At 36.2% G+C, this 122,389-nt stretch overlaps 8 protein-coding genes across 10 annotated transcripts; 5 read left to right on the plus strand and 3 right to left on the minus strand.

Moving 5' to 3' along the window:
* Positions 1 to 20,981: 20,981 nt before the first annotated feature.
* LOC105361817 (alpha/beta hydrolase domain-containing protein 17B) lies at positions 20,982 to 24,383 on the minus strand. Its single transcript, XM_011499099.1, has 3 exons — positions 23,178 to 24,383; positions 22,043 to 22,175; positions 20,982 to 21,175 (listed from the first exon to the last, which is right to left on the minus strand). Exons 1-3 carry the CDS (start codon positions 23,822 to 23,824, stop codon positions 21,092 to 21,094), a joined length of 864 nt encoding a protein of 287 aa, XP_011497401.1. The 5' UTR covers positions 23,825 to 24,383; the 3' UTR covers positions 20,982 to 21,091.
* Positions 24,384 to 24,908: 525 nt separating this feature from the next.
* On the plus strand, positions 24,909 to 25,963 carry snRNP-U1-C (small ribonucleoprotein particle U1 subunit C). The gene is made up of 2 exons (XM_011499100.1): positions 24,909 to 25,438; positions 25,708 to 25,963. Exons 1-2 carry the CDS (start codon positions 25,153 to 25,155, stop codon positions 25,935 to 25,937), a joined length of 516 nt encoding a protein of 171 aa, XP_011497402.1. The 5' UTR covers positions 24,909 to 25,152; the 3' UTR covers positions 25,938 to 25,963.
* A 288-nt stretch (positions 25,964 to 26,251) lies between these two features.
* LOC105362018 (uncharacterized) lies at positions 26,252 to 30,622 on the minus strand. Its single transcript, XM_011499344.1, is given in 5 exon segments — positions 26,252 to 27,927; positions 27,930 to 28,142; positions 28,334 to 28,542; positions 28,625 to 30,320; positions 30,545 to 30,622. Coding segments are annotated over 5 exon segments (3,789 nt in total). The 5' UTR covers positions 30,575 to 30,622; the 3' UTR covers positions 26,252 to 26,286.
* A 165-nt stretch (positions 30,623 to 30,787) lies between these two features.
* Positions 30,788 to 32,079, plus strand: LOC105361820 (oral cancer-overexpressed protein 1). 3 transcript variants are annotated; one of them, XM_011499102.1, is made up of 2 exons: positions 30,788 to 31,000; positions 31,655 to 32,079. In XM_011499102.1, exon 2 carries the CDS (start codon positions 31,663 to 31,665, stop codon positions 32,062 to 32,064), a length of 402 nt encoding a protein of 133 aa, XP_011497404.1. In that variant the 5' UTR covers positions 30,788 to 31,000; positions 31,655 to 31,662; the 3' UTR covers positions 32,065 to 32,079. The 3 variants fall into 3 exon arrangements, with proteins under 3 accessions (XP_011497404.1, XP_011497406.1, XP_011497405.1); XM_011499104.1 differs by having other exon boundaries at positions 30,788 to 30,981; XM_011499103.1 differs by lacking the exon at positions 30,788 to 31,000 and adding an exon at positions 31,207 to 31,445.
* Positions 32,080 to 32,092: 13 nt separating this feature from the next.
* On the plus strand, positions 32,093 to 33,838 carry LOC105361819 (methyltransferase-like protein 25). The gene is made up of 4 exons (XM_011499101.1): positions 32,093 to 32,674; positions 32,858 to 33,212; positions 33,285 to 33,376; positions 33,549 to 33,838. Exons 1-4 carry the CDS (start codon positions 32,093 to 32,095, stop codon positions 33,780 to 33,782), a joined length of 1,263 nt encoding a protein of 420 aa, XP_011497403.1. The 3' UTR covers positions 33,783 to 33,838.
* Positions 33,839 to 42,227: 8,389 nt separating this feature from the next.
* On the plus strand, positions 42,228 to 49,533 carry LOC105361823 (ornithine aminotransferase, mitochondrial-like). The gene is made up of 4 exons (XM_011499106.1): positions 42,228 to 42,625; positions 42,711 to 43,041; positions 44,649 to 44,979; positions 48,784 to 49,533. Exons 1-4 carry the CDS (start codon positions 42,279 to 42,281, stop codon positions 49,044 to 49,046), a joined length of 1,272 nt encoding a protein of 423 aa, XP_011497408.1. The 5' UTR covers positions 42,228 to 42,278; the 3' UTR covers positions 49,047 to 49,533.
* A 4,277-nt stretch (positions 49,534 to 53,810) lies between these two features.
* On the plus strand, positions 53,811 to 60,010 carry LOC105361822 (ornithine aminotransferase, mitochondrial). Its single transcript, XM_011499105.1, has 5 exons — positions 53,811 to 54,335; positions 55,870 to 56,174; positions 57,422 to 57,622; positions 58,504 to 58,729; positions 59,643 to 60,010. The coding sequence occupies exons 1-5, from the start codon at positions 53,963 to 53,965 to the stop codon at positions 59,813 to 59,815; spliced, it is 1,278 nt and encodes a 425-aa protein (XP_011497407.1). The 5' UTR covers positions 53,811 to 53,962; the 3' UTR covers positions 59,816 to 60,010.
* A 323-nt stretch (positions 60,011 to 60,333) lies between these two features.
* On the minus strand, positions 60,334 to 63,017 carry LOC105361824 (zinc finger protein 2). The gene is made up of 2 exons (XM_011499107.1): positions 62,128 to 63,017; positions 60,334 to 62,024 (listed from the first exon to the last, which is right to left on the minus strand). Exons 1-2 carry the CDS (start codon positions 62,278 to 62,280, stop codon positions 60,390 to 60,392), a joined length of 1,788 nt encoding a protein of 595 aa, XP_011497409.1. The 5' UTR covers positions 62,281 to 63,017; the 3' UTR covers positions 60,334 to 60,389.
* Positions 63,018 to 122,389: the final 59,372 nt, after the last annotated feature.

The following is a 122,389-nucleotide window of genomic DNA, read 5'->3' on the forward strand; positions in this document are numbered from 1 at the left end:
CCCCCCCACCCGCCCGCCACTACCTCCTCCTCCTCTTTCCCGCCGCCAACCACTTCAGCGACCGTTCATCTCGGCCTTTGATGCCGTGGCGAGGTAATGACAGCGAGTGCAACCTAATGCACCCTTTTATGCTCCTCCGGGCGGCACGAGGCGCTTTAATAAGCGTCGGATTCGAGCTCGCAAAGGTTCTTCGGAATCGAGTTTGCACTCTCGGTTTAATGCCGACGTCCAGACGATGTCCCTCATTTATTGTCGGCACGGCTATTCCCCGTAGAGGCGTCGCGGCGACGGAGCCGAGATCGTGCCCGCACTTTTTGGCGACTGGTCTCCTCCTCCGAAGGAACTATGAAAAAATCCTGGTGAAACGGCATTGACTGCTAGGGCAGCGACGACCACTGTGACTTTCTCGCATTAGCCGCCGCTAATTACATTGTAATTGATCGCGCTACTGGAAATAAGAGGTGGTCGGTCGTAAGCAGCAAGAGAGCGTTGCGTGGTCGGTGAGGTTTGTCCAGACGAGTGCCGTCGTGGCGATATTTAATAAGGCGAGCGCGTCCGAGGAGAGTGATTACGGTTCGAAAGCTTGGTGTTATAAGTTTCGGCGATAAATGTGAAAAACCGGATTGGAAACGAATTCACGAGCTAATATATTGTGTAAGAGGAATTTTTAATTTTATCTTCCTCCTTCGTTCAAGCCTACGTATCGCCTCTAAATTTTCGTAAGGATTTCAATCCGAAAGCCAGCCAAGAGAATAATGTATTAACAAGTTTAACATATTAGGATTTAACATTATTCCGAATAGTTTTACAAAAGTCTGCTGCGACATGAAAAATTATATAAGATTTCGCGAGGTTGGTCGCGAATGAAAAATTGCGCAATGTAACATTGCCCGGCAATCTTCCATATTTAATTGCAATAATTGCAGAAATGTACTCGGCTTTTCAGCTCCCATCGTTATCAATCTTGCAAACTAATGTTTCGCGAGAGAGAATAAATTTTTGACAATTTGTCTAAATTAAAAATTGGCAGAGAAGAAAGGCCTGCAAAGATGAGAGAAAATCAGCATTTCATTTATTGGTAAATACATGAGAGAGTGAAACGCTTATTATTACTGAAAAAAAAAATAAAATAAAAAATCCGCATTCTGTGTTATATCAGTATTAAATAAAACATGAGCATTGAGTTTACTAAACATATAATTGTAAAGAAAAAATTTAAGATTTATGAAGGCATTTCACAGACTTATAATATATATATATATATATATATATATATATATATATATAATATATATCCTAATAAATCTAATATCGTATAAGAAATTTATATAAACAGTGAATATAAGCTAAACCGTTGTAACTATCCCAATATCAATATGCTACAAATTTACATCATTTGACTATCTCTCTTCTTTGAGCATCTAATTTTGTTACGTTTTTCATTTTGGTCTCTGCTCTTTGTTTCTCTCACCATTTTCTTAAGCCTATTCACAGGTATCCCGATCACTTTCCCTTTAATCCAAATGATAAGACAATTATGCGAAATATAATATTCCACGGCACACGCGTTTATTTAGAAATTTATGTAAGTTATCGAACGCTAAAGCTCTCGGAGAATAGTTTCGAACGTAATGCGTAATAATAAATCAATGTATTCGTTAAAAGTCAAGCATGAATCGTAATAAATTACTTTACAATATACTAGCAAACTAACGTACTTTAGCATTATAAAATTATCGTTCCATATCCAATACAAAAGAACGCGATTATAAAATAAATTATCGATAGTTAATAAGCTTTAAATTAAAGCATATCGATTTAATGATAAATAATATTATTCATCTGCGTGTATTTAAAGTGGTTATTAATTATCGAGTGGCAGTGGCTGTAGTTATAATAAATTTTTCTCAAATACTCAAACTTTATCGGCCATATATACCGCCTATCCTCCCCATACGCACAATCCATGAAAATAATGTGCACTCGGTACATTTCATTTCGATTCACTTAAAAATTCCATGACTCACTGGCCGAGGCTGAAAAACACTTTCCACGCCGCCTTATCGGAATCCGCGGTCCAAAGATGGGCGCTGCCCTTACGCTCCCTTATTTATCGGCCGTATTATATCACGATTTTCATAGCTTTGTGCTTAGCTTATTCACATGAATGCCGACTTCGTCATAAAATATTAACGAAAGTTTACACGGATCCGGTAACTCTCAGTGGGCTACGAAACTCCATAAGCCAGCGTTCAGCCAGCCTTGCCTTGTAAAATCTTTAAAATCCCTTAAGATTGATTACGCCTCGATACGCGATCTACCGCCTACTATCCAGTATTTAACAATACCAACTCCAAGGGTATATAAACAATAGCCGAATTGGAAAACAAAAGCATTCGTTATTCCCCTCGCATCGCCCCTCCCGCCGCCGCCATCCATCCATCCATAGCCCCTAAAAAGCCATGAATTGCGGAGAAGAGAGAAGGAGGTGAGGCAATAAATGTAACGGATGTCCGAGTAGCAGGATAAATAGGATTTTTTTTTGGGAAACCCTTGTAATGAAAGCGAGGCCTGTAGAGGTCGTGAATCAGCCTCTACCGTCGCCGCCGCCAGCATATCAACCCTATACCTTTCCCCGCTATCGATGCTAATTCATGGCATTAGCTCGCTTAGAGACGACCAATACGCCGAAGCCGTAATAAGCCTTAAAGCACGAAAATTGATAAGCCGAAAGGTCCTTTTGGCAGTCGAGTGTTCGCTTTAGTTGGCTCGCCAGGTGGACGCACCCCGCCATCGGCGACGCGATCGATCCCCGCGCAGGGGATGGTAGACGAAGGGCGAGCTCGTCGCCGACGAGGTCCGAGCGCGTTGCCGTCGTCGAGTGACCCCGTGACCCTGCGACTAATAGCCGAGCCCGGAATAAATAAAGTACGTGTGGCAACAGGTTTCGAGGATAATGCCTGGCCGTCATTAAGCTAGTTGGCGGACTCGTGTTGGCAATTAGCGAGTGGCCCCATCGACCTCCAGCCCCTGTGCAACTAATCTCCCAAACAAAGGATGCGGCGTACGTCCGTTACGTGTTGCGCTCTCGCTCGTTTCACGCCGGGACTCTTTCGCGCGCCATCGTCGCGAGAATCGCCTGGGCCGGGGTCGAGAGACGTCAAGGCTATCCCATTGCCATCACCACCACCTCTCTCCCTCTCCCGCTCTCTCTCTCTCTCTCTCTCCCTCTCTCTCTCCCTCTCTCTCTCCTTCTCTCCCTCTCTCTCCCTCTCTCTCTCTCTCTCTCTCTCCCTCTCTTTCAAAACTGAAATAAACTCGAACCGTCCCTCGTCGTTTTTAGAGGAAGTCTGTCGAGCGATCGGGGAGGGAGCCTCGACCTACGCGCCCATTGAGCAAATCCCGCCGCAGCAAGAAGCGCAATAATCCTATCGTATTTGTTTCTACGGATTTCTACGGAGGCAGACTCGAGTGCCAAGACTTTTCATTTACTTTCGATCTCGCGACATCCTTTATCCACAAAGTGGCTTCTTACGCGAGCCGTTGGCAATTGTTTTTCGCCCACCGGCATTAATCAACAAATTACGAGACTACGAGAGACTCCGACGGATTTGATATCAATTACTTCCGAAGGAAACAATTAGCCCTACTCCGTTAATCATTACGAGGACTTAATCTTCGAGACCAAATGATAATGGGAGGCGCCGCACGTCGATTGCCTAACGCCAAAGCGAAAACGATAATCAGTTGTAATTAATAATTAGCTTTGTTTAGCCCGGAAACGAACGCTCGGCTGGTACAATAAATTAACGACACGTTTTGGAATCATCGAGTGTAGGGACGAAGGCGCGTAGAATGGCGTCAAATGGCGCGGATTAGATTTTAAAAGGCTTATTCCTGATCGCACCCCGGCTTTACGCGCCAACTGCCTCGCTAGAATTACGCTATTAACCGAGGCACTAATGAACTTGGGGCGAATGAAATCCCCGTTCTCCGTAATTAAAGATCAAAGGAACATCGAGGAGATGGAGATTGTCATCTCTTCGAGGACTACGCGTTCCCTCGGTGCGCTTCGCTCGCGAATACCAACGTCGATTTGTCGTCGCACGGCAGTCGATCGAATTTTGCAGCGAGACACTGCACGGGCCCCGCGTCGGCCAATAGTCGACCGTTTCGTTGGAGGGAGTGGGGCCAGCTGACGGATCTGACTCGTCTGATAATTGCATGGCTTTCGCAAACATTTGGGCCAGACAGAGGAAGAAAATGAGTCGGGGGGAAGGTAGGTGGGAAGGAAGGCAGGAAGGAAGGCAGGAAGGAAGGTGGGAAGGAAGGTCGGAAGGAAGGTGGTAAGGGAGGTGGTAAGGAAGGTGGGAAGGAAGGTGGGAAGGGAGGTGGGAAGGAAGGTGGAAAGGAAGGCAGGAAGGATGGTGGGAAGGAAGGTGGGAAGTAAGGCAGTGAGCATAATCGAGACCTCGAGTAACGAGTTGCCGTGTCAAAGTTGGAAAAAAGCTAACGGGAGGATCGAGTCGCCAAATTGCCGAGAGGTAATTAGTTCCCGAGTCCGTGAGGGCTTTGCACCCCGTGGGACGGCCGTCCACCCTTCGCCTACGCACACGCGCCACCTGCGCGGTACGGTGGTGGGGGAGGCTGAAGCTCGCCGCTATCTCCGATCAGCGGTGCCGATGCCCCCAGCCTGGGGGAACTTCGTCGCGTGGATTTCGCAATTTGCTCGCTTTCTCGCGCCGACGATGGCAACGATCGTCGACTGTCCGAGGGCGACGTTCGCTCATTGTCGCGATCATTGTCGGGCTTCGGAGAGTCTACGCTCGTGGGCACCCCTACCCTCCTCCTCCGTCCTCTCCCATCCCACTCGCCGCTCCGCGCGCGTTCGCCGTAGGCCTTAATTGCAAGACCCTCGGGATAGAATTAATGTCGGACGCTCTGCTGGATTTTTCCGCAGCTTTCTCGGCATTCAATTGGCATGACCCGCCACTTCCACGCTCAGAATTATTTTCAAAGTTCGTACTTGGCGGTTACACATAGAGCGCATACCAGGGTATGCGACATTACCGAATCGATAAACTTAGCGTTAAGAGCAGGTGGTTTTTGTACATTTGTATTTTAATTTTACATACTGCCTGATCTCCCTAAGCCTAATAATAAGTCTAACGATGCTTTTCTGCACTTTTCCTCAAAATTTTACTATACTTGCCTTATTACCTTACTATAACTGCCTATCACACATAAGGCGCTCTCGGCTCTCAAAACCTATCGATGGAGAAAAGTTTCCATGCATTTAACGAGTTTGCTGTCGGGCGTCTTACACGCGTCGTCGACGCGTTATCTACTTACGTTAGGTGCCCGCTTGACATTTCAGCCACAAAAGACAAAAAAAATATTAAAGTGCAGTGCGTGCGAGCGATGTCGCGTGGCCGGTAAATTGTAATGAATCCATTGAAAAAAACAATTCTCATGGGGCTTGATTTCTTACACTATAATATATAAAAGGTAATTGAATACGTCGACAAATTGATGTATATAATATGATAATTATAAATGAATGGCTCGTGTACAGATACACTAGGTGTACATAGTCGTAATAGGGGGTTTTCGTGATTTATACGTCGTTGAACAGAGGATTCTTTGCCGAGGCGCACTCCCTCGCTCAATTTCCCGTTGAGTCGTCTGTTCCGGACCTTGGGAAGCCCTAGTAGTAGCTTAATAACGTCGTAATCGAGGTTTCAATTAATTTTCAGCCACATTTGAATGGCGGTGGACCTCGAATTTTCGGATCTAAGAAGCGGAGCCCAGCAGCCGACGTTGTGAATTCTCGATGAAAACATGATAATTACGCGTTGCCTGTGTGTATGTGCGGACGGCACGCACTCGATCGCCGATCGTAATGAGAATAAAATTCCTATCTTTAGACTCTTGTCCTTTTTTGTGTGTGTGTGTGTGTGTGTGTGTGTGTGTGCGCGCGCGCGTATTTGTGTGTGTGCGCGCGCGTGTGTGCGTGTGCGCGCGCGAGCTCGGTGCTTATGAATTAATTGCTGTGTACCATTGCAATTTGTAGCCGACCACTCTCTTTCCTCCGCGCTTCGCATTTTTATCATTTTTACCACTGCGAATGTAGTGGGCGGCGTGTGTGAGGGGATTCTTAAATCAAGATGGTACTTTATGCCGAGGTCTCGCGCGAATATATTGGCAGGATGCTTAATGGCCGGCGTATCCCGTTTCCTAATGGCAATATTAGATTTTCGAAGGAAAAAATCACTTCCTCGGCTAATGCCGCGATTAAAAAGTTTCTCGCAATTTCGGCTACAGGACTTTAAACTCTCTGAATAGATTTCCAGAGCAATTTCTAGCATGTGGTGGATTTTTAGCCATTATTAGTGCTCGAAACCGCAGAACGAAGCTTTTAATATGAGGATTCATCATAAAGTATAGAAAAATTCAGTACGTTATGGACCATTAATTATCTATTGCATGATAAGGGGAAAATAAATGACGCGTGTACGCACACGCATGCATGAATCATCTACTGGTCAGACGATTAGCTTTCCAATTTACTCTTACTCTGCGTAAAAATTTTTTATTTTAAAAAAACAATTTACATCCGCGTATTATCTATGAAAAGCCAAAATTTCATTAGTAATATTTACGTATTTGGCAAGCGTAATAAGCAATTAGCGTAATTGTTAGTTTCAAACGCTTGAATGTAATCGAAATCAACTTTTGGCATTGAAACTCATACGCGTAGATAAAGATCGCGAATAAACTTTATTTCGGTATCCTGAAAGTTGAAGTCTCGATGATGGCTGTTACTTTATAGACTTTCTGAGTTTCCCGACGATTCTCATACTTTAAGCATTAAGTAATAAATATTGAAATCTTGGATAGTAAAATTCATTCCCATAGTTAATTCGAGATTATATAACATAATGATGTATGGGAAAAAAAGACAAAATTTATTACACAGAAAAATCAGTCGTAAGCAATGCGCCAACAGAATTGCATAGAAAAATTCATCGTGTATTTTTATTCGCCAAAGTGTTTCGATTCATTTTCTCCTAAGCTTATTATGGGAATAAATAGCTTTTTTTTCGTGAGCAATTTTTGTTAAATCACGAATAAAATCTTAATGGAACGTAACGTTAGCGAAAATTCTGTTCCTTATTTGAAGAAAAAGTTCTACAATTGGTAATTAAAATTTATTAAAACTGCTTTCTTATTCAAAGTTATAACTTCTTTTCTCCCCCCCCCCCCCCGCTCCGCCCCATGAATCATGAATTTTGCAATTTAAAACTTAAAATACAGACTTTTTAAATTTCTTTTCTAGCCTAGAAGATAAGACTTAATAATATTTAATCTTAACTCCAGAGAAAGTAATGAAAACATTCACTAAAGTTTTCCCCACCACATTAATGACAATTATTATTATCAATAAACATAAACATACAAACTTTCAAAATAAATAATCGAGTTACATGTATTGATACTCTAAACTTTGCAAATATCACAAAGTATATAAGACGAGTTAGCATTATTGTTAATTTTTTTTTTTTTTTTCATTCTCTATAATAGCAAATCTCAATATACAATGACATAAATATGCATTTAATCATATTTCTTTTCAAATTCTTCAAATTACTACGAATTAGTAAGAAATCTCATAGGTGAGAAATAATGTGACATTGAATATAAACATCAGACCAATGTGAAACTTGTCACAACTCAATTCAATATTTATTATATCTAGCAAACTTTTTATATTTCTCATAATATTCATAGGCTTCAAATTAAATCCAAATTGCTGAAGGTTTTAAAAATGCTTTTAATTCAAATATAAAAAATTTAAATAAACTTTTGAACGAGTAAATTACTATACTGAATAAATTACGAAATTACAACAAAAATCGTGATTTTTCATTAATGAAAATTCATTATCATACATAAAAACAAAAAATTATATAAAATATAATTTATTGAAATTCGTTAACGTAAAAGTGTAATATTATAATATTACAAGCTAAAAAGCAAGACGAGAAGAACAAACATATATCGATCTTTAAATGTACTTTCTCTTTTTGATGCCCAAACCATGAAAATTGGTAATAATTAATCGGTTACTGAATTCCTTTAACGTAGTTTTATTTTTTAAAAAAGTAGAATTTTTTATTATATTCTGCTACATTGGAAAGCATTTATACAAAAATGGCTGAACATTTATATTGATAAATGTTTTAAAACATCTCCATTTATTAGCATAATAAATATTTATTAATAATTAAAATATTTGTACATTTATAGTCGGCATAAAAAAGACTGTACATTTTTTTTTTTTGTATTTTAATCTGTAAAAATATTGATATCATCATTTTATTATGTTTTTAATTTGCATTTTCAATTGCAAAATTTTTAAAATGATACAGCATTATATAAACTCTTACTTTTTACGAAATACTTAAAAAAAAAAAAATTACGTATTTTTTAAGTTCTCAAATATCTTTTCCTTCATACTTTCATTATCTCCCATATATTTATCGATAAAATTTATATTAAATCACTTTATTCTGAGTTATGGTGTATCTCCCATTATAATAGCCAAAACGACTTTTTATTCAATTTCTCTGACACCAATTGAAAGTTTCCTGGATATTAAAAAAAAAAAAAAACATGCACACAATTTTGATGTTTTTCTCTCTCACTCGCTCTCTCTCTCTCTCTCTCTCTCTCTCTCTCTCTCTCTCTCTCTCTCTCTATTCATTCCAAAATCTTGGAAAAAAAATAAAAGAATGATTTTGTTATATAAATCGCTTTTGCTCTAAAAACAAATAGCAGACATTATTCGAGAAGATTAATATATTTATAATATGAAAAATCAGAAATGTTTTACATTCTATTTCAAGGTTATGTAAATTTTAAAAAACTTTAATAAGCCCATAACTTTAAAACTAAGACGATATTTGCAATTTTTCCGTATCTATTTAGATAAATTTAGTATTTAATTATACCATAAAATGTAAATGCTTTATATCGTGAATATTTCATTAATTAGCCACAGCTAATTAATTTCATCTAATACAAGCAAATGCTTGTGCGTGCGCGCGTATTATTTTAATCTATAAAGATGTTGATTTCATAATTTTTTTATATTTTAAGAGTATTTTATTATTATATATATATATATATATATATATATATATATATATATATATATGCATGCAAACGCAAGCGCACACACGCGCGCGCGCGCGCACGCACACACACACACACACACAGAGTATAAATAATACGTTTAAGTTAATTGAATTTTTTCAAGGTACTTATTATTACTATTATTATTATTGTTATTATTATTTAATATATAAGATTAATCTTTTAGTATATATAAATTTTGAGATTAAAATATGGTATTTTGATTTTTAATTTTTAAATAATGCAATTTCATTTAAAATTAAAAAACTTGTGAAATGTTTACCAAATAAGAAACCTTTGACTTATTTTTACTTAAGTATTTAATTTATGTAAATAATTTATCCTTTTTAATAAATGTAAATCATTAAAGATACGTCTTGGCGATAAATTATTGATGGCATTGGATTTGTCAATTAAAAACACATTAAAAAATAAAAAAATATAATAATTCAACAAAATCATACATTTGCTTCTTTACATTTCACTGTTTTCTTATCTATTGTTTTTTTAACAAATTTTTTGTTTGAACTTTAATTGATACGGCTGTCGACTCAAGCCGACGATAAATTAGAAAATTATTCGTGTCGACAGCATTAAATTGATAATTAATTAAAACTTTTGTGCCGTCAAATTGTATTTTCGTTATTAAAAATTTTCGAATCAAAAGCCGCCATAGAGCTGTATTAATGTTTATTAAAACTTTTATTATGATAACGATACTCCGGGACTTTTGTTTGAACCTTTGGGTTACTTTGACAGTACATTTTTCATTTAACATTTATAAACAATGTAAATTATATACGTTGACGCCACATTTTTATTAAATTATTTCGGCATACAGTATTATGAATTATCTATTGGACTGTATCATATTCATTTCTTTTTTCTTTTTGTTTTATATAGATTTTGCACATCTTTCAATGAATATACACTACTGAATACGTAAATTGTATAAAGGGATCGTATCAAACGCCCTAAACCATAATATACATGATGAGAAAATGGCATAATCGTCGTGGCTTTGTTTGAAAGTCTTCCATATTCCTTACGTTCATCGATAACTTTGATTTTTTTCGCAGCAAATTTCCTACGTCTCTTCCACTTATCTCTATAAAAAAAAAATCTAATATGCATTTTTAATCTCATGTGCTGTGTCAATGGCTTCATTACGTAAATCTCAACTGCACTACGAGTCCATTCCATACAATAGATTAATAAATAAATCAATAAAATACGTTGGAGAGAAAGAGCGTTGTTATAGATACACCAAGTAGCTTAAAAAGCGCTAGGAAAAGTTTGAAAGGCAAGGTCAGAATAAAAATACACGTACACACGTATGTGTATAATTTATACTTCATAAAACAGATTTATTTCACCGCATTGTGTTGTCGTCGTTAGATGGTTATTGCACAAGATTCAACAATGCAAGTAATCATTAACGTCGCTTCATTATATCCTCGGACATTCGCGTGGCTATGGCGCTCAGCTTTCCTTCCTCGCCCCTCTCTAACTGACCCAACCTCCCGCGCTCGCGCCGCCGATGATAAAAAGGAAAGCGGATGATGAGAAGAAAGGAACCGAATGACGCCATTTAAACGTGCTGAATTTTCTCTTAATAACGAGAACGCGCGTTTTCCAAGCTCGTGACCGACCCAATGCAATAACAAGGAAAAAACGAACAAGCTCGCACACTGCTATGACGAGATGACAGGGGCTACGACTCGCTCCCTTTTAATATTTTCGATCATCCGCGCAAGCTATTACTTTGTTAGGCGTCGTCCTTCCTAGGGAATTTCAATAGCCATGACCATGCACCATACATGGCCATTCGAGAGGAGTCCTCGAACCCGAGGATATATCCGCGCGCCAATTCTCACTGCCGACCAAAGTGACGTGGCGCACAGCTCGAAATGCGCTTTCTTCGCGGCTAAGGATCCTTCGGACTCGCTCGAGTACACGGGAACGCACTTTTACATCGACGCCGTGGTTTTTTCACCTTCAAATTAAAGGGACTCGGCCATTGGAGATCCCGCCCTCCCTCCCACCGCCGCCGAAAACACGCAAAAAAGCTTTGGCACAATCGATAATTTCGACAAACGCCTTAGCGTTCCGCTTGGCAGGTAGCAGCGTGTCAATAATGCCCAGGCACCTAGTTATCGCGCACCCAAGTTTCACGCAAACTTATATACATTCGATATAGTCGCTTTAATTGAGAGATAAATCTGCCTTTCTCGCCCGTAGCCACGGCTCTCTTTATTTGCTCAGTCAGTCGTTAAGCTCGCGTCTTTCGGCATCCTTGTTTAATTAAACGAATAACATATTAGAGTGCGCCTGCCGGCTAATTTCGCGTGCTCGTCATAAAACCAAGTGCCTTCCTTTATCGCCCCAATGAATTCAAAGGATATCGTTAGCTGGCAACGACTAGCTGCTCCGTTTCTCCTTCTCACCCCCCCCCCCCCCCCCCTTTACCCCGGCCCCCCCCGATCTTTTAGCTCCCCCCCCCCCCCCCATCCCATTGACCCGTGCTCGCCCGATATCTTAGATTTTATCTAAATCCAAAGGCTTTTTATTACAACTGCTTAATTAGACGCAAATGTAGTCGTAAGCGATTATCCGAGAGCTCCGTACATCCGTAACCGGCTTCCCCCCCCCCCATTCTGGCATGCTATTTTACTCCCGGTGCAATCTTATCGTCGCGTCCGACAGCGGCCTGCGGCGCCGTTTTCGCGAAACTAATAATTGATCCTTCCGTGAACTTCAAGTCGAGCGAGGACGGATAACGCCGGCCGATATCTCGCGAGGCCGCTAATAAGGAGCGGAGCCAGTTTAAAAGCTACGTCGGCCCGTTGCAGACCCAACCCAATGTGCCCTTTAAGAACCTCGAATTGGCCGCTGCTTATCATCGGCTCTCGTTTTACCGGGATTATTGGACAGGAAAACTGGATAACGCGTTACGCGCTTGCGTGTCCCTTTGGACGGTTTCGCCGGTGCCTGGACCTAAGCCAGTCTCGCTCGGACCTAAGGATATAAGAGAGGAGGGCCGATACGCGGGTATTGCTGCAATGGATGGGCCGTCCGATAGAATAATAATAATAATACATCACGAAGGAAGGCGAGAGCTATATTATAATACAATAAATAATTTTGGCGCGCGGAATATAATTTATCAATGACTTGGCAATCATCAAGATGCCCTTACGTATGAGAAGTACGTCCATAGAGTCAATATTATAAGGAGTATTCCTCGATTGGCTATGTAAACAAAATCCCCAGTCTCGTTCCTAATGGTTTTTGGAAATTTTTCTGAAAAAGCAATGAATGCCCCGAGGTAATAATATAGCGACAGTAATGGGAAGGAGTACCTACGTGTACAATGCTCATTAATGTTGAGAATTTACATCGTATAATCGCACATTGCATTCAACGCTCGCAATATAAGTAAATTAATGCTGTTGTTATTTTATTCTTTAGTAGCATCGGCATGCCATTTCTTTTTTTTTTTTTTCTATTTTAATATTTTTATTTCTGTGTTTTTTGTTTGTTTGTTTTTTTTTGTTTTTTTTGTTTTATACAGTGATACTCGGGATATGCGATGAAAGTATGAAATATACGAGATAACTGTTCGTGGATGCATTGGCAATTGTATTTTTCAAGTCCGCATACGTGCATCCGTATTCTCGAGTCTTAGTCCTCGTCCTCGTCATTGTCACCTCATGTAGATGCGCGTACACGCACACGCATGATATTATGAAAAGTGTTTGATTTATGTGTCAATTTATTTCTTGCCAATGATCGTGCAATTTAAACAACACCGTCTTAACAATGCTCGATTTCCACGAATTATGCCTTTCTTTATCTTTTTATCTTCTTGCTCGAAGCTCGCTTCTCATTAACGTACCGATGAAACTGGACTGAGGTTATCAATCGTTAATTAAATGAAGTTACGGCTACACGATCATGGATAATTATTCATCCGTTTTTTTGCTCATATTCCATTTGAATAATTGGCCGATGCTGCGAACAAATTTTCATTTCATTACCCCGATGGTACACTGATTCGAGACAGAAATAGACTACCATTCACTTATATTGGCTTCAATGCAAACACACACACATATTACACACTTAAGTACCTGCATGCGCGCATGCACGTACAAATGTGCGCGAGTGTGTACGTGCACGTGTAGACACGTCTGAATGCACACATACTCGATTTTTGTAATTAATTATAAATAACTATATCTTAAAGCAAATAATTCTAATGAGAAATGATCTATTTGTATTTGTTTAGAAATTAGTTAGCTGTGTCTATTTAAAATATATTTGGTGGCTATGGCGTAAAAAAAAAAAATCAAGTTATAATGAATAAACTCTAACATTTATTTAATTTAAACATCACTTATGCAGTCAATGATTTATTTTACCTAAATTTGGGCTACACACCAGGTCGTAATTTCAACTATAATAAAAGTCTCTCAATGTAAAAGAATTAAAATATTTTTATGGCCAGAGATAACAATAATTAAACCATATTGCAACTCCAAAATTTATACTCTTATTTGATATATAATCAACTAATTATAAATTTAAAAACCAGTATAATAGTTTAAAATATTTCAATGATGACGGTTAAAGTCATTCGGAAAATTAGATGGTAACATTCTCAAAATTTTAACGTATCGACAGTTAGTGTGAAATGTTTTCGCTCACCGTACAGTCATTCTCACTCGATTAAATCAGATATATATATATAAATGTTTTTTTTTTTTTTTTTTTTTTTTTTTTTTTTTTACAATGAGACCTATCTTCAATTATATTTGAAAACTAAATAGACCGTAAACAAGACTTTTTTTCGTATTGTAAACTCGTAGTGGTCTCTGTAGGTGAGAAAAAATTATAAGTACATTAAACGCAATGCGTAAACAACAGGCACACGCGACAACATTTATGTCAATATATCTAAATTTTATTTCTCACGTTTATCTATCTTCCTTACCATATCTATAAACATATTTTCGTTAAATATTAATTTTAATCGTACAAATTACGGTATACATACAAATTTAAATACCAGTGTACCTGTAGACATGACATTTTTAGCTTTTGAAGTCTGAACTTCAACGAATATTGGCGTTTGTCAAAGAAAATGGAAAACAAAGAGAATAAGTTGAAAATAATGTTTGCCGTTAATTGGATCGAATGAGTAAATTCTCCACATACTGTTCCTCCGTTCACGTGCGATCGCTCCGAATTCGCTCTTGCGTTAAGAAGCTTTTATACTCGCTATTATATTTATATATACATACATATACATATACATATACATACATATATATATATATATATATATATATATATATATATATATATATATTAAATGTATTATAATTACTAAGCCTGGAGAACCAATGGAATACAAAATGTTTAAAAACGAGAGTAGAAAAAAAGCAAATAAAAAACAAAAACAAAAACAAAAGCAGATGCAAAGACAATAACTAAACAAAGCACAAAGAAAAAACGAGTTTATTTGGTCATAATTTTGTCAATGTTCATAACGAGGAATAAGATTAAGCGTAGAACTACTCTACAGTACGATATGTTATAAAGCTTCGTATGAAATATTCCAAATATGTTGTGCGTTCGCATATCTGTTTGAATAAGGATAAGGTAAATTGATAGTAAAAGTTAATATTCCATTGGTTCAGGAACAGTCTTTTGACCGCTTTGTAAATTACACATTCTATTGCAGTTTTATTTTTAATCGCCTTTGTTTATCATCGATAAAGTGGTTCATCTATTTACATTCTCGTGATATAAAAATACTAACAAGAAACGTATTATGGTCATCAAAGTCGCTTAGACGATTTATTTGCTTTACCCACATTTTTCTCCCTTGTTATACAAATTAACTAGTGCATAGTCGAAGTTTGGCAGTATATTGTCCCTAACTAATCTCATTCTTATTGTTGCTTATAAATACATCGTTTCATTCTTAATAGCGCCAGCTTTCGTTATTTAAAAAGTCATTCCACATTAAGTTCCATACTGTCAAGTTTACATCGAAGGTTTTATCCCATTAGTCCATTAATAAAAGAGCGAGAGTAAATATAACTGAAAAACAAGACGCAATTTCGACTATTCGTATCCTCCTCTTCAACACCTATTCGTAAGGATTCGTGTATGTGTTTTTCTTCTTTTATTTCTTTTTTTTTTCAAGTAACCGATATAGAAAGCTTTCAATAACAATGCAATGAAAGAAAATTTTTTATCACAGAAGTAACGAAAGCCGGTAAACATTACATTTTATCATTGATTCGTAATCAAAACGTAACTTTCTTGGAATTTCGTCGCGACAACTTATACGTACACGCTCAATCAATCAATCGCGCTACATCGGAAGATTTGCATTTTACATGAAGTTTTTGTCTGCACAAAATTCGGTGGATCGTCGTTTCGTGTGTTACGGACATTCTTGACACTTTATATAAACGCAATATGCTTGGGCTTTGCTTCCTGTCTTCGGCGTTACGTCGGAAAAGTAAGAAAAACGGTGCGAATCTACATTGCTGCGCGTGCCAACAGAATGCAGCGGCGGGTTCATCTTAGTTGAACGTGTAATTTTCTTTTTTTTCTTTTTTTTTTATATTTTTTGTTTTGTTTTGTTTTTATTTAACTCTTTTACCTCTATTTCGCTTAATCGTAGCATAGACGTAATATAATACTAGGCGATTAAAATTTGTTTATAATATTACATTTTTCCCGCTAAAGTATATACTAGATAAAAGTAATCCACAAGGTCTCGATAATATAAATTAAGCACTTTTTCTTTATATATAACGTCGTTAACATTAATAACATTAATTCATCTCTCTCTCTCTCTCTCTCTCTCTCTCTCTCTCTCTCTCCTCCTCCTCCTCACCCCATCCCTCACTGTTTTTTGTGTTTCATATAAAGTCCAGGATACAGCAGCATTCCAGAATGCTTGTAGAAATTAATTGAATTTTCAACGATGCATGGTAATCATAAAAGGTTTATATTCTTTTTTTCTTTTCTTTTTTTTTTAAATCTTTTTTATAATCTATCATATTTACGGATAAAAATCAATCGACCTTGGTAATCGAGACTTTTACGACAATCTTGTACAGGAGCGCGATTTCAGATTGCATCTTGAAATTTTGATGAACCGTCAATTATTATTTTCCTCTCTCCCTTTGTTTGGTAAAAAATATACGTATTGCTTATGTCAACATTGGGCGAATTGCAATGAAAATGTGAAACGCCTCTTTTTACTACACTATGAATACTTTATGCTTTTGCTTATGTGTTTATTATCAAAAATGTCAAAAATGACCAACACAATATTTGTATGGAATAAAAAAACTTGGCGCATAACATAACGTGTGGTGTATGTCACTTTTATTAAATGGATAATTTACGAACAATGTCTGTTGCATAATATATGCATATACATATGCATATGTATATGCATATGTATATGTATATGTATACGTTTAAGTATGAACGCGGGCGCGCGCACGCACGCACACGCAAACGCATAAAATATATACGTGCGTGCGTGTGTGCGCGCGCATACGTGTACGTGTATAAAAAATAATAGTATTAAGAAAAATGAATAGAGAAACAAAAAATTGAAGAAAACAAAGAAATGTTCTCTGATCCGAGAGTATGGCTGTGTTCTTATAAATTATCTTTCTTCGTTCGTACAACAACTTTCCTCCAAGATGATTGACACCCCGTTAACTCTCTCCATTAGTCTTAAGTGAAAGTAAAGATGGAAGATTTTCCCGCATTTAGAAAGGCAACAATGACAAAATCATCGAGTATCTAGTCAGTGTTCTTTGGCACTTTTGTTGCAAATGTGAATTTCTTTTATATTGGACTTGTATAAATCGGTAAATGTAGTTGTGGAGATCCAAAATTAGGGCGTACGAGCATCGGACTGCCATCGCATCGGCGCTCTTGACGTCTTTCCCATCGCACTTGTCCTTCTCCTCCACTCTCAAAATCGTTTCGACAGAAACATAATTCGCACACACGATATTGGTTGAAAATCCCCTAAAAATCCCAAGCCTTCTCTCGTAACAAGCAGCGACTGGCCCTAATTACTTTGTCCTTAAAAAAAAAATAAATAAATAAAAAAAAAAAAAAAAAGTCCTTGCATCGGTAAGCCTCGGACGCTTATATTATTGCGTTGCGAATGCCACTTCCCCGTCGAACGATATGTTTGCGTCATTACCAACCCCGAGCACGGAACGTATGGATTAGGATTTGCCACGTACGCGCAAACTGGATAGCTGGTTCCTGGATCGGCTCTTTTACGTATTGTTGCGACATTGCATCGCTGCAAGCGACCAAATTACAAACGAGATGTCGCCTATCGATTGACAGAGTGAAGGTACTCGATCGCCCGAGGCTTTTTAAATGACTATTTGTACGGATTTGGCAAAACGATGGTCCAAGACGGACGTGCGGTATGATTACGACAGAATGCGATATATCACAACACGCGTAGTCACATGTCGATGAGTGGTGACGACAACCTGGCTGCTGCGCCCGAAATAGCCGAAGATAATCGATGTGTGTATAATTCGGCGATCGCTTGGCCCATTCTTGGGTTCCCACATAGTAGTTAACATATATTTACCGTTTGCAAAGAAATAAATGAAGAAATACCATTTTTATGCGATGCAAATATGCATCTTGCAAAATATCAAAGATCGGAACATCACAGTGTCGCGACAGTCAAGAAACTCGACTTTGGCGCGACCAAAAGATCTCATTACACGCAAGTCAATCGATTGTCTAATTTTGTAATAATACTCAACATTTTTTTTTTGTTTTTTTTTGTTTGTTTGTTTGTTTTGTTTTATCTATGTTTTATATCGTAACAATATTCCACATTAAGTCCAACATGGATAAATCGTATCGACTGGGATTTTTTCCTTCGTTCATAGAATTATAAATGATAATTTACGCACGTGTATAAAAAAGTGGAAAAACGATTTAACGGAATTCGTATTTTTGTACTTTCTCTTTCTCTCTCTCTCTCTCTCTCTTTCTCGCTCTCTCTTGCTCTCTTTTTCTCTATGTCTCTTTGCCAACCGCTTTTTTCACTTCCACCTCTCACCATCCCTCACTTCTTCACTCTCACTCATTCACTCTCTCAATGTCGCTCGCTCTCTCTCTCTCTCTCTCTCTCTCTCTCTCTCTTAACCCCCCTCTCCCTATTTAAAAACTCGAACCATATGCAAATATATCTAGCCGAAAAAACTTATTATTCACGGCTTTAGTAGTATCAAATGTTTTCATAAAAATGGTTCACATTCGTGAAAGACGATTTAACGAGCCTTCGGAAATAACACAACGTAGTGCATTGTTTTCATAAATCATATTCAACATATTAGAAACAAATCAATTCTAAACTCTAAATAGCTAATAACGAGAAATTAATATCCAATAATACAAAATTTTAAATGCATACAAAGATAAACCATTAAGAATATCCCGTACTTTGCATACGAATTTTCCAATCATTTATAATAATTTGATCAAAAATTACTCAATAATATACAATACAGACTTCTTCGGGAAACGTTTTATAAACAAGATCTTCGTTTCAATGATAAAAAAGCAATTATAAATAAGCCTTATAAGCAATACTTCAACATGCTTTATATTCATTGGAAATATAAGAAACAATATTCTATGTAATGTAAACGTGGAAAGTAAAAGAAAGAAAAAAGAAAAAGAAGAAAGAAAAAAGGAAAGGTACGGGACACTTTCGCAAGTTTTCGTCTACAACGTCTGACGTTTGGAAAGAAAAAAAAAACATTGGTGCAGCAACGTCGTCGAGAAAATTGTCGACGTCACATAAAATTCATGGCGCGCAACCGCTTCACAATGCAGGCTCGTCATTCTTTATCGGCCAGACGAAAAATTCCACGCACAAGGAAAGAAATCCCCGCAGTCGTGGCGGCGACTCGGAACATCCCCTCTAGACTCTCGGTCTCTCCCCCATTAGCGCCCTCTCCCGACCACTTACTCGTCTTCTCGTTCCCAATCCCTTCGTCCCTCGATCCTCACTCTTAATCGCTAATTAAAATCTTCATCACCAATAATAAAAGCTTAGAAACGGGCGCTTAGACGCGGCCCCCGCTCGCCAACTTGTAGCATCCCCCCTTCCTTATCCTCCTATATCCTCGTCACTGGCACAGGGTCATCGAGAGCGCGCGCGCCCGCGCAGCACAGCCTCCCCGGGTCACCTTGGGCACGACTCTCAGCGGGGACTCCGATGAGCCGCACCCAGGCGCTCGCATTCGTGTCCGAGCTCGATCATCGAGGCCGGAGCCACGGCCCTCGGAGCCGACTGAGCCTCGAGCGTTCCCTCCTCCTCCTCCTCCCTCTCGTCCTTGTCTTTGTTCACGACCTCGTCGTCAACCTCGTCGGGGCCGGGGGGCGAGCAGCTGAGGTTCGTCGCTTCACTCGCCGGCGAGGTCAAGCAGCTCTCCGGGCCGCTCGCGCTCTTGCTTCGCTGCACCGGATGCTCCAGCCTTTGGACACCAAGGGAGGGGCTTGGAGCCGCGGGACTACGCGAGCGGCCGACGTGCAGCGGACTCTCGGGACTCGTGCCCCCGAGCGAGTCGCTCGAGAGGATCTTGGAGCTGGCGGCGAGCCGCGAGGCGCACGGCGAATACTTTGACAGATTGAGGGCGATTTTACTGCCGTCCGCGGCGTCCGTCGTCAGGCCCGAACGGCTAAGCTTCTTCAGAGGACTCGTCGAGGAAGTGCGCTTGCTCTTGGCCGGCATCGCCGAGGCCTTCGAGCTCTTGCAGCTGCCGCACCAGGTGAACTTGTTTCTACTCTCCGGGAGGGATCTTTTCTCGTCGCTGGCGACCTCGAGCGCCTGTCGCTCCGTGCACTTCTTCTCAGCGCCAATCGGTCCGCTGACCAACGGTTTCTTACGTCGCCGGTGGCCTTGCTCGCCATCCTTAACGGAGAGCGAAGGCACGGAGGAGTGTAACCTCGCGCTCGGACAGTCGAGGCTGCGTTCCCTGCCCTCGCACGGGGAGAGCTCCCGTTTGCTAAACGCGGCCAGCGACTCCTTCATCCCCGAATTGCTCAAGATACTCTTTCGCTCCGAATTTGAGGGCTTGAGGCGCTCCTTGAAGATCTCCTCGTTGGCGGAATCGGCATCGCCGTTTAGAGCACGTGGCGCTAGACTGGCATTAATCCTGGACGGTGATAACGTCGGCCTCACCGGCCCCTCGGAGCTCAGGCTCGACGACTTCTTGCCGCTGCTCTTCTCCTTCTTCTCCAATTTCGATTTGACTCGCTCTTCGAGGCAACTGCTACCCTCGTTGGCCGATTGCGTCTCGCCATTGAAAGAACGCTGTGGGAGGCTCGTCTTCTTCCTGGTCGGTGACAGGATCGGACGCATGAGGCCCTCCGAACACAAACTCGAGACGGTCTTGCCGCCGCATTTTCTTTTCTTCTCCGACTTGGTATCCGACTTGGATTTGGCGGGTACCTCTGGTGTCCCTTTATCAACGGCATCGGCCTCGCCGTTCAGCGAACAACGCGACGGCATGTTTGTCTTCTTGGTGAACGTGGACAAGAGCGACGGGGCCATACCCTCCGAGCTTGGACTCGAGATCGTCGAGCCGATACTCGACCCACTGGATATCGAGTCCCCGTGACGACGCTGTTGTTGTTGTTGTTGTTGTTGTTGTTGTGGCTGCTGCTGTTGTTGTTGTTGTTGTTGTTGCTGCTGCTGCTGTTGTTGCTGCTGCTGAAGTTGCTTGTTACCGTTATTGGATTGTTGTGCCGGTGTACCGCCTCCACCTCCCTGGCCCTGGGAGAGGCTCAGTCGCCGTCAGTTCACCAGCTCCACGCTCACGAACCGCTTAAGTCGCTCCAAGTATTGATTGTACAGCTCGACATCGTTGTGACCGGCGCCCTACAAATTTCAAGAATTTTAATTCTGCTGCATTATCTTATTAATATCGCATGAATTTTTCTGCTGGCTCATCTACATCACATTTTCACATCAGTAAGATAAATCAGTCTCCAAAGATTAATATGTCGTTTAAAATTTGAAATTTCATCTTATAGCTTCTCCTTTACTTTTCCGTTCGAATTAAAAATCAATTGAATTAAATTTCAACACTAGAGACATACAACGTCAATTAATTAATTAGAAACTTATTATTTGCGGATCATTGATGACACTCGTCAATTGCTTGTGACAATAGCTCTCACGAGTTATTTGTTTTTTCTTCTCCGTACTTTTGATAAGAGATCTTCGCGTGCACTGTTATAGATGCATTTCTGCATATTCAAAGCAAAATGCTTTTAAGTCAATAGAACATTGATTTTAAGGTATGAAATGGGAGGAAAAATAATGCTCTCCATATTTAGCAGAACGCGCAACGTTCTGTTATATATCAATAAATTATCTTCAAGATTTTAGCTTCGCTATAAGCATGAATAAAGCAACGATTGCTACTAAAAGATATTTATACACGAATGGTTTAAGAATTTGTCATTAAACGATAATGGTCTAATCTTAAAATTTTAACAGCCAATGTTGCTGAGTGTATAAATTCTCTCACAATGGGCTAAATAGAAAAGCAACAGTTGTCGTACGTTTGTATATTATGCCATTTTATTTTATTCAAAGAGCAATGTGTTATTGCGATTAAAAAAGCATTCTTAGATTTTATAGTATAGGCCTTGTATCAATAAGGTATTTTTAATAAAAAATGTATTGTATTGTATGGTTACGGTATATCCGACTTAAAATTAACAATATCACAATTATTACCTCGACCCATAAGGGTTCGACAGTTAACGGGCACCTTTCGTAGATAGCCAAACCATGACTGAAATTTATGACTTCGTCATCTGTTCCATGAATCATTAGTACAGGTGATGTAACTTTCGGCACTTTATCAATGCTAAAAATTAAAAATATATTGTTATAAAGACAATGAGTAAATAAAGACTCGATAGCTATGTAATGGCATGGATTTCTGTATTTGATGAAAAATGAATAGAAATGTATTAGAAAGTTTTATAGAAACCATTTCTTTTTATGACTCTGAACTGTTTGTATGAACCTTAAGAGAATGACATTTGCTATTTGCTAAGAATTGTTTGACACGTTTCTACAATATATATCCAAGAGGAGAAATCAATCGTGTATATAAACTATAGAATGAAATGCTTGGTTCGCTACAAAGTATAAATGTATAAAAATTTATATTAAAAAAATTTTGCCAACCTCTACGAGCTTTAAATAAACTTCAAGTGCAATTAGTAGCTAAAGCCAAGAGTAATAGCATATAGTATTTCTCTATATACATAGAGTTTGTATCAATTGAAAATAAAGCAATCAATAAACAATGACAACAATGTTACATTATTCAAATCGCAATATTTATTTCTCTCATTACTAAATCACTGTCTCTGACAAGAATGACTTTCTCTCATCGTTAAACAGACTTTATAAAGAAGAGCACGTTATAATAATAGTTTCATTGTTATGTAACTTTATTGCACTAGAGTGTTTATCGACGGTAATGACATTCGCTAGCTAAGAGCTACACTTACGTTATTTAAGATAAGATGCTATTCACTTTTATTTGGAGCACGAGAACTATTGGAAAATTTAAAAGTTTAAAGCAAGTGTGCTAAAATTATCTCAATAATTTGAAACGATAAAAATAGTCTAGATAAGGAATTATGTATCGCGAGCGTTAACAAGACATTGGAACAAATTATCAATATCCACACGTAAATAGATTACCTTGTAAAGCGGTATATATGTACAATATTGGCTATCGATATTCACTTTCCCTTTAAATCTACATTCTCTTATCGTGACTATCCTTATCGTTGTCATTTTTATCCAAAATTTTTAAAGCCAAGACATTGATTATCCATTACCAAGGACTAACCTGGGGAAAGGGTCGAAAAACCATGTTCTCTTTGTATTGGGAAATGCAACTCTCAAGCCAGACATGAGAGCCGAATGCAGAACCACGGCTCCCACTTCGTATCTAGATGCTAGATCGACCGTCGGCACGGTGCCAATACTCTGGCCATACAAAATAATATTCTCCGGACTGATCCCGTATCGAGTTCTTAGGGCGTGCCAAGCAGCATCTATGTCGGCGTACAAATTTTTCTCCGATGGCTTGCCACTAGAGACACCGTATCCTGAGTAATCGTAACTAAATATATTGCAATTGATTCTCGAGCCGAGGCCCAAATAAAAGCTGCTCATTTGACCCAAATCAACGGCGTTCCCATGAGAAAAGAGTATGGTAAACCTGGCAGTGGCCGAGCATCTGACAAACAGACAGGCTATGCGATTCCCTCTGGAAGTTCTGGTATAAAATCCCTCGACCGACTCCTTCTCCCTCTCCGTATATTCCCACTCGGCCCTCTCGGACAGCGAGATCGTATACTTTGAGCCCTCGGCCTCGAGGAAAGTGTAGGTGGGCTCGGGTGGCAAAAACGCCACCTTCGCCGCGATTCTCGACGGGCACGGTGGACAACAAAAGAGAGAGCAGAACTCACCGAAGGTTAAGCCCATCATCATTTTACAGTTGTTTACAGAAATCACAATAACGAAAAATTCGTTATCCTTTATGAAGCCTCGAGCCCACGATGACAGACATAAGGAGAACTCCCCTTACACTCGATTCTTCAACGCACACTTCCTCGTTTATCGATAACGAGATTTATGAGTAACGGATAGCTAGAGCGGAGGTTCGAAATCGTAATCCTCTTCCGTTGTCCACTGTGAAAGTCCGCGCTTATTATTCCCTTGACCGCAGCCTCATCGCATACTAGACTGCGCGCTTATTGTTTTCGCCACGGTCGGTATGCGAAAAATATATCCCTCACTCTGAGTCAGCCATGACAGCTCGTGTACGAGTTCCTTTCGCCGAGTTTTCCTCTCTCGACTCTCCTTTCTTTTCCTCAGGGATCCTCAAAGCTAGCTTTCATTGCCGCGGCGTCCATTCGGTTGGGCGCGAATTAAACTTTTCCTTCTTGACTTTTCCTGCTAATGTGGAGGGGCTACGATCTAAGATCTCGGCAGCACTGGATGCCCGCCCGTTCCGATTGGCTCCACGACTGCCTGCGCGCTTATAATTTATACACGGACGCGCGCGCGTTTCGTGCAAGCGTGTGCGCATGTTTACATGTGCCCATGTGTGCATTCGTGTGCGCGCGCGCGTGCGCGAGAAGCTGATTTTCCGAAATCAAAGCTGGCTTTCGCGTCTCATTATCATTTATGAATTTAAGGCCTCGATAATGATGTACGGTTTAAAACTGACAATGCAATGTTCAGGAATATGTCGGGCTACTTATTTATACATTAAAATATAAATGTTTGGAATAGCGAGGGACCTATCTCAAGGCCGTTAGCGCTTATAGTCGGCATCGTCGTTGCTGATTGGAGGGATGAATTTACGGAAGTTACGCTCTCCATTAATATTAGGCCCAAAAGTTCCCCCCACTTTCAACATTAAACGGTGCATTCCATTACTATTTCCTGTGCGCAAATGCAGCTATTAGTGAGCGACGTAAGTTGTTGGTTAGGGTGGGCAAACAGTTTGTAGGGTTGTTAAATGCATTCGTTGACGGCGTATTTATACCCTCGCATCGGCGCATCCAACAATTAGTGCATAAATAATTTATTATCTTGGTACATACATCAATCTAGTGTGAGTAATAATTGTATGTTTGGCGGGGTAGTCAGAAACGGTAATCCTCGGGACGCGTTCGGCGTATAACCTAAATAAATAAATTATTACGTTAGTGCTTGTGATGTTGCTTTGTGATTTGCCAGTACACGGCGAAACGTCTCAAATTAAAAAGTTCTTATAATATAATTTCAGGTGTAGTATCCAAATCTCTATAATGCCAAAGTATTATTGCGACTACTGCGATACATATTTAACGCACGATTCTCCAAGCGTACGTAAAACTCATTGCCAAGGGCGCAAACACAAAGACAATGTCAAGTACTTTTATCAAAAATGGATGGAAGAACAAGCTCAGCATTTAATTGATGCGACGACAGCTGCATTTAAGGCAGGAAAAATAGCGTCAAATCCGTTTGCACCGAATAAAGGTGCTGCGATACCGCCACCGCCAAGTTTAGGTCCACGACCTGGTGTACCGCCACCAAACCAAGGACCTCCAGGTAAGCACGAATGCCTTTGCATTATTATCCTCTTGCCAAATACATACGTAAGTTATTGTTGCTTGTATAGCAATTTAATATTTACATTTGGATTATCAGGTAACGAGGAATAATAGTTAACAGCTAGGTGATGAAAATTTAAAATGATAATTAGTGTTAAATTCGGTTTATATTGTATATTAACGTTATGTAGACTAGAAAAGTATCCGCGCATTTATCTCGTTGAATACGTTAATTTTATATAATAAAAAAAAACTGTCCATTAACAGGAATGATGGCACCACCAGGAATGCATCCGGGTGGTCCAATGGGACCAGGCGGACCAATGATGATGGGGCCGCACGGGCCAATGCCACCGATGATGGGTGTCAGACCACCGATGATGGGGCCTATGGGCCCCATGGGACCAATGGGGCCGATGCTAGGGCCAATGGGTCCTATGAGACCTCCGGGACCTCCGCCTCAAGTGTTGAGTGGGCCGCAATCGATTAAGAAATAAAAACTTATTGCTTTCGTGTAAATGAACATACATATATAAAATTATAATGAAGCTGCCTCTTAATGTGTAAATATATTTTTTATTGTTTGAATACTTTTTGGAGGCGATTATTCAAACAAAATTGTCGTGTGTAATTAATAAAGAAATTGTCATTAGTATAAATGTAGTCTTAAATTTCTTATAACATTTTATAAATTTATTTTTAACAGAAGTTTTTACAAAAGTACTTATAAAGTAACATTACAAAATAAATGTTAATAATATACAATCCGTCGCAACCCTTTTTTTTTCATTGTTTTTCTCGTACTATATATATATATATATATATATCATTTGCGTTTGGATACTTTTACTTATTTTGCTTTAGCCTGTTCACTAATTTCTTCAGTGGCTTGACGTCTTTCACTGTAACGTACGATTCGTCCTTCATTTTATTTTGTAAAATAAAAATTTCATTCTGTATATTTGGTGCATCTAATTTACTCGCAGTATCGATTAGAAGCTTAGTCCTTGCAATAAATGTTTCAAACATTGTTTTAAATTTTTTTTTCTTATTCACATCTCTGCAACTTTTTGACAATTTATAAAACGTATTAAGATTCTTCGCTTTTTTCCTTCTCTTTACATTTTCTTTCGTATGATTCTCGATTCGCAGAGTTTCCGAACTAACGGTTGGGAAAATTGTATCACTCGCGGTTATGCTCCTCGTATAAGTGCTTGCGGGCTGTAATTCTTCCATCGAAGGCTGCGACGAATTATTTGTTGCAATTACATAATTATCTAATTTCTCTTGTGTAGTTGTACTGGTAAAGTCTCTATCCGATCCCACTGCTTGCCTTACAAACACACTTCGATCGTTTGCAATTCTATTACACATGTCAATACGCTCTTTATAAAGATTCATTAAAGTCGGTAAATTTTTTGGCCTATGCGGTACGAAAACATTATTGTAGTTATATAAATATGTAAACAAACAATTAAATGAAATCAATTTATTCGTTTTCTTTGCCTGTCCTTGCATCTTGAACCTTATCTTGTCTTTCACTTTTAGCAAGTTTTTCAAGGAATTACCACCAAATCCTTCTCTATATATGATCATTAATAATTTTTGGTGACAACGAGACAATTCACTACATTGTAATGAGTGTCGCAGATCATTGTCCCAATAATTTTCATGGCCCATTTCCTTACTTAATTGTTGAGTCTTTTCATAAAGCTCGAATGGGCATTCGGTTACATTGTTCATTTCAATAATTTTAGCAGATAGATGATTCAGTATCGTATTTGCATCCCTATCACAGTTCAAATATATATGCGATCTTTCAAAAGTATTACGATCAATAAATTGAGAAACTAGATGTTTTAACGCAAAGGCGAGATAGCACGAACAATTAATATTTATGTTAATTTGTTTGTTATTTTGTTTGAGCAAAAAATCAATTTGCATATTATGCTTTATTGTATTTATGAAATCCAATAGCACTTGCAAATTCTTAAGCTTATTTGATTGACTTTTAGGAGAAATGTAATATTTTAAATGCAGTGTTTTAAATGATGGATTATTATTACCGTTGCCCATGTCAGGAGATTTAATTCTAATGTTTACATTCTCCTTAGTCTCTGCTGTATTATCTTTGGACAAATTTTGCTTCGCTTGTGCATTCTTCCTTTTTTTATTATTGCCACCCTGGCAGATTGTGCTTAAATTATCTGCATTGTCGCTACCAAATTCAGTGTCCGAATTATCGAGGGTGGAGCTTAAATTTACTCTGTCGCACACATCATCTGGACAAGAGGAGGAATCAGATTGTAGAGTATAATTTGGACCACCGTAACTCGATACGTAAGGTGGATTTTGGAAATGTTGAGACCAATGACGTTTCCTGCAATTTATCGAATTGTGACCCTTTCGCGCACAATTGCAACAGTATAATTCTTTTTCAGGTTTCATAACGTTGCATAAATTTTTAGGAATTTTTGCACCATCACTTATCTACAAAGAATCGCGACTATATTAATTTTCATTTGTAGTTTTGTATTTGATAAATTGATTAAATTATAAATTGCATTCTTTACAGTTTGGTGATAGCGACGCCAAAGATCTGGGCAAGTATTCGATAAGTGACCCTGCGAATCACATCTCGAGCAAACCAAATTCCTACAGTACTGGCATGTTTTTTTGTACATATTCTGTTTCTTTCCACACTAAAATAAAATTTGTTTTATCAGCATTTATTTTTATTTATTAATCGACGATTAGTCAACTTTATTAGTAAACAGACGAATTATCATCTCGATAGATTTTAATTCCACTAGATGAGGCATTGAATTTTTAATGATTTCATAATTACATAAAATTTTTAACTTCTAGTAATATAGACTTTTTATATAATTACCGTTAAACATATTTTGTTCTGACAACTAGTATCAAGATGACCACTACCGCCACACATGTGGCAAATTATTACTTTATATGCTTCGGGACAATTGTATTGCTTGTGTCCTGGTTTTCTGCAATTATTGCAAACTTTACCAAAGTATCGTCGAGCGTGAGAAACGTTATTTATTACATCATCTTTTAATACTGCCCAATTATTTGGATCAGCTGAAAAGTATTAAAAATATGTTATAACGAATATATTCATTATTTATATGCGTTTAAAATAGTATTTTACTAATAATCTTACGCGACATTTGACTTTTCAATTTTTTAATGTCAAACTGCTCACCCCCCCATGATTTATTGTAAAACGTTCTCATTTCATTGGTCATGGGTTGAAAAAAGTATTCTTCCATTGAAATATTTTTGTGGCTATGATCATCCTTATTTTTCTGCTTCTCATTTAAATTGTTTGTTTCATTGTTAGTTGATGCAACCTCGGCATTGTTAGAGCCATTCGAATTACTCTCTTTAATAACCGAGCTTACAATAGTACTCGCATGACTGTTAATAGAATCCTCTAGTATTGTAACATCTGCTTCAATAACATTCCTTCCTCCGTCACATTCTCTCAAATTCGATAATTTGTTTAGCTTTTTAATTTCACTTAAATTGGAAACGTGTGGTTCGATTTCTGAACAATTTAAAATCATATCACTAACCGAATCGCTTTCAGAATCAACGCTCAATTTATTACTAACTGTATTATTGGGGCTATGTAGAAAATCTTCTCCTCTGGTTGGACTTTCAACTTCACGAATAATTAGTGATTTTCTGCTTTCATTATCAGAATCTTTTAATACAATCACAGGTGGAGTTGGCTTAGGGGATACCGGAATTTCAAAAATTGATTGACAATCGGATGTCGATTCTTCTGAATTATCATTTATTACAATATTCTTTGCTTGAAGTTTCTTCTCCGTTGCTACACTTGTGTATTTAAAATTATCTTCTTTAGAATCGCTCGATGATTCTGAACTTATATCAATAATTTCTGAAATATTAAGTGAATTACGCTGCTCAATATTATTTCCAGTAGCTTCTGTATTATTCTTTTGACTAGTAGTATCGTCATCATTTTCAAGTATTTTTTTATCGCCATTGTCAACTATTTCAATTAGTGGTATATTAGTGTCAGTCGTTATATTGGATACATTCTCCACAATTGATTTGGAAATTGTTTTTTTTAACTTTCTATTTTTTGCTTTTTTTGCCAATCGTAATTTTTTGCCGTGCAATAAGTTTAAAAATTCTGGATCCATAAGTTGTGCAAAGTCTGCAGACTTACCATGAAAGGGATTAAGCATTTTCATTTTTGTCTTACCTTGTTGTAACTTATTTTTTTTTATATGCTCTCTTAAACGATTTATAGTTGAAATATCCAAATCATTTAATAAATAACTTGGAATCACTTCTTTGTTTTTTCTATCACTGCTATTTATACTCTTATCAGTATATTTAGATTTCTTATTATACGATTCAATTGACTTGTTAGAGCTATTATCAATTGCCGATCTTTTATTGGATTTTTTCATTTTTTTTAAATTACTTAAAGTATTTATATTGGGTACAATATTTGATGATTTATTCAAACTGCTTTCTGCTGGAACACTTGAAATATCTACTTCATCCATGATATTGGCACGTTTAAAATGTCTTTCAAAATAAATCGATGATTTTTCATTAAGATTATTAAATGTTTCAGCATCGCCACTTTCAGTTTGTTCAAAGTGATTCAAATTTTCTCGACCGGTTATGAAAGTATTGATATCGCTTGAATTGTACGAGGTAATTTCTGAAATTTGTGTCAACTCATTATCGACTGCGGATTCAATCAAATCATTATCACCGTCAATAATATTTGCGAAGTGAATTTCAGCATATAGCCGAGATTCGATGTCGCTATCATTATTACTGTCACTGCTATATGTAAAGGATTCATTCTGCAATTTAAAAAAATAAGTTAAACGCCTTTTTTAACACCATTAAAAAAACTCGTATTTAAGTGTAAAAAATGTTACTAATAATTAATAACTGATTTACATAAAAATGCATTAAAAATTTTAATGCAATGAATGCAATGAAATTAAAAAAAACCAATTAAAAAAGTCACCAAAGTCAAGTTTCTTTATTCATTATAAGGTTAGACAAATGAAAATAAACTTACATGATTTGACGCATCAGTGGTAAAATCCATTTTTATATTTTCTTACATATCATATTTTAAACCTTATATTCATTTGATTTATTAATATTTAAGAACATAAATATGTTATAATAATATATGAAAAAGTTCATTTTATTTTCGATTCCCCTGCCACCAAAACCCTCGATATTATTATTACAAAATAATTGTGAATCGACCACGTGGTCAATAATATAATTGACTGTTGGATAGATTGATGTCAGCATTACCGTCATGTTACGTAAACTGACATATACGTACACAGTGTCAATTGGCAGCGAATAAGTTGAAGGAAGAAACAAAAAAATTGCGACAACAATAGCCGAAGTGGTGCTTCAAATAAAATGAAAAATCATTTCTGACAGATAATCGAGGGCTTGTTCAAGTAATCCTTTATTATCCATTCGTAAACGAGAATGGTAATAAAATAATCTATAAGTAAGCATAGGTAAATAAATATTTAAAATTCATGCGAATTAAAATTTATTTACGATTTTTAATTAACTTTATAATATCTTAATGTGTACACACGAAAGAAATTAATACAATATTATATCAATTTTTTGTAAATAATAGAATAAAAATCTAACGTGCCGCCCTGCTACTAATGCAACAGATTTATCTTTATTTACGCATCATAGATGATCGTGTATCTAGTGTTCTCAAAAAAATACATGAAAGGCGCTTTTAATATTCTCCTTAATATAAATATCAATAAAATATTTGTGCTTAAAATATGTGAGTTTGTGACGTGAAGAGATCTGTTCATAATTAAGATTTACAAGCTTTTTGTTTGAGATAAACGGATAGGAGAATTAAGTTTACTTTTTTTCGTTGCTCAAGTTTTAATTTAAAAATTTTTTGAGAAATAAATGAATAAAAGGTAATATAAATCAATTATTATTATTATTATTATTATTAATATTATTCAAATGATAATTGTTCTTGCTAACATCGGATAGTGACTCATTAGGATGTTATTAATTAGGATGTTTATTGGTAAAGTTGCAACTTTTTTATGTTGTAGGTTTATAGATGATAATGTACAATTTAATCAAAAAGATTTTTACATACTATAATTCTTTTTTACAGTTTTAAATATGTCGGATGATAAGCAGGACATTGATATCAATAAGGCATTCGAAAACTTATTACTCGCCGAAGATTTAGCTGAAAAAGTAGGTTATGAAGAAGGATTTGCATCTGGTAAAAATCAAATGATCGAAGGATATCATTTTGGATATCACAGAGCCAGTGCACTTGCAGCGCAATTAGGATATTATTATGGTGTTTTAATACATATACAACAGACATCTAATAATCAAAAACTTACTGAACAATTAGATAGATTGATAGAGGATATACAGAAGTTTCCTGTTGATAATGATGATGCAGTTGATATCTTTGAAAAATTCGAAAATATTAAATTAAATTTTAAGAAAATTTGTTCGTTAGTTAAAATAGATTCCGCGCATCCTGAGAATAATAAGCTTGAATTTTAACGTATAAAATATATTAAGATTTTTAAAAATGTCTAATTACGAAGAACATTTTTTAAAAGTGATAAATTTTCTAAAATTGTATGAAAAATTGATAGATTGTCATTTGGTTGACTTTTTAACCGAAGACTTATGGGAAAATTGTTTACCAAGAGATTTTAAATTATATTTAGAAACAAATGGCAATAATATTTTTAGAAAGATCGAACAGTTTAACGAATTAACCAAGCACGAAGACTCAAAATTATATACATTTTTAAGAAACGTTAAAGCGCTCAAATTAGAAAGCTGCCAAAATATTATAACACGGTGTGATTTTTTAAATGTTCTTAACTATGAGAACGCTAAAGTTTATAAGACTATTCCGTCTGAATTCATGAAAGTTAAGAAGTGTCACGAGGTTGATGTGTTTACAAAGACAATTGTATGGCTTAATCAGAACAAATCAAGCGTTATTATCGATGCAGGTGCTGGGAAAGGCTATTCTTCTTTATATTTATCAAATTATTATAATTTACCTGTATTGTGCATTGAATGTTCGCTAATCAATCATAACAGTGCAATTCTTCATCGGAGTCTTGTAAATAAGAAGAATAAACGTTCTACATCTTTGGTAAGGGTGTACACAAACGTTTCTATTATCTAAATATATTTCTAAATAACAAATTAACTTCAATATATTACCAAGTACTATTTTCACTTTTTAACTATTACACCTACTATTTACAAGTTTCATATAACTGAATAGAAATTCATTCGATTATGAAAATAGTTTGAAACATTATTTTGTTTTCAGATTAATTATGCAGTGGAGCAGATCGACGAGACAACGGATTTTGTGCAGCTGGTTAAGAATTATTTTCCAAATTTACATCCGCAAAGAGAGCTAGTTATGACCGCTCTACATGCCTGTGGATCCCTTACTGATTCTGTGATAAAATCATTTTTAAATGTCAGTGATATAAGATGCCTATGCATAGTTCCTTGTTGTTATCATTTTACATCAAAATCACTTTCAAGTCTATATGAATTTTCAAAAAATTCAAGAATGTTGGCTCAGCAATCTACAGACAGAATAAATCATAAAAATGAATTTTTATCACCATCGCTGTTTTATAGAGCTGTATTACAAGTTGTTTTTCGATTATTAGGTATGATTTACATACATTTTAAAAGACATATTTAATTTTTTTATAATTTTAATTTGTAATCGTGTCAAATAGGAATTAAAAATACTACTATTGGACGTGGAGCGCCATTAGATAACTTCCTAATTTATGCTAAATGGGCTTTAAAAAAAGTTAATGCAAAAGAGGTATTTATTTTTAATTATTTATATTATGAAGCTAATAAATATTATTGCTCTTTTATTCAAATTTTCATGATGACTTGGAATAAGCTTCTATAATAACGTTTTCATGAAAATTAACAAATATTCTTATAACAAGAAAAATATTTTTACTGATTTACGTTATATAATCACATAGGTACCTACGGACGAGATACTGGAAAAAACTTACGAAGAATTTAAAGATTACAAATGGAAATTTAATATTTTCCAGCTATTAAGAATACAGTTAGCGCCTGTTGTAGAAGCAGCCATTATTTTAGATAAGATTTTATTTATACACAAATTTAATATTTGTACGAAACTGGAAGTAGTACAACTTTTTGATCCACTATTATCCCCAAGAAATTGGGCCATTATTGCTACAAAGTAAGATAAAATTTCTGCAACGTATGCATAAAAAATGTTCTTTTGCAAATAAAACAACTATATTCTACTAAAATATTATAAGAACTACTTTATTTTATTATATGAATGTTACTTTTAACAAAATGTCATATAAAATTATTGAAAATTTTTCAAACACTTGTGCTTTTGTCTTGTCTCATTGATACTAAAATGTTTAATTATTTCATGAGGAAAAACTTTGTCAAGTATAAACGAGTAGTTTGATTTAAGTAAAACATTATACCTCTAGAGTAAAAAATAATATTACATGTATCGATATATATTTTTTTTTTTCATTCATTACATAAATTTCTAGTACAGAAAGAGATATACAGGCGAAATTTAAATTGTAAAAGTCTTAATGCAACAAATTTGCATAAGTAGAAAAAATCAAGATACCAATACTTGATAAATTAGTATAAATAAGTAATTTAAACAAAGGAACGTATATATATATATATATATATATATTTTTTTTATTTATTTATTTATTTTATTAATTTATTCATTTTTATAAATAGTTGAAAAGCATGTTTGGCATATAACGAAAAATGAGATATAATCGATGCACTTATTTTATAAACTGTATTTATTCAAAAATATTCATCTCAATTGATATATGAAATATTTCGTCTATTAAAATATACAAAAGAACAATTTATTTTGCAATAAATATCTATGTTGGCTGTAAAGATTTGATATTTTTATGTTATAGTTGTTTGAAAGCGCGATCGTGCATGCGTAAGATCTTGAAAAGAGCAGTTACTCATTTACATAAATTACCGTTTATTTATTTATTATTATTATATATATAGATATATATAAGTTTTTGTATTTAAATTACAAATTTTCCAACAAAAATCACAAATGTATTTGCAATCAGTCAAATTCTAGGCCATTAATTATTTTTATTTTCAAAATTATCTGGCACTTATTAATGACAAATGAATTAATTATCCCAAATATTATTCGAGCAATGATCGTTCATATGATTAAATTAATTATTAATTTCATATTATTAAATTAACTGTACTCACTTACTTTCGTCATTTGTGCTGTAAATCTTAACCACCTTTAATTAATAATTCTCTATCACCGTTTTTATTTACAATATCTACAAACTTGAAGTTAATTACACAAATTCTATACAGCCATACCAATATAAAACAATCATTTGAAATATTTTATTTTGTCCTTCAAATGGCTAAATGCCTATTTAGTAAATGGAAAACAATTGAATTATCTTATGTTGTACGTTCAATCGATTGCATTTGCAATTTCTATCTAATGTTTCAAATTCTGCTTTTCGAGTCCATTTAAACGAACTTGAACAATTGAGAATTCACAAATTGTTAAAAAACATTATTTAAAAAATATTCTTACTACCACAATTCCCTCCTCGCCCCACTCTCTTCACTCGGCTGTCATCGACTCACGCCCCCGTCCCTCCTTATTGCTCAAAGTCCGTTATCCGTTGAAATTCTCCGACAAGCTGAATAAAATTCAAGCATACTGCTTTAAAAAAAAAAAAAAAAAAAGACAATTTATCAACACAAACATAACGATTAAACGTATCCGAATACATTAATTTGTGAGGATCGTTACCGCTCCAAGTTCAACTCAGCCAATGTAATCATTTTAAACAATATAATAATTTATCTGTACGTAATCTTTCATCGCTCGTTATGTTGTTACATCAAATAACACAATTTAATGCGGAGAATTTACAGCGCACAATCCAAGTTAACGTACACTAGCTAACGAAATATCTTCTCAAATCACATACGCACAATTGAATCGATAGGTAAAGGTAAATCGATCTCAAATACTTTATCTATGATATCTATATATCTCACACCCACGAAAGCGAAAATCCACATCGTCCATTAGGCACATCCAACTTCTCGTAATCCATCATAATTTAATTAGAACCTAACCAATACCATCAACACCACTACGCGATTTATTTGCACCTCACAATACGACGAATGATACTTAACTATAAATTACTCAACCTCGCCGCCGCCCCCCGCCACCCCCCACCCAACAAAACAATCTTCTCACCCATTTTTACACGACAAACACACGCGACATATCACATGTATTCGCGAATCGCAACAAAATCGAGCATCAATCATATCTGTACAACCCAGTGCATAAATATTTTTGCATTTTTGTATAATGTGAATGTGTGCGTGGTCATGTGAGACGCGTGAGTACCTGTAGATTAAGGCCAAAATTCATAAAAACCATTCTGCTTGTACACGAAGACCCAAATCTTACCTTCTCGTCTTCTCTACGTAACATAAACACCGGTGTTATTGAGTTCAACTTGACTCGGTTACAGCTCTAAAACAACTTGTTTACACGATTAGCTCGATTATCCAAGAAATTTCGGGGACCCACCAACTAAGGAACTCGATTCCTCTTCAACTCCAGCCCTCTACACCCAATAAATGCACACGCTCCACCACGTAATAACCACCAAAAATGCCCCCCCTTCCCCCACAACGTCTCAACACCTGCTCAACACACTCTCCAGCCCGTGCACACATTAAGGACATTTCCACCTCCTCGCTAAAATGTCCTTCAATCGTCGCGTCGCGATTCACTACAACGGCCGTCGTTGCCCCATACTGTTCCGCCGCCAACCAAACTCCGCCAAAGCCGCGTAATCCTCGCCGCATTTTTCCAAATGAACGCGAGTTTCCATTGACAATGCCGACGAGACTAATCGCGGAACTATCATCCGAGTGATCCTAGCGCACCAAGGTCACCAGCGACGGATTCCCATGATCGGTGCCCTCGTTCGGAAACCGTGCCGCGGAACCTCAAGAGCGCACCGCTCATTCAATCAATCCCGTAGTCGTCGCAGGATAATCGGCGATAAATTTTGCCGACGGTCAACCCGCTCCGCCCCCACCGCCGTCCATTCTCACGGACGCTTATCTCTCCGAGGCTACAAGGAGCGCCGCGCGATTGTCGTTTTGAAAGACGGCTAGATGCTACCGAGCCTCGCTCCGATATTGCCGGCACGCACTTACGGACAAAACACGAGCGCGCGTACACATGTGGAAGCGCGCGCGCGCGCCCGCGCACCCATCCGCCAGTCTATAAAGCGGTATAACATCGCGTGGGCCGACTCAGTGTCCGCCGAAATATCGGCACGACTCGTGTGCTTCTTTGGTCGTATCGCGGCAACGTTCACCAGCCACCGGAAACTTGCCATCGTCGCCGCCGCCACCATCACCGTCACCGATACCATCGCTGCTACGCCCAAAAGCCGCCCTGGCCGACTATCATTAGTGCGAGCAGATTCCCGAGCACTCGAGGGCCGCACCGATCGACTGGTGGTCTGCTTGTGCACGGGGCCGAGCGCGACTCGGAAGAGGTAGCTATTGCACCTTTTATCATCTTTTTTACATTTTACTCGGCATTTGCATAACGACACTCGCACCTCGGTCCGAGTGACGTGTGCGAGCGCGCGCGCGGGCGCCTATGGGAGTACCGTTGCGCTAGAATGCGGCTGATTTTTTTCGCAACAACATGGTACCGCGGGGAACCGGTTTCGCGGCTTAGTCACACATGTACGGTGCAACGAACGCTAAAGGATTAGCAATTTGGAGGAGTTTAGCGAGGACGGGCAAATTGTAATTATCGGGAGAGGAGAAGCAACGACAATTGGAGAAAAGCGTGCGAACGTACGGCCGCTGATTAATCGCGGGAGTTACAAGTTTTACGAGAACATAGTCTTCTCCGGAGTAGAGAGTGTCATTAAGCCAAAGGCCTGGGCAATTGGACATATTGTAAAAGGTAATCATAGTTGCCTTGGCAGGTAGCTTTGGCGATAGACGCACGCACGCACGCACGCACGCACGCACGCACGCACGCACGCACGCACGCACGCATCACAGCCCTTTGCCCTCCCCCCTCCCCTATACCCACCCTCGCTCGCACTCTCTCATTCAATCGCTTTCTCTCCCCCTCAATCTCTCTTTCTCTCTCTTTGACGAGTCCGCGCGTACTCCCTTTATCTCTGTCTCTCCACGGTCTCTAGCTACGCTAATCTACAGTGTTATATTTTGATTGAAATGAATTTTGGAAAAAAACGTGCTTTAAACCGTGGAGTACGCACTTTTGTCGCTCAATTTTTTTTTCAAGATAAGAACATGAAAAGATAATATTATGAGTTAGATGCTGTATTGAGTTGCTCGAACAATTGCGTAAGTCTTTGGGAATTGTAAGTTTAGCTCTTTGGCCTTATGCAATTTCTTGGATTTTTCATCGTTCCGAATGAGAGTGTGTGTGTGTAAGAGAGAGAGAGAGAGAGAGAGAGAGAGAGAGAGAGAGAGCCCGCGAGAGAAAATCAATAGGTGGGGTCAATTGGTAGGGTTTGGATCTTACATTCTTTGCTGTCTTAACACGCCAGATACCATTTGGCTTAACAAGTTCGAATCAATAATTCACGTGCTAGTGTATTTTAAGGTCCATGCGTCATTGACATTGGCTGTAACAAATTAAACGGCCACTTGAGCGGCGCCGCCGTCGTATATTATTCAGTACGACTTCCCGTTCTTTAACGATTAGGATTATTTTAAAGGATATTCTACTGTCGGATCTGCGTGGTGTGCTTGCCTAAGTATGCAAGATGCCGTGAGATAGTGATGCAGGAAAAGTGGGCTGGCTTTACAATTTCTTTGTTAAAGTTGCCTAATTAAAGGATAGGTTTTGTCGTTACAACGATAACACGCGACTCGCTCAATTATTATTAAGTCAATTTTAATTGCGGATCGACGACGATTATAATTGACGTCCTTTCGTATGGGCATTTTTATTATTAGCGGCTGCTCGAGGCGCACGTGGATTTATTTATGGAAGAGGGCAGTCGAGAGGGGAGACGAAACGATAGAAAGTCAAAAATAATAAAAAAAAGTCTAAAGTTATAGCGTTGCTTAAAAATACTAACAACGATTGCGTTCTCTCGATATTATGTCATATATAGTGGCTATGTCATTGCATACATTATTATTATTATTTTTTTTCTTTTTTCAAATTATTGGACAACAATGTTCTTACCGCATAAAAATGTAAATAACAAATTCTTTTGTAAAATTGAAAACGTGGCAAGGAAGATAAATCACTAGGTCATGCGAGATATAAATCACTTTTCATTTTAAATTTAAAATAGAAAATTACGGTATATCATTCTCGGAATTGTTTATTAAGTGTTACTCCTGTTCAAGTGTAATTCTACTTTTCAAATAATATTTTACAAGCAGCAGACGTGTTAAACATTATTTTGTTAAGCCTCATGTTTGCCGTATTGCCGAGTATCTTTAATGCTTGGATAATTTTTATTTATGCCAATTGCATAAATTTTACAATATTTTATAAACGCAAGTCTAACTGTAGAAATTAGGTAAAGGCTAACTTGACTTGAATAAATCTCGTGCTTTATTTATTCGTTGTAACGGAAATTATTTCTATTTCTTTCCATAAAGAATTTTACGTATTATCACAGTATCAGATAAAGATGTTAATGTTGTCGTGGGACGTTGCCTGGCATTTCTAATACGATAATTTTCGTTGAATCGCTCGGTGTATTATTGTTTAGGAACAATATTAGAGAAATCGGGAGTTTAATTTTTGGCAGAACAAGAATTTATATTTTGAATGTATCGTCACTTAATGTTATTTGAATTATGTTCTTCGTCATTATCTTATTGACTGCCAGCAACTGATAAAAAGGTGATTGCCAGGATTATAGTAATTGTGCGGAGTGATAAAATATTTAACAAGGAGAACTAAAATGAGAATTAAATAATTTACAATAATTGCGCGTTAAATTTGTAGCCATTTATATGGATACGCGCGGGGTTATTTATTTATTTATTTATTTTTTTGTTTTTTTTTTTTTGTTAATATAAAATATATCAGAATTATATAAATATCCGAATTCGGCAAATATCATCGGCAATTTATATAAAATATTATCGAATACTTCGTGCTTTGGATTATTTGGAAAAATCATTGTAATATTATCATGGGATGACGATAATATGTGTTTCAATTACAGCTCAAATTAATAAATGCAACGGGAAAAGCATTTTGAATAGTCATTATTTTCTCTTGTAAATAATAAACAATGAAAGAATCACTCGACGAAAGTATTTACATAATTAACTTCCAATAAACATTGATCTACGAATTCAGCGGAAACGATTAATATAATTGCAATAACAATATACGCTGCGAATTATTGACATTCGTAAATATATGTAAAACCATTTATAAAGCATCTTTCGAACCATCAACGTCAATATTATCGATTATTGACGATGAGAGACTTTTAATATCGTCAGCATTTTCGATCTCTCGCTCCATGCTCCAAGTAATTCCAAATATTTGCGAAAGGAAAGAAGTTATCGATCGTTCATTCGTTAATATTAAAAGAAAAAAAATTCATCTCTTCGTTGCAAATAACGTATCCCCACTTTCCTTCCACATTTTGTTTTTACGTCTTTAAAGCCTACTTAAGATATTAATTATCCCAATTAATTGAGCTAGATCGAATCGGATTATGCATAATTATGATAAACGTTCTTGAAGATGGCCGCCGATGAGTTTCAAGAGCCACATTGCGTTTTGTATGTCGAGCATTCGTCACGTTTGCATTTACGAGTCGTTACAACCATCCAATTATATCATATTCGTTAGATTTACTTCCAACTACTTAGTGACAACGCGATACTCGAAGCCGAACATTGTATCTCCATATCGAAAGAATATCCTATAACATATTCGCACCTATGTGAGCTCGTGGGTGCTCATGAAGTCATTAAATGGCAGCGATCAGCTCCAAAGCATAGGCGTTTTAAAGAAAAGAAGCACGTTTTTGCAGATCGTTTAATTGCACGAGGCAGCCCATTGGAAGACTCTTGATTAATTGATTCGGCGGCCGACGTAGCAAACGATAGACAAACGATGGATAAATGACATTTTTTAAGGAGTATTTATTAACGCGTACTGCAATGCAAAAATTCGAACATTATTGTTGTGGCGAAGGACGGATAGTATGCTTGGAGCAACTGTAAAAACTTTGTTCTCTCTTTCTTTCAAAATTATTATTTGCGTGCAATTAATGCTTGCCCAAACTGTAGCAATACAATGTAATAAAGTAGCGTTCGATAATGCGCCAATCAGTATTAATCTCTTTATTAGCTTAATGTATCAATTGATTTTACCAATCGCACCTTTCAAGCCGTGCGGAAAATTGCGTGCATAACGCGTATTTATAACGAGATTGCTTTTGTTGGTTAAGTGTTGGAAACATCGACAGAGCCACCGCAATTCCCCGATTAATCAAGATCTTTCGTATAACGTTAATACGTCTGATACATCGAATTAAAACTACCTTGTAATTATTCTCAAGTTGAAAAAATATATTGGATATTACGTAGCTCCGATGAATTTTTCACGGCATTGGCAAAATAACGCACCTTATTTATTAATCAATTGATTTGTTTCATTTTTGCGAATTTGTTTCATAAGAAACATTTGCTCTAAGTTGCGGCGAGACTTTTAAATAAGACTAAATACAATCGTTGGACCATTAATCGCAATAAGTCTGAAAAGCCTCGAGGGGTCGATTAAAATGCCGAGGTACGACGGCACATACGGCTTATTCGAAATCTGAAAATTGAAAAAGTAGGACCGTAAGCTTATCGATCGATTATGCGCCGATAGCATTGGTGTGTAAGCTCGTAACGACGCCAAAGCCGATATGACGCGTGTGTTTTTCAAAATAACGTTAAACGCAAGCGACTCTCGGCGAAGATAAGAAAAACGAAGGAGGCTTAGTGCAACGTGGATAATGCTTTCAAATATCGTATTCCCATGGAGAAAAAGAGCTGGGACGAATGAACCGTAGATATGTCGACTGAATGCGCGTATCTATGGCGTGGACGAGTCGATCGAGCACGGCAATTGGAGGTCATTCCTTTGAAAAACTTGTAGAGCATTGGGAATCGGGGGCGAGGCGCAAAATCAGTGTTTATCGATGGAGCCACTGGTGAAGCTCGTGTGCGTGTCGGCTTTGAAAAGAAGCGAATACAACAAACAAAGAGAGAGAGAGAGAGAGAGAGAGAGAGAGAGAGAGAGAGAGAGAGAAAGACAAAAAGAGAAAAATAAAAGAGAAAAAAGCAAAATAGCAAAAGAAAAAAAAGAGAAAAAGATAAGAAATATAGGATGGAAAATCCGTAAAAGGGAAAAATCGAAGGAGTGTCGGATGGAGAAGTAGGGCGATTGACTAGGAGAGAAAAATAGGAAAAGCGGACAGACAAGGTTAAACGAAGGTGAAAGAGCTACCTAACGGGGATAGCGAATAAGAGTCGCCGCTGCTGAGAGCGTTAGAGTTTGTCATCCTACCATGATCGACCGACCTCTTCTGTTCTAGCGGACGACGTAAACCGAGCCGGACAACATGCTGATGTCGAGGTTCAGCCCCGTAGCCCAGCGGCTGATGCTGCCGCTCGCCTCCCGGGGCATCTCCTCCCGCGAGGTCTTCGTCCGGGAGCATAAATACGGGGCCCACAATTACCATCCGCTGGAGGTCGCCCTGACGCGCGGCGAGGGCATCTTCGTCTGGGACTGCGAGGGCAAGCGCTACTTCGACTTCCTCTCGGCCTACTCGGCCGTTAACCAGGGTCACTGCCATCCGCGAATCTATCGGGCGATGACGGATCAGGCGAGGCAGCTTACTCTTACCTCGAGGGCCTTCTACTCGGACATGCTCGGCGAGTTCGAGGAGTACATTACGCGCCTCTTCCAGTGAGTACTCGCTCCTAATGCTATGCCGCTTATCGGATATCGAAGGGGGCGCCGTTAACCCGGATAATTGCACTGCGCTTGGCAGGTACGACAAGTGGCTACCGATGAACACCGGCGTCGAGGGCGGCGAGACCGCGTGTAAACTCGCCCGCAGATGGGGCTACGATTGCAAGGGCATCGAGCCCTACCAGGCCAAGATCATATTCGCCAGGGGCAACTTCTGGGGCAGGACCTTGAGCGCCGTCTCGTCGAGCACCGACCCCACGAGCTACACCGGCTTCGGGCCCTTCATGCCCGGCTTCGAGCTCATACCCTACGACGATCTCGAGGCCCTCGAGCAGGCCACCCAGGACCCGACGGTTTGCGCTTTCATGGTCGAGCCGATCCAGGGGGAGGCCGGGGTCGTTGTGCCCAAGGTTTGGACTTTATTACCATTGACATTTAAAGAGCGCGAGGCTTATGTGGCGCAATGACGAGGAGGGAGAGAAATTTTTCTGGCTAATATTGCCGAGTCACTCTGGTCATAAACTTGACGCGACTCGCTGTTTACTTGGTAGTTTGGCCTTTGTTGACGCGCTTAAAATATATCCGCTGCCTCTTGGTCAGGCAGGCCCTCCTCATACGATCCTTACGTAATTCGAGTTACCGGCCATTTCGCCAAAATCGCCCCAAGGTCGAATGGGAGATTCCATTTATTTACGCGAATGAAGGAAGTGGTACGACGGATTCGAATGCTTCGACTGCACTCGTCCTTTCCAAAGTTTCTGCGGCTTATACGTGAGCGGCCGCATGGTCCAAGTTCAACAATTTCGCGTAATCCTGTCCCAACATTAATTATAATTGAAACGGACAACGCACATTATAAATGTCGAGATTGAAGAACAGATAATACGACAATTATCGGCAATCGATGAAAATGAATCGGATCGCGCGAGGCCAAAATAGTGCGGTCGTATTATATAATATTTTACCTCGACGTTTTTCTTGAAAGTCGCTGGGGAAGTGTACATTATTTATTTTCAAATATTCAATTAGCGATATCGTCCATTAATCGTAAGGCGCGATATCAAATTTATAAATAGTGGCGGTGTCGGAGAAAGCGGCTCATCGGGCACGGTAGCAGCCGCGCTTCTTTTTCACATAAACCACGTTTATTTATTTATTATTTAACGTTTATTTGCCACCCCCACTCCCATAAACGTAATACAATATTACAAAAGCATATTACGAGACGCGTAAATATCGTCGAGTTTTTCTACTTTGTTTCTTGTTTTTTTTTCTTGTTGTTGTTGTTGTTGTTTTTTTTCTTTTTTCTTTTTTCTTTAAAGCGCCTAATCGAATGAAAACAACACGCTCGAGTTACAAATAATAATAGACGACGAAGCTCACCGTGGACTCGCAATCACGCCAATTTCCATTTATTCAAATGGGGGCATTAGTTTTTCGCATTGCGAGCTACGATTTCCAAACAATGCACCCCTTACTTTCATCCCCGAAATTGCGATGTGCAAAGGCCAGCGTCCAGCGACAAACAAGCAGCGATTATTAATATTTCCCAAACGAACAAAACTCTTTTATCGGCAAACATCTAACGTGAACTTGTGGCTGCTCGATTAATAAATAAATGCTCGCATCAGTGGCCGGATAAAAATAACAAAGGGATTAAAAATAAAAATTGTACCCCATTTTGTGATAATGAAGCGATAATCGCACGGCTCGATGTTTATTATTCGTTAGACAATTAGCGTCACGCAAAGCGTTTACCTTGAACAATTATACGTCGACGACCACTCGCGTCCCCTTAGGCAACTCTAAACAAGTTTCTCGCGCCTCGCGCGCTCTATCAACGTCCCCGATAATGATTTCGATTTTAAAAAGGTTCTTCGTCCCGAGACTGACCCCTCCATTACCCCGTCCCTCCCTCCTGCCGCGCCAATCCACGCCAACGAGCATCATCACCATCTCGCTGCCTCGCTCGCTCGACAAGCGGCTCACTACATTTCCAGATGTATCTCTTTGTCAGGACGGCTACTTGAAAGGTGTGCGCGACATCTGCACGAGGAACAATGTCCTGTGGATCGCCGACGAGGTGCAGACGGGCCTCAGCCGCACGGGCAGGCGCCTGGCCGTTGATCACGAGGACGTGAAGCCGGATATCGTGATTCTTGGTAAGGCCCTGTCCGGTGGATTTTATCCCGTCTCGGGTGTCCTCGCCAACGACGAGGTTATGCTCGTGATAAAGCCCGGCGAGCACGGCTCGACCTACGGTGGCAATCCCCTGGGATGTCGCATCGCCCTCGAAGCCCTCAAGGTCCTTGAGGAGGAGAAGCTCGCGGAAAATGCTGATAGACTTGGTGAGCCAGAGTTTATTCGTCCTTTATTTCAATCATTTTTCTTTCTATCCTTCTTCTTGAATGCCGATCCCCTGCGCAACGAACGATCATCTTATTGAATTGCTATTATTGAACCTTAGCTATTGAATCTCAAGAATAAAAACTTTCCATTGCCTCCCTGATGAATAAAGCACTCGACCTCCTTTAATCACTTTATCCGGGCGTGTATTATCTTTTTATCGGCATGTCCGGGTGGTAATCGAGAACGTCCAGGTAAAATTTCGTTGATTTTTGTGACGAAAGAGCGGGACGAAATAGCGGTGAGATTAAGGAGACGTGAGGGAGGGGGTTGATGGGAGGGGGAATGAGGAACGAATGAGAGAGGTTAAAAAATCTTAAAGACTATGTGTTTAAGTGTGAAGGGAGACGGTAGAGAAATGCCAAATTGGCAGCCATTAAAGTTTTATGATTCTCCCTCGAGGGCTTTATTTTCCTTATTATCACATTGAGATATCGATTAGTGCTTATCAATAACTATTCTAGCCGTATACTTTAATAATCGTAAATTGTATGATTTAATTATCGCGACAGTATGACTAGATAATGTAAATGTACCTCATCTGACAGGCCATTATCCATTTTCTACACTATCTGCTTTCTTCATCTTATTTTCGTGATATCGTGCATCACTATTATTGCTTTATAAATTATAATTATGATTGTCAAATTCCATGACAATAAGCTTAATTTAAATTATGCATCGATAAGGTAAAAAATGACGTCACTGGAATATAATACACTTTTATTTTAATTCTATAACTCGTTATAATAAAATATGATATACATTATCGGAAAGCTTTATTATTAACGGAATTTCGATAAATCCTCGAATATTATCCTAACTTGTGTTACAGATTATAAATTAAGTTTCAAATGACAAATTAAACGTAAAACATCGTTTACAATTGCATTACGGTGGTGCATTTAAAGAAATACCTCATTATCGTTGTTGTTGTTGTTGTTGTTGTTGTTGTTGTTGTTGTTGTTATTGTTATTGTTATTATTATTATTGTTACTGATGTTGTTGTTGTTGTTGTTATTGTTAATTATGTTGTTGTTGTTGATGTTGTTGTTGTTGTCTTTGCTGTTAGCTTATGTAAATATTATGACGTGTGCAAAGGCAACATGATTAAGAGAAACAGTAGCATATCACGCTCTTTCAATCCACAAAGTTTACAAGTTCCGGTAGATTATTTTCTACTCGTGCTCTACTCTAATTATCATTAAAATATATTTGCATTAATTTTCTTATTTCATATTAAATGAGAGCACGAAGAGATTTATTTTCATCTTTAAACAGCATTATCTTTTAAATCTGCATAAAATTATAGCCGTATTTCAATCAAAATATAATTATGTTCTTCGATCTTTTTGTCTTTATTTCTTATTTTCTTTATTTTTTATTCTTTAGTTACGTCAGTTTTAACGAACAAATTCGTAATATTAAAAAACAATATAATTTTTGTTTAATTATTACTTTTAGCCATGAAATATTCTATCTTTTTAATATAACAAATAGCAATTGCGTAGAGCATTTAAGAACCATTTCTTATAACATTTAGTACAATTTTTTCCATCATTTTAATTTTCTAATTCGCGTGCATAAAAAAAATCTTCAAACCTTTTCCGTTAAATATCAATTTTGTTTTTATACCTGAATGTTGAACATTTTATGCATCTTATTAACGATATTATAACCAATATTTATTACAATTAATATTAGCATGGAATACTTTCATTTTTCATATTCTATATTCTTTTATGATATTATTCATGATATATATATATATATATATATATATATAGATATAGTCAAGTTTATATATTGTTTATATTGTTACTAAATCATTAAGAATATATTTCAATGAAATAACTAATTTTACTAGTACTTTAATAGTCGAGTAATGGGTTAAAAAATTATCTCTTGATATCTAATCTTTACTGGTTGGTCGCGCAATTTCTTAACTTTAAATTGATACAAATTTAATTGCTTCTGTATTAGAATGAATTTGTAAATACTTTTTTTAATAAGCTTTTTTAGCAAAGAAACGCTTGAAACGGACACGAGTATGTATATAAATTTATAGTACGTTTATTATTCATTGTTGAGATAAATTATAACGCTACAATTACATCGAAGGTACTTAGCATATAATTAATTGAGATACATGAAATATTTTTAATAATATTAAAATTAATAATTAATTTTAATAATATTAAAAATATTTTAATAAACTTTTAAGAAAGGTGTAATAATTAATTGGAAGATAGAGTTTAATTTCATTGATTAGTAATTCAATTGATGTTTATTAAAGAAGAAACTTAATAAAATATGAAAATCTGCCTTAGAAATTTATAAATATTCGTAGATGAAAATCGAGGATTAAAAATGCTTGAAGGGCAGAAGGAAAAGAGAAAGATATCTAGGTCCAACATGCTTACTTATTTATAAAATCACGCGGACGGAAATGAATCGATAAGAATATACATTTTAATTATTAATAATTAATAAATCGTTTAAAAATTAAATATACTACTACTGTAAATGTATTTTTAATGCGAAGGTTATTTTTATTACATAACACGAAATTATAATTTTTGCAATGATGATATAAATTTTCCTAGGATTTAGTAAAACAAAAAACAAAAAACAAAAAAAAAACAAAAAACAAAAAAAACAAAAAACGCTCCATTAATAATTTACAATCTAATTGTTCAATATTATTGCCTATTTTATATATAAAAATCAATATTAATATTAATCAAATTTCAATATTAATTGCCTATTTTATATATAAAAATCAATTACATTAAAACTAATAAATATCGTGAGAAATACATTTGATTGTCAAGAATTAATAAGAATAACTTATGTATTATAACTTACTGATACGAGTTATTTTCATTATTATAATTAGCCAACTTTGGTTCCATTTCATCCCTAGAGCCATTGACTTTTAATTTAAAATGATGACGAAAGAGTACGTATACTTTGCAATTAAAAGACTGTAATTTTGCATGTGGTTAATGTTGCATGTGCAAGGTACGTAGCTGAGAAAAGGGTGGGGAAAATTGTATGAATTTTATATGTTTCGAAATCATAGTGTTCGGCTAAAAGTAAATTAAATAAATGATATTTGACAAAAGTATTTTGGCCTCAAAAGCGATGGAAGCTACCGATTATTATCCTATTACCTCTTCAAAAGTAAAACATCCCATTTCAAAATTATAAATTTCTATAAAAGTCTGATTTTTACTCAATTATATCGAAATCTAAAGCGAGTGCTATTAATTACCGTATCAATTTGCACCTTATTTTACTGCTCTAATAAAAATGTTGACACAATTTTTACATAGAAAATAAATTTAATCGCCGGTCCGTCCGAATTCATTAAACTCATAGAGATATGAAAGTATGGGTTTTTAGTAGGGCATAAATAAATTTAGGATTTTTCAAACTTTTACAGTCCCGTGTTTCCCTTCGTGTCGTAAAAAAGTGCCGAACAGAGAACTCTTTACTCATTCTATTTTTTAAACATAAACCACAACGTATTCTCCAAGTCTTCATTTATTTTCCGATGAAACGTCAGCTTTCTTTCGTCCTTTCGCCCCGGCTCCTCGCTCTCCCAAATAAATAAATAGCCTCACTCCTCGCCTATATTACTTATCTTAAGTGCTAATGCCCATTGGACGAAGTACATTTAAGCGACTCTTTATCTCTGTCCCAAAACAAACTAAACAAAACAAACAAAAAACAAAAATCAGGCAAGATTTTGCGCGGCGAGCTGATGAAGTTGCCGAAGGACGTGGTGACGCTCGTCCGGGGCAAAGGTCTTCTCAACGCCATCGTCATCAACGAGAAAATCGACGCGATGAACGTGTGTAGGCAGTTGAAGGAAGAGGGTCTGCTGGCAAAACCGACCCACGGGCACATAATTCGCCTGGCCCCGCCCCTCGTTATCAACGAGGCCCAAATCTTCCAGTGCGCGGAGATCATCGAGAAGGTGATCGGTTGTCAAAAGGCCTGAGGCTCAAGCGGCGCTCGAGGACTCACTGTCTCGGCTCCTCGACTCGTCCGATCGATAAGCCCAGCCGCGATTGACCATCGGATAACAAATTCCAGGTCCTAGCAAGAAAACTGCATTGTTTTTACGATATCGAGCCGGCGCTGATGGATAATGGCGCGACGCAAATATTTTCCACGTGGAATATCAAACATTGAATTGGAATTTTTGTCTGCAATCATTGGCACTGAACGAAAGCAACGACAATCGAAGATAAATTAATAATAAAGACGTTGCTTTAGTTTTACACTCGTTTATTTGTTTTATGTTTAAGGTTGTAAAGGACCATCGGGATAAGATGGCTTTCATTAGAAAAAGGACTTTACGAATTAATTAGTATTGTTGAGTGTAAGTAGATGGTCGTACGAGTCGTAATGATTTCAATGATGTACAAATAATATAAAATTTGTTTTAATACAATTCATTAATAATAATGTTGAGATATAACGAATTGAATAAAGTATTAAATTTTTTTCTTTTTAATGCAGACCTTTTGTTCTATATTCGCACCCCAGCATATAAAAACTGCATACATTACAATTGATGATTTAATTCAATGAAATATTGGCTATCCATAATAATTATGAATAGCCGATAATGCAATAAAAATTGTACTGATTTCGATAAGAGCAAATTATTGAAATTTGTGAATATTTTCCAGACAATAGGGCAAAACGGCCGAATTACTTGTATTAAATTAGATTATTTATTGTCTGTAATTCGTCATAATGCGTGTTCCAAGCAATAAACGGCTAAATGATCAATGACTGTTTATGACCTGGGGATCTCTTGATCTTTCCGACCATTCATTCTCCGAAACAATTTGAAAAGGCAAATGAAAGTCACATATTTGTGAAGTTAAACATTTATTGCTCCGAGTCCCGTAGCTTCTAGCATTTTCCATTCATTGGGATGATAAATAACTGAAAATATCAACGATTAATAATTGCATTATTTGTAATAGAATGAAGCTATTGAAAAAAAAAAAATTGTAAACAGAATTTAATCCTGGAAGATAAAAATAGAATAAAAACAAAAATAGAACCTCATTTCTTAATTCATAAAGTTTAATTAATTTTTCAGCTATCAATACAAACACACGCGCAGGCGCACAAATATTCCGTTACTTACATTACTTATTTACAGTAGCATTTAACAAAATCACAAATCGAAGATTAATTATAAATTATGTCATTCTCAAAAATTGACCATTGAATTTGATTTTCATAATTTAATATGAAATTTGCAAATTCAAATTGTTGTAATTAAAAAAAATATATTTGTATATTTTTTCCTTTGAATGATTTCGAGTGAAAAATAAAAATATTAAAATATGCCTAGCCGTATATATTATTGTTCAATATTTATTACGTCACTCCGCTCCTTTCAATATACAACATTCAATATGCCATTTAAATCAACCGTAATGTTAATAATAAAATATTTATTATTCTACGCTCATGAATTATACAATATTATTAATATTGAAAATAATTATACATGAAAATGTTACCTTAAACCGTATCCGATGTTTATCGCTATTGGTATAGACGTGACGATCGATTAACAAAAAGTTATCAAAGATAAAGAATAAATTAAAATGAAACAGCTTGAAGGAATTCAACATCTGCAGTGATTTTCCTTATCTTATCAACGATAAATTTCTTACACACAAAAAAATTAGTCCGTAAATATAAATACAATATCTTATGATATAAAACTTTATTTAAAATTGCGATCAAATGTTATTTTTTTACAAATACATGCGAGAAAAATTCAACGTGTATGAAATATTTATTTATTTAAATGAATGCACGTAATGTAATGCAATTTAAAGAATATGAGATTATTTTAGGAATCACAAGGATTGTAAATTTTGTTTACATGTACATCGATGATATAAATGTGACATAACATTAAACACTTTATATTTTTATAAAATTTATTATTGCCAACGATTTGAGGAGAAAAATGTGAACATATTAATTTTACACTTTACAACGTCATAGATTACAGCAAGTATACGGCAAAGATTTATGAAGCCATTGTCATATAATTTTTTTTTCTTTTTCATTTCTTTTTTTTTTTTTTTTTTTTTTTTTTTGTTTTTTATATATCTAATATCGTTTAAAATTTTTCTTTAGTACTTCCTCTCAAAGTTATACAGACAATAAAAGTTTTTCAAATTATAGCCCTGTTTTTACAACAACTATGCATTCATTGTAATGACGTAATTAAATACTAAAAATATCTTCTGGCAAAATTAGACAAATTATAAAATTTTATGAAAAATGCTTTTAAAATACGGTATTTGGCTTAAAGCATTATTACGCGAGCCGAGGCAAAAGATTGAAAAGTAAGTTTATAATTTGAGTAAACGAAAATATGGTAAATATTTATGTTTGCATATATATTTAATAAGCAAGTAGTCTAGACTATATTTATAAATTTACGATTCTACTTTTTATATATGCATTTATGTAAATGGTGCATTATTCAGGCATTAATTAGACATTTATCAATTGAATATGGTATATGCGATTACCCGAGACCAGATAAGAAAAAGTATTAGATGTTGAGAATGCATGAAATGTATTTTCTGTTGATCAAATACATTTGCGCTTTTGCCGATGACTGATTTCTAATTTTTTCACATTCCCGTGAATTACGAATATCTTAAGGTTTATTTATCTCCCATAATAACTGCATTTTGTCAAATGCAACGCAATAAATTTATATACGATTTTCGTTTTCTTTTCACGTGTATTTAATTGGATAACGAAGCTTCTAAGGAATATTGAAAATAGATTATTATTTATTTTAAAAAAAATTATTATTATATTTTATTATATATAATCCTTAAAATATTGTTTTTTTTTTTGTTTTTTTTTTTTTGTTTTTAATATCTTATTTAAAAAATTGATAGCTCACTTTTATTTATAAGAAATAAAATATAATTATGAAACGTAGTTATCATTTGCGCCTCATATTTGTGAAATTAGTAATTTAAGAAATGGAATCGTAGTGTTCATTCACCGGAAGGTAAGTTTCCATTGTTAAAACGACATAATGACCCTCGTCATTTTATAAATATCTCATAAAAGTATATTGACTACATTAAAAATATTGATGCAGTTGAGTCGAAGAGAAGGAAAAAAGAAATAATAATGATTTTCGTCGCTTGCTCGCATTTTTTGTGAATATGACTTGGGCACACGCTGACTCGATGGCGCCTCCTCCACCTTCATTGCAAATTCTCAACCATAATCTCGCAAATTGTCGTTTCTTTTTTTTTTTTTTTTTTTTGCCTGCATACGTGTCGTCCTTATCATCATTATCAGTTTTGGTCAATGCCCGTCCCACACGTATTATTGTCAAAGGCTAACACGCAAAGATTATGTGGATAAATAGCAGAACAAATAAGAATGCGTATGTGCATGTTAGAGTGAAAGGGAGGGACAGGGAGGGGTAGAGTGAGTGAGTGAGTGAGTGAGAGAGAGAGAGAGAGAGAGAGATAGGGCGATGCCACTAATTCATGTTCGCTATCCTGACTCCACGCCTATAAATGGCACGAGAATTTTTCCAATTCTCGAATATTGTCATAAGCGACGAAAGAAGAAGAGTGACACGTTGACTTCGTGCGATATCAACCGAATATTTCCAGTCCTAGAGAGTATTATCGTAAATATTCAAACAGTATATACTATTATCATAATTTATAGGCATTTTCATAAGGACTCTGATAATACTGATATCTTTAACGATGTAAGTAAAAATTTCAACGTACTTTCATTATTTAGAACACGTGAAATGTTAAAGTTTTTACTATTATTATCTTTTTAAAGAGTATTTATTGTTATTCGGTAAATTTTTATTTAATCTCAAATTGCCACTTATGCGAAATCATAAACAGCGTGTAATCTTAACGTTTTTAATTTCAATCGCAATAACATGAGAATAGACATATAGTTAATACAAAGTGAGAAAATAGTTTATTAATACTCCTTTCTAAAATATTCAAATTTTTTTTACATGATTTTAGGAATTTCTCCTTGTAAATGTTATCATATTTTATAATTCAATGTTTTAGAACGTTTAAATTAATTGAAGGGGCTTCGTACAAGTTTTAAAAGTATATAAAAAAAAAAAAATATATATATATATATATATAACTTATATTTGAGCTACGTAACAATTTTCCATGCAATTCAATATTTTAATTCAATTAATTTACAGTAATTAAGTTAAATACATTTCATTTATTGCAATTAATATAAACAATCGATCAATTATAATTTTCATTATTATTAAGGGCGTGTCTCAACAACTATGGAAAAATATATATTATAAACAAAGATCTACAATTTCAATTCACATTGACACACACTTTTCGATTATTGTCAGCAACATTAGTGCCAGCAATAATAAACATACAATTTTGTTAAATGCAATTAGCTGGGAAATTCATAAAATTCGCGCATCTCCGACGTTTATCTCGCTAAACACGAGGCTCCAATTCGATCCTCATCGTACAACTTTTCATCAACCCAAAAAGTACATTAAATTTGTACTATAATAATAAATCCCGGCATCCCTATTCCCAATTAATAATTTATCATACGTCATAATAATATTGATATTATCGTAAGCCCTGGGGACTCGTAACGGCAATTTAAGTCGAGCAAACATTATGATGATAGCGCAACTGTCCGAGACAACTGCACGCACAAACTCGAGCACGAAAGAGCCAAAGCTCGCCCTGAGGTCCAACATCCTGACAACGAGAGGGCAGTGAGCGACCCAACAGTCTCCTCTTTTTCACCCACCCCCATCACCGCTCCGGTATAACTTGCAAAGGAGAAGCCGTGAGAGACACGAGGATGAGGCATCTGGACCGAAGACTGCTGATCAGTCAGGGGGAGAAGCTGCGGAGTCGCTGGCTAAGCAGTCGTAAGATAATCGAGAGGGACGAGCGCCTTGGCGGTCACCACTTCAAGAGCCTCCCAGTCGTCCTGAGGCGCGCCGAGGGCGTCTACTGCTGGGACACCGAGGGCAAGCGCTACATCGACCTCCTGGCGGGTTTCGCCACCGTCAGCCAGGGTCACTCCCACCCGAGACTCGTCGAGGCGATGCGCGACCAGGTAGCTAAGCTCGCGCACACGTCGAGGGCCTTCTACACGGAGCCGCACGGCGAGCTCGCCGAGTACCTTACCGCAATTACGGGCTACGAAAGGTTTCTGCCCATGAACACCGGTGAGTCGCAATGCCGGCCAAGTCTGATTATTATTCATCCGGGCCTTTGAACGAAGCTCGACCCTTTTCCCTTGGCGACTTAGAGGCGACTTGGAAAGTTGTTGTTTAAGGGGTTCGATGATGCTGTTATTAACGCGTGGAAGAGATGAAAAATGATGCTCGGCTAGTTGGTCGGTCAATCGATGGGTGTTGGCTTATTAGGGAAAAAGATCGAAGCTTTTCACATTGTCAGTGCTTTATTCATAAATTCGTAATGGTTGCTGCTTAATGTACAAATAATATCAATTGAATTTAATTGGACTCGATTGGATAATTTGACGTAGCGAATTTACATTGATATACTGCATTTGTAAGCCCATTGTGCTGTGGTTATCGATAACTTTTCATGCAAATAAAATTTTTCAAAAACCAGGAAATTATGCCAAGATTGAGAGAAGGGAATGATTTTGTAGTATATGATTTGACTTATTTAATTCCATTGAATTGTCATTAGGTTTATTTTTTTCGTTATAGTTTATTATTATTGTTGTTGTTGTTGTTATTATTGTTATTATTGTTATTTTTTACCATTACTATTACTAATACTATTATTACTGTTATTGTTGTTATTACTTTTTTTTTTCGTCGTCGTCGTCGTCGTCGTCGTCTTTGTCGTCATCGTTGTTGTGATGTTGATTTATTTTTCGAGAGTCTTTTCAACTTTTCGTTTCTTTAAATTTGAACTGGAAACGAACCTTTTTGCATTATTCAGAATAACTTTCATCCAACTTCCGAAAATATAAAGTCAATATTCTGAAAGGCTTTCGTGCTTGGTTTGGCATATTTTACTTCAAAATATATTTTATAAAATACACGTAAATATATTACATGTATACTTTATAATGGTAAAGCATGCTCTAATACATTGTAAACACGGTAATAAAATTAAAAGCCGAGAGTACAAAGCGAAGAATACAAATCATTATTAACTTACTAGGGAATTATTAGTAGAGAATTTTGAAATTTTTATTTCATGCCAATTCGTCAATTTGATTACTTTCAGTAAACGATCGTTTTTTGGTGAATTTGCAAAAGAAATAATCCGAATGTAGTCGCTTACTACAACCATGCATACACTACCATAAAGACTCTCCCCCCCCCCCCCCCCCCCCCCCTCCCGCCCCGCGCACACACACACACACACAAATTCATAAGCATCGTTCGAATCGAATAATTTCTTCCACTGCGCTCCTCTATTCGCTACTCACTCGCACATGCTCGTTATACAATTAATTCCAGAAATAACTTTCCATAATTACAATCTCATTACCAAGCTTGAGCGGTACATCCAAATCGGGGCTCCCGACTTTAAAGCCGTAATATCGAAAGCCGTTTGTAAAGCCCATACTTACGAGCTTGCATCATCACGCCATGCCTGAACAACATATCGAGCGTGTGTCGTCAACGCTAATTGCCTTCTCAATGAGCAGACAAAGGCCCCGTGGTGTTAATAGTAAATAAGGTGAAAGAATGAGAGGGGAAAAAAACTGCGCAGGTGTCGAGGCAGGTGACACGGCCTTGAAAATTGCGCGTCGTTGGGGCTACAGAACGAAGAAGATCCCGAGCAACAAGGCAACGACGATTTTCGCCAAGGGCAACTACTGGGGCCGATCCCTTGCCGCCCTCTCCGCCTCCACGGATCCCAACTGCTACCGGGACTTTGGACCGTACATGCCCCTCTTCGACAGCGTAACGTTCGACGATCTCGAAGCCCTCGAGCGCAAGCTCCAGGAGAATCCAAACGTGTGCGCCTTCATGGTCGAGCCGATTCAGGGCGAAGCCGGTGTCGTCATACCCTCGGTAATCTTCTCCTCCTCCTCCGTCGACCCCCACCACCCTCCCTCACGCACACGCACACACACACACACACACACGCGCGTGCGCGCGCGCGCGCACGCGCACGCTATCACCGCCACTTCCAAATCAACATCCTCTCAGCCGCAGTTCGCTCTACGAATTAGCTCACGATCCCCTTCCTACCTCCCTCTCCCCCTACTTTCCCTCGTTCCTTTAAAAGTTATTGACTTTGAGTTATTGTCCACCCCAACACTTATCCTCCCTCACTTCTTTCACGATTCCATTCAATGCCGTTGATTCGTTCACTCGCGATTATTAATCTAGTTTCGCCGGTATTTAGCGAACGCGCGCAATGCGAGGATAAACAATACTTGTTAATATTATAACGGCTAGTCTCCACATTTTTTGAAGAAGCGCGTTGAAACTTTGTGCAACGGCAGAACGCGCGCATATCAATTTTTTGCTTACAAATCTTAATTTATCTCGTTAATATAGCAATCTCAACGGTGCACTATGAACGGCAATTTCGAAAGCAATGGTGTGCCGAGCGGAATGGAAGCATATATTTTTGTTCAAAGCAAAAGACAGCTGCTACCTCTTTCTGTATAATAATAATAATAATAATAATAATAATAATAGGAAGAAGAAGAAGAAGAAGAAGAAAAAGAAGAATGATGATGCTTATAATGATAGTAAGAACGATTATAACAATAATAATACTTATAATGGTTATAATAATAATAATAATAATAATAATAATAATAATAATAATAATAATAATAGAGGAGTTATTCGTACGACTAGAATGGAGGATTAAAGAGCTTCGGGCTTCTGAGACGCCATCGAACGTTATCGATGTTCCCGAGACGCTAACCTCTGCTTCAGCGCGAATCTTCAGCCCGACGTGGCACGTCGAAAATTGGCAATCTCGATCGGGAAAGCGCAAAGTTATTAAAAAGCTTAAGGTCAGGCATAGCACCGCGGGGCGGCTACCTCAAGCTCTCGGATCGGATATGACGGTAGTAAATTTTTATGTCAACTTTAATGCGACGTTTGCCTTTATCAGGGCACCGTTCGCGCCCTCACTTCCACTCGAATTTCATTAGGATCCCGGAATTTTTTACGGCCCAAGTTATCCATCGAGCTTCCAGCTTCCCCACAGCCACTTCCATCCACCCATTTCATCCACGATTAACACTAAGCCAATGAACTAGCTTAATGCGTACCTCGCCGGCCAAACTCGTTTTCAGAATGGGTACCTGAGGGGCGTCCGCGAGCTCTGCACCAAGTACAACGTCCTGCTAGTCGTTGACGAGGTACAGACGGGCCTCGGCCGTACGGGCAGGCGCCTCGCCGTTGATCACGAGGCCGTGAAGCCAGATTTGTTGGTCGTCGGCAAAGCTTTGTCCGGCGGAATGTACCCGGTGTCCGGTGTCCTTGGCAGTAGCGAGGTAAGGGCAACGGCGAACACGATTTGCGAACTCTCATTTGGATTTAAGGCTCGTTTCACGGGAGTTGGTTCGGCCTTATTAATAAAGCATTGATGGTATGGGTCGCCTCGGGAGCTTTCAAATATTTAATTATTATAACGTTGCACCAGGTAAGTTTGACTGTAATTAAGAATCTCCGTAGGCATAAGTAATACCAGATAGACGAGATTAATATTTCAGATGCAAATTTTTCAGGGTATTCAGGAGAATACGTAAATAAAGTGCATGGGGATTTATATTACCCACTACTTGCCGAGGCAGAAAGATATCGAAATTAAATAATAATACAATTGCAAATTTAGTTTATGCCCATTGTCTGGGCGCATTTGTTATGGCCTAAAGCGTAATCGCGATTATCGTAACAATGCACCTAATTGTTATAAATAAAGGGGCTGATATTAAATAATGGGCAACAATTTTAATAGCCGTTCTCTATATTATATTTCTTACACTACTACTCGCAATTATAAATCTTTTGTAATATTTGTAAATTAATATTAAATTTTAATTTCGCGGAATTATTTTTCAGAACTTTCAACGTAATTTTAAGCAGCTATGCGCGTACTTCCTTTTTATATCTGACAGTCTCGTATCGCCAAGTTTTCATTAGTTAATGCGGATGATTTCATTAAATTATAAAATAAAAATTAATTTAGCTCATTGTGTAATGAGTGTTTAATGAAAAATAACTTTAATACAAAGTCTTGCTGCTTAATGTTCTTAACAATGACTCGTATTATGCATTATGCATTACGTATTGTCCAACGTTTTAAAGTTCGTGAAATGTTAAAATATTTCAAGAAAATAATAAATTTTATTAAATTAATTGAATGATATTTCAGATGATTTTAGCATTAGAAACGGGTGTTCATGGAAGTACATTTGGTGGCAGTCCGTTAGGTCAACGAGTTGCTCTCGAAGCGTTGAAAATTTTGGAGGAAGAGAAGCTAGCGGAAAATGCTGCAAAAATGGGCGAAATTGTGAGGAAGGAACTTGAAAAAATACCTAAAGATATTGCACTTGAATTCAGAGGCCGAGGATTATTGGCTGGTCTTCAATTGAATCCAGGTATGCGTTTTTGAAAGGTTATGCGAATCCTGAAAGAATTTACTTTAGAAACCCTTTATTAGGATTTCAAATTTTAATAAATTATTCTCATTCCGCTCGTTTTGTCTTCTTGCCGATGCAATCAATTCTTGCACATATTATTATTATTATTATTATTATTATTATTATTATTATTCCTTTGACAGTCCTTTTAATATTAATATTCATATTTTTTAGACTTTCGTGCTTCGGTCTTTAGCAGTTGTCATTAACATTAATGCCAATAATATATTCGTATAACTTTGTTATATTTCTTGTATTTTTTTAATAATCGAATAATAATCTTGTAATTCAATCCATTATATAATAATTACTTGAAAATTTCTTAATACATTTGGATTTATAACGATCTCCTTTCTTTTTGTCGTTTGTTTTAATTCTTACAACTAATTTTCTTTTTAACGTATTTTTCTCACTTGTTATCTGTAAAGAAGTGAATTTTTTTTTTATTCTATTCTTTTCTTTTCTTTTTTGAGTAAAAAAAAAAAAATTAGTATTTCAATTATAAATGCACTCACTTCCCTTAAAATACAAGTGAAATAAGAAAATTATGAGAAAATTACACATAATTTTTATTCTAGAATAGATTTTGCCATAAGACAAGATTTCACGAACTAACACATTGTAAAATTTACATAATATTTTAAGTTTCTGAATTTTTTTTTACCCGCAATTTTATTTTATAACGGCAAACCTAATTTACAAGGCAACGTTAAAATTCAATCTATTAAATACCGATAGAAAAGTAATAGAATTTTTAATCATTAAGCAAAGTAAATTCAATTCGCTTCACTACAACTATGATCTTATAATATTTATTTAACGTCAATTTGTCAATTCTCTTATTACGCAAAACTTTATTCGATTTATATAGATTTTGCAAACGGATGGGACATTTGCGCGAAGCTAATCAATAAAGGACTACTAACGAGACCAGCTCATAACTATATAATAAGGATTTCCCCACCCCTCGTCATTAACGAGGAACAAATCAGAGTTGCGCTAAATATTATCACATCAACGCTTCTTAGCCACAGAAAGACTTAGTAAAATAACTTGTAATACAAATCTCTGATAATACATCTTCATATTGTAACAACTTCAATCGTCACCAAATATGGAGAGACATAATTTTTTTTTTAATAATTTACATATATAATTCATAATGTTTATTGCTGAGATAATTCGTGTGCACGAATTCTTATATGTTATTTATAATTGAAAAGATAAAAAAAAAAATTATCGCACATGCACACTGCTCTGTAATAATTATAAGCCTTCAAATATTATAATTTAATTATTTTAAAATGAATATTATAGATTTTAAGAGATATTGTAATCTTACATTGATTAGATCTTATATCAATAGTGTTAATAATATTATTTGTTAGCTATAATTTTATTATTACTACATCTACATTGCGACTAGCGTGAGCTTTTAATCCAAAGAGTCTAAACTAATGTTGAAAGCCTAAAAGAAAAAAAGAAATAAAACGCGTTTTACGTGATTGTGAAATTCAACATCTCAACGTGGCTGGAGTAAAGTAATAAGATTAAACAATCAATTGAATAAAAAGCTTTTATTGAATAAAAGTTTTATAAAAAATAATATATTACAAAATCATAAATTAGATTCTAAGTGTTTCTTTGTGTGGCGCTTTAAACTAAATGATTGCGAAAACATTTGATTACACTCGTTGCATTTGAACATCTTTAATCCAGTGTGCAAATTAACATGTCGCTTTAAGTGACTTGCTAGTTTGAATCTTTTGCCACACAATCTGCACTGAAATTGGCGAATCGAATTATGAGATACTTCATGGCTCTTCAAATGACTAGACTGTGTAAAACTTTTCTCACAGATTTTACACTTAAAGGGCTTCACTTTAGTGTGTGTTCTCATGTGTTCGACAAGATTGCTTTTTTGATTAAATGATTTATCGCATAGCTCGCACTTGTGACATCTGGTCGAGTCGTGAGATTGCATGTGAACTTTTAATGAATATTTTTGACTAAATAATTTATCACAAATGTCACAGTGAAATAAGCCTTTACCCGTATGGAATTTCATATGCCTTTTGTAGCTCTTGGCAAAGAAAAATTGTTTGTTACACTGAACGCACTGGAAGGAGGCTTTTTTCTCTGCCTTGGGATTGTGAGTTTTCATGTGATCACTTAAATACGATGGATAAGAAAATATCTTTTGACAAATATTGCACTGATGAATGTTGGTTTGCGTATGTAGTCTGCCGTGCGCAGCGAGCTTGCTTTTTGATGAGTAGGTTTTTCCACAGTGCACGCACTCGAACGGTTTCTGCTTGGTATGAGACAACTGATGGGCTACGAGCTTTGCCTTTTGAGAAAATAATCGAGAACAAATTTCACACTTAAAACGATTATTTTTGGTAATTTGAGAGGTTTCCATAAAATTTGGCATTGGCATTTCTTGAGGAATAATTATCGGATCCATCACATTTATAATTTCAGAATTATTTTGACTGATAATGTTTGAAAAATTTAAATTTTGATATCCGTTACTACAATCGGAATTTATTTTATCGTACGAAATATTTTCTAAAGATTGTTCCACCGTTCGTACAATGGGTCTTTCAAAATTGATATTTCTTCCTAGTTCGCTCGAATTATCTTCAACCTCGATATTAACCTCGTCGCTAGACAAATCCATGCTGTCTGAATTATGCGTGATACTATGATTTTCCAATTGAGTTCTGTCGTTAAAAGTGTAATTGCAAAGCGAACACTGCAATGCGCAAGACCCTTCGTTATGCGCCGAATCATGCCTTATAAAAGAATCTAAATCATCCTGCCTAATGATAGACGAGACTTTATCCGACATTAAATCGTGATGGGTGAAGCCGGTATTGTAACGACTTAAATTAAGATAGGCATTATGGGATTCGACTATACTCATATGTTGAGGTAAATTTTCATCTCTTTGATAAATTTGGGGATACAATCGATTGTGCATATAAAGTTCTTGATGATTTGTAAAAAGTCTGCAATCTGCAAAGTTTGTTGCGCCTTGGGTATATGGTAGGGGTACATAATTTTGATTCTGCGGATAGATTTTACACGTAGGAATATTTGAGAAAGCCTTTGCTTTAGAAACTCTAATAGCGGCTTGTTTAAGTGCCTGATCTGCAGCTCGACACTGTTCACGAAAAAGAAGAGCCGATTCCGCTCTTATAACACATCTGTCACACATCTTTTCGGGAAGACCATCACCTTGTGTAACCTAAAAAAAATTATTGTTCACCAACAATTAACGAAATGATGTATTACTATTCAACCTCAAGCTCATATAATTCAACGTATCGTTTATCAAATTCCTCATTTACCTCTAAACAAGAGAGAGATTGTAGCTTAGCACCCAACGATGACTGTGCCGGACCGACAAATAAATAAACCATCTTGTCATTATCTTCCCTTAAACAAGTTCTGCATACTTTACTTATGTTTTCACTATCAATCGTTTTCGTAACAATAAACATTTTTTTACTGAAAAAATGAATTTCCTTCTCGTATTAATATGCTCACTTAATATTAAATAATAAAATGTCATTCGATCATTTTTTTCTTCTCTCATACAATGTATTTAGGCGGCACGGATACTTGCTATTTATTGCTCACTCTTACAGGTTACAATTGACTTTCATTTTTTATTTCAAACTTTGAAAATGTACATATTAAACATTCGGAATATTTACTGAAGATGGAGCCACGACTCTCAATGCCACGTCATCACTTAGTGTGCGTTTATTAGGGTTGATTAGTGTAAGTATGGCGATGTAATTAATCGCGAAAGAGAAAGAGAAAGAAATTCAGTTAGTAGCGTAATAAGTAGCAAACATTGGTGACGCGAGACAATTATTTATTTTTTTTTAATCGATACATTACGAAAAGTTAATACGTCCTTTAGGCCAGTTGACTCACAATCAAATAAGACATTATACATTTAGGGTGCACGTAACGTTGGCAAATGGACGAATAAACGAGGCGAAAAGTGAAGAAAACCTTCAGAAATCGTAGAAAAAAAAATAATTCGATTATTTTCGATCATAATATAATGTGTAATTTCACTTCAATCGATACTCCAATCGATAGTGTAACGCTTATACGACATTTCATGGCTGTTTATTTGTTTTCGGAAACATTTTATAAGCAATAAAGTACAAAATACATAATCGAATTGAACGAAAAGAGATTTTCTATTACGTGGAAATTTTATGAAAAAGTGCAGAGATGAAATTATAAATTACGTAAATATAAATAGAAAAGTGTATTTTGTCGACAATTGTAGAAAGCTTAAGCGATGTTTCGAATAAATTACCATAAACCATAAAGTAAATATTTCACATTATTATTTTGTAATCTATGCATTCATGAAAATGTGAATTTAATCATTTTTCCAAGAATAAACATTTACTCTAAGATATTGCAGATGTTTGAAAGCATTTTTAAATAATTTATATTTCATAAGTATAATATCTCATTGCCTCATGTAAACTCCTTCATCTTTATAAAAAATCATCAATTATCATGGTATTACTTATATTCATACTTTATGAAAATAATATCAAATTCCATATTTGTTGAATTAATTACAAACTATTTAAACCAATTGAGTATATTAAAATATGTAAATATATTTCTATCTTGTATGTAAATGAAATTCCAAATTTGTATTGTAACATAATTCAGACGATGGTTTATTATCTCTATTATTTTCAGCTAATTGAAGCATGAAATGAAAAACAAGAATTTTTAAAATATTTTATTAATTATGTCTCAATATTGGTAAAAAAAGAAGAAGAAGAAAACTAAAGTAAATTCGAAAGATATAAATATAAAATTTTCAATCAATTGATTAATTTTCAGTTTACTAGTTGAAGTTCTTCTAGTTTTTAAATTTAAATTTTATTATTCTAATAAAAATATACCTTATGATTATTTATTTTTATTTAAATACGAATGCAATAAAATTAAAATTATATTTATGTATGTCATAAATAAAAGTTAAATCTGCTTATTCAAGATTACAATTTATATACAAAATTAAAAACAGAATTTATTATCATTATTGTTTATAAAAAAAAAAAAAAAAAAAAATAAAAAAAAAAAAATAATAACAATAATAATAAATAATTTCATTAAATTATTTTATACAAGTATTTCGAAAAGTGTAATTAATACGATAAAACTAATTAAAATAATATTAAAGGGATAATATTTCAGGTGCTTCAATCGTTACTGTTTTAAACAATTCAATATTATTTAAAGATTTTTTACTCGTCTCTTTAATAAATTTATCTGCCGTTTAATCTTTTGGGGCCATTGTTTTTACTAAGACCAATTGCAAAACTTCTAAATTGGGGGAAAGAGAGAGAGAGAGAGAGAGAGAGAGAGAAAGCACTTCACTCGGTATAGATATACAGATACAAGTAGTTTTTGTACATTAAAACCATTTAATTTTGGAAATAACGAAAACATTAATTTTATATCACTTGATCCCCGAAGAATGTAAGAATTATTTTCTTGTACTAAATTATCAATCCAAAAAATATATAAAAATAAATGTGTATTTAAGATGTCATGTAAAATTTCGGAAATAAATTTATAAATAACATTCTGTTTTAAAAAGAATTATTTTCTAAATAAATTAAACTTAATATTATAAAAATAGAATATTTGATTAAAAATGAAATTGTCAATAAAATTAATTATTCTAGATTTACCTAAAATTGACGATCTATAGTTTGAGTGACCTGCTGTAAAATAAAATAATGAAAAAGTTTAATTGTTATGATTACAATTTTGTAAATGTTTACTTTAAATAACATTACATTAATAATGTGATATCATTTTATTGATATTGCAACGAAGTATCTACTATTGTCAATATTATTAATAATTCCGAATATTTTTTTTTATAATAATTTCAAAAAATTGTGCGAAAACTTTTTATTAAAATTTAATAACTATGTACTTTCTATAATTGTAGTAAATCAACTATTATGTTAAATATAAATTTTGAAGAAGAAAAAAAATGGCATCGCCTACAATTCCCGAATTAACTATATAAAACATATAACAATAAAATGAGCTTATCGAATGAAATATCTATATATTTAAAATATTTTTATTTAAAATTTTATATCCGTACAGATATAATAAATTTGATAAATATATTAATCAGAATTAACTACATACATATTTACAATTACAATTTCTCATTACAATTTTAATTTTTGTTTATTTAAGCAGATTAAATTTTTAAATATTGTTTGAAATATCGTAATTATATATATATATATATATATATATATATACATATATATCAATGTTCAAAATAAGTTAGGTTTTATCGTTTTGTCATTATTTTTGAAAGAGCTCAATCACTCCCTGACAATAATAAATATATTAGATTAAAGCATTGGTTTTAAAAATCAAGTATTGGTAATTGTAAGACCACCATAATTCCAGTATCATTCTCTAACTGAAATACGTAGATAGTTAATTGAAATTAGCGACTGTTGATGAAAACATTCATTAAATCATATCACATATTAATTTCTAAGCGGTAAGTTGTAAACGAGAGATTTTATTATTTATTCTATGACATTTTATTTATAACCATATGCATTCTAATTGTATAATTTCATATTTATGTCATGATTTTCAATTAAATAATATTTTGCGACCATTTGTGCCAAACATTCTACTTGTTTTTCGTAGATGTTACGATATTTTACTTACACACTATCAAATCGTCTATTATGATTTAACAATTTATAATTAATTTAACTGTATAACTATATAAATTTAATTATATAACAAATTATGTACTTTTTAATATGTTCGTTTGTACGAATTCCCTTATGTATTACAGTATTTTTGTAAAAATATCCATAATATTATAAAGACTTTTATGAAAATATCTTAATTGAATTAAATTATCGATATGTATTTTATTTCACAATCTAATATTCAAAATTAAATATGTCAAGAGTGTAAATATTATATATATGGTTAAAAAAATAGAAAGAAGAGAAATTCTTACTTCATCTTTCATACAACCAATCATTTTAATATTTAAAAAAAAAAAACAAAAAAACAACAACAATAAAAAATTATGGCAATACTCGTTTGCTTCGATCTGGCGGTATTATATGCTTTGGGTCTCTTGTACGTACATGGTCGTACTTATAATAATTTTTCATATTATATTTTTCAAGCCCGTAACATTCGCTGTACTCGTCATTTTTAATGGGATGTTGAGTTCATTTGCCATAGCTACGAAAGCGACTACGCAAGCACTTTACCATCAATATCCATTCTCAAGGTCATAGATAGTAATGTTCGTTTAACTCTATCCGCTTTAATTACCAATTATTAAGAACACTTAGTCTGGAAATGTAAGTACAAGCAGTACTCAGCCAAATCAAAGCTATTCCTGACAATGGGTCTTAATACAAAAATTGATGCACACTCGCATACACACGCAACGTACACCCCTTCAATCGTGTTGTGCTTGTCATAAGAATGTACACACACGCATGTGAATTTATATGATAATCTATGTGCCTGTAATAATGATGATAAGATTCGCTAATTACTTTAATCGTCACTATGGCTTTTAAAATAATAATAATTCAATGTTGAATGATAACTTAATTTACACATTTTATTGTTAGATAATAAAATCTTATTACAAATTCTGTAAAAGGCAAACTCAACATTCAAATTATATTATGAGAAAAAATTATAAATTTCCGAAATTTCTATTCCGTTTTATTTCTGATTAGAAGCTACGGGAATATATTCTCATTAGTCGCCTAATCAATTTGAAAACTCAAAAAATAAATGCAAAATAAAATACAATTTTGGAACATAGAGCAAAAAGTTATAAATTTTCCGTTAAAATGTTTTTTTTGTTTTTGCATTATGAATTTATTATTTTCGTGTTGTACAAAGAAACTATACTTTTATTAAACATCTTTATATATATATATATTTTTTTTGTATAAAGAAGAATCATTATTTTGTAATTAAAACATTTTTAATATTTATTGTAATTTGTATAATTACTCGTTTTACAAAAATTACATGAAGTGTTTATTTTTAGCGATGAACTAGTCAAACAAAAAAAAAAAAAAAGAATACGTTCATGTTTAGTAGTTTTTTGTTTTTTACTGTAATGAATTATTTGTATTACTCTATTCTTTATACGAAATAAAAATAATTATTTGTATTTCCAAAATAGATGTTTGCTTTGTAGCCTTTGTTTTGTAAATGTAATTTATAACCGAAATGATTAATTAACTAATGATATTTATTCGGTTTCTCGTTTACTGTTACGATTTAGATTCTTCATCCACACCAGATACTCCCCCCCCCCCTCACACCCACCTTTCTTTCATTATTTTTCCAAAAGGAACTGAAATTTTTCAATAGCTACGGATTTCACTATCTTTTAATCCTGCTCCGGTCTATTGTTTTCCTTCGATCTGCATTGATCGTGAAAAAAATATGAAAACTGAATTTTGAATGGATTGAAGTAAATTTAGCGATGAAATGAACTGTGACTGATTGAAAAAATGTAGAATGAAACGGGTTCGAACAAATATATTTGTATTAACCAATGAACGTTTCCTTTGAAGCTGAGTATAAAATCCTACGTTATATAATCTTACGTTCTACAAACTCACACATCTTACGCCTGTGTTTGCGCGCGTGCGTTAGTGCGCGCGAGTCAAAATAGTTATTTCTAATGCTCTAGCTGCTTGAATTAAAGCTGAGATTTAATGCATCGAATCATAAAAAATTAGGTAATTTAATACGGATGTAGTGTTGACTTTCAATGCTTAAGGCCTATGTTTTAATGTTATAACAGATCTGTAGAGGTCGGCTCTCTCATAAGAGGGACAGCATAATCAATATTCACTCAGAGCATCAAGACAGTCGATTCGAATTCATTTATGTTAATACGAAAATATTTTTATGTTGTTGTTTAAATAGATAATTCATATGGTAGTGTGGAATGATAACTTATTAAATTATAAAACGTGAGATTTCTATTTTTCTTATATTTTGTCAAATATAATTATATAATTTTTACTAATGGAAAAATGTATATTTATGACGATGTGTATGTGTGTATTTAAAAAAAAAGTTAATACATAAAGCATACATATATATATATTAAGAACTTAAAAGGTGGGATAAAGTATATTTAATACACATAATTTCTCTCTCTCTCTCTCTCTCTCTCCCTCTCTATTTGTTTCTTTATTTTTATTTAAAAATTGTAGTTTTCTAGGTTTTACTGTACTAACATCGTATTATTTAGATTTTATATAGCCCCTGGGTACTTTCTATATAAGAAATAAAGCTTATTCACTTTAATTTTCTCAAATTGTAGCATGTTTTGTTATGAGTCATGCTTTCGTTACTTAAAGAATTTAAACGTTAGCTATAATAATATACTGTTGGGAATATGTAAAATATTAGTATAATGTAAAACGTGTAACAATTGTGTATATATATATATATATAGCTCTCTCTCTCTCTCTCTCTCTCTCTCTGTGTGGGTGGGTGGGTGGATCTGTATGGGTTGTTTTTAAAGACAATGTATATCTTATATTAAGAATAGCAAATCAGCATATAAATCAAAGTAACTTCAATTGTTTCCAATACTAGACAAACAACTGTGACAAAATTGATGAAATTCATTTCCTTAAAGCCATTTACGCATCTACTAAACTTCAATAATCTCCCCAAGTATCGATACACAAGTGCAATGGTTAAATATGATCAGAGAAATTAAAAAAAAAGAAACTAAATACTTATAAACAATAAATTATTCACTTTTATGTCATTATTAAGCCTTGCATATTTTGTACTCGCGAATCTTCAATTAAACAATAGAAAATCAATATGATATTGTGAATATAAAAGCAATAATACAATTACTTCAAAACAATAAAATTTTAACAAAATGCTTGATCATTCTATACATAAAGTCCCATTGCATTAATTTGCATAGTTGAATTTAAAATAGAGAAAGTGAGATATATTTTACAAAGCTTTTGCAAAATTAAAAAGTTGGCAGCTTACTTGATTAATAGAATGTAGCTTCGTATAATTTGATTTCTTGAAAGTTTTTTCAGTAAAATCCATTGTAGTATAGATACTTTCTTCGATTGATTATACATTTCATTATAATTTTTATTCTCAAGTATATTTCGAATTTCTTCGAAAAGTTATTTCCCGACATTAATCTTATATATTTTCACAATTAATAGATTATGAGAATCATTTTTAAACGTTGAAGATAAAATTAGTAGCGATGCTTAATGATAAAAGAAACGTGTCTAAGATTCAACATTTTCTTTCATTGCAAAGTCTAATTGGAAGAAAAATCATATACGCGACGTTTATATTTAAATGAAAGTTCCAATAACTAACGATAACTTTCGAGTTTTAATAAAATTTGTATATTGTATTATTTAAAATAATATATATATATATATATATATATATATATATATATATATATATATATATAGTGCGAAAAAAAAAAGATATATATATATAGGGTTCGTAATAAAAGTAATAAATATAAATATTACTTAATTATTTTGTCAAACGAATTTTTAATATTTTTCCTTTATTGTTTTTGCAAACGCTGAAATCAGAGCAAAAGGAATTTTTTCTATATTATTTAGCAACCGTACGGAATATTTCTTTTATGCATAAATATACTAGGAAATTTTGAAATATTATTATTTCATTTTTCTTACCATTCAAGTGTAAAAAATCTTCCCATTCCTTCAGATTATTTATGTAAATTAATATTTATTAAAATTTGCATTACTATGTTATTAAAAGGAAAAAAGAAAAAGAAAGAATATCTCGTCGTTAGCTAGTCGAGTAATTTACCTAAAGTTCTCTTAAGCAGATGCGTATATTAAAAATTTCCCCACATCTTCTTTTAATATAGATTATTCAATGCAGATTGGTCGAGTATCGTATCCACGATACTTTAAAGTGAAATTTCGTCGCTACAAAGATGCCGATACGCCTCACTGATACTTCTTCCTTTCATTTAATTTCTACTTAAACTTTGACACGAAAACCAGTTTTCTTGTCGTGACATACCGTTTCTAGGCAAATAGCTATATTTATAAACGAGTCTGACTTTCGGAACATCAATTGGATAATAGTGTCAGGTACAGTACTGTATCATAAGACCATCAACCTTACTAAGATAACATGATCATCTCTTTGGCAGAAACTTGAAATTTCGACTTTCCCGCAGGAAGTTTCAACTAATATGGACTTTTGGTTGCTTCTCAACTAAGAAGATCGATGAGTATACAATACCTACTACAATATTAGAATTCACAAATATAGAAATTTGTATTAGTATTGATTTAATATTGACAAAATAATTAGAATATGTATATATATATATATATATGTATATGTATATGTATAAAAGAAAATCAAAAGTTCAGAAGCAACTTATGTGTATACACGCACGCATACGAGTAGCGAGCATTAAAATAACATTAATTCCTATTAAATAATAATAATAAAAATAAAAAATATAAAAAAATCATAGCCAAGGCAATCATAAGTTGTTGATTCTTTCTTCACCAAATTTGCAATACATGAGAACACTGCTACACTGTATTTGTCACGAATTTTACAGTTGCTACGTGCGCGCAATATTGTAACCTCCCGATTACGCTTGCATATAGGAATTGCATCTAGCCATTGTCTGAATATTCAATGAGAAATATTATTTTCGTGGCACGATTTTCAGCATATATCTTTCAGCATTGCTGATTGCCCTCAATATGATGAGATGTATATACAGCACAGATGTAAAGCAACATTAAAGAGATTCATTGTCCAACTGAAGCTTCAACACTTTTATTCATACGTGGGCCTATTTTCAAATGCATCCAAATTATTTTAATTTTGCAAGCTATTTATAGATTTCAGTCGCGTATTATTTTATAATTTTTTTTTTTTTTTTTTTTTTAACAATTTCACGCCACTTTAAAATACTAATATATCTACATTTTATCTGATGAAATTTCCAGCCGCTTGTTTATCGATAAAATTGATGCTGAAACATAGATCGATAAACGTAAGAACACGAGGTTACGATCCTTATTTAAGGTGAGCTTCGGTGTGACAGTATTCTTTACGCTATTTAGTCAAATATATGGATGAAATATGCAAAAAAAAAAAAAAAAAAAAAAAAAATAACAGGTCGATAAAGCGCGTGATCCTTGATAATATCAATGTATAAGAAATATTTATGATACTTTGGTTCTTATTCACTGAACAGAATGATGTTTTGTTTGTTTTTTGTCGCCATTTCAAAATATCGATAATTATTTAATAAAAAAAAAAAAACTGTTCGATACTTATTTTATTAATATTACTATCTCATATCAATTATAGTATACAAAAACTTGCTCAAGTAAAAAAATATTCGTTTTTTAAGTAGAAATGATTTTACAAAATGTTTTATGGAATGAATACTTGAGTGAAAGTATAGGCGAATAAATATTTTATAAAATAATTTATTAGCAGAAAGTTATAACAAAATTTTCCCACTAGCCTCCAGGGTAGCATCCGGCGTACGCTCATTGAAATCGGACAGGCTTTTACATTATTTACATGATGCTTAACAATTGAAAATTCAAATTCACTTCAAAGTTCTACTAATCAAAATGACTTTCATTATAGTAATATAAATATATGAAATACAGTATATGAGACAATATAGGAAACAAAATTTTGTCTATTAATCTTATGAGATTGTTCATTTAGGACAATTCTTATGGAACTTAGAATGTATTATTTGAAGAAAAGCATAACCAGGCGATGCCGATCTTTAATATTTTTGCAATAAGTAATAATATTTGAAATACAAAATTTACGTAAAATTAAAATATGAGGGACGTTAAAAGTTAGTTTTTCCGAATATAATTTGAAAATTTAGCTGGTTCCCTTTATTGAAAATTGGATATTAACTTGCTCGAGTAATTTTAAAAATTGAAAATTTGCACATATTTTAGGGCAAAACTTATCTTTTCGAGCATTTCAAAATTTTTCTAAATAACCATTCTTATTTTTACTATCTAAGTGTATTTGGGTGCCTTTGTAAAAACTAAACCTAAATATTCTATTACATTGGAAATGATTATATAGTAATCTTATATTGTAATGCTTTTCCATACTCAAATTGAATTAAGCTGTGATAAAAAATTTAATTGAACATTATTGATTATATTTGATTACATGATGAATTTATACTGTAATGTCAATAGTCATTTATAGAAATCAATAGAAAATAAAGAAAACTTTACTTGCACAACTTCATTGTATGCATTGAATTCTTTGTTTTGAAACTACCAACTACTGATGAAAAAAAAAATAATTAAACTACTCGTTAAGTAGTACATGTTTCATGAAAAAGTAAAAATTAACATAAAATTTACAAGATAATTATTGGTTGTTAATTACCCTAGAAATCGTTAAAAAAAAAAAAAAGTCTATTATCATATAAATTCGAAGCCCATAATTTATATCTATGTTGGTTATAAAAATTTCTTTGTTTCCAAAGATTATATAATGTAATATTTGCACCTATAATATGTGAATTTTGTCAATTATTTATAAAAGAACTGCATAAAATATTTATTCACTTGACGAATTAGGTAAATGTTGAATCGTATTTAGTTAATTTCTATAAATAACATTATTGACGTTTTTATCTATATTTGTTATTAATATATAACTTGCAGTTACACAATTTGTTTAAACAATTTCTTATCCTTTAAAATTTATGTAAATATTTACCTAAAAATAATAAAGTTCTAAATTTATAAAATGTTACATAAAAATGAGATAAATTTTACATGATTGAAAAAATGAATTTTCATAATTATTGTTTTTAAAAAATAATATTATGCTTAAAAATTGTTAAACAATCTTTGATTGAATTCTCCAAATATAATTCGAGATAGTATGACAATTAAATACCTATTAATAAGCATTTTATAAAATAAGAATTAAATTTATTATTTAAAGTATAAATCTAGAATATAAATATTCACTTAAAATTAATTAGCTCCATTATTTCTTTTTCTTTTTTCTTTTTCATTATTGTGCTTGATAATATAATAGCTTTATTATTATTATTATTATTATTTTCATTGTAAATAAATATAACAATAATTATATTCGTCAAATAAATTTAGTACGATATACACACGTCGTATGTGAAAGCATGTAAAAAGAATTTTAAATAATTTTGACGTTAAAAATTAATGCACTAGCAAGAAATAATTATAATATAAATAAATTTCGTGAAATTACTAATTACTCAATATATAATTGCTAACGATATGTTTATTGAAAAATTTATATTTATTGTATTTTTATACATTGCCGCATTTTTTAAAATATATAAATTTAATAAATGTAAAATCTTTACTGTACATAGTATAATTGTAGGATATTACTTATGTTGGCGGTGCAGATGCTTTATACGTATGCGTGTATTATGGATCGTAAGAAGATTAAAATTCATTTATAGGCAGAAATTTAATGCGTAAAATTTTTAATAAAACATTAAATGTAATTTTGTTGTTGTTGTTGTTGTTGTTGTTGACATTACAAAGCCTTAAGAATAAATAAACAATATAAAAATAAGTCACTTACAAGTCACATTCTTACTATCTCGCCGATACTCATTTATATAGTTATTTAAGACTATCAATTCTTTATGTCCATGGAAATAGTAAATAACATCATTTTAAAGATGTAAATTATTTACTGTCAATTACCTCCATTCGGCAAATTTTATCACTTTTCAGGGAATATGAAATGAAAATGTATTGAATATATTTAAAGATAAGGGTAATTTTTTATATTTTTCATTATTGATACGTCTAAATGTATTTTATGATCTATATTTTACTGAAATAACAATAACAATAAAAAACTTGTGAAAATATTTTTTTGTCATATAACCATGACGATAAAATTAAAAATGTACATTTTGCATGAAATTTAAGTATCTGACTGAATACTGAAAAATTACAAAACTAATGCAAGCTTATGCATACGCAATAAACATAATAAAATATAATCATAATATTTTACTATTATAATATTTTAAAGATAATAAGCGTTATACATGAATAACTATCGTACTCATTATCTTGGAAAAAAAAAAATATTTAATTTATCGTGTATTCATTGAATGTCTACTTGTACTTTATTATATTTTAATGCTCATGCTGACTTCAAACTTATATACATATTATTAAAAATTTTAATGAAATACGATTACATCTTAATTATGATTTATTTTTCATACTAATAATTTCTAATGTACAATTCTCGTAATGTCTTATATATTGGATGAACATGAAATTTATTAAATAAATTGCAAGTTAAGGACTAAAATAGTTATTCATACATGACATTCATATAGTCGGAATATCGCGATATTCAAAATATTTTTATCTTAATAAATTATAATAAATTTTTTAATGCATTTTGCATGAAATTTAAAAAATTTGTCATTCCGAAATTTAATAAAACATATTTATAAAATTGCAATTTATTATTCTTGAGTCAGTTTGACGATATATTGTAAAAGCATTATATTAATAATTATAAGAGAGCATTTTGCAATTACTGTTATATCATTAAATGCTGAGAATGAAAGGTACATAGAGTAATTGTGACCTTTTTCTGAAAATTCATTTGTATACAATTTTTATGCGACTACTTTAAATTACTTTAAAATCATAATTAATAGCGAGTCTATTGCTGTATAAAAATTTTATTTAGCGAAAACAATAAAATTGAAATTAATGGAAATAGTTATTGTAAAATTGGCATCTTTGTAATTCACATCATTTGCAGCGATAATAATATTTTATCATAATATTTTATTGCAATTATTTCATAAAAGTTCAATCATCATAAAATATAATGAATATATCCGAGAGAAAAGGCTTTAAATTGTTAGTTAAAAAAAAAAGAAAAGAAAAAAAAGAAAGTCAAATCAAAGGTATGTAAAATAACTTAATGAAACGCGCTCTTATCCACTTTGCTACAAGTTACAAGTTTAATTTTAATTTTTCATTGTCTTGGAATAATTGGATTAATCCAATAATTGGCGACAATGTCTCGCAACTATTCGAGAAAGACAATGATTCGTTTATATCGAAATTGTCGTTTAAAAGTAAAGTAAATCTTATATAATTAGTATCTTGTATTCGTAGACACTTACATATTATTGTATTAACAACAAATAAACATTAGATTATTTTCCATTATACGTAAGTGCACTTCAGATGTAATACGACGATCGAGCACCCTATAAGCAAATATAATTATTGTAAACGCGTTAAAGATAAAAATTTATTTATCAAATTACGTTGTATCGAATGTCGTTATACTAATTGTAATATTGGCCCATTAGAGTGGGAAATATGATTTCGTTCGATGAATTACCAGCCGTAAGAGTAAATGTATAAAATGATTGCAAAGATACTTGTTTGCAAAGCTTACTTTCTGATACTTTGCTGAATTTTATTAATTCCCTGCCATAATTTTAATAACCGAATTTTTTCGCGACAACTCGAAGGCCGAATTTCGCAACTCTCGTCGCATTCAAGCAGCACAATATTTTAAAGCGAAAACACTCTCTCTCTCTCTCTCTCTCTCTCTCTCTCTCTCTCGCTAATTCGATTGGTCGTGTGGTGGCTTGTCATCGTTCTCCATCAACAATTTTTATAATTTCCTCGATATTTATACTACGTGGACACTTTGCTCGAGCGCATAGGCGTCCGCTATAGTCAATCTCACATTAAATCGACCGTTTCGATGTTGCACGTTTCGTTTAAAAGTCAGCCTCCGCGCCATATAAACTCCACGGCAAAATGCCTCCCCCAATCAGCGGCCAAAGCCAAGCGAACGCACATCCGAGGAAACATAAAACACCGTTAATCGCACTCGAAGCACATTTAACGGCCATCAAAGTACTTAGGGTAAACACACACGTTCAGAACGATTCATCCTCTAACAATTGCCATCGACGCGAAGGTCAATTAGGCATCCGAAGATTAGACCCAGACGTGAGCGGACATGGAGCCACAACGCACCTGCATATTACAAAGCTCCTTGTAATAATGACGGAGACACGTTATCTCGTGGGGAGACCGGGCCATACGCCTCGACACCACCGAGGGAATGCATCCGAGATCGGGGATCAATGCGTGACGCCACGGGAGTTGCCCCGGCCGCGATTTTGGCGGCGATCCCTCAGGCAACCGAATACGAGTATCGCCGCACTGGTGCATTCGACAATTGCGCGCCTCGATTCGATCTCGCGAGCCTCATCCGGGCGTTGATAATATGGGGGTGTACGACGAAGGGGAAGGGATGGGAAGGGAAGTGAAGGGTGGTTGGAAGGGTGGTGGGAATCGGCTGGTGGTGAAGGCGGGGGGAGGGGGGTTATAGATGAAGCGTTTAGTATTCTTAGGCGTTGGTGGGAAGGGGGCGGTCAAAAATTTTGTGTGACGGGAGAAGATGAAATATAACATGGGATTTATAGGGGCATTAAATGAAGGGAAATAAACATATACTTGCATGATTGGCAATATGATTTGAATTTGAATAATAGGTGGCTTGTATAATTAAGCAAAGTCTAGTGATCGACAGCTAGTGAGTACTTGGTTCGGTGAAAGTGAAATAGAACTAAGATTCGGCTGGCTTTCTAGGAATTGGGGGTGATACATGTTAAATTTGATGCATAATTAGTAGTATTATCCTATGGAAATTTACGTAAGAATGTTACTTCGCGTATCATATCCACCTACTTTACGGTCTTTTCTTTCGCTTTAATTAGAGTGGAACTACCTTCGGTCCCTAACTCTCACTTTCCTCTCCCATTTCGTCCTGCTCTGTGCATTTCTCCCTTAGTAGACACTGTCTTTCTTGTTTTTGCTTATCTCTCGTTCTGCTTGCAGGATTTGCAAAATAAAATGTTAATATTACGAAAACGGAATTTTCGTATAATTAATTTTTACTCAGCGATAAAGTGGAAGTTATGCTCTCTATAAGTTTCGAGAAGTTATTTCGCCGCTAAATCATGATATGCTATATCACTATCATAATGAAATTATCGTACTATTCATTAGAGATACTTTTTTAACATACGAACGTTATATATTACGTGCACCTTATAATTCAAACGAGCGAGACAATTTTTGAAGAAATTAAAAGATTTTTTTTTTTTATTAATTCAAACAATTAGTTAATTATTTATTTGTTTTTTTTTCTTCGTTATTGTAAGCATAAATTACGGCAAACCATCGATGATGCAAATGAAAAGATTTCCATGACAGTAAAATTCGAATAGATACTTAAACAATTAGGTTATATTTATTACTGGATGTGTGATATTTTTAAAAATTATGTAAATTTCGTGATTTCCACATTATATCCATAATACATAATTCGATAAAAAAAAAAGTTGAAAAAACAATCAATCACTATTAATAATGAAATACTTTTCCGATTTATGTCTATCATAATATAAGAATATCATAATAATATAATATAAACGGAAAAGTAAATAAATGTTCATCAATCTTATGTAGATGAAAATCAATCTAACGCTTAAATATAAAGTTCGAAAAAAAAAAACAAAAACAAAAACAAAAACAAAAACAAAAAAAAGTTAAATTATTCTCGATAAGATTTTTCAACTATTTCTTACACGTACATGTAAGTCGCCAAGGCGATTGCATTGAAAATATTTTATCGTTTTCTGGCTTTATATAACATACGAATATAGACAGCTTAAATAGCTGCTGTAAATAAATAAAGTGGACAGTCGTTAGCTAGTAAAAACGTTAAATAACGATCGTGAGTAATCTCACATTTTTAGTGCCATCTAGTATTCAAATTCATTTGTATACATTAAAAAGAGAAAAAATGATGTATCGCGCGTATCTGAATTTATGATTGACCACTGTGATCAACTGATATCAGTGGATGAATTCCCATTCATCTGCGAATGGAAGATATCTTGCCGAACTGCCGTTTCGTAATATCAATTTGTTTCAACAATCGCGTGAACTATTTCATGTTTTATAAAGCAAAATAAATGTAGATACTCTCCATCAGAAACTTACGATATAATGAGATTAAGAAATTTATGATAAATATGGTTGGCAAATATGTCAAATACTTTTATAGTGTATTACATGCTTGAAATATTCCATCAAATATAATATTTTTAATCTACAAAAATTTCTAACGATTTCTTTAATCTATTTTGTATAATATTTATATGCGAAATGTTGCCGGTTTATTTTAATTAAAAACACTTGTCTATCAATTCTATTAGAATGATGGAGGCGTAGGTAGGGTAGAATGTAAAATTAAATAATTTCGTAAAATAGGATGTTGAGAAAATGATATGGATTATCAACTTTATGCAATAATAAACATTAACAAGTTATTAAATATATTTAATCGAATTATTTCGAAACATTATTTAGGCTAATTTCATACAAATCTTAACTATGCGAAAATTGTTCTAATTTCCCTTATTTTCTCTCGTACGAATAAATACATACTTAAGGAATTTCACTTATTGAAATTAAGTTATTGTTATTATTCGGATAAGATATTTTTAATGGGAATAATCTCTTTAAATTAGAATATAATAGTACTCCACGTGAAAGTTATATAATATATCAAATGAAATATTAAATATTCGTTGTTGTGTATAACGATAAAGATGTTCGATCTCTTGATTATTAAATTTAGACAAAACTTAATTTTTACTTTTTAAAATTTTATTCGATTCTACAGTCATTGGGCATGAGAACTTTGTCATGTAATAAACATATATTCCATGTGATTTTTCTAAAATTTTATCCCTTTCACTTTATAGAAGTAACGTAATTTTTATATCAACTTAAAACAAATTCCAATAAAATATAATAAAATTTTTAGATTTTACTTCATATTTTTATAATGCTTTTCTATTCGTTGCAAAAGAAGAAAAAAGAAAGAAAAAGACTAAATTCTAGAAATTTTCACCTATTTATATATTTAACCATTTACGTGTATAAAGTTTTAATATTTTTGTAATATAATTTTTAAATTTAATCTTTCGTTTAATAGTAATAATAATAATAATAATAATAATAATAATAATAATAATAATAATAGATGAATTTTAGATAGTTTATAAAATTATCTTTTTCATAATAGTTTTAAACGACTGTGTGAGGGAAGGGGCCGAGGGGCCGAGGGGGCGGAAGGTTAAAAGCATCAACCTTATCAGCTGAGATTATTTGAAATATTAATTTTTGAAAATAAAGAATTTTAGAACACGTATATCGTAATGGAGAATGAGTTTGCATAGGTTTAGTAAACTGCATTAGGAAAAAGACTTCTGTATCACTTAATATTATCAAAGTAATTAAATCACGTTAGTCAAGATAGACCGTACATTTATCTAGACTATAATGCAAAATCGTAAAATAGCATTTATTAGTCGAGGTGGAAGGCACGAATGCAAAGGATTCCCATACTTAGTTTAAGATCTAGATAGGAGAACCATTGGGAGGACGAAATTAGAATGGCTTTAAAAGAACTAGGACATTGATATTAACTTGGACCAATTTCAGGATATCATATAAGACAAAAAATAAAAAAGTCCGTTTCATACTTTATAAGATCAATGAGATAACGGAGATTGAAAGTATATTGAAAGATGTATTTTGTAATTATAAATATTGATTTGATTAAAGCTCATAATTGAATTCGTGAATTTTCTCTTTACAACTAGGAGCGATGCGATATATGTTGTATACTTTGTTTTAGCCTCCACGTGACAATTCTTTATTTTACGCATTCGTGTTTCAAATATATGCTTATCGATTGCATTTTTAAAGATTTTGAAATATTGCATTGTTGGTTATTTTCGTAATGTTACTCGAAGCGTTAATGCGAGGTGATTTACGCAAAAACTTTGTTGTCGTGGCTAAGGAATCAAAAATTTTGTTCAAGATCGCGCCTACACTATCGATCCGTCACTATTAAATGCTATTAAAGAGGAGTGCGAGAGAGAGAGAGAGAGAGAGAGAGAGAGAGAGAGAGAGAGAGAGAGAAAAGTGACGAGAAAAAAGGAACATCGCCAAGCCAAAGTAGATTCGTTTATCAGAGGCGCGTTTATGCCGAATTAAATAGCATCGCTTGCTGTATCATCGACGTGAAAGTTTAAATGGCATTTGCATTGGCCATGGCCGATCATTCCGATAGATTATATTAAGCGCATTATCAACGACAGTTCGCGCGGGGCGACTGTAAAAGTGCAAAACAGATAATAACGAATAGATCGAATTCCCTGGCGACCGATGCCGTGGTCTGGCTCACCTTCACCCTGCCCCTTACGCGCGACCGCTTACCCGCACACGCACAATCGCGCCAATGCCTGTACACGCACCCGCGCACAACTCACACAATGCGCGCACAAAATATTGCAAACGAGGATTTGATTCGCACGGTATATAATTCACTGGCAGCAGCTAGAGGCAGTCCGGCGTCACAGAGGCTGAAGAACACGATACCGTCGGCTCGTAGTAATAATGAAATCTCCCGTTTCGGCCGCATGTAAATCAAAAGCCCCGAGAGACTGCGCCAGCATTTGCTAATACGCGCACATGTGTTAGTGCGACCGATGCACACATTAACATGAGCCTGCAATCGAATCTCTGCATTTTGCGTACGCACTTACGTACCGTGCACTTGGCGACTACGACGGGGTGCGGTGCGTTGCGAGGTTGCAAGTGGGGTAGCGGAGGAGGTGATCGGGGTGGTGGGACGGGGGGGGGGGGTAAGTACACGAGGGAAACGTTTAAGGAGGTTGATGCATTGCGTCGCATTGGGGAAGGATGTACTTTACCCCCACCTGCGCTCGCCCTCGACTTTTTCCCGCTCGAGGCGCATTCCGACGCTCGATGCAAACGATCTCGCTTTTTGCTTAAGATTTTCCAACGAGGCGTGAAAATGTCTCGGCGCTCGGCTTTCACGCGCTAACAAAACCTCTCGACTGCTTATTTTCACTATTTGTTTTTTTTTTTGGTTTTTTTTTTTTTTTTTTTTTTTTTTTTTGTTTGTTCTCGTTCGAGTTTTGCCCAATAGTGGCCGACTTTTGGCTTCCAAAGTACATTCGTCGGCAAGAAAATTATTATTATTCGGCATCCGAGGCCTTGGGATTTGCTGGCTAATCGCTTCCGTGTCGGCAAATTTCATTTCAAAAAGAGGATGATTTAAGCGAGGGAGAAGAAATGGCATTATATTTACTTTAGCTAATGTTTTGCTTAATGTGTGGCTTTTTCAATACGGCTGCCGCTGCCTCTCATGCGGAAAAATCACTCGTGCTCACTTTCATTGCACACACGCGATCTAATTTGAGTATTTTGTGTACCGTTATAATAGCACGCCTATTTTTATTCGAGTAGACGAGTAAACATTCGATTCAAATGTTCCTTCGGCAAGGGGTGGAGCGACCGCATCTGTTTGCTTATGGGGTGTGCTCGTAATTTATTCATGCGCTTGCCATTGTTTACGTTATGGGTTGTTATGATTTAACGCGTGAAAATATCGATGTTGCATTTAGTATTGGTCGAACTATTTTTTATGATTATTTTGTGGGGGCTTGGCCGTTGAAAAATTCGAAGAGAAAATTGGTATGGAGGAGAGTCGGTGAAAGGCGCGGGGATTGTGCATTAACGATACACCACGCGGAGGCAGCGATGAAAATGGACAAAAATCGACGTAAAAATCGGCGATTATTGCTTCGTACGTGTCAAACGGCGCTATGGCCTTATAGCGATGCCTGGTGAACTGAAATTTAACATGTAGTAAAGTTAGTTTGAACGTTATCCTTAAACAAATATTTTAGCTTAATGTTACGGTAATTACAAATAGGCCATAGTTTTCCACTTTTACTACTAATAGGAGCTTACGATTGATCACTTCGTTATTTTGATAGTGTAGTAGTGCGGCCTATGGTAATGCGCGAGGCATCCAACACGCGAAATGTGCTGGTGATCCAGTGAACTAAAAATAATCCGTAGCATAATAAGTGGAAACGTAATGACTACTATGGCTAAATAAGCAAGCTGAGCGCCATAATTATTTCGTAGAGAGTAAAGAAAGTACTGTTGCTTGTACTTGTAGTTCGTTTAGGGTAAGGGAAGAAGGGTGCGATGCATTGGATAGAAAGACTTTTTCTTCTTGCTTTATTTTTTCTCTTTTTGCTTGCTTGTCTTGCATAGCCGTTAAATCGTAATGAATATTCATTTGTTATCGATCAAAAAAGAAAAGAAGAAAAAAAAAACTTTGGAATGCATGCGAATGATATAAAGTTTAAACGTGTGATCTTTCGTTGGTTTACCAAGGCAAACACTGTATTATTTTTTCATTCGTTTTTTATTTTTTATTTGCCCTTTGTTCCAGAAAACTCTATACACTTCAAATCTCAAATATTTAATTAGCAATTACACATGCATTCGATCTCGTCAAACAAAAAAATGATATTGTATTAAATGCAGCTTTTATGAACTTTCATCTCGCCTTGTCGACGTACTATGTAATCAATACAAATTAATTATTTCCTTATACTATCATTTATGCGATAAAGAGCATTTATTGCATCCATAATTTATCAGTCAATATAATTAGCGTGCAATTGATGGCGGCTTTTTATTGCATCACTATTTATTTATCGTAACTCGTCGTTAAATTATCGTAAAACGATTATTTGGATAAATTCGTTAAAAAAAAAACTATGGAATGAAATTTGTTATAGTATGAAAAATATCCGTTGAAAAGCTCAGGATTATATCAGTTTATTGGTCGGGTAATTTGAAAGGGGCGTAGGGGAAAGCTTGAAATAAGAAACTGGAGAATAAGCGCCGTATTTGCGTATACATTGCAAACGAAGGCAAACACGTACACACACTCACGAACATGTAATATACAGACATGTGTATATCATTAAGTCGAGTCGCATGATATCGCGCGCAGTCCCGACTAGCTTCACCACCCACCAAACAAAATGCCACTGTTCTGCATTATCGTCATTAGGGTTTACCAAGAGGCTAAAGTCCGAAACAATTTCCGGGGATCTCGGTGATCGCGACGTGCCGCATCCGAATAAGCGTTGCTAAGCCAATCGGACGCTACGAGAAAGGAGAAAGCTACGCTTGGGCTAGTAAGGGAGACTCACTCGCAGAACGAGTGCATTCATCGGCGGTCGTTAAAGGCCATTAGCAGCCGATGAACGCAATGAGGCCCTTGCGCCGCCTTTCGCGGAAGTGCGCACGCGAGGCATTCGAGTAACGTTGCCGGCCGACCGGCCAGGAAGTCTGCGGAGCTCGAGTTCCGCGAGGCTGGGCCTCGCGTCATTTTCTCGAGCAGCGATGCGACGTCGACCGCCAGCCCTAATCCACCGCGCTACATTCGAATATTCGCACGAGTACGGAATGCGGCGGTGAGTGGAGCGCCGGCAAGTGGGGACGAAGGGAGTGGGGGTTGGGGGTTTGGGGAGGAGGCCGGTGAGGAGGAGGAGGAGGAGGAGGAGGAGGGGGAGGGGGAGGGGAGAAGGTGGCGTGCGAACGAACAGCCGATGCCCAAGCTGACGTTCATCTGCCTATGTAAATCCAGAGGGCTGTAAAGAGCCTTCTCTCGCCCCCGCACCTGTTCGCCAGAATATAAAGTCCCGAGTGCTTGTCGATCCCCGACCATTGGCGCTCCTTCCTGATTTCACACACGCCATCGCTGTATTACGTGGGGATTAAGGGAGGGAATCGGTTAAGTATACTCGGCAATCGTGCAGCCCGACGACCTCGGAACCTCACACCGGCGGCCTTTTATATGCATGCGATGATTAGGTCGATGGGTGGGTGAATACGTACGTGAAAATTGACGCCGCTCGAGTGTTCCTACGTTCCTCTTTGTTCCTTTTGAGCGTCCGATGTGCCGTCTTTGCTCTAAATGTCCGTCTCTTCGTCGAGGTGGCATTTCGTAGGGATCGAGCGAGAGGGGGCGATAAGCGGATAAGAGCCGTAGAGAAGAATAACGAGTGGATGTTAAGCGTGAACATTGCGCGGAGAGTAACGAATGTATCGGATGTCTGTTGCTGCAGTGAGCTTTGTCAGGTCGCGTGGCTCATGACTTTTATGACTTTGCGTACGGCTAGACTCCATAAGGTAACGATCGACAGGTTTGGGAGATATCGTATCGCATCTGGCGATTTATTAATATTTGCGTATGTTTTGGAATAGTCAAATATAGGGTGAAATGCCGCCAAGTCATTATGCAATTAATAATGAAATTAAGTCCAATTGGTTGGTTTGTGATGAATCGAGGCCGTCTAAATCATGTCTCACCCTCTTTCTCGCCATTGGCCGCCATATTTTTATCACACGAATTGCGAATTCCTAAATTAAATTCGGACGATAGCGTGCCACGTAAATTTTTTTCTTCCCTTGAAATAATACTGCAGTCGCGGATTTAGATGCAAGTAGTTCGCACACGCGTCCTAGGTTTATCATATTTTTCGACTGAATTCGTATAATGTACCTAGTTTTTATACATACCTATTTCCCTGCCACTGTCGACGATTTAACGTAATTTCAAGAAACGCTCGAGCATTCGGATACACTTACTTACACCACCACCATGTAAGCATAAAGAATTACGATTTTTTTATGAATTTAGATTAACAGTGGAAAGAGAAAAGATTTTTAACAAGTTTATAATCCGCGTAGCGATAAAATTGTAAAATATATTTAATTTAAATACGACTAAAATGCAAGTTGTTTTTTTTTATTTATTTTATTTATTTATTTTTTTTTTTTATATAGAATGCGACGGGTTTATCGAATTCGAGTTTAGTAACAAATGATGTTTCGACGATTGCATACACTTTCAGTTTTATGGGAAGTTCAACTTTAGCTTATTAAATGTTAAACTATAAACTATCGTATGAGAGTGTATGTTGTTGTTATAACAAGCAGATGACAAAGCTTATTTGCAAGATTTCGTTAGGCATTTGTATGCGTGCGATGTGCGCGTGCAAATGCATTGTACATTGAGGGATATTTTGAGACGCATACACTACTTGTAAATGAATAGTCAAATGTTTATGATGTTGATATAGAAGAATCCCCGTTTTTCTTGGTATATTGAATCATTCGGGTGTTAAAAAAAATGTTCAAAATGCTCATTGCTGCACTGCTGACGTTTTATGACTGACCAATTTACGATCACATTTTACTCGAATATAAAGTACGCCGTAGCGTTGCATTAGTTTTTATAAAAATCAATTAACTAATGCACGCACAGGTACCTTTTATGAAACGATATTTACTCAAGTGCCGTGCCATTATAATAATAATAATCATTAAACGAATTTCTGCTTGTTAGTCAAAAACTTTTTCAAACTATTTTCTAAATCGCAATCTATAAATTGACGTGTTAAAACTATAAAATTGTCGGCAAAACTTTGCCCTCGTAAATGAGTTCAATGTCCGATTGTCATACTACACCAATTAATTCGATTTTGTCAAAGAATACGGTTTTGCAAATTCGGTTAAAAATTATAAAGCTTAACTTAATTACAAGCTAATAACGAGTGGATTTTTAAGTAATTTTAATAGCATTTCATTATTATATGGCGATTATTAATTCGAATAAGCCTTCCTTTACATCACCACTGACACTTTTCTTGAATTCATAATGTATTTTTCATTAGTAATTACTTAATTTCAAATATATTTTTCCAGATTTTTATCATTGTCGTGGTTATTCTTAGTAGACCACATAAAAAAATAAAAAATAAAAAAATACAGCAACGAATTTAATTAATTTATCAGGTAATTAAACAGAAAAGTAGTAATATTAGTCGCATGAGAATTATTGGTTATTTTCAATTATTTAAAATTTACTTGTTAATATTGAAAATATCTCGTTTAAGGTAAATAATATAAATTATGGTATTACCAACGCTCTGCATTATTTCCAAATACTTTAGCTTTCAATATGTAATCATCGTATAGGAAAAAGATTGCCGAAAATTATTTTCTTTTAAGTAACAGCCAATAAACATTTTTTTTTCAGAAAAAAAATTTTCATCCAACGAAACAGAAATTGTCCTTTTTTTTTGTTTTTGTTTTTGTTTTTGTTTTTGTTTTTTTTTTTTTTTTTGTTTTTTTTTTTGTTTTTGTTTTTGTTTTTGTTTTTGTTTTTTTTTTTCAATACTTTTTTTTCCCTCCTATATTTATGGATAAGGTTAATTTAAATATTCATTTTATATGTGAAAAATCTATCGTATTTATAAAAATGACGAAACGAATTTTATTCAAATAAAACTGATGCTCGTGTTGCTGGCTTATTTCCTGTAGCGTACAAATTGCACATATATTTATCAACAATAGTTGTTAATTTGAAATTTGATAATTAATGCTCGCACTAGAAATCTGTAAAATGCAGAAAGTTTAATAACATCTTCTTTAGAGCCTTCTCGATAGTTTCATAAGTCTATTTCAAATAATAAATACTTTATACCGAATATTACAATATTTCACGGTATTTCATAAGGAATTCAATAATGATAGACTTTTTACTTTGAGTTTCCATTATATTACTACTAAAGAAGGAGTATTTTAAATTAACTATCGACTTGAAGGTTGAAAATTGTTGCTTGCGTGAGTGCGTGCGTGCGTGCGTCCGTGTGTGCGTGTGTATATATATCAATGTATTCTGATACTCTTTGAAGTTATTTTTATATTAATGTTCTTGTATATTTTTAAATTATCTATGCTTCTAGTATTACGTAACTATATATATATATATATATATTCATTATATTAATAGAACGTAATTTATAATCCAAATAAAGCATACGAGTGTTCATTATTGTGAGTAAAAACTAACATTCTCATACTATAATTTTCATTAATCGATTAATTCTATTTCCAGAACTTTGTCATTTTAAAACAGTCGGTTGTCAAGTATAATTTTTGGTCAACGATTTTCATTTAAAAATATCCATAATTATATTGCAATTTCATAATTACTTTAATTCACTCGCTACTGAAAGTATATACATATCAAGGCATAATGCGACTTCTCTTTTCAATTTACTTACATCCAAAGTCGATGAAAACTCTATAAACCTGTAAAATAAGTTACAATCGTACTTTGTCCGTTCATTATATTAATATAGAAAATTAATTTTTGTATACAAATATTATCGGTTCGCTATAATTATCAATAATATTCTAACATAGTAAGTTAATGTTATTACAATAGCTACTACTATTACTACTAATAATGATAATAATTGTAAAAGAAAAAAAAAACAATAATAGTAGTATTGATAAGAAGAGAAAAAAGAAAGTGTAATTAACGTTTAAATAAAGGTTGCTAGCCAATAAAAAGGATATAATTTCAATAATATTCCATTAAATTTTTGTGACATCGGATATACTGGAAAGATCCATTGACTGGTGGCGCACAGGAAGTCAAGTTAAATTTTACAATCGCTCATACGATTATTAAACGCACGAACGAATACGCCATTATTAAAAATATTATCTTTAAAATAATAATGAGATACGATAGGCCTGATGTTTTTAAACGTATGAGGTTTAAAACAATAACATGTTAGTTGTGGCGGGGGGGGGGGGGGGGTTGTAAAGGTAAAGTCTCCTCTTAAGTCTCAATTGATTATCAAATAACTTGAAAATATCAACGGTCCTTTGAATAATAAGCCAGTTGGAAGAAACGACACCTTCCTCGCGCCTCTTTCAAACGCGTGGAAATTTCAAGGACACGAGTCTGGTGGCATTTTTTAATTCAATTGTTTACATTGGCATCGAGACAAAGTACAATGCCAGATAAGACGACTCTTTGTCGCGGGTGGGGCCACCAAGTTCCATTCCAGCCAAGCTCTATTCGTAACATTCGCCAGGACAAACAACAAGACGAGGGTGATGGTCCGGATTAAAAATGTCGCGTACAAGTGCCGCAAACTCTCATAGTCCATTAAAAGATTAAAACTTTGTAGTAGCGGACAACGCGACATGCGGGCTGAAATGTCGTAGTTTTGGCAGTTGGGAAGCGCCCGAGTGCCGCTCGCCTCGAAAAAGCCACCTTAACCGCAATTGGAATAACAGCAGCAGCAGCAGCAGCAGCACCTGTGCTTGTTCGGCTACGTTTACCCCGTAGCCGGCCTCCTCCATTCTTTAAAAACCGCCGGCAAGAGGTCGCAAAAGCCTCCCGTCGTGTCGGGGCACCTCGTCCACCGAGCTCGGCCCTGGCCGCGATCAACAAGTTGTCGGCGCTCCGCACCGGTTCGTCGGCGTGAGTCTTGCCGCAGCGTTGAAGGGCGAGGAAGGGGGTGGTCGTTATTCCCGCTCTCTCTCTCTCTCTTGCTCACTCCCTCCTCCGTCGCATATTCTATCACTCACTCTCTCTCTCTCTCTCTCTCTCTCTCTCTCTCTCTCTCGTTCAAACATTGGGCGCGAGAGAGCCGAGAGAGCGGGGTCGCTCGAAGAGGGGGTGGAACGCCGTAGCGCCCGGGTAAGAGAGACGGCGATAGCGACGCTCCGGCTCTCCCTCCATCGCGAAGCCGAGCATGCTTGCGTGCGTGCGTGCGTGTGTAAAAGAGTGAGAGAGTACGCGCACTCTTCCCAAGCCGAGCGAGGAAACCGATCCTCTAATCCACCTTGCGCTCGAATTCCTGATTTCCCATCGTACCCCCTCTCTCAACCGCCCCCGCGCTACACCGACTCGCTCACTCTCTTTTATACGCCACGGGAAAGCCCGAAGAAAATTCAAAACTCGCTCCACGGCGCGCCGTCGACTGTCCCCTGTGCGCTCTTTCCGAATGGCTCTGGCGTCGGGGAGGGGGAACAGACTCGCAGGAGAACGCCGCGTCCCCGCCCCCTCTCGCCCTCGCTCCCCCTATCCAACGTTCACGCTCACGCTCTCCTTCTCCCTTTCTCCTTCCTCTCTCTCACTCCTTCTCGGGCGGGTCGTATGCTCGCTGCACACACGCTCTTCAAACTTGGAGCTTCGAAAGCGGCTAGTTGGCTAAGCGGCGCCCGTCGACGAGCAACTGCTCCGCGCGCTCACTATAGCCCCGTGTTTTCTTAAATCTCCTTCTCTTCCTCGCTCGCTCCTTCACTCCCCCTCCCCCGCTCCATCTTACGTACGCACAACGACGACGTGCTTTCTCGGCGCGGCAGAGCAGTCTTCTCCAATCTCGCGCCCGGTCGAGCTAACCGATCGACCGCGTAGCTAACCGGCATCGCGACGATGAGGACGTGCGACTGGCGCACCAGGAGCGCTACCGCGAGCAGTGCAACCTGTCCGCCCGACTCCTAGTTACCCGAGTTCCAGTGTGAAACCAAGGTGTTGGTTGGAGCCGAGCTTAGGCTCTCTCTTCCCCCCTCCCCCCCTTTAACCCCTTCCCACGGCCACCTTCACGGCTATTGGCCCTAGTGTGGTACTCGTAACGAGGGATCGGGCGAGTGTCCAAGAGAGTGCGGGCCGCGGTGGTGCCGATAACGCGCACCTCCAGGAGGAGGCCCGGTCGGAGAGGACGCGCGACCTGTGCCACGGGAGACGGCCCGAGGACGGGGACGGCCAAGGTGGTCGAGGAGGTGAGGAGAGGAAGAAGAAAGAAGAAAGAAGAGGTATGGCGGTGGCGGCGGCAGCGGTGCGGTGGCGCTGGTCGCTGTTGGTGATGCCCCGGGGACGTCGGGCCCGTTGGGCGAGGCCCAGGACGACGATCGTCCCCGGCATTCGGAGGGCAGCATTGTCTTTACTGCTGCCAGTTCTTCTGCTGCTCAGCGCAACAACTCTCGGTGAGTCGAGCGTTTCTTGGATTTCTACCTGTGCCCGTGAGCCTTCCTCGGAACCCTCCGACCCCGTCTCACTGCCCCTCCCACCTTAGCTCCTCGCCCGGACCCCATCCCTCCCGTCCCGCGGCCCAGCTACCGCCGCTGCCGCTACCACCACCACCACCACCCCCACCACTACCACCACCGCCACCGATGCCATCAGTCTCTGTTCGTAAGCCAGCGTAGGCGCATACGCGCTCACGCGTACGCGCGCAGGCAGACAGAGAGAGAGAGAGAGAATCACGAGCGCAGCCGTCGACAACGCACAGAACCGTCTACCCGCTCCGACGTCTCCTTCTCGCGTTTGCCCACCGATTTATCATCCCCCTCTCGCTTTCAGCCCCCCCCGCATTTTTTACCTCTGTATGCGTGGGTCTCAGAGCGCTCTTGGGCCCCTCGACTTGGTTTCCTCGAAGTCGACGAGCGACGCGCTTCGGTAAACGCGGATTTTCCTTTTCCGTTTTTTCTCCTTTCTCTCTAAACACACAGGCACACGCACGCATGCACGCACGCACTTACGCGCAAACAGGCACCTCTCCCCCTTCTCACTCTCTTTCTCTCTCTCTCTCTCTCTCTCTCTATCTCTATCTCTATCTCTCTCTCTCTCTATCTCTCTCTCTCTCTATCTCTATCTATCTATCTCTCTCTGTGTCATTGTTCACCTCGACTCCTTGACTTTGCTGACGTTGCTCGACCCGCGCGTGTTTGTATGTTTGTGCTGGCTTACGAGTTTTCGAGCATCTCGGGGTGAAAGTTGGTGGATGTGTTGCCGTGGGGGTGACCCACTTGATGCCGTAACGCCGAGTCCGAGAGCGAAGGTGTCGGGTGTTGTTTTTGTTGATGATGTGCGAGGCGAAACAAAAGCTGAATGTCGATCTCAATCTCGATGGCCCGTAACTACCCGGACTATATTCCTCCCATTCGTTGGCTCTGCACGCATCGCCGACGTCGTTTTCCACTTTCCGATTTGCTTCATTCGTTTCGTCGTCCTTCGTCGAGAAGTCTTTGATCGCTCGAGAATGGTGTCGGAGAGTGGACAGGACGGCGGGACGCTTTTATAAACATTAAGAACGATTTTTTTTTTCATCAAAATTGCGATGAAACTCCACGTTAGTCGGGGCTGACAAAGGTCTATTCAAAAGTCCCGGCGCTCCACGAGCAAACAGCGTATATATCCGAATTTTTTACATGTCGTGTTTTCATTTCAATTGACTTAAATTTTTTTTACTTTCTTTACACTAATATAATGATAATGCTCGATTGGGCACCAATCGCGAATTCAACGCATCCCCTCAGCAGCAATCCGCGTAAGGTGCTTCCCAACTATGAAATTTAATTCGTACTTATCATCCGCGCCCGATGTCAGGTTGCCGTCTCTTTATAAATATAATCCATAAAAGTGCATAATATACATAATAGTTAAAAATTTCAATTAAATATTCCTGATAACCATGTCGTGAAGTCTCATATGCTCCACTAAAATTTAATTAAATGCCATTATATAATATAAAGGTGACTGATGACATACAATTTCTAGGAATGCACCTCCTCATTAATGCCGTAACCGTGTGTATGTGACTTTAATTTCGGCTTATGGTATGGAATGAGCGAAATACAGTTTTATCGATGACTCGATGAGCGCACAAGCCATGGTAAGAACGCGAATCATCGATGACTCATCTCGACAATTACATTTTCATTTGACATCGCTTTTCCTTATAACCAAACCAAACCACACCAAATCAATCCAATCCAATAAAAAAAAAAAAAAAAAAACAATAAAATAATAATAACATCGCGAGAATATTGTCAAGAGTGCCGTCGATCAAAAAATTGGCCAATTACCTCACTAGCTACTAAAATTTCTTTTATCTAAACCTGGAACGTTACTAAAGACGATTATAGCTTAATGATGCTTGACAATAATCGAGAGATTAGTAACTAATATACTTAATCGCGAATACAATTATCCATAATTATCACAAATTTATAATATTCCGTACGATTGTTATACGCTTTCATAATGAACTGCAAAAGAGTCTCACCAGGATAAAATAACGAATAAATAAGTTAGGATCGTTGCTTGGTGCTTTTCTGCATTAATTTGTTCATTTAAATAGCCAAGTATGACAAAAAGTCGACGAACACATAAGGTTATTATGCAGAGTCGAATTAATCGAATCTTGACGTCATTAACCCGTTGCAATTGCAGTGCACACTCGGGCAAAATGTTTATTGGATACCCGACACAGGTACTTTAGATTGCGAGGATAACTTATTCAACAAAGTAGGGATAATTTTGCTTTTGGTGATTGCGCCATTAGTAGGAAACAAAAAAAAATTGATGAGCTTGCCTTGCATGAAACAATAATGTCTTATAAGGCGCTCTGTTAACAATAAAAGGCAAAACGAGACAAAACAAATAAATCGACAAGTTTTTTTTTGTTTTTTTTGTTTTGTTTTAACATTATAATTAATATTTATTTTACTAAATTCATTTGTATAATATAATAAATTAATACTTTACCGTTAGAGCGATTATAAAGTATGAAAGTTAATAGTAAACCTATATTTCTTAATGTCGTTAATACCGTCGCGATTATGCTAATAAAGCTAAATATAACAATAAAGTTGATGAACGTTAAATTTTAAGCTTCGTGTCCAAGTGCTTAATTAATATCACTTTAATAATACATTAAGGGTGAAATTAGAATTCGATATTTGATCATCACAATTTTTATAATATAATTTTCAATTCTTTATGCTCAGTTAATCGAAAGAATGTTATTTTTATGAAATTTTGAAACACATGGGCGTGCGCACTTATTACTGTCAAAGTTTAACGGAAGATTATTATTTTCGTTATCACAGTAATGCAAAAGAAAAATTATGCCCCCCACCCCTTTTTTTTTTTTTTTTACAAAATACAATAATCATCGTAGTTGAAAAATTCAAAATTTACAATCACAATTTCCGATTAAAAATCAATAATAAATGTTGTAAATAAACTAAAATGTCATTGTTGTTCGAATTGAAGAATAATATCAGCAGCTGTAAATAAGCATTTTTATTAAATTAATTTGTAGTTGTGAGGAAGAGGTGATAATCAGATAGCCATGAAAGATATAAATTTCACTTCGAAACTTAGATTATTATTTTAATTATTTTAATTATTATAATTATATTAAATTAATCCTCATTTTTGAATAATGTAATTTTATGTTCCATCTTTTTGTCTTCCATACAGGAGTTTATTAGGAAGAATTTTTTTTTTTTCTTTTGATGCAAAATTTCTTGAATAAAAATCTGTAGATATGTTGGCATTCATAAAAGGATGCAAATTCATAACACCTTTGATATTTATTAGACAGCTTATTTAAAATGTTCTTGCATTCTTTTTTTTTTTTTTTTATTTTTAAAGCCCCAGAGTAGAGTTGCCTACGGTAACGAATGTAAAATATTATAATTGAAATTGACATTTCGATAAAATTATAGAAAATTAAAAAATACGTTGTTATCAATATACAAATTGCAGGAAAATAAAGTTGTATTATACTTTTCAGTTATTCGTTTTGTTTAAACATTATAATGATCAGTCATCGAAATAATATATAGAATACGGGAAATATGTAGTTGAAATTATTTCATGATTAATCTTAATCAAAGTTTATTGTTAAAAAAATTTCAGAGTATTAATATAACTATTTACCTTTTTTCTATTTAACAAAGTTAAAATAAGCTTTAGTGCCATATTACGCATACTTTGTTTATTCGTGGAAGAAACAAGTGGCTGAGTCATTGATACGAAGATTAAAATTAAAAAATGCCTGATAAGAAATTACGGATATATGTATTGTAACAATAAGAAAAAAAAGAAAAAAATGAAAAAAAAATCGACTGATATTCATAAAGTATAAGTCAACAATATGAATTGCTCGATATGAGTAAATGAATTTATTAGATAAAATTATATTGTAAATTGACATTTACCGAGCGAGATATTTTAGACCTTTAAATATTTCTTAAATCATTGATTTAATGTTTCCATGAATCACGTTATGTGAATTTACGTGCTATAAAGACAGGCGCAAATGTTTAATTTTACTTTTATCATGATATTCCATTTTCAACATTTTCTTCTCATATCGCCTCCATATTACTAAACATACATGACAAATACAATTTAATACGAATTGTTCATTTTGTACATGTAAGTTTAAACAACAGCTAATAATAATAATAATAATAATAATAATAATAATAATAATAATAATAATAATAACAACAACAACAACAACAATAATACTAATACTAATAATAACAACAATCAAAATATAAACAATAATAATAATAATAATAATAACAATAACAACAATAATATTAATATTCTACGAAAGTGTGTAATTAACAGTGCAATAACGGTGCATTTACCAAGTGACCTTTTTACTTGTGTCAAGGATATAAAAGTCACGTAGAAGCGTAAATGTAAAAAAAAATTATTTTACAATTTTAACGAAGAAAAGTTGTTAATTACATAATGAAAGAAAGATTCGTGCTTGCTTGCATGCATGTTTTCCCCCTACATTTTACGTCAACAACATTGTTCGCATTTATTTATCTGAATTGGTAATTTAAGCATTGACTGTCATTTGAAGGATTGAATATTAATGACACCACCCGTCAAAAGCTATAAAAATGTTGTATCTATTATAGGAATTTCTCTGCGAATGAAATGCGTCCCATCGTTACGATAATAGTTTGATTTAATTTAATTAATGCCTCGTTCTATCAGTACTATAAGGATTTATGTCAAAGTTAATTAAGGCGTTGCTTTGCGTCTGTGGCGGAAGATCACGACCGATGGGAGAATTTTTATTATTAGGGAAATTTCTAGTGGTGTGCCAAAGAAAGCCAGGGATCCCTATTCGTCGCATGGGTAATCTCACTGTGTTCCCCACAAGTATCTATGTACTTGTCGTTCTAAAGTCTCTCTTCAACATGGAAAATACCACCCTAGCCCCACTATTTGAAAATGGAGAATTTGGCCTGTGTATGCGGAAACTCTTCTGCCCGTCTGTCACATCTCCGGCACTACAAAATCACTCTAGTTGGTACTTCGTTCTCCCCTCCTCCCTCTCCTTCCCTCTCTCACCCCCCTCCTCCTCCGCAATCTTTTCTTTTGACGCGTCAGTCCCTAACGCAAACGATTAGCGTTGTTTATTTGCCTATGACACGGCTGTTGTCGCAAACAAAGAAAACAAGGATTTTCGTTATACAGCGTTTATGATAAAAGCATCAAGGATTTGTCAATCCAGTTCCAATGTTAATTAATACGTCGATTAGAATTTAACGAGCTGGATCTCATTTTCTCTGCTCTCTCTCTCTCTCTCTCTCTCTCTCTCTCACTCTCTCTCTCTCTCTTTCTCACTCTGCGTGTATGGGTGTGTGTGTGCTTTACCATGCAATTTTCTGTAGCGTTAACAAGAGTCAGCCAATTCCTTTATGCATCGATAAGAACGCATGCAAAATTTCAGCAACGAACGGTAAAGCTGAACAAAGACGAAACAAAAAGGATTTCTCTGCGTCTTGCGTGACGAAAATATCGAGGTTGAAAATGCGGAGTGAATTGTAAAAAGTAAGGTTTTGTTGATGATAAATGCACGTTTGCAATAAAGTTTAGATTAAAGAGAGAGAGGGGGGGGGGGGAGCGCGTGTTGGAACAACGAAGGGGTTGAGGGGAGGTAAGAGTTACGTGTTTTGTTATTATGACATCAACATGGGATTTTCTCCGAAATTCATGGCTCGATTATTAATCCTTATGTATAGAGTTGAACTTTAAACGTTACTCTCTTTTTATTAATCGCTAGTTTTTCACAACGAAATGCCTCATTTCATTAATCCTCTAATAATAGCACTGCACTTACTCGTACTTATTCTTCTCTTTTCGCTTCGCCTTAAGTTATATATTTCCTTCGAAAAGGATTATCCACGCTACCTGAAATTAGCCCCGGAAAGTGCGTAGGCAAGAGCACGCCGTCCCCTTAAAATCGATGTTCCATTGCGAATTGCTTTCATTTAAAAAACTTTCGAGAACGAATTTATTTTTCATCGCTTTTAAATCGCTAACCTAATTGAAAGGCACAGGAGGGGAGCACCAGTCGTTTTAACGTTATTTAATCATTAATGCTTTAAAGCTGACTGCATTTTTCTTACCAGACAGATGATGCACTTTCCCGAGGCGAAAGGTCCCTATCCCTCCGCCCGCCCCGCCCCCATCGCGATGAGTAATTATTACGCCACAAATAGACACAGGCATTTGTTCGCAATTAGAAAAACAAAAAAAGAAAACAACAAAGAACACATTGCTGAGATCAGCGTCGAGTTCGTACTTGAACTCATCATCTCCTTATCAATTTGATAATTATATCGCCTAATGGCATTTTCTCTTGGTGCGTGAGCTTGTTGGCTTCAGTAGCGCAGCATGTTAGGGGTGCGGTGGGGGAGCGAGGAAGGGTCTCGGAGGTTAAAAATGCCCGTTGCTAATGGAAGGCTGGCATGCATCGGCAGACGAGTGCGTGCACCACCACTATCTCACAACGAGCAAGTCCAAATAAAAATAGCTTATTTCTCGAATGCAACGGTCGGGTCTAAATGAGGAGTAGGGGCCTCGATGGCGTAGCGAGGGGTTGATGGTGAGGGAGGAGGGATAGGAAATAAATCTCGAGGAGCCTACGTTAGAAATTAATAATTCGTGCGCCGTAAGTTTTTTAAAGGCTGATGCAAGTCGTTGCGTCGAGCGCGGATCGGTTTCCGCGCGAACGTGAGATAGAAAGTTGATTGAACGATGTCATCGGATCCTATCGTCAAGAGTGTAAATGTAGGAGTTTCGCGCTTCGATCGCACACCTATGCTGCTGCGCATCGGTATCTCCACCGGTCTGTCTGCCCTCCTCACCTCCCCCCATCCCCCCATTCATCCTCCCCCTCGCGTACCTTCCCGGCCCCCTTCGTCATTCCGCACGCATGCACGCTCGGGCGGCCCCGGGTACTGAATTACAAAACACGAGCGTGGAGAAACAGTGTGCGAGTGCGTGCGCGGGAGTTATCCGTAAACCCGTGGGAATGGCGACCCGCGGGCAATGCGCCCGGCCAAAGTCAACGGCGAAGGTTACGGACACGGACGTGTAATGCCATTTTAATTGGGACATCGGTTGGATAAAAAGACCGACTATTAGCGTGAATACGCTAACGAGTATTTTTCAACTCCTCCTCCTTTTGCCCTCCTCCCTCGCCCTTCCGCTCACCATTCGCCCATCGCTCCGGTTCTCTCACGACTGGCCGAGGTGTTTCGTCGTCATAACGGCGGCTATTATCGAGTGCCGTATCGGGCGTTTCGAGGGAAAATCTCCCGTATTTTCATGTATTTCGTTCCACTCTTTTACGTGCCAATGTGGACATTTTATAAACAGTGGCTCGCGGTTGGGCATGGCCGAGTGAGGGCAGGAGGGAGAAGTGCGCACGAGACGCGGAATAACACGGCAGACCGCGATACGGGCAAGCGTACAATTACGTGATCTAGATTGAGAGGAGAAAACCTTATCCTCGCGAGAATCGTTATTCGGATCCCGTTTTCGCATGCCTTAAGAATCGTGCTTTTCGGATTGTTGGCCTCTCCGCCTTAGAAGGCTAAGGGAACTAAGCAAGCCCGAGCAAAGTGTTAAATAGTGCCGTTGAATAATCTTGAGCGAGATACCATGAATATGAATGTGGATAATAAAAGGGCGGTCGGCGCTTGTTCATTTGCAAAAACAAAAAAAAATTCGAAAGAGACATTAAATGAAGGGTAAAGGTAAAGGTAAAGGTAAACTCAAACGTAAAATAGGATATGAAATGATTATTGATGTAGTAGACGTGCGCGCGTCTGGGTGGAGTGGGCGTGTATATCATGACGATAGGGGCTTCGAAGAAGAGGCCGGCGACAGGGTACGCTCGAGTTTGATCCTATCCTGACGATTCCGAGAAAATCGACTCCATTGATAAACTCGGCGCGTGAGACACCGAATTCGAAGCAACTTGGTGTCACTGTGCGGTAAGGTACGACGACACGACACGACACGACAAGAAAACACTGCGCACCGCGCCCGCGTAAATTACTTTATTCGCCGGGGTCGTACGAACGGTGGTGGAGCGTCGCGAGGAAGGGAAGTCGACGGTCGACGATCATCGTGGCTTCTTTCTTTTCCTTCACGTCGCACTCCGCTAGTTCCACTGATTTGCATTCTCACCGGGAATAAAATCCAGTAGCTATCTATCTCTTTGCTGCGGTAGCGGTGGCGGTGGCGACGGCGTCTATAGCGATGGCGAAGAGAGATACAATATTTATTTTTAATTCCCTATTAATCGATCCGTCGGCATTTATTGCTAGTGGCTGGTCGGATTTGACCGGGTGTCGTCGGTCTCGGGAAAAGGCGGGCGCGCGCACGAGGCCACGTGTATTCCTCTCTTTAAAAGCCGCGAGTTGTCGTAACCGCCGCAGGGTGGCGCATGGCCCTCGGGTGTTATCCTCCCCTCCAGCTGCGCCCCCCCCCCAACCACCCACCGCCGACCACCGTCACTTAGCCATCCTGCAGGCGGCTCGGCGACGTTGAGGAAAGCGAGAAAGTCGGAGGGGCCGCTTTCCACGCAACCGACGGCGCTCAGGATTAGCGCTTCTGGTGTGTCGGCCGTAACCGTAACGCTTATCTAGTTGTCCGTGGCTGAGCGACACTGTTCGACGGGCGCGTAGCATTCTTAGTCGCTCGGTTATCGACATGCTTATCTTCTTATCTATATCTAATAAGTCAAATAGAATTTTACTGGGACGTAAAAGTGGCGATTGTTATTAATAGGAAGTCGGACGAATATATGAGGTTGAAATAGAGTGGTAAATAGACCGCGTAGGTATTTGAAGTCATGGTAATGAAACATTAACGCGAACATTTACTTTTTCCTTGGCCTTACGACGACGTGGACTCGAAGTAGTCGTAAGAACAGGAGCTTTAAATGTTTGATTGGCTCGAGGTTTCGCTCGAGGTGCCTTAATTGGGGAAATGGATCGGTTCCGCGGTGGAAAGGATGGCGATTCGACGTTTACGGCAATTCAATGCCATAGAAAAGGAATTTCTATTTGCGGTTTAACACCACAGATTGGTTTTTCGCGTATTTGCTAAAGCCATTAGCGCTTGGGATGTGACTAGCTTTGTAAAATAATAAATATCGGCACAGCATGTTTGTGCAAATAATGTATTTATCGCGCGGCATTCGCATGAGCTTTCTATTTCAAAAATTGCCTCGCTAGAGCGAAATATATAAATTTCATATAGAGGCGAATTGATTTAATATGGAATCGAAGAATTTATCGGCTCTTTATGAATTATTTCTTCCCTCGTCTTGTCGAGGCGATGCCGATATCTTAAGAAAATATTTCTTTTCTATTTTTATTATGAGACACGATCATCTGATTTTTCGTTAATATATCTCGGTCGCTCATTACCGATACGTATTTTGACTCGAGATTGGATAGAGCGCCGGCAGATATATCATCTGCATAGAGTGAAATAATTCGTATAAATTATCGCGCTTTCGTTGAAATAGATTAAATTTTGGCGATTTGTATAAATGAATGAGCATTGCAATCCACGATTACGACGTATTTGGAATTGCAAAATTTCTCGGCTACAACCATTCCTCGCTACTGCTACCTCCACCAGTTGCTCAAAATCTCAACAAAGTTCCTCGGCATATTTACATTTCTCGCGTGTCTCGTTGGAACGCATAATAATTTCATTGGAAGAGTAGGCGAGAGGAGACAAACATTTTTCGTCGTTCCCCGTCGCGGACACGTAATTTTATTGAATTAACTTTATTGAACGTTTACGAGAAGCCGATAAGGACAACTGTGTTCGTTATCGTCAGTCCCAAGCTATCTGTAGATTTATACTCTTGAACGTGCAATAAACCTTATACTTAGCGCGCGAGGATGTAGCCATAGCAGGAACTTTGCTGCAGAGTCGAAGCGAGCGCTCGGAGCTCTCTTGTAAAAGCATTCAAACATTCGAAACCTTCGTTGCAACGTGTCAAGCAACTATCGAGTGTGTATACGTAAAGGAAAGTACAATAGATGAGGGGTAAGATAGGGTAAAATGTCGAATATGTACGCGCATATGAAATATTAAAACCAAGTTCATTTTATCGGGCAGAGCCGCTGCTAGATACTTTTTCTTCGCTGCACGACAGCTACTCTAAGTCTCTCTCCCTCTTTCTCGTCACGGGCGCGCGCGCTCACTCAACGCACACTCGAGCGCGCGCGCGCAGCAGCAGCAGCAGCAGCAACAGCAGCAGCAGACACTTGCGTTTTCGCGCAGAAGCGCGTATATTCCATGCGCCGAGACGGGGAGTCACGGGGCTGCAAATGGCGAGAAACCAGGCCGTTCGTGCCTACGTGTGTGCATCAAAATACACGTGTACATTGGGACTTTGCTATAGGAGGATTATGTAAATAGAAAAAATGAAACTCCGAGCTGCTCGAGCGAAGCAGCTGTGTACGTACGTGTATAGTCCGAGTGTATCGAGCTCGAGTTTATTTCATCACGTCATACGCCATTGCTTCGAGGGCAATAGTATAAACGGTGATGCGTGTAAAGAAGTGGCACGGGAGGAATATTTTGCCGTGAGGAGGATAGCCGGTGAAAAGTGCGAATACGTGTTTAATATGTTTAGGGAATGGAGGCGGGGGGGGGAGCCATTTGTCATTACTCTCAAAACGCGTTGTCTTTTCGCCCAGGCAATGCTATAATTAGCCAAAAATTAATTCCTCCTTTATTGTGTTACCTACATCATAATCCATGATGAATGAGCCCCCCCCCCCACTCATTGCGGTTAATGCACTTGATGATGCATTGGTGAATATGAGAATCCAGCTCCTTATGAATACCAACCTCTTTTGTCGCTCGATTCCACACTTTTACGCGCTGGAGGTCTCTTGGCTCTTAGCAGTTGCACGTGCAATTAGTTGTAAAATGCTACTGCATTGGATGTATAATTCCACGGGGGTGAGAATAAAAGACATTATAAGATTTAAGGACGGTATTATTTTTAATTATTTTTGCAAATTTAGTGTTTCAATAATCGTACTCAAAATTTCTGACTGCACGCGGCATTTTAAATTATACTACACCACTTACAACAAACTGGACGTTTGTTGCTTTTAAATAAGTATCTTTAGAAACTTGGGTGCTTGCCGCCTCTTGATATTGCAAGGGGAGCAATGTTAATAAAATTTTCATTAAAAAATAATTATAATTATATTATAAATTAAAAGTTATTAGTTTGAAAATTAATAGTTTGCAAAAGAATTTTTTGGAATCATTGATTACGAATCGCGGGGCTCGAGCGAAGAAATTCATTGTTAAATCCAGAATTATCAACTTAATGAATAATTAATACACGCACGTACGTATATAGGGGAGCGGGCGCGCGCGCTCACACACTCACGCACACACAATTACGTAATTGACATATTTTATGTAAAGCGACATATATATCTAAGTAAATTTTTGGTGTTACTAATTACGAATTTACAATTATAAATCAACGATTGATAATTAGGAAATTTTTTCAATTTGTACTGGCTGAATTTCATCAATTCGCTTAAGAAATGAAGGCTAATTAATGCAGATTTTTGAATCTTTAAAATTTCGTATAAATAATAGGTAACTATTTCTATTTTTCTTTAGCTTTACTTTGTTCATATATTTATTTTATGAGCATTCTCGTGTGAAAAAATTCTTTTTGAAATTATTATTTTTTTGTTTGTTTGTTTGTATGTTTGTTTGTTTTATTTTGTTTTGTTTTGTTTTGTTTTGTTTTTGCAATTAGCACTTGTGGTTGGTTAGGTGTTAATTGTCGGAATGGATCGGCAAGATCTCTTATCATTAACCTTAATATTAATACAGTAAAAATGCTACTATTATCCACACCTGCGAATGATACAACAAATTAAAAAATTGCACAGAATTATTTTACGTACAATAGGAATCTCATCCGATGTAAGTCAGATAATTACTTCAAGATAATATAAGTATTATTGAGTTATGTAAATTAGATATTTAATTTGTGTTAAATTGAGACAGATAAAAATGATATTAAATTTTCCTGCTTTTCATCAGTAAGAGCTGCATAACTCTACTGGGTCATGTAATAAAACACAATCGTATAAAGTGGAATCTCGCGCACTTCTCATTAATATCCTTGAAAATTCAGTCTCCTCTGACGAAAAATTTGTATTTAATTTTCTTTCTAACTCGCCTTAACTATTAAACGCCCCAGTGTTGTATTTCAATCTCACTGTGGAATAAAATATGAATATGGAATCTGAAAATGGCAAAGACGTAAAAGCGCTTTACGGTAAATCTTTAAAATATCGTCGAGGTAAGGTGTTAAGATGTCTAAGAAAATCGTAAGAATAGAAAGGTGTCATCGGGGTGTATTTTAATTATCCCCAGCGTAGCTTCAGATTTGAAAATGTCCACATAATATATTGTGACGCACTGACAAGAAGAATGAAAGTGCCGACACTGACGGATTAAAAATAGTAAAAGCAATTTCTAATAAAATTTTAATTATAATTTATAAAGTTTTTATCGAGCGGCTAAAGATAATGTGCATATCAGAGGAAGGCTTATTAGCAACGGAAAACTACAAATAATATCCGAGTATGGGGCTAATTTCGTTTTCGTACCCTAACGCTTACAAAGCTCCCATTCGCCTCGATAAATTCGTTCCCAAAATACAGAACAGAAAGAAAGCGAGTAGAGACAAAACGAATACTGCATACGGGCGAAACAAAAAATAGTCGATGGGGCACTCGTACAAAGGAAATCGTCGGTACAAAGCTTTTCTACCAGAGCGTTTGACATCTAGAGTAGCAATGAGTTGGGCTCAGAGGGAGAGAGAGAGAGAGAGAGAGAGAGAGAGAGAGAGAGAGAGAGAGAGGGAACGCGCAATAGGTTGAAGGAGAACACCGAGAAAATCACTAGGAACGTCGGTGTATGCATGTAAGAAGCGACGAGCAAAACAACAGGGAGGAAATGTAAAAATGTATAAGAAAAGGGAGTAAACTAAGAAACGAAGTTTCGAAGGCAGAAGGGGAACGAGCAAGGCAAGAACAACGAAAGAGTCGGGCGCGAGGCGGTGATGGGGCGCAGCGACGATAGTGGGGGGCCGGGGACAGCGCGGGGTCGGCGGCCGTTTATTGTAGGTGCAGCATTCGTGTTGGCACACATACGCACACACACACGCGCGCGCGCGCGCGCACACATTTTGCGCGCACGCGCTCACACAGATATATAGATAGACAGACAGAGAGTAAGAGAGAGAGAGAGAGAGAGAGTGGTTGTGTGTGAGAGAGAACGGGGAGCACGCACAAGTCGTGGCACGGCTATTGCCTATATAGAAACGACAGGCACACGCGGCTCTCCAGCGCGGCCGCGTCCGTCGGCTTCCTTAGGGCCGTGCGCTCGGCTTCGTTCGCCCCGCGCCATCGTTCTACCACACCTGGACGCTTCATTCGACGTCTGACTGTTTACCTGTTTGTCGTGTGCATGCGTGCGTGCGTGCGTAATTGAGGAGAAGAGGAGGAAAGGAGGAGCCGCTTTCGAGAAGGCCATCGATATTCGATGGGCGTGAAGGGAGTCGGCGATTAAGGGAGCGGCGACTCGATTTTTGTTTTTTATAAAAGCTAAGCGCGATTCGTGGTGCCAGCCATGGCAGTTGCTTCGGGAATCGTTGTTGAATGTGCGTCGAATTTTAAAAGGAAGCTTAGCGCACGAGGAATCTCTAGCGTATATTGCACGACGTCCAGGCAAATAGAAAGCGGTTAGTTAGACTTAGTAGCGGCTTATTATCATAAAGACGACTATTATATTACGAAATGCTATACCTTGAGGCAACTGACACGAGCTGATCTCGGGGAGCAAAGTTGAAAATTTGAAGCGCTAACGACCGTTTCTCATGTCCGAATATGTGAATTATAATAGTTTATCACTTTTTGAGACGCGCGATCCTCTCCCTTTACAAGCCGATTACGTACGGACGATTTAAGTAAAAAGGACGGATGCACGCTGGAGCGCATCAGGCGCAAAATATTGCGGCAACGCGATTCGATAAAGATCGGAACGTCTCGGCTCTTCGCGCATCTGTGCCTACTACGCGCACGCAAGGTGAGTAATGGAGTCAGAGGTAATGAAGACGACGATGACGACGATGACGACGATGACGACGACGACGACGACGACGACGACGACGACGACGACGACGACGACGACGACGACGACGACGACGACGACGACGACGACGATGACGACAACATAACGAGAACGAATAACGATGGCAATATAGACGATGACGATTATGATCACGATGACTACAAATAATGCTGATAGTGACAATGGCAATGACAATGACGACGACGACGACGACGACGACGACGACGACGACGACGACGACGACGACGACGACGACGACGACGACGACGACGACGACGACGACGACGACGACGACGACGACGACGACGACGACGACGACGACGACGACGACGACGACGACGACGACGACGACGACGACGACGACGACGACGACGACGACGACGACGACGACGACGACGACGACGACGACGACGACGACGACGACGACGACGACGACGACGACGACGACGACGACGACGACGACGACGACGACGACGACGACGACGACGACGACGACGACGACGACGACGACGACGACGACGACGACGACGACGACGACGATGACGAAGACGACAAAGACGACCACTACAACGAAGATGACAAAGACGACCACTACAACGAAGACGACTACTACGACGATGAAAATAACGACTACGACGACATCGGCGACGACAGCAATGACGGCGACGATAGCAAAGGCAGGAAAAGAAATTCCTAACCGGCTGATTCATCCCAAGACTCGTGTAACAAGCCATGGCCTCGGCGACATGACATACCAGTACTGTAGCTAAGGCCCCTGTGGTCCCGCGTCCCGTTCTCTCGGCTCCATGACATTAAACTCGTTACAAATAGTAAAATAGGATTACGCCGCGGGGATTACACGGTAAACGGGGCAAGAGGAGTAGGAGGTGGAGGAGGAGGAGGAAGGAGGAGGAGGAGGAAGGAGCTCGTGCGAAACGAGGCCCTTCATTTCCCACCGTTTAATGCCAATGGGACTTGGTGAAGGCGCTTACATGAAAAGACTTTGCTTTGCCGTCCCCGATACCTGCCCCCGCTCGCTTTCCATTAGCTTTGCTTTAGCTGATTCATGTATGTCCGGCAAAATTGTTGCATATATCCTTGATCGCCACAGATTTAGCAAGAATTTATGCGCATACTATGGCTTAACGCTGCCGCTAGTCATTTTAAAGTTATGCACTTTTGCATTTGTTAATAGAGTAGCAGCTATTGTATCAACTCGCTGACAATTAATTTTTACAGTGTCGTTGTTATTGTTAAGATGAATGAAAACCTCATATAGTTTTTAATGTCAACGAATGCTCTTTAATTATACGAGAGATTATACGGAAATGGCTCGAGGAGAGTTCTTTTTTTTTTTTTTGGTTTTTTATTTTTTTTTTTATAAATTTGGATTTCATCGACATTTTTTAAGGATCTAGATAAGCACGGTAATGCGATATTTTTAAATCTATTGTTCATGCAGGTTTTCTAGTGCACCTTTACCTAAAACGTCCAAGACAAAAGTTGGATTTATTATTTACTTCTAGGAACCCATAGACCATGACTTTTATCCACACTTATTTAATTACAAGCGTCCTCTTTTGTGTAAAGCAAGGTATACGTTTTACCAAGTATTACATTAACACAAGACTTGGAATTAAAATAAAATGATTGTACTGTAATTGTTTCTGATTATGTCCTTAAACTGTCACTTTTTTTTTAATAATTTTTTTATTTTTTTTTTATTTTTCAATTTTTATCTAAATTTTCCATGTCAGGATAAATTGTAAACAGACTGACGAGACGAAAATTGTAATATATACGTATTTTTCATACTTTGAACATTATATGGTGAATAACAGATTGTTAAAATTGCTCAATCGATAAAGATAAATTTGCGAAATAATAAATATCAGACTAAAACACAAGCATTCCTCGATGTATGCCTAACGCTTTAACTTATTTCATTTTGATCGAAGCAATTGAACATTTAAGAATAGAAATCATGTAACGTATTGCACGAACAAATATATAAATAAAAAATAAAAAAAAAAAAAATAAAAATTTACGATTAGCTCGAGCAAGCAATTTTCAAAGCAAAATAATATCGCTTTAATAATACAAGTTTTTAAAAGTTTCAAATCTTCTAGAAAGCGGCATTCTCAATTAATTACCATTAACGAGCACAACAATTTCAATATTGCCGGATTTTTTTCTTCTTACTCTTTTTCTTTTTTTAAATATTATTTCGTAGCACATCCCAGCAGATAGTAGTATATAGCGAAGATCGAGTTGCTTAGTGAAATGTATGAACAGTGGAATCTTTATTTTTATCCGTGTCACGAGCGATATTGCAAATTAGAATGACAGTAGACGGCGACGAGAAAGGCGTTAGGAACGATTATTTATCCGATTATCGCGACTTATCTTCATCGCGACGTAACCCCAAGATTTAATTTTAAATATTCCTCTTATAATATCGTGTATTTATCAATTTAAGGTGGGCATTTATCAAAGCGAACGTGTGCTATGCTACTCCGATTTTATCCACACAGTCAGCAATCGGCCAAAACTCGTTTTCAGGGTGCTTTAAAATACTGCTCCGTTAGCAAATCCGCCGCTAACGACGTAGGATGGTTCCACGTAGACACGACGACTAATACCTAAATATATTCTCCATGCGAGCAGTAGGCTTTTTCATCCCCTGGTCTTGCCATCTATGAAAGCGATTCAGCTCGTACGTAGGGAATACGCAAGAGCCTCGCTGCAACAGCAGTCAAGAGTTGAACTTGAAAATGACAAAATGATTTTTGCCATTCGTCGAAAGTTAAGGGACAGGAGGGTCCTTAAAGACTTTGTTAAATCCGAGTGTTTAAGCAAGCCTTGTCGCAGGTGCACTTGAAATCAGAAATTAAATAATTTTCTCAACATTGATCATCATCATCATCATCATCATCATCATCATCATCATCATCATCATCATCATCATCATCGCCTATGATATATTTTTGTTTTTGTCTTAAGGTTTACGTAAACGGCTTTATAAAGAGCGCAGACAACAAGCGTGTACCCTTACGAAACAAATATTGATGCGTAAACGAGATGATTTCGTTCGGTAGTGGGGAAAAAGCTGTTGCCGTGAAAGATTTTATTTTATTGCGCTGACGATTTTATTTTACCCTCATTATACTGCCAACGTTTAAATTGAAATCTTTACTTACTTGACTTGCTCATTTACATGCATGTACGGAGATACATGACATTCCTTAACTCAATGTCTCTCACAAAACGTAATAAATCCTTATTCTTCTTCTCGGAAAAAGCAATAATCAATCAACATAACCGAAATCCTGAAATTGTCATATTTCCGCAAGAGGATAATTTAGTCTACAAGTTATACTCCGGTAAACGACAGAGTAAACGCAATGCCATTCTGCTTTTTGCAATGAAACAATTCTATCGTGGGAGTCGAATATATCGTTAAAGGCTATAAAATATACATGTTGTTTTATCGATATCGTTGTCATTCGTTTGTGCGCCCTTGTCGAGTAGTGCACTGCTCGAGAGGTCGGCGAGAAGAAGCTCTTACATGGCCGCGGGTCGATCCAATTTTTAAGTGCGCGCAGTCTGTCCAATCGATGCGCTTAATTAATAGTTCCTTATCGGAGAAATAATTAATTGCTCGTCCCCTAGGATAGGAAATTTAACTCTACCCACGTCACGGCAAACAATACCGCTGGACAAAAGAATTTCGGTCGTCCATTTAACGAAACTCCCTCAGCACTTTGCCAAACCGCCACTCATCCAATCCGGCGGTTTTCCGTTTGCGCGCGCCCGCGCGCATTCAAACACACGCGACCGAGGCGACGGACGCGGGGCGGCTGTTGCATCTCATCGTGGCAATACTATTCGGAGCACGCGGCTTATTTCCGCCTGGACTGCGGAATGACTTAAGTGGACTGCACAAGAGCAACGAGAGATAGTGGCGGCAGAAGAAGTCCAACTTTGGCGACGTTGCCAGACGTCGTGAGAGTCGAGCGCCGCCGAAGGGCAGCAGCAGCAGAAGAAGAAACAGCAGCAGAAACAGCAACGGCCCGCATCTCGTCAACCTCGGGGTCTCTTCCAATGGTCTCGTGCATGGCGTCCGTAGCAGCTTCGCGATTCAATGTTTCGCTGCCACCGGCGCTCCTGTTACTCCTTCGAGTTTATAAAAGCACGGCCTCGCGTCAGTCGTACGGATGCCGAGCGCACGTGCACGGAGCGTATGTGTGCGCAACAGCGTCGCCATGTCGCTCCTTTCTCTTTTTCCGTTATTCAAGGCCTCTCTTTCCTTTATTGCCCTGCTCGCCACTGTTGCGAGCGTGGCTTTGCTCCTTTGACTTGTCCATTGTTTCCTACGAGGGCGCGCGCGCTCCTTTCCAACGTGCATCGCGCGAGATGCCCTTTGTCCGCCTTTTATCACTGCTTCCGCGGGCTTTTACAGCCAGAGCTCGGGTCTCGCTCCCCCGTGGGCTTTGACGATTTTCCGACACGGCCCGGTTATTAGTAGATTTTATAGTCGGGGTGGTTGGGCGGTTGGGTGGGTGGGTGGATGGAGGGGGAGAGCTGACGTAACGATGGGAAATTGGTCGAACGCTAGTGTAATGGAATATCCGGGTGTGCCGAATGAAAATGATAGGGCATCGCTGCTGGCGGTACTCGATGAATGTCGCAGACATTGAATTTTGAGCTTGCGATGGCTGAAATGCGAAACGCCAGAATGAAAATCACAGTGAACAAACACCCTGCAGTCCCTTTCGGCCAATATTTGTACGCGACAAGGAGATTTTTTTGCCGTATTATTGTTTAGTTTTTTGTTTTTTCATTTTGGTTTCGTGTTTCGTTTTAATTGTATAATTTGCTCGCAAAATGATCTCAATAATCGACTGGATTAGTTCCGATGTGGTTAATTAAGAGCTCGTCAATTAGCTCGTTCGTGCACTTTAGGGTCATTTAAATGAAAGGCGGACGTCTTAGGCGATCGTTGTTCGGTTGATCAGAGATATTTTACAGCACTAGCCTTCTTTCAGTAAATGGCTAACTGAACCTCTTTATCTCCATAAAATCGTTGAGCTATAAGTTACAAGGAAGTTATGAAATGGTCCGATATTTAGTGATGGCAATGGGGTCTGGTCGCCGGCTTTCTCAGAGTCGATCGAGCCTATAATTGGCTAAGGATTCGGCTAAAGGAACGTTGCTGCTGGGCTTGAATGAATTCCGAAATAGGGAGAAATAATGCTGGTGGCAGTAGGAATAAATAGACAATTGACTCGTATAACGTACCTATGTATATACACGGCCTAACGTATATATATATATATACGCGCGCGCGCACACACACACACACACACACACACATATCTATCTATACAGGCACGCATACTTACGTATACATGCGCGCGCGCATACGCACACGTGCATACAACATAACAGTCGTGTTGCTTGTACCAGTGATGTAGAGCAGTGTCTTGAGTGTGTAATGTAACACCTCGGAAAGTCCTAACATCTTTTTCTTTTTCTTTTTTTTTCTTCTTCTTTTTTTCTTTTTTTTTCTTCTTCTTTTTTTCTTTTCTTTTTTCTTTTTTACCACGGTAGAAGGTGTCTCGTAATATTATTTAACGTTTAAGCAAAAATTCAACTACTCGCTGAAGATAATGTACCTTACACTGTCGTAGTGCTTGAATGAATAATAAATTTTTATTATATGCTCGACGAATTTCTTACGAATGTGGCAAATGGAGTCTAGAGGGTTAAAATTTTCTGTTGCTTTAAAGCTAATATTATTGCTACTGAAACAGATAGTTTACGGTTTAGCTTCAAATCATTTTTTTTTTTTTCATCATAATTTCAACGTAAAAATATCTGTAAGGCATAAAAAGAAAAACTTATTACTTTTATTACTCGCAGGCGTGTATCGGTAATGTATCCACGATTATTACAATAAATAGTTTGCAAAAATTAGTTTAAGCATACGCGTGTAATATAATAATTTATCGATGGGAAGCCGTGAAAGTACACGTGAATATGTTCAATATTATCAAAAGAATTAATATAGAATAGGTACTTTTTGACAATTACCATCAATTTTATTGCGAAAACTGACGTGACTAACTCATTACGCCCATCACGCCGATAATAATTAATAAAACTTATATCAAAATTATCGGCCGATCGAGAGAAAAAAAGGTTCGAATGGGTGAATGACCTTGCGAGAGACATTATTGTTCGGGATTTCAGCGCGCGTTCTCAGTCAACTAAAGGAGTGCGCGTAAAACACGTGATCCTCGTGGCAATATATCTTCTTCATTAAGTCAATTAAGATGGTAATTTCGAATGCAATATATACAATACGTCTAACTCATTGGTGGATTATTGGATAATTTTGAATTTAGTGCTTTTCAGAATGCACATTAAGACTTTGCCTACGTTTGTAAAATAAATATATAAAATAGCCATGTTCGAGCTACGAGATATTCAAAATGTTTTTTGATGAAAATTTTATAATAATTTTGCAATTGGTTGAATTCTGTTATTTTTCGTTATTATTGGAGCAGCTTATAGAGCATAATAATGATGATGTATTAGTAGAATTAATGGGCATTAGCATTGCTTACAATGTTATTGTAGCCTTAAACTTATTTGAATTTTTCTTAAACTTTTGTCTGTAATGATTTATGGAAGAATCGGTGCTGCGCCAAAACTATACAAGGAAATTAAAAATGTGCATTTAATAAATGAAACTTGGGCGAAACACGAGCATAACTCATGTTTCAGCCAAGAACATTTGTAGAAAATTGTTATTTTACAACAGTTCGGTATTGTCTTAAAATTTTGAGCACGGGATAGCATTATATTACAATCAAGTCATTATTATCCGTCTAATTTTAAATATTATGGACATTTATGAAAGTTTCGGTAGCTCATCTTGGCGCTCCTTCCCTCATTATCTTATTCGAAAACCTTTCGCGATTCTTTTCTCATCGGGCGGAACAATCAGAGCAAGGAGAATTATTATTTGTTTTTTTTTTCTTTTTTTTTACGCGTAAATGTTTTTATATATAGTTCAGCGAATGTATGGTATGTTGATATTATTGGGTTAACGCTGTAGTTGTAGAAGGTGCCCTCTTGCTCTAACATCAATACGTTTCCGAGGATATTATTACTTTTAATGCCACTTACTCATCAACCTAATTTAATACTTTTAAGTATTATTATTTGCTCCTTAAAGCACACTTTACCGACAACATTTGGCTGTAAAATTTTTATCCCGTCGAGCTATATTCTCCACCTTAACTAAAAACTGAATCTTAATACCCTGAAATATAGTATGAAATTCGAATAAATAATTAAATCGCTGAATGTTTATTTAATAACAAACAACTTTATTGTATTATACGTGCATATAAATTATTGAAAATACACTTTAATAATGTGGACTCCAACTTGGCTTAGTCATTAAAATTGTATTAAAAGTAGTTCTTTACATTAATAACTCAATTATCGCAAAATTCTGAGTAGCACAAATCTAGAATATTACTAATATTGTCACAATACTTCATTATCATCTTAATCAGTGTATGATCCATCAAACAAAGCAAGTGAATTTTAATAACAATGTATCATGAAAGTTTTGTGTTTTTAAGCTAACTTTAGTCGTTGAAATATTGTACAATTATTCGGTAATGATTCATAATATACATTGTATCCAACATTTAGAGCACACTTTCGTAATATGTTATAAACTCAGTTTTTATTCTACAAACATTTGGTAATGATGATTTAATTAAAACATGCTACTGTATTTAATAGACTTCGAGGTGGCCATTGGACGTACAATTTTAATATTGATAAGCTCGAAAAGATTTTATTTATTATTGTAAAATTCCCAACCACTCGGTCGAATTAACGAAACTATATTTTACTTAATTGATCACTCTGACAACCATTTGTAATGAAAATAAGTAGTTGATGAATTTATTGTAGTTGCGACTTTGCTAGTCTCATAACTCATTCTCGCTATAATTTATTTCAAATAAAGCAGTTATCATTGCCAATTCTGGAGGTTTTATTTCTATTCTCGCGCTACGAGACATTCAACTACAATCTTCTGGTTCACAGAGCTAAGCCTTTTTCCCCTTCATAAAGTACCCTAAAGCAATGTACCAAGTTGTACTTTGCGTTGAATCCGTTAACCTAACATGCAAAAACCCAAGATTCTCTGCTGAAATTTCAGTCATTTCAAACTCTAATTAAATATACAATTTTTTCAATGTGTCATGCAATTTATTTAAAGCAAGTGAAAGTTTCTCCGTGATGTTAAAATCTTTGAGAATGATCGATTATTGTTATTTGACAGGCACTCCAATTTGAATTAATGCATAAATTGTATTTTACAAAAAAAAAAAAAAAAAAAAATAAAATAAAATAAGCAGAGAAAGATAAACTCTAACAGTCTTTTTAATTGTTTTTTTTTCTCATTTCATTGTCGTATCATTTTGTCTTTTTTTTCTTTTTTTTTTTTTTTTTGAATACCCTATCAAAGATACGGATTCAGGTCTGTGGAACAATAATTTACAAAGTGTGAGATTACAATTGACTTTGTTCAATGTAGGTGAAAGCAGATTTTCTTATTTATATTTGTCTGTAATCTTAAATAATGTAAACGCTTTACTTTAACAACTACACCATTTCATTCTCTCAGCATTTAATTATCTATTCCAATAAAATAAAAATAAATAATAAAAATAAATAATAATAATAATAATAATAATAATAATAATAATAAAAGAAGACTTTTTTTATATTAAGTCGAATAAAGATTAAAAATCGAAACTTTTAACTGCGATTGATTATTCTAAATTATATTTAAAAAATGTCAAGCACTTCGAATACGCTCGTATAGTACGTAAACAAATAGCGCAAAATATAAAAGAAACTCTTTGTTTGGCGTAGCAATACAAAATGAGTATTGTCTATTTAAAATTTTCATTTAGATTGAAAAAAGAAGAAGCAAATAAAATACTGGCTTAAATGATAAGGTTTTCAGTGTTGAAAGAAACTAACGTAAAGTTGTTTCGTCGTGTTTAAACTTTTCACCACTAGCGAAAGGATTTATTAAAAGCAAACAGAAAAACAAAAACAAACAAAAAGTATGTTTAAACTTGTAAAAGTTAATTAAAATCATTGCGCGTTTTAATAACATTCGCTATTTACATAATTATTATCGATATAATCTGTAATTTATTATGCACGTATGATAATAACAATTGGCATGTAATATGATCATTGCGAATGAAAAGTGTTTCAAGTAATTTTTGTCCCCTATTGCAATTAAAATAAATTGTATAATTAAATAGTGAAAATCATCGCTGGAATAATGTAATGATCCGTATAATCTTTGCGGGAGACTTTAATAAAACTCGCGTCACGTGCCTCTTACCGCCAAATCTTTCATTTACAAATAATCATGAATTAATGTCTTACGGTCTTACGCTTAAAGAAAAGCTTGAATTTATTATACAAATAGTGGCTTTGAATGTGACAATTTGACAAACTCATTCTTAGGGGGCACGCGCAGTTTATCCGTATAATCCAATGAAATTTAAAAAAAAAAAAAATGAAAAAAAAAGAAGAAGAAGAAGAAGAAAAGAAAAAAAGGAAAAAACTAATGAAAATTTTAAACCTACAGATTTGCCGATTAAAACTCGCGCTTCTTTAATAATAGACAAATACGGCATAATTTGTAGAGAGTGATGTTAGGTTAATTTGCCAATACCTGTGTAACCGAGAGCCGTTCCCCAAGCATCTTGCAATTCAAGCGCGCATGTCTATAAAAATTTGGCTGGGATTCGTATTCATCAAGAAGACACTTGCATCCGACGACAGCGCGAGCTTAGATTTCACAGGTTTAAAGAAACCTAAAATATGAAATGCCTGAAATATGCATCACCGGGCGTTCCCGTGCACTTCTGTATTTGAAACAGAAGGATGATGGCAATTCAGCTGCAAGCGTAGCCGCTTGTAACAGTCACACACAGACCGGGAATTCTCAGGCTACCCTCTACTGTACTGACAGAGACATTAGCCGCTTCTTCGCGACTCGGCACTGTACCACTCCGATGTAACGCAAAAAAGGAAAATAGCAAGAGAAGACAAAGGAGAAGGGAAAAAAAAGGAATGTTCCATTTTAGACGGGCGATCTTTTGTTGCTCGTACCGGTCACGTACGTCGTCTAAACATTAGGTACGTGCCGTCGTGTGCAACCCCGAAGCTTAAGCTCTGCCTCGCTACCTGCCATCTTCGGTTTCGTGGCATTCGTCGTCGAGTAGTCGCACGTAGTCGTAAATGCACGGCAAACGTGGCGGCTGAGGGGTGAACGACGGGGGATGTGATAGGGGTCGTCGGCTGCGAACTGCGCGTCAGGAGATGGACGGGAGGGGTGAGCAGCGGTAGAGGCAGCACACACCTCGTACAGCAGTGACTTGTAAATTGGCTCGACGTAAATCTGCCTTGGATAATCTCTTTAATTTTCTTCCTTGATGCTCGGTCGCACTGGCACTTGACACCACGATCTAATTATAATGGTAAAGCAATAATTATTTACGCTTGAGAGCATTATATGAAAATTAGGAGCTGCCCTTATCAGTCGAATCGTACGTGCGCGGTACAAGTGGGTGGAGGGGGGGGTGGTTATACGTATGTATGTATTGAACATCAGGGATCACGAAGAAGTGACCGTGACACGGTGTCGACAGGTGTCAGAATTCATGATTGTCACTCTTAAATCGCCAACTTGAGTTGTAAGATTACGAATGTGTGCCCGCTTTTTGATAATTTAAGCAACTGGCATAACTAGCACTTTGACTTGGCAACTTGTCGTGACGAATATCGTAAATAAATAAAATAAAAAATTATTACCAATAACAGTAACAACATTGACGTAAAGGAACTACCATGGAGTTACATAAAAGAAATTGATAGGTTCCATAGTTGCGCCGTGTGGCTTTGTTTATAAAATGAACGAGGAAAATGTGTAATTTGCCTATATAAAAGACGGCGATGCGAGGGAAAATATATAAAAATAGTATGTTTGATTGAGAATTCAGAGGTAAAGATATTGAGATGTAAAGATGTGTGCGGCAATCGCGGGGAATGTTATAAATGTCATAAAATCGAAACACCGAGAAACAACGAGTATCGGAGAAAATACTAATGATGTGCCATTGTACCTTCGCCATCAAGTAGCGTAGAACCTGGAATTTTATCTCTCCGACCAGTCAAATTGGCCAATTTAAAATCCACAGTCTTGTGAAATCTAATCTTTATTATAAGAACGGTCTTTGTCATCATTACATAGGTACTCCGTAACTGACCTTTATACATACAGTACGTACACTGTTAATAAATTATACTCGCTGTTTGTTTGTGCGTGCTTGTATGTAAAACAAATGATTAAATTCAGACTAAGTTTTCACGTTACCTTTCACGTCATTTTTGCCCTTTTATTCTTGTATTAAATATCGCACACGTAAAAATTCGTCATCGCGTCGGAAAAGTCTCCATCGTTAAAATTTAAAAAATAAAATATAAAAAATGTATATATATTAATTCATTAACAAACAACGTATAATACGCCCAAATAATTGTCTTTCAAATATAAATTTATACAGTGTTTTATACGAAAACGATTCGCTCTTCGTACACACGAACCGTTATATAGAACTTTGTTGAAATGCAGATTCTTCATTTTTCAGGCTACTTTAATTTTTTTTTTCTTTTTTTTTTTTTTTTTTAATTGTTTTTTGTTTTGTTTTGTTTTGTTTTTTTTTTCTGCCCAATCGATAAAATTACACCGAAAACATGGAGTTTTATTAAAAAAATGTTTTACTGTAATTTTTTTATTGAAATTAAAAAAATTTTCAATACTTATGCGAATATTTAATTCTAATGGTTTATAATTCACGGCTTTTTAATATCCATTTGCGATTTAATTTTGAGAAAAGCAATTTTCCAACGACTAGTTGACCATTTGGCCAACTATGAAATAATTTAAATAATACCATAAATGAAGCAATTTAATAACTTGTAACGCGCCATGTTCTTCCAGCAAAGCTTGAAAATACTTGCAATTACCATTTAACAGCTTGAAGCAATGATATTTTATATAATTAGCTGCATTAGATTGGAAAAAAGTCCAATAATAATGTAAATACACATTAGCAAAGTAGCATATTAAATTCTCAGCCAAATGAAAGCTTATTGGATTTGATTTGATTTTGTTATTCCTGCATTTATTGGCGAAGACGAAAATTAATTTGAAAATTAATTCCATATGGACGCAAGATTTTTATCGCTATGAAAGTTTTAATAGAAGTTATTAAAGAATGTTGTTTATCTTTTCAAGGAATTTTTTTTTTTAATACCGACATAAAGTACCGTACTTTAGGACCTCCGAGCAGCGCCCATTTAAGTTTATCTTATTTTTACATTATTAATTTCAAAACAGACTGCAGCTATTATTTTCAAATTTATTTTAAAACTTGCGTCATTTTGTTATATCGTAGAGGCACATAACGTTTTTCTATTAATCAATGATGTTGTAAGCCAAGTCAGTATAGAATTCGTCAAGCGGCTTTCATAGAATGCCAGCGTTATAATGAAACCGAATAAAAATTTTGTGCGATGGTTTTCAATGGTTTTAAAAGCCTTTCATGTTTGAAATGCCCTCCGCATATTAAAGAGGGATTAGTAAGAATTAGAAGTAGGTGCAGAGGAGACAACCGATAGTCCGAACGTTTTGAATCTACCTTCCCTCATCATCATCCTGTCGATACTAACGCATTCTTTACATATAATATTATCGTTAAATTATTATTATAATGCCGTAAAGTAGTAAAGTATAATGCCAAGCGGCGAAGCTGCAGTGCATTATCCTTTTTTTTTTTGGGAAACATCGAAAATGAAATCGAGCTTGCCAGTCAAACTCTCTCGAACACTCTTCTTGGGTATTTTATTTTGGCGTTTCTTGGCCCGGTCAGAGACTCCGTGTACGTGGCGATGAGTGCGCGTCGATGCGCACTCTACCGTATCGCGAAAAGTTCGCGGAATTTTTTAGTGCCAAGTACGTACGTACATACGCTCGAGTATTTCGCGTATAAAGCGGAAACGTCTGGGCGTAGGAAGCAGGGCAGCGAAACTTAAAGCGAGCTCGAACGACTTTAGAAACGGGATCTCTTGCTCTCTTACGGCCTTTCCCCATTTACGTGATTGCAACAAGAGTGTCGCAACGAGGACGGGGAGGGAGCTGGGAGAGGCGAAGATGTGTCATTCGTATCTATATGTTTAATGCGCCCCTCTCTCCCGACGCTGCAACGAAGAAGCGACGCCGATTAATAATGATTCATTCATGAATACATATAGCCGTTGAAAGTATACTGGGAATGATACGTGTGTTGGTTGATCGTAGTATAGAAATCGAGAGAAGGGGAGATAAGATTTACTCGTGACGTAACTAGTCTCGTTCTGGGAAGCTCTTTTGGCTGACTCAGGTATACAGTCGCAGTGGCGGTGGGGGGGGGGTCGTTCGAGCGCCCGCGCGTTTCTATATGCCTGCGGGAGTGGAATATACAGTGGACAAGAGCGAGTAAGGTGACGTCATACATTCGTGTGCAGCTTTTCTCCTTGGCGAGCAGTTCGCATGATTCTTAATCTCCCTGCAGTAAAAACAGCTTCAATCGCCACGCAATAAGAGATTTCTCGGACTTGCTCGCTCTTGCAAACTTATTTTATGCCGTGTGCAGATCCGTTGAGCGCGTGAGCACTTTAGTAACTCCGCTGCAGATGTTACTAATTTTTTTTATCGCACGCCCCTATCCATTGTAAGACGGTGTTTACGCTTGCGCTTCTCTCTTTGAATCATCCCTTTTGTAATAAATTCACGTGTGACAGGTTAGGAGACGCTTTTTGCCACGCGAGACCGCATGGTTATTACATCGATTTGTAATACAAGTCCTATGACCATATTGTGGCTGAGAAGATATTTAATCACGAATTAAAATGGGAATAGTAAATATGAAAATATTGAATGTCTTATTCAGGACATAAATAAATAAAATGTCAGATTTTATTCGATATGGTTTCAAAAGGAATTAATAATGCCTTCTTGTATTAAAGTAGCGAACATTATCGCTTTCATTTTGTTCTCTTGAGTCGGTTCAAAATACATATTACGCATTATATTCATACCTTAAATGATCTAAGACAATTTAGAAATTAGGTTTTATGGATATATATATATATATATATATATATATATATATATATAGCCTATAGTGCATGAGTAAAAATGTATGAAAAACTAAAATAATTAATAGGCAACCTTTTAATAATAATTAACGAAAATTGCATATTTCTTATAATCTCATGAAATAATGATTTTCTTAAAGAATTTTCGTTATAATAAAATGGTTAAAAATGGATTATATTCACTATAAAGTGCAGTACAACTTGATAATTGAATCGCTTAGGCTCACCTCTGCTTCGCGTATTAATCAAAAGTTTAAATTCTTATTTGTTCAATAATTACATTTTTAAATTACTGAGAATCATACTTGAGCAGAGCCTAATAATGGAAACAAAAAATTTTCCTAATTGATTATACGTCGATTTTTTCGATTAAATATAATCATTTGCTCCTTAGACCTATATAATACATACTTTTTTTTTCAAATAATTTTAGGATAAGTTTACGTAAAACTGCAAAAACTGCAAAAACTGCAAATATAATTTAAGATTATAAATTGAAATACATTGTACATGAAATAAGTTTGCGCTGAAATAATTTTGCCGACGAAATTAATTCTATATTATATTGACAATTTTATATTTTTCACATTTCTGATAGATAAATTTCATTGTATATTCTGATATAGTACACACAATTTTTACTTTTCAATATTATGATTTATTACAAACATTTAAATCTTTCCATTATTTAGTACATATAAATTATTAGTGGTTTACACACTCGCGCGCGCGCGCATAAACACAAAAACACATACAAACAATACAATATTATTCAATTAATGTAGTTCTACAAATTTTACTGAATTTTATGTGAAATTTTTGAAAGCAAATATAATAAAAATGATTTATTTCCATTATTACATTCAAGCATATAATATTATATTATCAAAATAAAAATATATAACTGACATTAATACGAGGATACTAGTTTAACTAATTATAATAATCTTAAACACACTCTTGGCAGTAAATATGATGTATGATATGATACTTCTCATATTTTTGCCTAAAATAAATAATTTTTTGTATTAAAATAAATAGTTTAAGCCTCGTATTATTTCTACATTTATAGTAACTAATCATTTTAGCATAATTTAATAATGTTCCACTTATAATGTGATAAGTGACGTAACGTTATTTTTTTAACGATATTCAAGTAAAATACAACGCGAGAGTAATTGAAAATTTCTAGTTCACAGAATACAAACATCTTATTTTATTCATATATTTATAACATTGTTGGGATGTAAAATCCAAACGTACATTGTATAGTAAAGACGAATTAATATTTTAGTATTAGTACGTCAAAATTTTATGTTTTTTGGACGTTTAAAAATAATTCTGGCATTAACAACAATGATTGGAATATAATTTATTTACATACAAGTTTATAAGAATTTATTTTACACATAAAATATTTAAATTTATTTTACTTACCTCTGAAATTCAGTTTAACTAATAATCTTCTAGTCTATTGTAAACATTTTTTATACTGTAATTTGTGCGATCTTTTTTCCGAGAAGTTAATAAACTTCTTTAGTTGTACACTCGATCTTCTTTATTAATGTTTTTATTGATGTTTTCTCAGTGCCCATAAAACAATATGGTCAAAGTGTTTGAAACTTTGTAAAACATTTTGTAAATATATCTTTTACCTTGATAAAATTACTTTATGTAGTGTGTATTAGGTACATTTCGACTTGAAAGTTTTTAATTTAAAAATAACAACAACAACAACAACAACAATAATAATAATAGAAGAAAAAGAAGAAGAAGATGAAGAAGTAGACGAATAGCAAAAGTAATGATACATTAAAAATGTAATGCCATTTAATTGTAAAAATAATATTGAATTTCATTTAAATACAATATTGGGTTTGCTGTATTTTTAATTTTATGTGCAAATTCAAGAAAAAATGTAAATTCTTACTCTTCATCCTCTTTTTTCTCTTATAAGAATTATAGTGTAAATGTAGGTTTCGACTAGCCAAGTTCTAATCCAATTATCAATATTTTAGTTTAAATAATTGTAATAAAAAAAAAGAACAAATTTTTTTTTTGTTGTTTTTTTCTTTTTTATTTGAAGTACGATGTCAGCGATTGAAAAGACCATTGAAATTAATTTAGGCATTTGCCCGGATGTGGCATTTTATTATTTTTAGTCTTACGTAGTTGCTCGATTCAAAATTCAAATGTGCAATAAATATTTGTTTTAATTTTGCCTGTGAAATATACACGCATTATTTTTACTCAATCCAAGGACCCTTTTTATCTTTATATAGATAACATCACATTAAAAATATAATGTCACTAAAAAGCTCATGCTTAACGCCTAGAATTTCATTTTCTCAATAGGAGGTTGCGAAATAAAGAAAACAAATAACTTAATAAAGTACGAGATTCTAACTTTAATTAAAAGTTTCGATAATTCAGATAGAGGCACGGATAACGGGCCCCGCGCCTATTATTAACGAGTTTTGCTTTCGTACGTCCCAATGAATCAGGTCAGTAGTAATGTAACATTATTGCAACGACATTTTAAATTCGTTGGATTCGATTAGTCTTTATAAAATAAAAGCACTTAAGAAAAGGCGAAGGCTCTGGGTAATCGCTCACTGACTCATACTAGGGAAGACGTGAATCTCCGCTTTTAATTCGTAAAAGGAGAGAGAAGAAAAAAGAGAGGAATATACTCGTAGTCCGGAAGAAGATTCTAGTGGCGTTGAGCTGGATGTAACATTGTTGTGTTGCGCCACTTTCTTGTGCCTTGGCGGGGCGCTAGCACGCTTCTCGAGACCAGTAATGAGCTAAAGTAATGGAGATTGGTGTACTTGAGAGAGATGAGGAGATTCCGGCTTATTGCTGACCTGGCTGACTCGTTTCTGTCTGTCTGTCCGTCTACTTATCTCTCACTCTCTCGCGGGGCTTGACTTCCTTCCTTTCTTACATATTCGCGCGTTCGGGCCCGAGTAGTACGTATTCACGAGTGTAAACACGTATGTTCGCTCGACACTTGGTGTCAATTTAAGTGAAAGGTTGCCGAAAGATTGGTAACAGTCGACGGTACAGAGAGAATTAAAGAAAATGAGATCGAGCGAACAGTGAGGGACGGTCGACCAGTAGGGGCGAAAAAAGCCATGATAGATAGATAAAAAGAGAACGGGTGGACTGGGGAGTTAAAAACAATCAAGAGAAAGGTCATGAAGGATGTACGTATATAAAGCCTCGGTCTAACCCAACTAGCAACTCATTAATGTAAGTAGTCGAGTGGCCAATAGTTATTCGGCAACTCGCGTGCATGGCAGCACATAGCAATGTCACACCAGTGCCGCATACTGATGGGACGCGTAGAGGAGGCAGGTCGAGGTTCCGGGGAGCCGTTTGCGCGTGCTACGAGATCCTGGACAAATTGTTCTCGTTGTAATTAGATTACATACTTTCTAGCACAGCCCCGGGATGTCATGCAACGCGCTGTAAAACGTAAGTGCGATAAAACTGGCGGGCAGTGGCGTACGCGCGCGCGCGCGCTCGTCGCCTAGACGTAAAATGGCATAAATTTAGAGGGTTATTGCAAAAAGTCTCTGGCGAAATGTAGGGGGCAAAAAGGGTGCGAATAAGGATCAACGTACAACAATTTGCGAGGGTAGGGAAAAGAGCGAAGCACGCGCAGAGCTAAATTAAACACGGAAAGTTTGCGAAGTGAGCGAGGGTGTGGAGGTTTGAAGAAGAAGATGGAAAAAAGGAAGAAGGCGGAGGAAAGGGAGCGGAGGCATTACAGCGGCAAAAAGCCGATGCGTAGTTTTGTCGGGGGTGGGTTGAGTAGGGCGATAAAGAAAAAGGGGGTATTAGCGGCTCGCAAGTGCGATGCCATCGATCGGCCAGACAATAACGACGACGACGACGACGACGACGACGACGACTACGACTACG

This window comes from Ceratosolen solmsi, unplaced genomic scaffold, assembly GCF_000503995.2.
Source record: "Ceratosolen solmsi marchali unplaced genomic scaffold, CerSol_1.0 scaffold2, whole genome shotgun sequence".
Taxonomy (NCBI): domain Eukaryota; kingdom Metazoa; phylum Arthropoda; class Insecta; order Hymenoptera; family Agaonidae; genus Ceratosolen; species Ceratosolen solmsi.

What these genes read in the sequence shown, in the direction of transcription:
- LOC105361817 (XM_011499099.1), bottom strand. Translation starts at nt 23,824, where the DNA reads ATGATGATGGGCTTAACCTTCGGTGAGTTCTGCTCTCTCTTTTGTTGT. An exon ending in TTTTTCGACCCTTTCCCCAG is followed by an intron (nt 22,176 to 23,177) that starts GTTAGTCCTTGG and finishes TTTAATTTTTAG; the next exon opens with CATTGATAAAGTGCCGAAAG. An exon ending in TCGAACCCTTATGGGTCGAG is followed by an intron (nt 21,176 to 22,042) that starts GTAATAATTGTG and finishes TGAAATTTGTAG; the next exon opens with GGCGCCGGTCACAACGATGT.
- snRNP-U1-C (XM_011499100.1), top strand. Translation starts at nt 25,153, where the DNA reads ATGCCAAAGTATTATTGCGACTACTGCGATACATATTTAACGCACGAT. An exon ending in ACCAAACCAAGGACCTCCAG is followed by an intron (nt 25,439 to 25,707) that starts GTAAGCACGAAT and finishes GTCCATTAACAG; the next exon opens with GAATGATGGCACCACCAGGA.
- LOC105361820 (XM_011499102.1), top strand. Translation starts at nt 31,663, where the DNA reads ATGTCGGATGATAAGCAGGACATTGATATCAATAAGGCATTCGAAAAC.
- LOC105361819 (XM_011499101.1), top strand. Translation starts at nt 32,093, where the DNA reads ATGTCTAATTACGAAGAACATTTTTTAAAAGTGATAAATTTTCTAAAA. An exon ending in AGTTGTTTTTCGATTATTAG is followed by an intron (nt 33,213 to 33,284) that starts GTATGATTTACA and finishes CGTGTCAAATAG; the next exon opens with GAATTAAAAATACTACTATT. An exon ending in AAAAAGTTAATGCAAAAGAG is followed by an intron (nt 33,377 to 33,548) that starts GTATTTATTTTT and finishes ATAATCACATAG; the next exon opens with GTACCTACGGACGAGATACT.
- LOC105361823 (XM_011499106.1), top strand. Translation starts at nt 42,279, where the DNA reads ATGCTGATGTCGAGGTTCAGCCCCGTAGCCCAGCGGCTGATGCTGCCG. An exon ending in TACATTACGCGCCTCTTCCA is followed by an intron (nt 42,626 to 42,710) that starts GTGAGTACTCGC and finishes TGCGCTTGGCAG; the next exon opens with GTACGACAAGTGGCTACCGA. An exon ending in CCGGGGTCGTTGTGCCCAAG is followed by an intron (nt 43,042 to 44,648) that starts GTTTGGACTTTA and finishes TCTCTTTGTCAG; the next exon opens with GACGGCTACTTGAAAGGTGT.
- LOC105361822 (XM_011499105.1), top strand. Translation starts at nt 53,963, where the DNA reads ATGAGGCATCTGGACCGAAGACTGCTGATCAGTCAGGGGGAGAAGCTG. An exon ending in CCGGTGTCGTCATACCCTCG is followed by an intron (nt 56,175 to 57,421) that starts GTAATCTTCTCC and finishes ACTCGTTTTCAG; the next exon opens with AATGGGTACCTGAGGGGCGT. An exon ending in TGGTCTTCAATTGAATCCAG is followed by an intron (nt 58,730 to 59,642) that starts GTATGCGTTTTT and finishes CGATTTATATAG; the next exon opens with ATTTTGCAAACGGATGGGAC.
- LOC105361824 (XM_011499107.1), bottom strand. Translation starts at nt 62,280, where the DNA reads ATGTTTATTGTTACGAAAACGATTGATAGTGAAAACATAAGTAAAGTA. An exon ending in AATCTCTCTCTTGTTTAGAG is followed by an intron (nt 62,025 to 62,127) that starts GTAAATGAGGAA and finishes AATTTTTTTTAG; the next exon opens with GTTACACAAGGTGATGGTCT.